General features: G+C 42.3%; 7 protein-coding genes, 1 long non-coding RNA gene and 2 pseudogenes across 25 annotated transcripts; 6 read left to right on the top strand and 4 right to left on the bottom strand.

The window, feature by feature from the left end:
* Nucleotides 1-2,895: 2,895 nt before the first annotated feature.
* On the top strand, nucleotides 2,896-8,838 carry pttg1ipa (PTTG1 interacting protein a). The gene is made up of 7 exons (XM_030117563.1): nucleotides 2,896-3,150; nucleotides 3,942-3,994; nucleotides 4,268-4,376; nucleotides 6,165-6,267; nucleotides 6,805-6,870; nucleotides 7,206-7,252; nucleotides 8,105-8,838. Exons 1-7 carry the CDS (start codon nucleotides 3,063-3,065, stop codon nucleotides 8,140-8,142), a joined length of 504 nt encoding a protein of 167 aa, XP_029973423.1. The 5' UTR covers nucleotides 2,896-3,062; the 3' UTR covers nucleotides 8,143-8,838.
* A 578-nt stretch (nucleotides 8,839-9,416) lies between these two features.
* sumo3a (small ubiquitin like modifier 3a) lies at nucleotides 9,417-13,865 on the top strand. Its single transcript, XM_030117565.1, has 4 exons — nucleotides 9,417-9,549; nucleotides 11,290-11,418; nucleotides 11,551-11,622; nucleotides 11,715-13,865. Exons 1-4 carry the CDS (start codon nucleotides 9,529-9,531, stop codon nucleotides 11,775-11,777), a joined length of 285 nt encoding a protein of 94 aa, XP_029973425.1. The 5' UTR covers nucleotides 9,417-9,528; the 3' UTR covers nucleotides 11,778-13,865.
* Nucleotides 13,866-15,865: 2,000 nt separating this feature from the next.
* On the top strand, nucleotides 15,866-21,527 carry LOC115407211 (thrombospondin-type laminin G domain and EAR repeat-containing protein-like). Its single transcript, XM_030117562.1, has 13 exons — nucleotides 15,866-16,020; nucleotides 16,783-17,006; nucleotides 17,089-17,447; nucleotides 17,846-17,936; nucleotides 18,041-18,197; nucleotides 18,287-18,412; nucleotides 18,499-18,569; nucleotides 19,021-19,182; nucleotides 19,277-19,484; nucleotides 19,566-19,798; nucleotides 20,384-20,562; nucleotides 20,664-20,765; nucleotides 21,032-21,527. The coding sequence occupies exons 1-13, from the start codon at nucleotides 15,936-15,938 to the stop codon at nucleotides 21,183-21,185; spliced, it is 2,151 nt and encodes a 716-aa protein (XP_029973422.1). The 5' UTR covers nucleotides 15,866-15,935; the 3' UTR covers nucleotides 21,186-21,527.
* A 1,055-nt stretch (nucleotides 21,528-22,582) lies between these two features.
* LOC115407031 (ubiquitin carboxyl-terminal hydrolase 40-like) lies at nucleotides 22,583-32,778 on the top strand. 2 transcript variants are annotated; one of them, XM_030117350.1, is made up of 31 exons: nucleotides 22,583-23,301; nucleotides 23,389-23,456; nucleotides 23,559-23,672; nucleotides 24,375-24,539; nucleotides 24,698-24,844; nucleotides 24,972-25,115; nucleotides 25,231-25,359; nucleotides 25,508-25,624; nucleotides 25,728-25,835; nucleotides 25,924-26,088; nucleotides 26,243-26,381; nucleotides 26,539-26,620; nucleotides 27,000-27,171; nucleotides 27,255-27,339; nucleotides 27,449-27,519; nucleotides 27,618-28,033; nucleotides 28,113-28,260; nucleotides 28,372-28,432; nucleotides 28,809-28,862; nucleotides 29,092-29,180; nucleotides 29,363-29,449; nucleotides 29,644-29,680; nucleotides 29,790-29,854; nucleotides 30,025-30,099; nucleotides 30,184-30,408; nucleotides 30,504-30,622; nucleotides 30,718-30,783; nucleotides 30,967-31,177; nucleotides 31,320-31,415; nucleotides 31,659-31,753; nucleotides 31,968-32,778. In XM_030117350.1, the coding sequence occupies exons 1-31, from the start codon at nucleotides 23,106-23,108 to the stop codon at nucleotides 32,068-32,070; spliced, it is 3,849 nt and encodes a 1,282-aa protein (XP_029973210.1). In that variant the 5' UTR covers nucleotides 22,583-23,105; the 3' UTR covers nucleotides 32,071-32,778. The 2 variants fall into 2 exon arrangements, with proteins under 2 accessions (XP_029973210.1, XP_029973211.1); XM_030117351.1 differs by having other exon boundaries at nucleotides 23,106-23,301; nucleotides 26,246-26,381.
* Nucleotides 32,779-33,869: 1,091 nt separating this feature from the next.
* On the top strand, nucleotides 33,870-35,011 carry LOC115406495 (fatty acid-binding protein, brain-like). The gene is made up of 4 exons (XM_030116572.1): nucleotides 33,870-34,000; nucleotides 34,178-34,350; nucleotides 34,448-34,549; nucleotides 34,730-35,011. The coding sequence occupies exons 1-4, from the start codon at nucleotides 33,928-33,930 to the stop codon at nucleotides 34,778-34,780; spliced, it is 399 nt and encodes a 132-aa protein (XP_029972432.1). The 5' UTR covers nucleotides 33,870-33,927; the 3' UTR covers nucleotides 34,781-35,011.
* A 1,444-nt stretch (nucleotides 35,012-36,455) lies between these two features.
* On the bottom strand, nucleotides 36,456-76,423 carry LOC115406293 (titin-like). Of its 17 annotated transcripts, none has more exons than XM_030116220.1 (89): nucleotides 76,010-76,423; nucleotides 73,952-74,155; nucleotides 73,780-73,863; nucleotides 73,341-73,445; nucleotides 73,084-73,239; nucleotides 72,796-72,939; nucleotides 72,531-72,674; nucleotides 71,897-72,040; nucleotides 71,686-71,805; nucleotides 71,476-71,595; nucleotides 71,346-71,390; nucleotides 71,202-71,249; nucleotides 71,082-71,108; nucleotides 65,923-66,054; nucleotides 63,786-65,783; nucleotides 61,318-61,371; nucleotides 60,925-60,990; nucleotides 60,720-60,764; nucleotides 60,556-60,603; nucleotides 59,896-59,937; nucleotides 59,771-59,812; nucleotides 59,616-59,681; nucleotides 59,476-59,529; nucleotides 59,338-59,385; nucleotides 59,212-59,253; nucleotides 59,068-59,136; nucleotides 58,878-58,925; nucleotides 58,700-58,747; nucleotides 58,254-58,301; nucleotides 57,844-57,882; nucleotides 57,691-57,759; nucleotides 57,556-57,603; nucleotides 56,614-56,664; nucleotides 55,920-55,970; nucleotides 55,770-55,817; nucleotides 55,646-55,687; nucleotides 55,479-55,547; nucleotides 55,271-55,318; nucleotides 53,918-53,959; nucleotides 53,771-53,815; nucleotides 53,442-53,477; nucleotides 53,301-53,348; nucleotides 52,916-52,966; nucleotides 52,733-52,780; nucleotides 52,609-52,650; nucleotides 52,442-52,510; nucleotides 52,291-52,338; nucleotides 51,912-51,953; nucleotides 51,764-51,808; nucleotides 51,441-51,473; nucleotides 50,892-50,942; nucleotides 50,747-50,791; nucleotides 50,624-50,665; nucleotides 49,929-49,967; nucleotides 49,195-49,236; nucleotides 49,047-49,091; nucleotides 48,718-48,753; nucleotides 47,959-48,009; nucleotides 47,778-47,825; nucleotides 47,656-47,697; nucleotides 47,483-47,551; nucleotides 47,324-47,371; nucleotides 46,655-46,696; nucleotides 46,507-46,551; nucleotides 46,199-46,234; nucleotides 45,733-45,783; nucleotides 45,583-45,630; nucleotides 45,460-45,501; nucleotides 45,293-45,361; nucleotides 45,133-45,180; nucleotides 44,392-44,442; nucleotides 44,252-44,299; nucleotides 44,128-44,169; nucleotides 43,961-44,029; nucleotides 43,799-43,846; nucleotides 43,570-43,611; nucleotides 43,422-43,466; nucleotides 43,093-43,128; nucleotides 42,952-42,999; nucleotides 42,505-42,552; nucleotides 42,258-42,320; nucleotides 42,123-42,167; nucleotides 41,443-41,484; nucleotides 40,666-40,713; nucleotides 39,144-39,179; nucleotides 39,005-39,049; nucleotides 38,865-38,909; nucleotides 38,745-38,780; nucleotides 36,456-38,663 (listed from the first exon to the last, which is right to left on the bottom strand). In XM_030116220.1, exons 1-89 carry the CDS (start codon nucleotides 76,017-76,019, stop codon nucleotides 38,578-38,580), a joined length of 7,077 nt encoding a protein of 2,358 aa, XP_029972080.1. In that variant the 5' UTR covers nucleotides 76,020-76,423; the 3' UTR covers nucleotides 36,456-38,577. The 17 variants fall into 17 exon arrangements, with proteins under 17 accessions (XP_029972080.1, XP_029972085.1, XP_029972086.1 ...); XM_030116225.1 differs by having other exon boundaries at nucleotides 53,918-53,956; XM_030116226.1 differs by having other exon boundaries at nucleotides 55,770-55,814.
* A 4,891-nt stretch (nucleotides 76,424-81,314) lies between these two features.
* On the bottom strand, nucleotides 81,315-97,291 carry LOC115406310 (uncharacterized). The gene is made up of 3 exons (XR_003933518.1): nucleotides 97,281-97,291; nucleotides 96,301-96,313; nucleotides 81,315-81,432 (listed from the first exon to the last, which is right to left on the bottom strand). It is a non-coding gene; the product is annotated as an uncharacterized LOC115406310 (long non-coding RNA).
* LOC115406301 (tyrosine-protein kinase fyna) lies at nucleotides 82,421-99,822 on the bottom strand. Its single transcript, XM_030116245.1, has 12 exons — nucleotides 99,677-99,822; nucleotides 91,043-91,299; nucleotides 88,440-88,536; nucleotides 87,499-87,597; nucleotides 87,232-87,335; nucleotides 86,878-87,027; nucleotides 86,582-86,746; nucleotides 85,977-86,156; nucleotides 85,333-85,409; nucleotides 84,876-85,029; nucleotides 83,461-83,592; nucleotides 82,421-83,026 (listed from the first exon to the last, which is right to left on the bottom strand). Exons 2-12 carry the CDS (start codon nucleotides 91,287-91,289, stop codon nucleotides 82,818-82,820), a joined length of 1,614 nt encoding a protein of 537 aa, XP_029972105.1. The 5' UTR covers nucleotides 91,290-91,299; nucleotides 99,677-99,822; the 3' UTR covers nucleotides 82,421-82,817.
* Nucleotides 99,823-105,635: 5,813 nt separating this feature from the next.
* On the top strand, nucleotides 105,636-107,825 carry LOC115406306 (myristoylated alanine-rich C-kinase substrate-like; annotated as a pseudogene).
* Nucleotides 107,826-112,417: 4,592 nt separating this feature from the next.
* LOC115406300 (collagen alpha-1(X) chain-like) lies at nucleotides 112,418-116,023 on the bottom strand (annotated as a pseudogene).
* Nucleotides 116,024-121,815: the final 5,792 nt, after the last annotated feature.

Below are 121,815 nucleotides of genomic sequence, written 5' to 3'. Positions count from 1 at the left end.
CTCCCTGTTTAGGTCTACATGAAACACCCTCTGCATAAATCTGTATATTCACATACATGTACACATATACTGAACAGACATGTAACGTTTTGTACTGTATATCGCACATTATAGTAGGAGTTATTGACAATTTTGGTGCACACTGCACTGTACAGTATATAAAGGCAATGTGACACCCTGTTGTGTAAAAATACATGCAAGTGAATGGAGTTTAAAAATGACCACTGTGTGTCTGGTGATGCCAATACTTTACATCATTCACTGGCCGTGCCATTAATGTGACTCACGGAAACGTAAGAATTAGTAAGAACACAGACCATGTTAAGAGTGGCTGCTATGGTGGTCATGTTTTCACAGCGTTTGGATGAATTGATCGTTGTTGTTGTTGTTGTTGTCGTCGTCATCGACTGGACAGCATCCACTGGAGCCATACGATACTGTATATCCCAGTCTGCTCAAGCTCTTCTCATTTTTTTTACTTTATACCGGGAAGATCAGGAGACGTACGCAAAAAACATGCATACCAACTCCAGTTTTTTCTGTTTCCAGTCTGTTTATGAACGTGTGATTTTTTTTTTTTATTACTGATAGTACTATTATTACTGTATGAACCCCTTCCCCCACTATCTTAACCACCCTGAAGTGCTGTGTCTGGGTTGCTGCTGTGTGTGAGTGTGTGTGTATGTGTGTGTGTGTGTGTGTATCTATAGTGTAATATTGGAAATGGGAAATGAGAAAAGAGAAGTGATTTTACTGAGTGTATTCCTGAGAAATGAGATGTATTTACATGACTAACCTTTTGCAGAGAATGGTGTTGTAACTGTACGGTAAAGGAAAAAGCATGGGAATTTAAGGGAGGGTATGTAGTGATTTATTTATTATTGTACTGTATGTATTGCAAGGTCCGTTTGGGAAGATTGAACACGCAAAGGAATTATTTTAATCTCGGTGTAAGAGAGGAGCAGATAAGACACTGTGACGACGCGGGCTCGGAAGTGGGTTAAACGCGCTCTTGGTTTGCTGGAAGCCATCACTGCTTTGCGTGCAATTCTGTGTCTTGGACTGAAAGTGAAGTGACTGTTTCGTCTGCGTCACCCGACACTGAGGACTGCTGCGAGACGGCAGCATCCATCACGTACAACACCTCCAGAGGACAGGAAAAAAAAAACAGAAAACAAAGTGTTTCCTAACAACAAGAGATCCTCTGAGAAGACATGATAACTCAGAAAATGGAAGCTCACGATCAAAACATGGCACATCTGATCTGGTTAAGCTCAAGTTTCAGAACTTGTTTCTTTAGCAATAAACATTTCAGCATTTGCCCCAAAGACAGTTTGGCTTTTCACAGCAGATATTTAAGTGAATTTTTTGAAGATGAAATATTCTGTTGTTCATCTGGAGTGCCACATATTGCACAGGGCTGGAGCAAGGATTTAGGAAAGCCTGACTGTCGTTCTGCAAAACTTTCACAAAACATCCTTAAAAAAAACCCAAAATGTTTACATTTACATAACAGCAATGGCAGCATATTCATTGTATAGATAATCTACCAGCTGAAGAAAATGTGGGAAAACACAACAATACCTCGTAGCACAGGTGGCAGTAAAGAGGAAAAACTCACTTTAAACATTAGGAAACAGTCACAAATAATGAACATTTTGCACGCCGATGCGACTGAACCACAAATTAGTGGCTGTTAAATGCACATTTAGTGAACTGACATTGGACCACAACGCCCCAGTTTTCATATCTCAAGTGCCAGAAGTGAAAATTTGCCTGAAATGTTCACCAAAATGTGGAATGTAAACTGGCTTCGGTGGAAAAAAGAAACCCCAACAGAAAACAAGGATATGACTTCAGTGTTTTCATCATGGCTCCAGTCCTGAGAGCAACACACACGCAGCCTGCTGGGATCCTGCCCTGTAAAGTTAGAATAACCAGAACTCACCCCGAGGTTCCCGTTTGAGCCTTTGGTTTTTATGAGAACAAGTGCTAAACTAAGGGGGGAAAAAAGAGTTTATAAGCCATAAATGTGAGGAACTGGAGCTGTCTGTTTTGGTTATTCTACTTCTACAGTTCTGTCTGTCACTGATATTACACTGAGTAAGAGGAACTTGCCCTGTCGTCGCCTGAGATGTGATCAGTGTGTTTTCTTGGGGGAGGGGGGGAGGGGGGGGGGGGGGGGGGGAGATGAAATGAAGATTTTGAGGCATGTGATCACAAATCTGTCTTCAAGGGCAACTTCATCACACAGGGTCCTGTTATCAGCCGCAGGCGGCCAGAGTGGGGCCCATTCTTATCTTACGTTATGCTGATTATCATCATTACATAGTAAAACATTGTGCTTTGTTGAAAAAAAAAAAAGAGAAAGAGAGAGATATGTGTGTTGTTCTTTTTTTTATTTGTAACTGGCTTTACAAAACTATGCTTTAATAAATTATTGAAAGTTGTCCTCTACGTTTTGTGATTTTTGAGCACTTGTTTTGATTTATGCATGACATACAAAACACTTTGACTTCAGCACTCTAGTTACTTGCAATTGTTTATATCTTTTAAATAGAAAACTGAAGATGGTAATGTTGCTACTCATGTACTTAAAAAATGGATTGACTATTATTGGTATTTATATGCAGTCCTTTTAAAAAAGTAACTTGTTTTGCAATCTTATGACTAACCTGATTAATATTTGAGTCTGAACGGTCCATAGGCTGGGAAATGACTACAATTTGGGGCAATTTAAGAATTAAAAAAACAACAACTGATCACTCATGAAGTAAAATGGTTTATGAAAACATTGCCCTATGTCGACTTGCCTGCTTTTTCAAATAAGAAAACTTAATCACCTTAAATCTCCGCCTCCCTGCTTTGTCTCTGTGCGTCAAGTGCGTGCGTCAGTCGGGACTGCGCCTTCAGTTCCTTCTCGGTAATTTTCCCGTCTCGAGTTTCACCGAGCAGCCAAAACATTTCCTCCTTCTCCCGCCGTGGCTGAACTTTTCTCGGACTCTTTCGGGCTTGAATATCTTCGAAGTTAACGTGGGAATTACCTGCGCGTGGCTGTCTGGATGATGGCTCTGCGGACTGTCCTCCCGGCTCTGCTCCTGCTCTCCGGTTTGGCCGCAGTGCTCGCGCAGACCGCCGCACCTGGGATAGGTAGGAATGGAGACTTCTGGGAATTCATGGCAATGTTTAAACTGACTTTCGTCGTGTTAATGTTACGATTTAGATTTTTTTTTTTCATAAAGGTTGTAAGAAAATTGACATTTTTTATATAGAAAGTTTTTCAACCTCATGTAAAAAATGTTTTTAATTTGTTGGGTCTTAAATATCTTAAAGTGAGATTCCATTTTCTGAGGTTTTACACACCTAATTGTTTTAGAAATACTGCATACAATGTAAATTTAAGCTTCTACAGGTAAGATAAACAATCTTCCCCTACTGTGTTTTTTGTTACTTCTCTGTTTGTGTTCCATCCTCTCAGCAGTCTCCTTTAAACCCCCCTCCCTCGTGGCCCCCTTATTGTTTGAGAATAAAAAGACCAGAAGAACTGGCTACATTAATGGACCACACCAGATTGTGTGACTGTTTGTTTTTCAGGGTTATTTCACAGAAACCAGGCCACAGTGACTCCAGCTCAGCTGCAGTCCTGCTGATGATAATGTGACTGGCTCGGCCTGTGTGTTTACTGCGCCCTGTCTCCATGGAAAACGCCTCAGGAGGATTTGCAATAGTTAGAAAAACCACAGAGCACAAGTCTACAGGCCCCTGTTAATCTCCCCTAATTGTGTTTTCGGCTAATCTCTCCAGTTTGAAAGCCCCTTGTTCAGCCACTTGTGGGTGAAAGTGTTTGCGACTCTCAGGAAATCAGGTTTTCTCCTTGGTTTGCTGCTCGGTCACTTGTTTTAACTGCACTTGGTGACCTGTTTTCCTTTTCTGTCTGGCAGCATGTGAGGCGAAAAATGCGACAAACTGTGAAGAATGTCTGTCAAATGTGACGGTAAGTCCTGAGAAAAACCTTTATTCTTGTCTGTGCTTGACTGGTCTCATTCTGGGTTTAGCGTGAGTGTGTGTGTGATAGAAAATGAAGAAGCTATTCCCAGTGGAGGCTCTACAGTGGCCCCTCCTAGTCGCCACTCCTGTCAGACTGGTTTGGGGAGTTGTTGATGTGTCATCCATACCTGCTCTCCTTCTCCATTTTCTTCTTTTTTTGTGTGTTTATTGTTCTGAATAGTTCCAGATTCATTGACTGTGTGTATATGTGTGTGTTCAGTGCTTGTGGTGTATCGCAACAAAGTCCTGCGTAACATACCCAGTGCGGACCATCCTTCCACCTCATGCCCTCTGCCCCCTGAATGATGCACGCTGGGGCCTCTGCTGGAGTAAGACACACACACACACACACACACACACCTACAAAAACACTTGTCTAATTAGTGTGAATTTGAAGCGCTGACACATTTAGTCAGCTCATCAGACGTGTCCACACCTTTACTGAAGTCCAGTACACTGAACCTTACTATAGACATAAGTTTTTATAAAATTGCTTATATCTGAATCACAGAGGGGAAACAATCATTTATTGATCTTTATTAAAGTTTCAACTGTTCAGTCATAACATAAAATATGTAAATCTTGAGTGGATTTAAACTATACAAAGTGAAAAAGTACAAAGCGTGAACAGACTTCTATTTCCAGATGTTTAATGATGCTGTCCTCACCTAAAACCTGCAAAAACTCCATCCCCCGTGATAACAGCTTGACTCACACTGCTGAAGGAACCACATTTAATCCAGCATCTTAATAAATAGGAGAGTTGTGATACATACTTTGATTAATCACGTATTCAGATTGAGCAGAGGTTTGTCTGTCATTCTTGATTATTGCTATAAATGCACACATGCTGACATTTATCCTCAAAACATCCTGCCATCTTTAAAAATGGTTTTAATCTTGTGGATGTCTGATGGTCTGACCGCAAATATCACACACCGCAAGGATGGAGGGGATTTGTATTGTAATTGTACGACATTATTTTGACATGGCCCACTGTAAAAGAAACAAACATAAAAAAAGAAATAGCCACTAATCAGGTTAGATTGTCAATTTTGTTTGGATTTACGTTAAATTATCACACTCACTAAATGGCTGTTTTTGAGGGACAAAGCAACCAGCCATTCAGACAAATCCATGTATCTATCAACAAAACACAGAAACACTATCCTTTTGAGCCAGTAATTTACTTTTAATTGGGTAAAATCTTGAAATTAAAGGGACTTAAGGCAAGATTTGTGGAAAAACTACATATGCATTTCCAGTTTATTCAATGCTAACGGGCCATGAAGCATTAAAAACCTAAAATAACAGGCCAATCCGCGTATCTGTCTGTTGCCTTATACAGGCTGTGTGCCGAATATTTTGTTGCAGTTCTGGGTCCGAATTTCCCGCGCAATCGTGGGGATGTGACGTAAATTGACGCTGTATGCGCGTTGCCGAACAGGAAGAACACGGCCGCCGTGGACACGGACTCAAATGCTGCATCCCTGGTGCAGTGCTGTGAAGACGGACAGTCTGTAAAAGCCTCAGTATGCTTCCCCGTCGCAGCGACGCCGTTCCTACGCTGTGTACGTAGCGCTTAAGCTAGGGCTTGACGCGCACCGGTAGTGTTTGTGCGCGCTCCCGTGCCACCTTGGCCGTTGGCTGCAGTTACCCACAGCGCCTATCGTGGCAGCACTGAGGTAAATTTTGTGAAGTTGAAGAATACATCCAAAATGATGAAAAAAGTTAGAAATAAATTAAAAAGCGGGAGTAAAGCAGGAGCCATCGTGGCAGGCAGCACAAACACATAATCATTATGTTATAAATATTAAAACATCTCCTATTGAGAGCATGCTAACAGATCCCAGCCGTAAGAATTCCATCGTCAAAACGGTAACAAAAGATGCAAATCCAGAATGGCTCCATTTTACATCTAGAACATTACATGACAATAACAGGCGCTGCTCTGTAGTCTTCACAAAATCGCCACATTTACAATCATGTGATTGTTTTAGAAGAGGCAGGAAACAAAGAGGTGGAGCATGCTTTCCTTTTCTATCTTGAAAGTCGATCTGTGATGCGCATTTCCTGCATAGCTTCATCATCGTCATTGTGTTTGTGCATCCCTGCAGTGAACTTCCAGACGCTGATAATCACCCTGGCCGTGCTCGGAGCGGTTCTCATCATCGCCTTCATGGTGTGTCTGTTCTGCTGCTGCAAGTGTGAGAGCTTTGGGTGAGTGTGCGGCGGTGAACTGGCTGAGAAAAATGCCTGTGCTCCACAACTCTTCAGGTTTTGTCAGTCATGTACATCCTGAAGCATTCAGCACGCATTCCTGTAACACGTGAAAGCATTTTGAAGGCTGATCTGAGGTGTAATTATCTTTTCTTGTCACATGAGATGAGGAATAAAAACATTTAGTTGCAGTTTAAATACAGGAAAGTGATATCAACAACAGAAATGGTTATAATTACACCGTTTCTGGTGTGTATTTGATCATGAATTGTTATAAAAATCACTTACACAAAAGGTACAAATTCACTCTGAATATACTGTACATGAATATCATGATGTTTCTTAACCCAGTTCTAATATGATCGCATCAGGGTCTCTCTCATTCCTGTTCCCACATCACCTGCATACCGTTCATTGTGCTGGCTTTGGTGTGGTTACCCTCAGGTGTCTGTGTGATAAAGGAACACCGTGTACTTGATGTGTCCGTGTGACCCAAATAAATCAGAACCTAACGCTGGGTTTGTGCTCTTGTGCCAGATCGCAAAGGTTTGAGGCCAAAATGCAGAGACAGGAGCAGAAGACGAGAACCAAGCAGGAGGAAAGGTGAGGACATCTCCGCCTCTGATTTTTGCTTCTTGTTGTCTTAACCGCACTGAGAACGAGGGTTTGTTCATTTCTATTAATAGAAGGTCTCTAAATAGTCTTCATGTTTGCATTTTAGTGTTTCACTATACAAAGCGGCTGCCTCTGTTGTGTTGCTTGCTGTGATCCGCATTGTTTCCTTGATGGCTCGACAAAAAACAAGGGAGAAATGCACATGTCACACTGCTATCGGCTCAAACTGGTTTCCGGCCACTTGACTGCTTGAAATACTTGATCGTCTGAGATTTGTCATCAGTCACAGCGCGGCTAATAGTAGAAATGTTTTGTCTCCACAGGAGGGCAGAGATGAAGCAGAGACATGATGAAATCAGGAAGAAATATGGTGAGCTTTTCTCACATGCGGAATTTCCATCTCTGCATTTAACCCATCCCGGAGGAGCATAATGCTATTGTGTGGCGCTCGGGGGCATTTCAGGGGCCACAGAGGTGTAAAAGGTGTTTGCTTTCACCGTCCCCAACCAGTTCTCTCAGCAGTCTGGGGATTCAAACCAGTGACTTTGCACTTTAAAGCTGCCTACTCTAACATCTTGGTCCTCTATAATCAATGCTAGTTAGGATAGAATAAGTTACTTTTCAATATTCACAACTGAGCAAACCTTCAGGAACTAGTTCACAGATTTAGTTACTTTAGGTTGTAATTTATTTTTACAGAATGTTTACCTTCAAGGTGCTCTAAGGCTTGAAGGTAAACATTCTGCTCTAAGGCTGGGCCACACGGTGGTGCAGTGGTTAGCGCTTGTGTCTCACAGCAAGAAGGTCCAGGGTTCAATACCGGCCGGGACTCAGGGCCTTTCTGTGTGGAGTTTGCATGTTCTCCCCGTGTGTGCGTGGGTTCCCTCCGGGTACCCCGGCTTCCTCCCACGGTCCAAAAACATGCACGCCAGGTTAATTGGTCACTCTAAAAAAAAAAATTGCCCCAAGGTATGAATGTGTGAGTGAATGTGTGAATATGTCTGTGTATATATATGTCCGCCCTGCGACAGACTGGCGACCTGTCCAGGGCATACCCCCGCCTTCGCCCATAGCAGCTGGGATTGGCTCCAGCCACCCGCGACCCCGAAAGGGACCAGCGGCAGAAAATGAATGAATGAATGAATGAATGCTCTAAGGCTAGCTCGTAAAACGTTTGTTGTGACTTCTTTTGTGTTTTACTGTTTATTTCACTGTTTTGTAGGTCTAAGTGGCCAAAATCCGTACTCCAGATTTGCGTGAGAGGATCTGTGACCCGAGATTTCCCACATTCAAGACTCAAAATCAGCAGATGCACATCCACAGACAACTGCTTGTTGTTATATAGGCTGTGAGTTTCTGTATGTTATGAAGAACTAGCTTTGTAGACTCAGGTTTGATGTGTTATTCAGCCAATGAACAGGTCCATTTCAGTAATGTAATCTTGGAGGCTGTATCAGAAAGCCAGAAAATAAATTTAGCTTCGGTTATCTATAATGCTGTTATTTTCCATCTTAAATTGTTGACCTCATCGATCGACCTGTACTATTTATCAGCCTACGCCTCTAGTTTATTTGAATGGACTGGAACTAAGCCGGATCTTTGAACAAATCTCCTCTTGAAGAAAATGTATATTGAAGCTGTGAATTTTCAGTTTCTTTTGCTCTTCCGAGTTGCTGCTGATTTTAGAGATTTATTTAGAGATTACAACCTATCTAATGGTTTTTCGATCGACTCATTCTTCATCTGTACTGCAGTTGTCGTTCTGGCTGGATTTATAATAATGAAATATTTAACATGCAAAACGTATCCATGTGGTAAGGTCATAGTGAAGTCTTCACTGAATAAGAAATCAAAAGTCGGGAGGAATATTTTGATCTTTTATTTAATTCAGATGTCTTCTGCTGTTTGTACATATTCTGTAAAGACAATAAGGACAAATAAATTTTTTTAAATGGATGATATTGTTTCATTTTGGGGCCTTTATTTCATCCAAATGTTGCTCACTGTGTTGCGTATGGTTTCAAAATGAATCAAAGTGTTGGTTTTACTCTGATTATGAGGAACACATACAAGAAAATTACATTGATGGGTAGTTCTTTGGTTAGTTCCACTAAATTAGTTAATAAGCTCAGAGCTACTTTGTTCCATCAGGCGTATAATATTTAAATGTGTAAATGGAAAAACATTCTTATTTATGGGGGTGAGTGGGATTTGTCTGTAAAATGTTAGGTCTCACTTTTGTGTTATGGAGAAAAAGTATTCTGTTTTTATATGAACTTTCAATGTTATTAAATCGTATCTTGTGCTTTCTGAGTTCATAAAATGTGTCATTCCATGAAAGAACAGCCTTTTCTGTGTTCTCAAAAGGATTTGTCCCTGACTTTCAGCTTCGGTGCACATTCACAGGCCTTCATGCGCCTCTTCAGCTCGCGTGCCCGAGTATTTATCCCGAATGCGCGCTCCCGGCGTACACGCTCCCGTGATTGGCAAACCACGTGGTCGCTCGCAGCCAATCGCGTCTTTGCGACAGCGGTTACAAGCGCGCCCCCGACACTGAGGAGAAGAGAGGACAGAAGGCGGCAGAAAGGCCAAATTAAACCCAATTAGCAGATTATTCCGGCAGCAGTTCCACCAAATCCAGCCGAGATGTCAGACGAAAAGCCAAAGGTAAGACGCCGAGGTCCGAACCGCTGTCTGTCCGCAGGGATGGCTGAGTGCAGCTCCTCTAACCGATCCTCAGATGTGCAATCTAAAATGGCCTGGTTTGCACGTTTCTCCAAATCGGCGCAGTGTTTGTTTCGCAAATGAATGGAAGCCCGCAAATCCCGAATTGCATCTCCGGGCGCTCACATCGCACGACGTGAGCTGAAATACAGAGAGACAGTGGGCAGCATTTCGAGAACCGCGAGTAGAAATGTCCATTACAGCATGATTGTCATTTGCGGATTTTTTCCTCTTCTCTTTGTCGGAGCGGGACCACGCTTCGTCCGCAACACCGCGAATGCCGCAAGTGAAGAGGCGGCAAACGAGCGCAGCGCGTGTGACGCACTCGCTTTAAAAACGAGACGGACTCGCGTTATTGTTGTCGAGTTTTTTTTTTTACGATGCCGGTGCTCGTTTGGCCCCGGTACAACAAAACGGGGCTGCTAGCGGCGTTAGCCGGCAGCTAAAGACACACAGACGGCCGGAGCTAATCGCGCTAACGTTAGCATGTGTAGCATCCAGCCTGCCTCCTCACTGCTTCGTGCAAACCCATGTTTACTGATATTTCTCATTCGTATCAATATCCTAGCTGTACGCTGTTCGGCTCGTGGAGTCACTATTCTCTTTTACACACAAGATTTCCACAGCTTTCACACTTTGCTTGTGTCCCTGTTTGTGGCTTGCAGATGTGTTCATACCTCTGTACTCTGATCCCCCTGAATGAGATCCAGGTCAGCTAGGATCCCTCACAAGTCACCTAGTTAGTAAATAGAGTCCACCAGTGTGTGATCTAACCTCTGTATCAATACAGATGTTCTGTGAAGGCCTCGGACGTTCATTGGAGAACGTTTGTAAATGAACAGCATTACGAAGTAGTGCCAAGCAGAACAGCAGACAGGTCAGGGGTGAAGTTATGGAGAAGTTTAAAGCAACATTAAGTTATTTTTGCAATCCACCGCCTGAAAATGGACAGAGCATGGCACGGATGTACCAAGATATGGCTGTTAACCTAAACTGGAAAGCCAGGCGAGGAGAGCATTGGTCAGACAAGCAGCAGAGGAACTGCGGAGATCCACAGCTCAGGTGGGACGGTCTGTCCGCAGACAACTATCTCAAATCGTACTTTTGTAGGAGTAAATGGGGCAAGAAGAAAATAATTGAACCAAAGCAATGTTTGTATTTTGCTACAAGTCATGTTGGGGACACACGGACGTGCAGGAATGTGTCCTGGACAGACGAGACCAAAACAAAACTCTGTGGACTGTGTTGTGGGAAAACTAGTACTGCTCATTGCCCTGAACACACCATCCCCACTGTGAAGTACGGTGGTTGCAACATCATGCTGTGGGGGTGCTTTTCTTCAGGAGGGACTGGGAGGGTGCTGAGAAGACGGGTAGAACCGAATGCAGAACAATCTGGGAGGATAACATGTCAGAGTATGCAAAAGAGTCTGAGGAGGAGGTTCATCTTCCAGTTGGACAATGATTTGAAATCTCTATGAAAAGGTTTAGATCAAAGCATTTTCATTTTGCTGTGGTATGAGACAATGTGAAAGAATGAAAGGGGTATGCAATGCTTCTGCAAACCACTGTAGTAGTACTTGTAGGCTGCACAGCACTTGAGTTATATAAATGTGAAGCTGGACCCTGTGTGACTGCTTAAACCTGCAGGCTCATTTAACTGTGAATGTTTTTGTCTCTGCAGGAGGGAGTAAAAACCGAGAACGATCACATCAACCTCAAGGTTGCAGGGCAGGATGGGTCAGTGGTCCAATTCAAAATCAAAAGGCACACACCTCTCAGCAAACTAATGAAGGCCTACTGCGAACGACAGGTGAGCTGAAGGCCACAGTTACTGAGCCCCGGACTCCCCCAGCACCATGTTATTACTGAAGGAGATGGCTCCCTGTCTCCTTTGGCCTCTTGGACGCTGTTATGCTGACTCTTGGTGTGTTTCCATCTGCAGGGTCTCTCAATAAGGCAGATCAGGTTCCGGTTCGATGGCCAGCCTATTAATGAGACGGACACGCCTGCACAGGTATGAGAGGAAACACCATACATCAGATTTTCATATGTGCGTTGTTTTTCATTGATGCTCACTGTGTGGCACATTCTCTCTTTTTTTGTCAGCTGGAGATGGAAGATGAAGACACCATAGATGTTTTCCAGCAGCAGACAGGCGGGCACTGCTAAGCCCTACCCTCTCCATTGATGGCCACCCTCAGACCACACCCTCAGCTACCTTCCCTCCCTTCCCGATTGCTCCTTTCAGACTATTATTATTATTATAATTATTATTATTTCTTCATCTTAAAAATGTTCTTGTCATGGTTATTCATTGAGTGTGTGTGAGACCTCCTCGGCTGTTTCTGTGCGGTCTTGACCAGGGTTGAACTTTAGCGTGTCTCAACACCAACCTGGGAAAGGTTTGTTTTCTTTTTCCCCCCTTTTTCTTTTTTTCTCACACACTGCAGGCTGTGATCGGACCAACAGCTCAGTGCGGCAGTTACTGCGTTGTCACTGCTTTTCATACACTCTTCAATGCAAGATTAGAGAACCAGTAGTCTTGTCTTTGGTGTTCATCAGGGGTGAATGTGAGGCTGTGCAGGTTTTGGTCCAGGGGCCGTGGCGAGTGCATGAGAAGGTTCTCTAGTGGAAGCTCTGTCAGAACTCATTACACGCCTGCTTTCCGTTTCACTTGGCTTTACGTGTGATTTTTTTTTTTTTTTTTTTTTTTTTTGTCTGAATGGTGACTCCTGCTTCTTCTGTCAATACTGTATTTTATCTCTTTGCATTTTATGTGCTACTCCAATGTTTTTGTATTTTTTGCCTCTCATTTTCAGAAGTATCACCCCTTAGGGACAGTTTTTTTTTTCTTTCTTTTTTTTTTTCCTCCTCCCCACCTGTACAGAAGTTTCAGAATGGGTGTTAGATAAAATGTTGTGGGGCTTGGACCAATACTCCAAAGACCGAACCTTGGCTTCATAGTTGATGTACTTCTCTCTAAAACCCAAACCTTGAGGTCAGAACTGCCACGTCTGAAGGCACTCGTATTGCATCAGTGTCACTTGCTTCCTTTTCGAATGCTACTAATTGAGAGGGACGATGGACGTCTGCAGTTCAGACAGCAGCCTGCTAATGCAGAAGAATGCCCGTTTGGGGAGGAAGATTCATTTATACCGAGCTGGTTGGATCTGACCGAGAGGATAGTTTCTTAATGCGGAACACGGATTTTGTTGATTTGCCTTTTTTGTTATGAAGATGAAGTGGGCCAGTGACCAGTCCCCCGATCGCACGCTCCCAAGAGGTGGCGCTTGTGCTGTTGGACGGGCGGAGGCTGGGAGCAGGTTAGCGGCAGCTCTGTTGGTGTTTGTTGCTGTGGTCAGCTGAAATTTTGCAACCAGACTGTTGAGGTGAAGATGCCTCCAGTGGTTGATGAGTGTCTTCAAAATGTCACTGTCTGGAGAGTTGCATATCGAGAGGGCGGCCCCGGGGAGTTTGGGAGATAAGTGTTCTGCACCCACAGGGCCCCGTTCTTCATACATTCAGCCCAAAGTTGGTTTTAAGGCTCGGTGTGAGGTTTGGGTGTTTAAATTTCACTGTATTACGTTCTGTTGAAATGACTGTTTTTAAATTATTGTTCTTGGCTTCTTAAAGGCTGCATCTTTCTTTAATAACATCTATTTAACTCAAGGTTTTGAAATAATCAAAAAATGAAATATAAAGTCGTTGTTCAGCTTATTTAAATAGAATCAGTAAGACATTCCCTCGGCTGTAAAGAAAAATGCTAGCCTTCTTTTAAGCGATTTTTGTACAATAAACGTGTTTTCCAGCTGTTGCTACTCTCTCATAGAACGAACACGTGCTTGCCACATCCCATCTATTTATACTGTTATTTACTTTCACTAAAGAAAGGAAACGTAATCTTTAGACCCTCTCCGACTTCCTCTGTCATCAAACACTTGTTCGAACCTTGCGATGCGGCGACGTGTCCGATCTCGGCGTTGACGTGCCTCCATTCATCCTGGGTCACAGGTAAACATCTCTGACTTCCCCACAGGAAATAAGAGCACAGTACACTCCCATGAATCAGCCCTCCATTTGCATTTTTAGTGCCAGTCAGCTGGACAAACATCTCTGGAGCTGACTTTTTAATTGAACTAAGCTAATGTATGGAGAACGGGGCCCCGGTCTTGTCATATTGTTTGTTTTCTCTACTGATTTGTACATTATTTGTGGTCTTTTACTACTGTATACAATAAATATAGTTTGGTACTCAGATTTTTGGGTGCAGTCTTCTATCTTTCTGCCTGTTTGATGGAGTGTTATGCATGATGGAGAGAACATGGAAATCCACAGCCGCAGGTTCCGTTGCTCAAATAAAAGTTGACACTAGATGGCGCCACTGAATCTTGCAATGCTGATTCCTGGTTTAATCTGAGTTCGGTTCAAGAAGTCAGGCTCGTTTCGAAATCCTTGCCATCTGAGGTAAAACTAATCTATATATGCTTCAGTTGATTATTAATTTTAGCTGATAAACACATCAAAGCAATGGTGATTATCTGAAACTGCACCACTTCAGGTATTTCTTATCACAGTCTTACTTAGAACTAAGGGTTTCATCTGATAAAGTTAATTCAGAGAAGGAAAAAACATGATCCAGGTCAAAGTTGACATCTTTCATCCTGATCTGTTCATCCTGTGGTTTTCATGCGAGTGTAACGAAGAGCGACGGACAGCATTTGCCTTGTAAATGTGCCAGTCTGGATGGAAAGACTGACACGAGCTGAAAAAGCTGCCGTTCCCCACAACAAAAGCACCGAGTGAAGATCAACCCGAGGCCAAATAGATCTCAATAAACCTTTTTGCAATAACTGAGGACACTCAGTACCTTTCTGAAGAGGCTGCATTTAAAATCGGCTTGACGTCAGTGTTCACGCTCCGCCTTGTGATTCCCTCTGTCCAGGCATGTCAAAAGAAATGCAAACAGTCCTATTTGTAAATATTCTGTGACCAAAGCCTCCTTACCTCTTCACCCAAGAACAACTCACCTACTTGTAATATTCGAAACATATAATTCACTTCTTTAAATGTTGACACTCTGACTTAGTCACATTTGCACAAACACACGCTTGACCTTCGAACTTGACATCTTTGTTCACGCACTTGATTTTATAGGTAATAAAATGAGACAGTATTTAAAAAAATCTGGAAATGTTGACACAAGTACAGCTATTTTTATATTGCTAAACTTGGATTTAACTATGATACTGTTGAACATTTTTTTCTCAAAAATTAAAACAACTATTACTTTTTAGTTTTAACAAAGATTCAGTTTTTTTTGTTTAAGTTAAAAACTGGTAAACCTTATGGATACAAAAACATAATTCAAAAGTTTTTAACATTAAGGTGTGGTCATATTTAGTAACTAATTTACATTTAAAATATCAAAGTAGATCATGCAATTTGAATTGTGCATAGTTTGGAACATCTGGATAAAATGTGTGTGAGATACATAAACATAAGTATTAACAGGCTACTTTTAATTTTTACTTTGGCTGTGTTATCAGCTGCTGGCGCTGTTTGAGACAGTCTAATATTAATTCACACTTTAAATCAGCTTGTGAGAGCAGAAAGCTTTATACAGTCTCACAAATGGTGTGACTGACCAACAAACCAACCGTATAAGAAAGAAGTCCAGGTTGTGTTGAAGGACCATCTGTATTATAAAACAGATTGGAAGAGAGATTTACTCATGAATTCTCTCCAGGAGCAGTTGAGTATGTATTATTATTTTTTAATGTGCAAATAAATCAATAAGAATAAACATTTTGGTTTTTTTTAATAAATGCAACTGGATATTGACACAATGACAGCTTGTTTGTCAGTTTGCATGCTTTTAAGGAACACACACACACACACACACACACACATGCAGAGCAGCTCACCCCTCTGGCAGGTCTGTGTCATCAGCTTTGTGGTTGAGGGTGGATGAGTGAAAGGCTGGTTTGTGATTTGCATGGCTCCGCTGTTTAAAAAGAGCTGCAGGTGCAGGATTCTCCACACACATGAATGGATTTCTCCCAGAACACAGGCGCTCCTGGGCGTTCTCTCTTCACATACATGTGAGTTCTTTGATGCCAGACTGGTCTCCCCCTCCTTTTTTTTTTCTTTTTCTTTTTTTTGTTCTGAGCTGGAATATCTAGAAGTTTTGACTGGGATCAAGATGACAAGTGCACATTTTTTTTGGTGCGTATTATCAGTCAGGATAGAGAATTGATGGCAGTGTAATACCTTCAACATGGAGACATTCCGACCAGCCGGAAACTGAACCAAACCAGCCTTTTTGCAATGTCAACGCTGATGTTTGTACAGCTCCTTCTGCTGGGGTTAAGGGTCACTGACACCACGACAGACACGCAGAGACAGTGTGCAGGTATTAAAACTGTTTTATTCTGTTTCATCTCTCTTAACCTCGTCTGCATTCTCTATTAGCTCAACTCAATTCAACACATGTAATGTTCAGCTAATGATTATCCAGTGGATGGTTTATGGTTTCGTCTAAAACCTGGGAAACCCCTCCAGCTAAAATTCTTTTGGATAATTCCAACTGTCTGCGTCTGCTTTCTGCGCAGGGAGAGAGAGCGTGTGTGTGTGTGTAGATATGCGTGCCGTATTAACTTAAATTCACATCCACAAACAAGTACAGACAGTGGATATAGTTTGGATTCCACAACAAATCTGTGCACATCAGAAAAACAGAAAGAACAGGGTGCATTTTTTTTTTTTTTTTTTCAAATGATGCCTCATCAGTTCGAAACTATTTCTTTCCATTCTTCTTAGTTTCCAAAGTGTATCGCTTTGGAAACCCCAATGAGCTCCACTGGCTCCTCAGGCTGTTTCTCACAAAGCAGGGCGGGGCGGCAAGAGGGGCCTGTAATGAATTTATTAGTTTACAACTGTTATTACCAACATCTCTGACGCGTGCAAGCGAAGCAATAGCCAAGTTTGAACCGTGTGTTGGTGATGGAGATGTGTTGACGATGAGATTACACATGAAAAAGACTGACGTTGTTAAGGTTAGATATGTAAAATCCATGTGGGTACAGCCTGTATTTGGGGGTCTTGTCCCTCAGTTTATTAACTTCTGGATTAATGTGTTGCAATAATCCTTTTCTTTTTCCTTTATTGTCTTTAGACATGGTCCCCCTGGATCTTCTGTCGTTTGTCCTAGAGAGGGATACCTCCAGACTTGCACCCGGCCTGCAGATGAAGACGGCCGGGGGAATGAGGGGTGTTCAGATTCTGAGCCCGGACCGCTCCTTGAGCTTTCCCTCGTCTGAGCTCCTGCTGAACTGTGACCTGTTCCCCAAACAATTCTCCATCGTTCTGACGTTAAAGTTCAGCCACACTGCGCCAAAGGTGAGCTTTCTTCAAGACAGATAGAAAGACACACGCTTAAAACTATAAGTACATCAGAACTGTTTGCTTTGTTTCGCCACAGAGGGATGAATACATCTTTTCCTTAACTGAGTCAAGAAAAGGAACCAAACAATCAAGAAACGAGAGCAAGGAGGAGAATGATGAGGACGACTTTGTGGAAATGGCTAAAGAAAAGACTGGAGAGGGGCAGCAGAGGGAGACGAAGAGGATGAGGAGAAAAAAGCACGGCTCCCGGATCCTTCTCGGCCTGAAGTTCTCCAGGAAACGCCTGGATCTAGTGTTCAGAGGTCACGGGGAGGTCGTGGAGCACTGGGTGTTCCGAGGCGCCCGGCTGGCCGATAACCAGTGGCACACTCTGGTTCTCGTCGTTGGCAGTCATCGTGCGGCGCTCACCGTGGACTGCAACACACCTCTGGAAGTGTAAGCTCACGTTTTCTTTCCCCCCTTTTCGCTTCGAGCTTGTCTATCTGCCGTCATCCTCTCTTCTCCCTGATCGCTCCCTTGAGGCACACTAGATCCTTCACCACAATAAAACGGTGCTGCTCCGAATCTCCTCGCGCCCCGCAGACATATCCCCGCTCCCTGACAGTGTGTGATGGATTGTGTTCAGTGGAAACTCCCTCTGGGAAGAAGGGAGGAATATCAACACCCGCACAGCGCTTATATATGTAATAGAAATCATGTCTCTTCTTTTCCGACCGCTCAGATGAGCGGATGATGCGGATTTAATTACAGAGTATTTACTTCATTTACAGAAGAAAAAAAACATCTTAGTTCAGTGATTAGAAATAATGATACACATCTTCTACTGCGAACAGCGTTCCCTCCAGGCCTTTTCCCTCAGACCTCAACGTTCAAGAATCCAGGTTCAACATTGGCAGTCGGGGTCGATGGAAAGGCTTGTTCTCAGTAAGACGCGTTTCTTTATCTGGAAGTGTAACAAGATGCATCTGAATTACCTCGTTTCCTGAACCGGATGGGAAACGAACCCTATCTATTCCCCTGTCCTGAAGGGCCTGCTCCGGCAGCTGGTTCTGGTGCCAGGTTCGGACGCCACCCATCACATCTGCCCTTCCTCCGACCCCCAGCTGGCGGCTCTGTCGGTGCCGCCGCTGCTCTTAGATCTACATGTCCCAGGAAGGGAGGGGGGGCGGCGCGGAGCTCCCTCTGGTAATATAAACATACAATACAGACAGGAAATAAAGTATTTGTGTGTGTGTTTGTCTTAGACTGGCATGTTGGTTTTTATTCACAAACAGAGGAGCGCGTGGCGGTGGGGTTGGAGAGGTCCTGCTCAGAGCTGCGTCGAGGTCAGCTGTGGTTCAACCCGCTCAGGAAGGGCCTGTACCTCTGCGACGGGGCGGCGTGGGTCACTGTGTTAGAAGGTGAGAATCCGGTTTCCTCTCAGGAGAAATTTTCTGTTCCTGTTGGTATGAAAAGTGACTAAACCCTCTCCTCCTTGTCGACACAGACCATAAAAGGCTGGACTACATATTGGAACATCAGGTTCTCGCCACCAGCTCAGAGACGCATGACGTAGAGGTAACTGCACAGTCTGCATATATTTATTTTTTGGAGTTTTCACAACAACTACATAATTGTACCTCTTTGGGCTTATAAACATCATATCCATGTAAATGCAAGAGTGACTGATGGGAATAAAAATCATCCAAATTCAAAGCCTCCAACAATCATCCATCAAAAATGTCATTTATTGCTCATGGATCAGCAGAAAATGTAGCAGCTTTGATATCAGTGCTGTGAGAGTTTTACTCAGATTACATTACTTAGACTTCAAAAGAAGTTTATTTGACATTTTTAGGTATGATGGGAGAAGGAGCTTAAATCATTATGAAGGGGGGAGATACATTTTAACCCTCCTACAAGATAAATAAGTCAGCAGAAGCATCCGTAGACGTCACCACCCCCACCTAATAAATTGCACCCTGCGTGTCTGTCATGTGTTGAAACTTGGTTTTCATCCAAACTCCAGGTGTTTGAGGTTCCCAGCGTGGGTCTGATGGCTGCCATGGCTCACCGGTCCACAGCGTCAGGCTCCGCCGTGTATCTGTGGACCAGTTCAGGCTTTCAGCTCCACCAGAACATCAGCACGTCCGGAGCTTTAGCTTGGAAGCATTTTACCGTTGGCAAGAAGGTATGAAGCAAAGAAAGCTATCTTAAAAAGCCGCATTTTGTCTTCTGATGAGGATTTGCACCCACACTGTGTCTCTTCCGTCTCTTTCACATAGTTATTCCTGGTGGGGTCGAATTCTGGAGGAGATCCAGACGGTCAAATGAGCAAAAAGTCCGAGGTGGACTTTTCTGTGGTTTACAAGTGGAGCAAAAGAAGAAAACGCTTCGTGCAGTTTCAGACTCTGCAGACTCACTGTGCACGAGACTGGGAGGCGTTTAGCATCAATCAAGAAACCTATCTTGCTGTGGCGAATCATAGAAAAGGTAAAAATAAATAATCATTCCTAACAAGCCGTGCTATGAAAGTATAGTGCCTCATTTATTTCTCCCTGCTTTGTCTTTCAGGTAACAACAATCACACCATAAACAGTGTGATTTATAAGTGGGACAGATTGACAAAGTCATTCCAGGCTCACCAGACGCTGCTGACCTCAGGAGCCTATGACTGGGAGTTTTTCACCGTCGGGCCGTACCATTTCCTGGTGGTGGCCAACGCTTTTGATGGAGTGACCACATCTGTAGACTCTGTCATCTACGTTTGGGTCAATGGAAGCTTCCAGGTGTTCCAGACAATTAAGGTCTGTGGTGACCGTGAGTTGACTTAACAAACACCGAACTACTCTTTAAAAAAAACAAAAAGGCCTGCAAACTCACTGCGTTTATCATGAGAGGCGTACAAACAGAGATTAAAAGATTATTGGAAAAGAGATGGGGAGCGAGAAGCAGGCGTGTCCGTGTGTTTTAGACCGCGTCAAACATACAGCATGTGGTTTGGCATGATGTGCCCCAACTGACGCGGTGCTCTGACATGTAACGGAGAGTGAATCGTATATTTAAATGCAGCTACATTTGATGTGAGGGTGTTGACACGTTAATAGCCGTGAGAGAAGCCGTGAGGAGACGGGTGATTTAGGGGAACTCCACAGCTGGTAGGGAGAACTCATAAGAACACCTTAAGGGGCTAAAGGAAATTAATAACCTGAAATCATTCACAAAAAGAACAAGAATGTATCAGACATGAGACTTTGCTGGCACAATATCAATATAGTAATGTAAGGAGGGAAATGATGGTGCAAACTAAACAATGAACCTGCTGAACGTCAGGGTTTTACCTTCATAGCTGAATGAATGAATTACTTGATGGTTTCTTTCTGTCCATACAGACTTTCTGTGCTACAGACTGGGAAATGTTTCAGATTGGCAACAGAGTCTTCTTGGTTGTTGCAAATGGACACAGACTCTACAGCAGTGGGCCAAGCCAGTACACCATCAACTCCACCATATATGAACTGGACATGACTGGACGGCTGTTCGTCCGCTTCCAGGACATTGTCACCCACAGGTACACAAAGATTATCTTTTTTTTTTTTTTTTTTTTTTTTTACTACATGCTGCCATTTAATCAGCTCATCATCACCACAGACTTTTTGTCCCTCTCTCCAGTGCTGTGGATTGGGAGTTCTTCAGCCTCGGGGAAGAATATTTTCTGGTTGTTGCTAATTCCTTTAACGGAGAATCCTACTCTCTCAACAGCATACTCTACAGGTATTCAGCTTGTCAACAGCTCCCCTTCCACACTGAAATAATTCATTCATCCTGATTACCTTGTGCTACCTGTCATAAAACCATCCAGTAGACATGAACCTATACATTGATGTAATTTACATTTATTCCATCATGAACCAGACCAGTGAAAGTATACCGCAAACATTTGATATATTATGATGGGCTAAGAGCTCAGGGACCTCAACCATTAATAAGAAGGTGAAAATGCTCCACCGATGTGTCTCCTCTTCTCTGTTTGTTTGCAGGTGGCAGGGATATGAAGGATTTGTTCCCGTTCATTGGCTCCCGACGATTGGGTGCAGTGACTGGGAGTTTTTCAGCTTTAAGGGGGAATCATATTTGATCTACTCCAGTGCCAAAGCTCCTCTCTCCAAAGTGTTCCGACTGAAGACCTACTAGATAAACGTGTGTGTGTGTGTGTGTGTGTGTGTGTGTGTGTGTGTGTGTGTGTGTGTTTGTATTCTCTGTGGGTTGCACTGTGGAGAAAAAAATCAAAGTTGTCATATTGAAAGATAAAATATCAATAATGCATAATTTATCCACTAACATAATCACTGATATGATAAAAAAAATGGCCTGCATACATGTTAAAATGGCAACAGATATACCTCATATAAGAAAGAACAGCCTAGAGGTTATCTTTGTGTTGTCATAATGTATACTGTTAAATGTATACTGTTAAACTGATTTTTCTACAGATGCTTTTAGTATTGAAATTGTATTTAACATTTAACTGATTCACTGAACTTCACAAAAAAATGAACTTCTTGTTGCATTTTGCCTCCAACTGCATGTACATAAACAGACAGTAAATTATTGAAAACACAATAAACTAAGCTTAGTATGTTTTGTGCAAGATAATAGTTGTTTATACGCTTTTCGTCTACTGGTAATTGCTTGTCTGGTGTGGTTTTCAAATGGGATACACTCCTGTGCGCCTGGCCTTGGGCACTTTCTTGCCATCCGACAACCTCAAGGTATGTCAGACTCTTCTATTGCGGTGCATTTATACCCTGCAAGAACAGACTTGTTAAGAATAATTTTACATTTTTAATTGTTGTTGCGGTTAAGAGATGAAGTCAAGAAACAAATATTTGGAAAATATGAATCATAAATGCAACAGTTCCTTCACCACCATCGCAATGGTTAGCACTCTTGCTCCACAGGGAGACTGTCGTGGGTTCAAATACTGACCAGACTTTTTTGTGTGGAGTTTGCATGTTCTCCCTGTGTGTGCATGGATGTCCTCAAAGTGCTCTGGCTTCTTTTCACAGTCTAAGAACATGCACGTGAGGTCAATTGGTGAACCTGATTTGCCACTTGGTGTGAGTGTGGGTGGTTGTCTGTCCTTTTGTGTTTGTCCTGTGGATGACTGCCAACCTGTGCAGGTGTATCCTGCCCTCGTGACCCCGAACAAGACAAACAAATTCAGAAGATGGATGGATGGACTTATTGTCTTGGTTATTCCAGATAATCAAAAATATTTTTGTAATGTAATGAAGGTTTTGTGTTTTTATTTCAAAATCCACAGAGCTTTGTTGTTATTGTAGGAAAACAGGTTTCCATATAAATTGTTGTCTTCTTGCAAACAACAGAACTGTATTTTTCTTTTACATGTTTGAATGGGACTAAGTTGATTTAATTTTTTTTTTTTTTATTTACCGGTTTCTAGTTTTGGTTCTACTAGTTATGATTTAGTAGTCTATTTTTCTTTTTATTTATTTATTGACAATTTATGACTAAACTCGAAAGGAAAACTACAAGTACCATAATGCATCGCGGCATTTTCGGCAGGAAGAAACATGGCTGCCCACTGTTCAGCGATGGTATCTCTATTTACGTCCCGTTTCGTTTCTGTTTTGAGACACACTTTGGAAGAAAGAGCTTCTGTCCGGAGTATTTTTGAGTAAAGCTAGCTCTGAATCTGCTGTTCCGGTAAGGAAGCACCGTTTATCCAGTCGCTGTTGAATCGACCGTTTTCGGTTATCGACAGATTTTTTTTTTTTTTTTCGTCTGTGTGATTTTCGCTGAGTTGTCAATCTGATCTTCGGACTGCGACTGCTTTCACGTTGTTGGTCTGCCACGAAAGATAAGCGGTGCAACTCGCGAGTCCCACGCACGCAGACCCCGGGTCCTCGTCGCGATGTTTAGCCCCGTGAAGTCCTCCTATTTCAGAGTCAGCCCGGCCATTGTCAACAGGGAACTGGGGAAGACCAAGATGAGATAGCAAGAGGGCACGTCGGAGTGCAAAACACGCCATTTACTGCGAGGCTCAACCCCTGCGCCGCCGAGAGTGAAACTGTAAAACAAGCACACATTATGTTTGGGAATCTTTTTGAGGAAGAGGAGGAGGAAGGCTTCTCCTCTCTGTCCTCAAAGGGGAGGGTTGTGAAGGGGGTCGATGAGCCCCCTCCACCCCGGGGGAAGAGCAACCTGTGTGGCATCAAGAACCAGGGAGGGACCTGCTACCTCAACTCTCTGCTCCAGACCCTGCTGTTCACCCCTGAGTTCAGAGGTCAGTGAGCAGGGGGGCTTATTTAACACCAGTGCATTAGGGGAAACAGAGTACAGACACTTCATGTGACTGGCTGATGTGTTTCAGAGGCTCTGTTCAGTTTGGGGCAAGAAGAATTGGGACGTCTGGAAGACAAAGACAAGCCAGAGGCCAAGGTAATGTCGGAATCTGAACACGACGGAGTGAAATATCGGTGTATTTCATTTTCATTCCCCTCGGGTTGTTGAGAGATGTTTTGCTGCCTTTCTCCCGCTCAGGTCCGAGTGATCCCGCTGGAGCTTCAGAGGCTGTTTGCCCGTTTGCTGCTGGTGGACCAGCAGAGCGCCTCCACTGCCGACCTCACCGACAGCTTTGGCTGGAACAGCAGCGAGGTCTGTGTCCATTATCTTTGTCTGAGGAGAGGACGGAGCGGCTCAAGTTACACATCCCAGCCCAGTGTCTCATTTCATCTTCCAGGAACATCAGTGAAGAAATATATCCTGATGCAAACAAAGCGGATCACTAAATAACAGTCAGGGCAGCACTCTTGAGTGAGGTGTTGTGTTGTCTGGCAGCCGTCCAGCTGCATTCATACAAAATTAACAGAAGACACAGGAAGGAGAGACAGGCTTTACTGAATGGTGTGCAAACCACATATATTTGTACATATATAAAGAAGTGATGAAACCTGATGAGTAGCTCTAAAACCAGCCTGTAATTAAGATTGCTGGAGGTGAGAGATACTATGTACACACATAATTGTAGACAATTTGTAGTGTGTTAATAATTTAAGAGCGACATCCTACATATCAATTTACCACTCAATAGTTTTTCTGATTGCCGTCCATCCACCTTCTTTACAACTTACTGACAGCCGCCTGTCACTTATGGGGCAAATGCAGACACCGACACCTTCACATTCAGGGCAACGCACAATTCTGAGCTACCAGTAGCACGAAGCCCAGTCAAACACAGGTAGAACATGTAAACCCCTCTCTGAAAACTGAGATTCAAACCACATATGTTCTGCTTGTTTTAAATAATGTAGCGCGTCAGCTGCTGTTTCATTTTCCTGTCGTTTTATGTTTCTAAAGGGGACAAACCAGCATGATGTGCAGGAGCTGAACAGGATTCTCTTCAGCGCGTTGGAGCACTCTCTGGTGGACACGAGCGGCAGTGCATTTATCCACCGGCTCTACCACGGGACCATTGTCAACAGCATCGTCTGCAAAGAGTGTGGAAACGTCAGCCAGAGACAGGTGTGTGTGTGTCCTCTTTATACTGGGATCGAAAATATTTTCAGCTTGGACAGAAAGGCCTACTGATGAAGTGTGGAAGGCTTCGGGGACTGTTGACATGGTGAAGTGCTGTAAAAATACACTCAGTTCTCGGGTTTGCGTGGTTTTGTCGTCTTCAGGAGGATTTTTTGGACCTGACTGTCTGCGTTTGTGGAGTGTTGAGCCTGGAAGAAGCTTTATGGAACATGTTTGTGGAGGAAGAGCTGTTTGAGGGCAATAACCTTTACCGCTGTGCGCAGTGTGACAGATTAGTCACTGCAGCCAAGGTCAGTGCCAGCCGATGACTGTAATATCATAATAAACACTGAACACATTTAAAGTGGGATTGTGCTTTTTCTCCTGCTGGTTATTTTCTGATTCTACATTATTATTATTTTCTTACTTTCTCATCAGTCTGCCAAATTGAGGAAGCTGCCTCCGTTCATGACCATGTCTTTGCTGAGATTCAGCTTTGACTTTGCCAAATTTGAGCGCTACAAGGAGACAGGACGCTACACTTTCCCCCTCAGTATCAACCTGCGACCCTTTTGTGAACCGGTACTCAATTTTCAGTCACTTCCTTTTTTTTTTTTTTTTTTATTTGTACTGATCACATGAAGACAAACCTCCTCCTGCTATGAAATGCTCACCGTTGTTGATTTTCTCCTCCCAGACTGATGCGGAGGATTCAGATTACTCCTACGAGCTCTTCTCTGTGATTATCCACAAGGGTGGCTGCTATGGCGGCCATTACCACGCTTATATCAGGGACATCGACGAGCTCGGACAATGGGAGCCACCGGTAAGAAATGAAGACGAGTAAATAAACACATTTATTTATATTAACTCCTGTTTAGTCATGCATTATTTCACATGTTATACAAGGTAGAAAGGTGTTTGTGTATTGCAATCAGAAGTGTAAAAGTGTACATACTGTTTGATGTTATCAGGAGGAGGACTGCAAACCTAAAGCTCAGAAAAAAGCCAAGGAGAATGTGCAGGAGGTGCATGAGCCAAAGCTTCAAGAAGATGATCCATTGTCAATTCTAATGGCCATAATTTCCCAGGTACTGAAAGAACTGCTTTACTCTTTTTTTTTTTTTCTTTTTTTTTTTTCTGCATACACTTGTTTTTGTTTTGAATGAATTCCTTTTCTTTCTTGTCCACTAGGAGTCATCAAAGAGTGTCCTGTTGGACCAGCTGGGCCAGAAACTCATGGATAAAATCGGCTCATCTTGGAGCAAAAAGTTCAGAAAACAATATGGTCCCATTGGAAAGGTAATATTGAAGTGTCTGTTGATGTTCAGTGACCTTACTCTGAAATCTTCTAACTTCATTTTGTTTTGTTTTTCTCTCCTTTATGCAGTTCCTACAGTCCCACAGTGATGTCTTTATGTTGGTCTCCAACGGCACTCGAGTGGCGCTGAAGGCGAACCTGCCGAGCCCAGATCAGCACAACGAGCCTCCGACTGCTCCAGACGGCGGAGCTTCTGAACACCAACCCGAAGCCGACCAGAAACACGAACCAGAGGTATCATCGCAGCAGCGTCGCCGCCTTCTTAGCAGGAACTCCCACTTTGAACAACATCACCGTGGAAGCTCTTTGAAGTCGGCGTGACTCCTGCCGGACGTCTTGTGATCACATCCGTGCTCCACTTCTCACGGTGCGTCTTCCTGCCTGTCAGCAGGGTAGCCACTGGTTCGACCTCAACGACTCCACCGTGACCTCCATCAGGGAGTCCGACATAGAGAAGCAGTTCCAGGGAAAAGAGAGCGCCTACATGCTGTTTTACAGAAAAACACAGCTGCACAGGCCTGCTGAAGGTAATGAACAGGGATCCTGTCTTCAGTCAGTTATGTTGCATTACAAACTTAATAAAGTACAGTTAATGAGCACTGAGATTTTATTATTTTTAGTCTTCAATGTTCCCTTTATGTTATTAATTCTGTATATTTGAAATACTTTTTTCTTTTTTCTCAGCTCGAAACAATCCCCAGTATAAAGTTCCCACTCACCTCGTCCAGAGGGCTCAGGAGGAGAACGTCAAACTGCAAGAGATGCGGTAAACCCTTCACTGCTCTTCTGGCTTCTGAATCATTGTTGGAGATGAGCGATGGACAAGTGGTGCATGATTATTCTTCTGGACACGGTTCCTGTTTAGCAACCACAGTAGAGCACCAGGATTACACCTCACGGGATCATACAGGACATAGTGTGAGCTTTGACACCCGAGGATCAGACAGAACTCGTATGTGTATCCATGTTAATTTGCCCATATGCTGATATGATTAGATGTAATGTAGCTTAGTATTTTTGTGCCAAATAGATACATTTTTTCTGCATGGCAACAGCCCAAAAACTGGTTTAAAAAAAAAAAAAAAAAAGGGAAATGTTGAGAAAGAAGTTTCACAAATTAATATGTATAAACGTTGCTGTTCCAGGGAGAAGTGTGAAGCCACCAATAACACAGTGGAGCTCTGCCTGCACCTGGCATCCAGCTACAGGCTGGAAAACGGAGCCCTGCAGCCAGTCGGCAAGGAGCCCAGTGAGAACCCCGCCCTCAGCTTCGACCGCAGAAAGACAGTGGGAGACCTGCGGTTAGCCATTTATCAGGTATTAAGACTTCAGAACAACAACCAAAAAAGCATTTAGCTTGTGGATGAAGTGAAAAGAATCAATTGTTTGCGTGATTTTAGATGCAGGAACTGTGGGAAGGCGACATGGCTCTGACCGTGGCCAAGAGTCTTCCGGCTGGTTTACATCTCTACAACACTCTGACAGGTGTGAGGCTTTTTTTTTTTTTTTTTTGTGAAAACCACTTTGGTGTTACGAATCCTGGATTTGTTACTCGTTGTATTATAGTAATTTTCTGGTGTGTTTTGCTTCACAGATGACAATATCTCCCTGAACAGTGCAGGAATCTACAACAACACTGACCTGTTTGTCTGGAATGGCAGAGATGTGAGTAATTTAGCATATTTCTTTAAGATTTAACACAAACTTGCTCAAATATGGGATAACTGTATGTTTTTTTTTTTTCCCTGTAACCATCCACTCAGGTGTGTGGTGCGACTGTCCTGACGGGAGCAGAGTGGGAGCCGGTCCTCCTCACCGTTGTGCGTCCGTTTTTGGGCGAAGACGCCGAGCCGGCGGCGGCGGAGGATCCGGACGCGTGCGAGGAGAGCGGAGCAGCTTTTCAGAACGGAGGAGAGTCGGGGCTCAAAAAGGAGGCGAGGGGCTTCGCGGGCGGTTCCACCCTCGGGGAGGTGAAGGAGGCCCTGGGAGAACCGAAGGAGAGCCTGCTGTGCCAGGAGCACCGAGCAGGGCGGCGGAGGGAGGAGGGGGCGGGCGAGGGGGGAGGGGCGAGCGGGTGGAGGGTGTTCCCACCCGACGACATGCAGCGGACCCTGAAGGAGCTGTCGCTGAGAGATGGAGACGCGCTGCTGGTGTTGGAGCCGCAGTCGTTCGACAGCAGGTCGGTTCGGTGCGACGGGCACGAAGCGGTTCTCTGCACGCGGTCATTTTTTGTAAACGTTCCTCTTACCTGTGTTCAGCATGTTCACCCTGAACGGAGACGTCGTCACGGTGACGACGCCGTCGGACTGCCGCTGGCTGCAGGTGGAGTTTCGCCCTCATGTGAAAGAAGAAGAAGAAGAGGAGGAGGAGAGGAAGAAAGTCAAAGTTCCAGCCACTGGAAATATGGTCAGTCAGTGTTGTCAACGTGACTTTTTCTTCTCTTTCATTTTTTTAATTTTAATTCAGATTTTGAAAAATATGTGTTCTGATTGTTCCGTTTGCTGCGTTTCTCTCCAGCTGCTGAGTGAGGTGAAGCAGAGAGCCGTGGAGGAGCTGCAGCTGCAGGAGCAACCAGCAGGCAAGATGCACAGACAGCCCGGTCCTTCCTTATCTGGACTTTGACTAAAACAATCAACATGTGTTTTAAGTGTCAGACTCTCAGCTTTTATTTGAGGGTCTTCACATCCCAAGGTGAATAGTGTAGAAAACAGACAGAAGGTGGGAAAGACATTGTGAAATACTGGCACCATTATCACAAAAATCTGGCTCTGATCTCTCGTCAGTCAGGCATCCTCACCTACAGATCTGCTGCTAACTTCATATTTCTTCTGTCAGCGCGATTTGTAGAGCGAGTGACCCATCAAGTCATATGTTTGTGATTCCTTTGACATTGACGGTTCTCTCAGAGTTTTAATTGCTTTGTGCATTTTTCTTTTTCCCGTCTTGCTGTCCAGGTGCAGGGTTTTGTCTGAGGCAGATCGACTGCACAGGGAAACTCCTTCCTCCAGGTATGGCATCATATATTTCCAGAGGCTGTTTTTAATGGAGCAGATCACTTACAGCTGGAAAACCCCCTCATTTATTTTTAACCAAAATATTAAGATCCACTTTCCTGTCCCCTCATTAAATATTTAATAGGTACTCCCCATCTCTTCTGATGGTCTGTCTTTGAAGTTGCAGAATGCATTTATGAACCACTTGTGTTTTTTTTTTTTTTAATCCTGGCTTGTATGACAGTTTGTGAGGAGCTGAGTGTTCGCGACGCCGGGGTGCGACTCATGACCACACTCACTCTCTGTCCAGGAAGCAGCCCCAGGGCGTCACAGGTGCGTCTGTTTTTTTTTTTTTTTTTTTTTTATTTGAAGTCTTCAATTAAACCTTTTTCAACTTGCAGCTGCAGCACCGAAACTTACTCAGCCTGTAATTGCAACAGTTTTTATGAGTTATCGGCATTTAAAGTGTTTGATTTAAGATAGAATTTTTTTTTTCTTTTTTCTGTGCTCTGTAGCTCTTTTTGCACTTCACTGTGGGCATGGCGCCCTCTGCTGGCCTGGAAATGGACATCATTGTGGAGAAAACCTGCACCGTCAGAGAGGTTTGGGAAAAGAAAATGTTCTTTTAAACACTGGGAACACTGTTAAAAAGTGAATTGTTTTGTCAGTTCATTTCCACAACACATAACATATTTATCAGTTTTAACTGTTTTCCCTCTGTTCAATTGGAAAAATCCTAAACAGTAAAACAAACAATTATTGAAATATTTAAGTTAAAACAATGTTTTTTTCCCAGTGTCTGAAGGCGATGCTGGAAGCTGTTGGACTCGATGGTAAAGTAAACTTAATTTACATTTTGATAGAAGTGTGATCAAACAAGCTTCGCTGCTCGTCTTCGGTTCAGCGTTTTGCACTGATTAAAACTGAAAAATCTGCCCGCAGGCTCCTGTTGGCACTTGAGGAAGCTCGACTGGTGCGAGGAGGTTGGAGAGCCTCTTATGGATGAGGTGATCATTATGAATGATATTATTTCTATATTTTATGTATTGTGATTTTTCTTTCTTTGTAAAATTCAAGGTTTCATGGTTTAATAAATGTTCTTTCACAATCCACTTTCAGTAAATGTGCCCTTAATGAGTTAACCCTTGTAAATAACAGCCTGTTTTTTTTTTCTCAGGATGCTTCTCTGGCAGAGCTGAGGATCAGCAATGGAGAGACACTGGTTGTCACAGAGGGACATTTACCCCCTAAGGTACCAAGACTTTTGTTTGAAAGTTTTTTTCAATACAAGCTGTGTCTTTATTTAATTACCTTTGGTTATCTGTGTCTCTCTCAGGGTTTTCTCACGCTGACCGTGTGGCTGCATCAGGACCCAAAAACCATCACCGCTGGTTTTAATCACACTGATAACGGCCCCACGGGGGAGCAGATGTCTCTGAGCGCAGACGATCCGCACGACCAGTCACTGCTCGTCCTGTGTGGTGGAAACGCAGCGGAGCTGAGGAGTGTGGGGCAGGTCGAGATATCGGACGAGGCAACACTGGAGGACCTCAAAACTCAGGTACACTCTAACGTGTGGTCGGTTTTCAGATGTTAAAGTTTCAGTTCTCGTGATTTATGATTTAAAGTTGTTCCTTTTTGGTTTTTTATTTTTAGGTATTGACGTTGCCGGCCCTTCAGGATGTGTGTCTGCCCACTATAGGCTTCATGCGTGTTTGGCAGCTGGAAGGAAGCAGACTGGCGAGAATCCTCAGAGGACAGCAGGCCACGCTCAGGTCCGAAGCGTTCACTCCCACAGCTTTCACTTCAGCATGAGCAAAGCCAACAAAGCCCTCATTTCAATCACCTGTATATTGATTTTTTTTCTCAGGAAGTTGAAGCTCACCAGTGGTGCAGATGTTTGTGTGCAGCAGCTCCTGAAAGAGGAAGATCTCAGGTAATGATCAGGACGACCTGTTGGCTATACCAACCTCAGTTTTTGAGGGCGGTTTGTGTTTTAAGCTCTGGTAGAGGCGGTTTCTCCTCTCATCTAAATCAAATTAAAGCTTCTTCAGTTCACCTGTGGAGTTCCTTGTTTTATCACTGCGTCTTTTTGACCTTTATTCCATTTTGCTTTAAGGCCAAAGGAAGTCCTGCTCAATATAAAGATGGGCGTGCCGGGGGAGAAGAGTTACTACCCTGCAGAGGAGATAGTCTGGGACGCGTCCCACGACTCTTCCCCTCGCTCTCTGCGCTCATGTCTGGCAGCGCATTACGGCCTCTCCCCCGATTCCCTGCTGCTGGCGAAGCACCAGCCCGACAAATATACGTGGGAGGAAATCTCTAACTGGGTGAGCGCAAAAGAAGGAATTGTTTTTTTAAGTGTTTCTGCAAACTTTTTTTTTTTTTAAATCATCAGAGAGAAATGTTAAAAGATCTGACTTTCTATCTTGAAATACCAACATTTTCATTAATACTGTCTTTCATTGTCAGACTCAACAGGTTTCCAAGAAAAAGAAGAAGAAAAAAGCCGAGTCTCTACTGGGAGCACCTTTTCACCTCAAAGATGGCGACATGATCGGCATCAAGGTATTGATAATGTCTTTGTTTGATCTTTATATTGCTGTACTGTCACAGCTGGAATTGCCATTATAAAAACAGAGCCTGAAGCACTCACTGCGTGTGCATGAGACAGTTCTACAGCCTTCAGGAAAAAAAAAAATCCATCTGTCATGAGTGTAATATCATAAGTCATGAGCAGATTCATAATGACATTTCTTCTTTTTGTTAACACTGAAAATACTGAAACTGTTGTGAATGTTACCCTTTCAGAACCTTCTGGTTGACAACAACAGAGACTTCATCACCCAGGAGGACGTACAGGGTCAGCAGAGGCTCAGGGAGCAGGTGGAACAGCGCAGGAAAGGGTGGGACCGCTCAGCTTCTCTCAAACTAATCCCTTTGCAGTTTGTTTTTTCGCAGATGTTGATTTTTTTTTTTATTTTTTTTTTTTATTTATTTTTTTTACGGACCCTAAAAATGAATAATTTTCTTCATCCGTATTTTGTTACATGCATTACTTTTTGGTCTTTTGTTATTTGAAGTTTAGGGTGTAATTTTTGTTTCTTTCCTCGTTTTCAGAGAGCAGCCTGCTGAGCATGCAGCATCGCAGAAGAAGGCCGGACAGACCAAAAGCAGGAAACCAGAGGTGGCTCTGTCCATCAACGTTGGAGTATTCAGATAGTATTCCGATCGATTTTTTTTTTTCCCAGGGTCTACAGATCAATCAGGACCACCAACATGCACACTACGCACAGCGACATGCTGAAACCAGCATTGTGCCATTGTTATGTTTTTTTTCTTCCTGACTCTTTTGCACTCTGCCGGCGGTTTTCTGTATAACTGAAGTTTAAATTGGCTGCACTGCTGCAGAACGGAGGTCTGAACGCTGGGCCTTGCTGTGGAGACGCCTCAGAGCGGCTCTGTCCCCCCCCCCTCCTCTCGTTCTACCTCTCTTTCTGCCTCCTTGACTCTTTACTGCCACCCTGCTCTATCATGGTAAACGAGTTACACATATTTAGTCAAATACCACTAAGTGTAACATGACGGATAAATAAATAACCGCCTGTCCTTTACTGGACATTATCTAACCTTTTGTAAATTAAAAAGAAAAAAAAAGCAGGCCATCTTTTCTTGAGGCAAAAGCATCACTGTGTTGTGTAACCTCATGATTTTTTTTACTAGTAATTCTTGATTTTATGATTCAGAGGTTCCCTGAAATTTCAATATCAAACAGTTAGTATTTTACTTGCATGTATTAAAACAGAACTTCAGGGAATTAAAAAATATCTGTTTATATAATTTATTAAAAATGAAAAAAAAAAAAGCTATTACTGTATGAATGAAGTATTCTGTTTGGGAGGAGGATTTCATTTTGTCAGGGGAGACTAGTGCAGCTGCTTTATACAATAATCTGACCTTGCAAGTGCCAAGAACTGATTTTTTTTCCCCCCTGATTGTTGAAGAGATACAGATGGTTGTTTGATATTATACTTTGATAATGGTGGAATTGTAATTTGTATCATGTGGTTTCAGTTAGTCGCTGATTGCATCTCGAAGAGGAGAATCCTGCTGTATTGTCACAGCGGAAATCTGTTGGATTGTATTTACAGAAGATATTTTACAGCCAATAAAGAGATGCAGTAAGAAATGTCTGTGTTATGTTTTACACTTCAGTTTCATAATGGTGTGGGTTGTTGGTTTGCCTGTGCCGTGCATGAATGCGTGTCCAAAAACATACATGTGTGAGTGAATTTCCTGCTGGTGTGAATCTGTGTGGCTCTGTGAGTGTTTGCCCTGTGGTGACTGATGATGTGTCCATATTTACCCTGCCGCCGCCGCCCATCATTAGCTGGGATCAGCGTGGTGACGGTTAATTGGATAAATGAGATGGATGGATGAATCATGGAATTAACCTGTAATGAGGATATACGATCAACCCCTTCAAATTAAATCATGCCGTCACTTTATTCTTTACAGGGTTTCATCAATCTGGGCTATTTCAAACTCATCCAGAAAACAGATTTGGGTGAATTGAGTCAGGGTTAAGGCTCAGCCCTTCCCTGTGGTGTTAGTTTCCCGTATCTCCCCCCTCCCTCTGTCAAATGAACTGCCTTTGCTCCCACAAAACAATGAACAATGAAGAACCCTCTCATGCACATTCTCACAGAAGCTTCATATGTAACTTTGTTATTCTGCACCCTTGAGTAATAACACAAGAATTCAAGCAATACTGATTACAAATCAACTTCAAATACATTTATTGCAATTATTAATACTTTATAGACACATTGTTGGTCCAGTTTCCCACACAGGACAAATAATTCTCATTCTAATCACCGTTTTCTTTTTTTTTTTTACACTGACCAATCAGCGCTCACGGAGCGGGTGGCGCGTCCAATCACATCGTCTCGCTGCGGGTTAAGCCCCGCCCCCTGTGGCAGTATTAATGGGTGTGCGCGCAGGCTGCAGGGTTTACACCGCTCAGAGCAGAACCTGCCCCACGCCGACCGACCGACTCGGACCCACAACATCTGCAGCAATGGTTGACGCTTTCTGCGCCACGTGGAAGCTGGTGGACAGCCAGAACTTTGATGAATACATGAAGGCACTTGGTGAGTTATTTAATCTATTTTACCCCAAAATTTATGAAATCATAGCTGCTGTGTTTATTTTTTTTTTCTATTTGCTTTTCATTAATATTTAAAGGTAAAACATTTGCAAAAGGCAGATAAGTTTGAAGTGTCTCCAGTGTGGTGCATGAGTGAAAAGCAGGTTTGTTTTGTCGGCAGGTGTTGGTTTTGCCACCAGACAAGTGGGAAATGTCACCAAACCAACGGTGGTGATCAGCAAAGACGGGGACAAGGTGGTGGTGAAAACCCTGAGCACCTTCAAGAACACCGAGCTCTCTGCCAAGCTGGGAGAGGAGTTCGACGAGACCACCGTCGACGATCGGCATGTCAAGGTAAGCTGGGAGAGCGTGAACTTTGACCCTCTCTGCACTGATGGCTGAAGTCTGAGTGTCAGTATCAAACATCTCTGTCTTTTACTTCCTCCTGTAGTCAACTTTCACCATGGAGGGAGACAAATTTGTGCAGACGCAGAAGTGGGACGGCAAAGAGACCAAATTTGTCCGAGAACTGAAGGATGGGAAGATGGTGATGGTGAGACCGAATGACTTTACATTTGATCACATGTCGGTTTATGAGACTATAAAATCATAAAAAGCACTGTAACAAATCGACTAATCTGTTTTTTTCCTATCATGTAATAACTGTTATCATTTGTCCCAGAGAGACGTTTGCACTCCACTGACCTTTTCTGTTTTTCCCCTCTTCCTCCAGACGTTAACCTTCGAGGGCGTCCAGGCCGTCCGCACGTACGAGAAAGCCTAACTTCACCTTTAACCCGAGAGAGCAGCTCATCCCAACACTGCAAAATTTTAAATACCATGCTCTACCTTTTCTTTTTTTAAACAAGACAACATTTGTTTTGACATGCAGTGATTTGGATTTGACTTGTTGTAGCAAGATAAATATTTTGGAGACTGTTTTTGTAAGACCTTTTGTAAGAAATCCAGATGGTGAAGAGCTCAAAGTGCGTGTGATGAAGGGAAAATAAAACCCGTTGAACAAAAACTTGCCTCATTCGCCTTGCTTTCCAGCCACTCTCTCTTTGCAACTTTGTGTACGACGCAGCCTCGCATTTTTTTTTTTTTTGTTTGTTTGTTTGTATTCAGCCTTGTGGGGCCGGGCCGTGGGAACAGAGCCGTCCCTGTGACGGGCCGGCTCCAGGTGACAGCTGCAGGGTGGCTGTGCGGGCCGGCGCCGACCGTGCAGCAGCGGCAGCCACTGTGACCATTGAACTCATGGGAGTGAATCTCCTGTAGTAACCTCCAGATGGTCAGGAGCTGGGAGGGGGTGGGGGGGGGGGGTGGGGGATGTGAAGTCAGTCGCCTCGGGATAATCCGGTTTAGGTTGTGGTGTCATTACGTAGAGGCATCATTCGATGGTGTGGACCAACTGTGGCCGAACGCCGCTGCTGGCATGACAGACGGATAACGAAGATAAGACGGCAGGTCATATCGCCTCAAGTTAGTCATTCAAAGACTATAAGTAGGGTGGAAAAAAGCTTTAGTCCAATTATATGTTTTGTGCAAATAAGTGTTTCTACTCACTGTAAAAAAAAAAAAAAAAAAAAATCCTCTCTTCTCTCCTCCGTGTTTCCCACATCTTAAGAAGCGGAGCTGAAAGCGTTCATGAGCGCTCTGTGCTGTGTCCAGCTTACTGAACGCCGAGACCACAAGTGGCCTTTCTTCTCATCTCCAACGCACTCATTGCCAAGTTTTTGGCTACTCGTGAATAGCTGGCGTCACAAAGAAACTGTGGTAACTGGAGTGGAACTCATTCGGTGGTTGCCAGCTGAATTCATTTAAATTAAAATCTGTCTTTATGCTCCAGTTATACTACACTAAAAAGTTGTCCTTCTCTCACACATTCATTTGCATAAGTATTTAGGCTAAATGTATTTAACCCTTAATAGGGCATTCACTGAAATATGTCCACATTTAATAATCCTAAATAAGCCTGTACATTAATGATGATCACTGTCCCACGATGCAGTGTGTTATTTACAAAATAAGTGCATTAAACTGGCCTCACTAGATTTATTAGGAGTATGTAAAAAAATATATTCTGTAACTTTCAGTTGTTTTATTTTTTGAATTAGGCAGATGCACAAACTGCTTTCAATGTACAAATGTTTATTTAAAATTAACTACGGAGAAATGCACAAATCACCAAACTTGTTCAACTTGGCCAATAAAGACAAATTAAGGGGAGTTTCTGTCACAGTAGCAGAGGTAAGCTTATCGTGTCTCTTATAATAAGAGATAATACAATAAAACAATAAGAGAAAATAGTTTATGTAGCGTCTTCTGTTCTCGGCCATCATCCCGGGAGAGCAGCAGGAGTTTCCTCTTTGTGAGGGATCTGTGTCAGAGGTGTAAGCTGACCTGTAGTAACCCCTCTCGGGTCTCATTAGGGAAATACTGTATGAAGACAAGATCATCTGCACACACACACACGCACGTGTGAGTGTGTGTGTGACGTGCGTGCGTGTGTGCGCGTGTGTTCGTTCTTAGCTTGTTCTGTCTCTGAAGAAAAGCTGCAGTCCAATTTGTGCTGTAAATGTTGTGGCAGGAGCATTGGAAGAAAAGACAAACACGCGCATTTCTAGGATTTAATGCCAAATTGCAACTATTCACAAGCATAGGGAGTCACTGACAAATGTTACATTACGTGATTTGACCGCTGTTAAAGTGCAGTTTTCCACTGTGTATCTCCCCTGCCGCCCCCCCTCATTTCTTTCAATATTTACATTCAGATTATTTCAATAAAGATCGTTTGGGAACAGATGGTGACAACACCATTTTGAGACACATGTCAGATGTGTATTCAAGTGTTTGCGTCATTATTAAATCACCAGTTAGGACAAAAAGGTCCTACAAACTCACACACGCCATGCACAGGATATTCATCGAGTATGGGTCAGTCGCTATGACCACTGAGATGACAAAAAAACAAACAAGAAAACAACTAAATATTGCACATATTCACCTGAAAGTGAATGTTTAGATACAAATCACAATAAAATTAATATTTTACCTTTGTCATCATAAATATTCATAAACAGGAACATCTCCATCAAACTCCAGCTGTTCATACACTGAGCTCCCTGAGAGCTGCATCCTTCCCACACTAAAAATAACCCTGCGTCCCTGTTATTTGAATTAAAAACATAAATTGGATTTGCATTGTAAATAGACTCAGGATTAGCTCTAATAACGGCCTTCGACGCGGCATATGGAGCAAAATGTAAAGAGCCATATGTAGCCGGCTGAGAAATTACATCTGCAGAAACACGTGCCATGTGTCGTTACAAGCAAACATGCAAAAATGTTTTTACACATCAGACTCAGTCTGAGTGACACAGGTGTTATGTTTGTCTTTCATGTCTCGGAGGCCGCGAATACTCTGACTTGGCGTTTAGTGTAAGACCAACATACACAAGCTGTGTGTTCGAAATCCCTCTCAGAGTTCTTATTGTGCATCTCAAGGTTTCATAAAACACAAAAAAAAATTACACCTGTTTATATCAGGATGCTTTTTAGCACAGCTAAAATGAGATGTAATAACAAGCTGGGCACTGACATCATAAATGCAGATGGAAATAAATATGTCAAGTTTCTACTTGGTGCGCCTTGATAAACAGGTCACTGAAGTCAGTGTGTTTTTGGTCGATCAAGGAATTACAGAGTGAACGTGACACTCGACGGTAGAAACATTAAAAACTGAACTCCTTCTGAGAGAACAGTGTCAGCACCATCAATTAAAAAGAAGAGCTGGTGCAGACGTGCAGATGGTACGATTTAATAAGACTTTCAACATTTCAGGTAGTTTTCATCAGTATGTATGGGAGCTCTCTGATACAGTGCATGGTCATTCCTTTTAATACTGACAAAATAACAGGAGAACAATAAAAGATGCTAAAACAATATATTTGCTTTTGTTTGAGGGAAAGAAAAAATGTGAAAACAATGTTACTGCAATGATCACATTATAAGAAGAAGAAAAAAAAGAAGTTATGACACAGATTCCAGTCCACACTTTTTTCAAGTAAATAGAGATTCAGGTGACTTAATTCTCCTGAATCCCCCTTGTATGAATGTGGCCATTATTGTACCCGGCTGACAGCATAGCTGCACATTTTTCACACTTTGTTGCTTCTTTTAAAAAGAACTGCACCACTGAGCTGTACCATGGACTTTTATATAATACAGTAAACAAAATTCCTTTAAATGTGGCGTTGAAGGTTGGAAATGAATGATCCACAGAAGTTAAAACATGAGATTGTTCCACCTCTAAAAAAAACAACAAAATGACTAATACAAATTTTTAAAAAAATAATAAAGGAATGACACTGGCTGCATGCATTTGGCATGAGAGCTCAACCAATACTGGAAAAAAAAAACACTTGGGCCCATCACGTAGAACTACCCATCATCCTCTGTGGTGCAGAGTTTCCCGCTCGAACCTGAGCGGTTTGAGCAGTGCGGGGTCTCGTGGTGATGCGACCGCGTCGTAATCAGTGACTGAGTTTAAAATATCCCACTGGATTCAGACCCGAGGAGTCAAATCTGCAGCGGCGAGAAGGCATAAAAGGGGAACTGGGCCTCCTCTTCGTCCACAAAGAAACACTGGAAGTAGGGCATCTCGTCTGCAGAGTGGGCGGGAAACGGAAGTCACACAGTGTGCATCCTGCCACAACACTACAGTCATTAAAAAGTCAAATAATCACCTTCCATGACGAAGCTGTCTGATACGGCCGGCTCCGCTGTTTAAAAGGACCACACTGTTATCCATCACACAATACAGATTATTTTGAATTTTCTCAGATTCCAGTGACAACACTCAGTACCTTTGGCTTTCTCCTCTTTGGCAACTTTCTTCTCAACAGGTTTTTCTGCAACACAATTTGTGTTTACAAGAATGATGATGAATTAAACTGAACTGACGCATTGAAAATACTGAAATTAAATCATTAATTGAGCAGACTACCTTTCTTTGCAGGCTCCTGTATCTCTTTGAGAACTCGTCTTTCTTCTAAAAACCAAAAGGAGAAATCAGAGAAAAACTATTATATTTCTTTACTCTTCAAAATAGACAGCGCTCATAATAAAGCTCGTGGCAGATTTACCTTTAGCATCCTCTTGTTTGACAACCTTCTTCTCAGCTGGTGTGTCGCAAATAAAACAAATAATAATAATATTACACAATGTATTCCAAAAAAATTATTCTAATAGTTGATATTTTCTTCAGTCTAATGTACAAAAACATTAATGTGGAATCGTTGTGTTTAAGAGGATTCAGATATTTTCATGTTAGTATTTTGAAGTTGAAATGACCAAATAGATCATCTAAATCGATTTTTTTAATTGAGTAAAAATAACACCATCACCAACAACAAAATTAAAATTAACCAACAGGAATATATCCTTTATATCTTTCATAACTTTATCTTAATAACGTCATGGGAATGACAAAAATATCTGCATGAGGTCTTGTAAAAGGAATAACTACTTTCATTTAGAGAAAGTCACAACATAACAAAAAGCCACAGCGGAAGTGGAGAAAAGGTTTTGTTTCCGAGGGACAATATTTTCTGACGGACCACTTTGATTGAGGGGGATATTAATGAAATTAGTTAAACCATGGTGTTCAACGATTGTGATTAATGTGTTTTCAAAAGTCAACAATAAAAGGTTATCATGCTGAAATAGTCAAAACGCTATGTATGTGCCATGCTGTAAATGATTCGGTTCCGTCAGGAAATATTGTCCCCCCCGTCCGGAACCAAAGCCTGTTCTTACGACACTGGAGACACTAATGACACTAATGATTCGTAAGTAAATTGAATTTAATTAATAAATGCCACTGTTACAAAGAGATTAGAAAGAAAAAAAACTATTTAGAAATAGTAGTTTAAAGGACTGCTGAGATATTCCCTCACTTTAAATTAAGTTCAGTTACATTAATTATGTTAAGCACAAAGTACTGTGAGAACAAAGTTAGCACTTCACAATGGTGGACCTTTCTACATGTTTAATCACCAGATTTTAGCCACTTACACTGATATAGAGGGTAAGGGGGTGAGATACCCCTCTGTTGACCATGTTTCGTTGTAGGTATTTGTTGTGTCGTTGCATTGTGACTTTTTTTTGCAGTGTGCTGTGACTTTTTCTTGTTGTGTTGTGGCTTTTTGTTGCTGTGTTTTAACTTTTTGTTCTTGTGTTGAGACTTTTTTGGTGTGATGTGACTTTTTCTTGTTGTGCTATGACTTTTAGTTGCTGCATTGTAACTTTTTTTGTGGCGTTGACCTTTCTGGGCCACCCTAGTAATCAGATTACCAGTTGGCTTTCATGAATTACAATACCAAAGCTTAATTTATGTGTCGATTCTTTTTGTTTTTCTGAAAATAGCTGCACCATCAGGGAATAATATTGCTTATTTAATATAAAAGATCTTTAATTTTTTTTAAATATTTTTAATAATACCACATCATGACATTTCAAAAGATAAATAAATATATAGGAATAGTCATAAAATGCTGAAGTAACAGGTCAATAATTGAACAAACAGCGGTAGATTTTTGCAAGAACAGTTGGTTTCATCAATGGTGATTTGGTAATGGCTCATTGTCTCTGTAAATAATATCATACCTTTCTTTGCTGCAGCTGGTTTGTCCTTTTCTTTATGGGTCTCCAGGTCTGCCAAAGAAACAAAGGGTCAATTGTGAAAACTTTGCATGAATAACTTTAATGTAGATGACGCCAGCTGTCCAACAATGCTGACTCAGCATTGTTTCAGCTTTACCACGTGAGAAAAAGTCTCACAGCTTGAAGCGGAACGCGAGGCAACTATGAAGCTCTGATCACATTTTGAAGTGATTTGTTTTTTTTTTTTTTTTTGAAAACAGCCAGAAGCCAATAGGTGTTTGTTGTTCAGATTTGAAATGAATGCGGTGCTGCTGTATCAGCGCACATTGAAGTCTTCAGTGGAAACTGCTTCCAGTTGTTAGTTTTAAACCACTTGTTTCTGGCTGAGAGCAAAGTCTTCTCTCTATGTTTGTTTTGCTATACTCTAGCATTTGTCACACTACTGCAAATTATGCATGTTTTCAGGGTTAAAGGTGAATTTATTATACAGAAGGCAATCAGTACATGCTGTATTTTGAACATCAGCCATAGAAAAATGCACACAATGTGCGTATCTAAAGTTATTTCTCAGGCCCACTGTGGGAAAATGGCAGTTTTCCCCACAACTTCAACAGGTGAATGTTTCTGATGACAATTCACTGTTGACTGATTTCAGCAGCTTTCGGGATTCCTCCCTCTCTGATTCAATTTGATCTTTTACAAAATACAGCAATCTACATTTTGCAACCAGTCATAAATCCACTCTGAATTTCTGCTTTTACAGAAACGCCACTCATGTACCTTTCTTCACACGGACCGGTTTGATCTTTTTTCTCAATCCAGCTGGAGCGTCAGAGACAAAAGGCAAGTGCTCTCTGATCATCTTACACTTTCTAAACACAAACTATTGATCTAACTCAGTTGTTTTCAAAGCGTGGGACAGGCTGCTCCAAGCAGGAATCTTCACTGGATTTTTTTTCTTTCCTTTATGATATTTAAGGAAAATCATAGTAAAAACAAGAAGTGACGGTCACAACGATTAATTGCTGATGACCTACATTTGTGAACACAAGATGGTTAGAGAGGGAAGCAGTAAAATAATGGTGAACAAATGAATTTTAAAAATGTCAAATTAAGTTACAACAAATTGAAAAGAACATAACAAAATACAATGAATTGGCAATATTAAGAAAAAAGGGATGAATTAAAAATGTGATGTGTTATGATTTATATTACCTGCATCCAAGCTGAAATAAAACTACTTTATTATGGCGGCTGTGGATCAGTGGGGAGAGCAGTCGTCTTCTGGAGCCTAATAACAGTTTTTGATACAATTTTATAATGTGAAAAACAACAGTTCAGGTTCTCTGAGTGGGGGCTCACCTGACCACACTTTGAAAACCTCTGATCGTCAGAAAGGACCATTTTAAAACATCTGTCACAAATCATGACAACGTGAGAAATCAAGGTTGTTTTTGTACCTTTCTTAACAGCTGGTTTAACTTTCTCCTGTGGTGCTCTGAGCTCTAAGTGAATAGAAGGGCAGACTCTTCAGATAGCATCAGAAAACTCGCCGGCACGAGACAAACAGATCGTTTTCTGTTTGATCAAACTACCTTTCTTCTTCAGTCGAGGTTTGGCTTTTTCCTTCTTTGTTTCAGCCTCCACCTTAGAAGGTGCTGAATTGAATAAGAAATGAAGTTTTCAAAGTTTTTCAAGAAGTATTTGTGTGTGTGTGTGTGTGTGTGTGTGTGTATATACAGTACATATATTGTGACATGTCATTTCATAAACTGAAATATAATAATGATGTGTCTTAATTTGCAGTGAAACACATGTTCACATGAATCAATTAATACCTACCCTTCTTTCCATGAGCTGGTTTGAGTTTCTCCTTCTTAATGTCTAAATCTGTGAATGAAAACAGAACAAACTGATTTCAGGATGCAGTTACGACAAACTGCTTAGCTCTTCAAAAATAGGGAAGATGTGCAGCATATAATATCACTTTAAAAAATAAACTAGGCAGAGGATTATTATTACGATTCAGAGTAGATATTTCACTTTTGTTAAAGCACATATGTTAAGTTTTGCAGATTTAATCCAGATTGATTAATCTTTACGTCCACTTTAAGACATAACATAATATAACTGTGGCTTCACCTAACAAAATGTTCTACTGAAGAAATCCTTGAAAAAGTCATCAGTCATTGTGTCGCCTACAAGACCGAAATATATAATCAAATAAATGTACCTTCATAAAGATGTTTTTTTTTTTAAGTTTCACTTTTTCATTTTTAAAATATCTACCTTTCTTTTCATGAGTTGATTTTGGTTTCTCCTTTTTAACAGCTGGCTCTGTGAATTAAACAGAATATATTGATTCCAGACGTTGCTTTGCTGGGATCTAACTTTATTTGAGAGTAAATATAAAGAGTCCATGAGTTTTACCTTTTTTGAGGAGACTTGATGGTTTTTCTTCAGAATCTAAAGAGAAAGAGAAAAAAAATGATGTGACTGATGTTTTTTTAATCATTTGATTGAGATGTGATGGCCATGAAGATATTCAGCCATTAAGCAAAGATGATGCTGAATGGATGAAGTGACTCATGTTCTCAGCTGAGTCCTCATGCTGCAGTGAAGCGTTATATTCTACATGTCAGTCAAATGAACAGACAGCAGATCTGTCATGACTTGATCATGACAGGATCAATATCCCAACAGTGAAGTTTGTAGGATATCAGAATAAAAGCCACTACAGACACAACACTGCTGGATACCTTTCTTCTTTTTAGCTGCTGAGGGTTTTGCTTTGGTAACAGCCGCTAGAATAATAAATGCTGATGTTAACTCTGAACAATACAAATATCTCAAATAACCTTTTGCACTCCAGAAACAAGAAATTATTGAAAGTGAAAAGAAACAAACCTGGCTTGTGAGTCACTGGCTCAACCTGCTCTTTGACAGCTTCTGAAGAAAAAAAACAAAAAAAGTTAGATATTACATGAATTTAAAAGTTAAGTTGAAAGTTAATTTGAGTTTAATTCAGTTTTAAAATTCTTAAGGAGTTCTGTTGTATCTAATTGTGTCAATAATGAGAGTAGTAGTTCCTCAAAAATACAGCATTTAATAAACCACTTTTAATATTTGTAATTACCTTTTTTTGTTTTTGCTGGTTTGACTTTTTCTTTTGGAGTCACACTCACTAAAACAGAAAATATAAAAAACAGCGACAATTTGAGTTGGAGGATATATTAGATTGTAAAAGGTTGCTGTGGAGGTTTTATTTCACATATCAAACATATCGGGTACACAGTACCTTTCTTTAATGGCACCACCTTCACTTTCTCCTTTGCCAAGGAGACATTTTTGTGTGGTGCTTCTGATTCTGGGTAACGTGAATATAAATGAAATTTTAATACATTTTTGAAACAAATTCTTATTTTTAGATAACACTACTGAAACATGAATATAACAGTGTCTGACCTTTGACTGTTGGTGCTGCTTTTGCCTTCACCGGAGCAGCAACTATGAAAAACAATGAGCCGTTCAGCATCAAAGAAAATGAGACAAATTAAAAAGAAGAAAGTAAATAAAAGCACAGGTTTACCTTTCTTGGTTGGAGCTGCTTTGAGCTTCTTCTTTGAAACTTCAGCTGCTGCACAAAGTCATAATCATCACAATCAGCGATCAAACCAAAACCCTTCAGCTTATTGACACTGTTATTATTTAAGGCATACAAAAACAAACCTTCTTTAGGAGACACTGGTTCAACCTTCTTCTCCTTGACAGCTTCAGCTGCTGAAACAGTCATATCAAAAGTCGGTGAACTGATGCTTTGATAGAGCCAATTAATGTTTTTGCACTTCGCACTTTGACAGCTTCTGAAAAAAATTAACAACAATCATTCCTCAGTTATTCCTCAATTTAAAGGTTAATTTGAAAGTTAACTTGAGTTTACTGCAATTTTAAAATTCTTTAGGAGTTTTTGCTTTGGGTTTGAATCACTGTACAGCTTTATCAGTCATCAGGAGTTCATGTTCAAGTCGTCATAAAGAAAACGCACACGACTTCCTCAGTGTGATCATAAGATTCACCATCATGTCGTATATTTGGAACAGAAGCTTGACTTTATCCCATCATGATAGGTCATACTGACGTTGTGGTGAAGACACAGTGAGTATTTGTGTTGTTTCCATCTCTTCTCACTGTATCAATAATGAGAGCATTGGTTCCTCTATAACAGGGCTTCTTGACTCTGGTCCTCGAGGCCCAGTGTCCTGCATGTTTTAAGTCTCTCCCAGTTGGAACACACCTGATTGCAATGAGGGCTCCTTACTGGACTTCTTTACAAGAATGATGAAGACATCAGCACCAGATTGAGGAGTGCTGAAGCAGGAGAGAGCTGGAACATGCAGGACACTGGGCCTCGAGGACCAGGGCTGAGAAGCCGACAGTATTTAATAAACCAGTTTTGACCTTTGTAGTTACCTTTTTTTGTTGGTGCTGCTTTGACTTTTTCTTTTGGAGTCACGCTCACTAGGTCAGACAATAAAAAACAGCCACAGTTTGAGTTGGAGGATATATTAAGTTGTAAAAGACTGTTGTGCAACTTATATTTCACATATCAAACATAAACCGTATACAGTACCTTTCTTTAATGGCACCACCTTCACTTTCTCCTTTGCCAAGGAGACATTTTTGTGTGGTGCTTCTGATTCTGGATAACGTGAATATAAATCAAATTTTAATAAATTTTTGAAACAAAGGTTTGATTTGAGATAATACTGCTGAAACATGAACATTAAAGCTCCTTACCTTTGACTGTTGGTGCTGCTTTTGCCTTCACCGGAGCAGCCACTATGAAAAAAATGAGAAGTTCAGCATCAAAGAAAATGAGACAAATTGAAAAAAGGAAAGTAAATGAAAGTGCAGGTTTACCTTTCTTAGTTGGAGCTGCTTTGAGCTTCTTCTTTGAAACTTCAGCTGCTGCACAAAATCATAATCATCACATTCAGTGAGCAAACCAAAACCCTTCAGCTTATTGACACCAATAATATTTATTACAAACAGAATTGAAGAGAAACCAACCTTTTTTAGGAGACACAGTTTCAACCTTCTTCTCCTTGACAGCTTCAGCTTCTGAAACAGTCACAAAAAAAAAAACTGAACTGATGCTTTGACAGAGTCGATTAATGTTTTTAGTAACTTTGTTTCCAAAGTGCTTATTGCGATTTGTCAATGATCAGGCAGTACACAAGTAGATGTTTGTTTGCTCTTATTTGAAAGTGATAAAGCCTAGAAATATGTTTATATATTTTTTATCAGACTGCAGGACCAAGATCTTCATTTTCCAAGGATTACACTGAGAGCCTTGTGAAATAAGAAAAGTGTTTAACTCCAAATGACAAATATTATGATGCTAACTATTGAGAAAGGTGCTATTTATGTAGTGTTTCCAATAATTGTCAGTATTTTGCTCCTATTGGTTCCAGGTGTTGCTTTGCTGGGATCTAACTTTAATTGAGAGTAAACATAATAACTCCATGTGTTTTACCTTTTTTGAGGAGGCTTGATGGTTTGTCTTCAGAGTCTGAAGAGAAACAGAGAAAATTATGCGAATGATGTTTTTTTAGTCATTTGATTGAGATGTGATGATATTGCAAAGATGATGCTGAATGGATGAAGTGACTCGTGTTCTCAGCTGAGTCCTCATGCTGCAGTGAAGCGTTATATTCTACATGTCAGTCAAATGAACAGACAGCAGATCTGTCATGACTTGATCATGACAGGATCAATATCCCAACAGTGAAGTTTGTAGGATATCAGAATAAAAGCCACTACAGACACAACACTGCTGGATACCTTTCTTCTTTTTAGCTGCCGAGGGTTTTGCTTTGGTAACAGCCGCTAAAATAATAAATGCTGATGTTAAGTCTGATCAATACAGATACCTCAAATAAACTTTTGCACTCCAGAAACAACACATTATTAAAAGTGATAGAAAGCAAACCTGGTTTGGGAGTCACTGGCTCAACCTGCTCTTTGACAGCTTCTGAAGAAATAAACAACAACAAAAGTCAGTTTTCCTCAATTTAAAGGTTAATTTGAAAGTGAACTTGAGTTTACATCAATTTTAAAAATTTTCAGGTATTCTTAGTTTGGGTAGAAAATATTTTAAAGCTTTATCTGTTATCTTAGATTGTTTATGATATGAACAATGTTCAAAAACTACCAGAGAGCAGAGTAGAGAGAGGAAAACACACAGGACTTCCTCAATGTAATGTTAGATAAGTTTTACCATTGTGTCACACATTTGGAACAGAAGCTTGTCTTCACCATCAAGACAGGTCATGATAAAAACACAGTGAGTATTTGTAGTGTTTCCATCTCTTCTCATTGTATCAATAATGAGAGCATTGGTTCCTCTATAACAGGGCTTCTTGACTCTGGTCCTCGAGGCCCAGTGTCCTGCATGTTTTAAGTCTCTCCCAGTTGGAACACACCTGATTGCAATGAGGGCTCCTTACTGGACTTCTTTACAAGCATGATGAAGACATCACCACCAGACTGAGGAGTGCTGAAGCAGGAGAGAGCTGGAACACGCAGGACACTGGGCCTCGAGGACCAGGGCTGAGAAGCCGACAGTATTTAATAAACCAGTTTTAACCTTTGTAATTACCTTTTTTTGTTGGTGCTGCTTTGGCCTTTTCCTTTGGCGTCACGCTCACTAAGTCAAAAAATATAAGACACAGTTTGAGTTGGAGGATCTATTAGATTGTAAAAGGTTGTTGTGCTGCAGGTTTTATTTTACATATCAAACATAAACTGTACACAGTACCTTTCTTTAATGGCACCACCTTCACTTTCTCCTTTGTTAAGGAGATATTTTTGTGTGGTGCTTCTGATTCTGGATAACGTGAAAAAAAATAAAATCAGATTTTCATACATTTTTGAAACAAATTTTTATTTTTAGATCATACTACTGAAACATGAAATATAAAAGCTTCTAACCTTTGAATGTTGGTGCTGCTTTTGCCTTCACCGGAGCAGCCACTATGAGCAAAATGAGAAGTTCAGCATCAAAGAACATGAGACAAATTGAAAAGAGGAAACTAAAAAAAGCACAGGTTTACCTTTCTTGGTTGGAGCTGCTTTGAGCTTCTTCTTTGAAACTTCAGCTGCTGCACAAAGTCATAATCATCACGTTCAGCGATCAAACCAAAACCCTTCAGCTTATTGACACCATTAATATTTCGCACATACAGAATTTTTAGTATGAACTTTCTCTTAATGGTAAATTGCAGAGAAACAAACCTTTTTTAGGAGACGCTGGTTCAGCCTTCTTCTCCTTGACAGCTTCAGCTTCTGAAATAAACACAACAAAAGTCAGTGAACTGAAGCATTGACAGAGCCAGTGAATATTTTTAGGAACATTGGTAACACTTTATTTGAAGCCCCCCTGTGTAACACAGTATAAGTACATTCATAAAGCATTATAATGCCATGATAACATATGTAGCTATAGTTATAAACATTCATAGATGATCACAATGCCAGGACCTAACCCTAACCCTAACCCTATGCTGTATAGTGAGTTATAAAGCATTGTGATCATGTGTGAGTGTTTGTAACTACTTATAATGTGTTATACTGGGTGCTTCAAGTAAAGTGTTACCCATTGTTTCTTTCCAAAGTCCTTATTTTGATTTGCCAATGATCACACTGTACTTAAGTAGGTGTTTATTTGCACTAATTTTAAAGTGTTAAAGCCTCAATTGTTTTGTCAGACGGCAGGATTAAGATATTCATTTTGTCAGGATTTTACTGACAGCATTGTAAAATCAGAAAGAAACCTAAAGCGTTTGAGTGAACATATTTGGGAACAAATGCATTTTCGAATATTTCCCTCTCAACTCCTAATGACTAATATTATGATGCTAACCGTTGAGGAAGGTGCTATTTATGTAATATTTCCCATTATTCTTAATATTTTGCTCCGATTGATTCCAGATGTTGTTTTTGCTGGGATCTAACTTTAACTGAGAGTAAATATAATCACTCCATGAGTTTTACCTTTTTTGAGGAGACTTGATGGTTTTTCTTCAGAATCTAAAGAGAAAGAGAAAAAAAATGATGTGACTGATGTTTTTTTAATCATTTCATTGAGATGTGATGGCCATGAAGATATTCATCCATTAAGCAAAGATGATGCTGAATGGATGAAGTGACTCGTGTTCTCAGCTGAGTCCTCATGCTGCAGTGAAGCGTTATATTCTACATGTCAGTCAAATGAACAGACAGCAGATCTGTCATGACTTGATCATGACAGGATCAATATCCCAACAGTGAAGTTTGTAGGATATCAGAATAAAAGCCACTACAGGCACAACACTGCTGGATACCTTTCTTCTTTTTAGCTGCTGAGGGTTTTGCTTTGGTAACAGCCGCTAGAATAATAAATGCTGATGTTAAGTCTGATCAATACAGATACATCAAATAAACTTTTGCACTCCAGAAACAAGAATTTATTGAAAGTGAAAAGAAACAAACCTGGCTTGTGAGTCACTGGCTCAACCTGCTCTTTGACAGCTTCTGAAGAAATAAACAAAAAAATTCAGTTATTCCTCAATTTAAAGGTTAAATTGAAAGTTAACTTAAGTTTATTTCAGTTCTTCTGGAGTTCTTGCTTTGGGTAGGAAACATTTGAAAGCTTTATCAATCAACCAATCAATCAAAGTTTATTTCTGAAGCACTTCTCAAAGTAATCAAGACAACACAAAGTGCTTTACAGCATTTAAATTATAAAACAGTATAAAAAAGGAAACCCGCCCCTCCCTCCACCAATATACAGTACAACAAAACACACAACACAGTAAAATACACACCTTCACCACAACTGCACATATGCACGTACACACACACACACACACACACACACACACACACACACACACACACACACACACACACACACACACACACACACACACAAATACTTCTTCTGGACCTGATGTCCACGATTTGAGTTCTGAAGTGTTCTGCAAAGTTCTCACAGAGAGCGTCTGGCGGCGCCTTAAAAGTTTTATTAAAATCGGTGCCTGTTAAAATATCGAAGGTGGAGAAGAGGAGCCGAAGGTTCCGAGACCCACTGAGAGAAATGAGAAGGTTGTGCCTGTTTTACTGCATTATTGTAAATTTTGATCTGATCTGATCAATACAAATACCTCAAATAAACGTTTGCACTCCAAGAAACAATAAATTATTGAAAGTGATAGGAAACAAACCTGGTTTGTGAGTCAGTGGCTCAACCTGCTCTTTGACAGCTGGTGAAGAAATAAACACCAAAAGTCAGTTACTCCTCAATTTAAAGATTAGGTTGAAAGCCAACTCGAGTTTACTTCAGTTTTGAAATTCTTCAGGAGTTCTTGCTTTGGGCAGCAAACATTTTAAAGCTTTATCCAGCAACTTAGACTGTTTATGACATGAACAGTGCTCAAAAACTACCAGGGAGCAGAGAAAGCACAAGTTGTTCCAACACTTGTCATAAAGAGAACACACTGGACATCCTCAATGTGATGTAAGATAAGATTCACCATCACGTCACACATTTGGAACAGAACCTTCTCACTGTCATCAAGATAGGTCATGGTGAGGTCATACTGAGGTCAAGGTGAAGACACAGTGAGCATTGATAGTGCTGGTTAGATCTCTTCTCGTTTCTATCAATAATGAGAGCATTAGTTCCTCTAGAACAGGGTTTCTTCGCTCTGGTCCTCGAGGCCCAGTGTCCTGCATGCTTCATGTCTCTCCCAGTTTCAACACACCTGATTGCAATGAGGGCTCGTTATGAGGGCATTTTGTGTGGTGTTTCTTATTCTGGATAATGTGAATGTGAATCAAATTTTATTACCATCTTGAAGTTATGCAAAGGTTTATTTTTAGAAAATACTAGACAAACCTGAAAATAAAAGCTCCTTACCTTTGACTGTTGGTGCTGCTTTTGCCTTCACCGGAGCAGCCGCTATGAGAAAGAGAAAAAGTTCAGAATCAAAGAAATTGAGACAAATTAAAAAGAGGAAATTAAACAAAATTACAGGTTTACCTTTCTTGGTTGGAGCTGCTTTAAGCTTCTTTGAAACTTCAGCTGCTGCACAAAGTCATAAACATCACAGTCAGCGAGAAAACCAAAACCCTTCAGCTTATTGACACTTATTATTTAGAGCATACAGAACTGAAGACAAACAAACCTTTTTTTGGAGACACTGGTTCAACCTTCTTCTCCTTGACAGCTTCAGCTTCTGAAACAGTCACAAAAAAACTGAACTGATGCTTTGACAGAGTCGATTAATGTTTTTAATAACTTTATTTCTTTCCAAAGTGCTTATTGCAATTTGTCAATGATCACACGGTACACAAGTAGATGTTTGTTTTCTCTAATTCGAAAGTGATAAAGCCTAGAAATATATTCCTATATTGTTTTTCAGACTGCAGGACTAAGATCTTCATTTTCCAAGGATTGCACTGAGAACCTTGTGAAATAAGAAAAAACTGTAAAACATTTATCTCGTGAGTGAACATATTTAGGAACCAGTGCATTTGTAAATATTTTAGTTTTAAACTCCTAATGACAAATGTTATGATGCTAACTATTGAAAATTGTGCTATTTATGTAGAGTTTCCCATTATTCTTAATATTTAACTCCTATTGATTCCGTTTTTTGTTTTTTTGTTGTTTTTTTTTGCTGGGATCTAGCTTTAATTGAGAGTAAATATTATTATCAGTCCATGTGTTTTACCTTTTTTGAGACTTGATAGTTTGTCTTCAGAATCTGAATAGGGACAGAAAAAATGATGTGACTGATGTTTTTTAATCATTTGATTGAGATGTGATGGCCATGAAGATATTCATCCATTAAGCAAAGATGATGCTGAATGGATGAAGTGACTCGTGTTCTCAGCTGAGTCCTCATGCTGCAGTGAAGCGTTATATTCTACATGTCAGTCAAATGAACAGACAGCAGATCTGTCATGACTTGATCATGACAGGATCAATATCCCAACAGTGAAGTTTGTAGGATATCAGAATAAAAGCCACTACAGACACAACACTGCTGGATACCTTTCTTCTTTTTAGCTGCTGAGGGTTTTGCTTTGGTAACAGCCGCTAGAATAATAAATGCTGATGTTAAGTCTGACCAATAAAAATACCTCAAATAAAGTTTTGCACTCCAGAAACAAGAAATTATTGAAAATGAAAAGAAACAAACCTGGCTTGTGAGTCAGTGGCTCAACCTGCTCTTTGACAGCTTCTGAAGAAAAAAACAACAACATAAATACTTGTGTTCGTGAATAGAGCTCTTTGGCTATAATTATTAATAAACACTCAGAGTCATAACTACATCTCTGAAGTTTATAACAAACCAAACCGTTTGACAATCTGTAGAAAACTAATGAAGTTACAGTTGTTAAAGTGGATGAACAATGAACCAGCTGCCTGCAGCAAGATGGCTGCGACGCCTTGCCTTTACACATATCTGTTCGGTACCGTGGCGATAGGTCATGGTGGGGTCACAGTGAGGACCTGGGTTGAGAAGCCCTGGTCTGAAATACATTATTCAATAAACCAGTTTTCATCTTTGTAATTACCTTTTTTTGTTGGTGCTGGTTTGACTTTTTCTTTTGGAGTCACACTCACTAAGACAGAAAATATAAAACAGCCACAGTTTGAGTTGGAGGATATATTAGATTGTAAAAGGATGTTGTGGAGGTTTTATTTCAAATTTAATGTAAACAGTACCTTTCTTTAATGGCACCACCTTCACTTTCTCCTTCCCTAAGGAGACATTTTTGTGTGGTGCTTCTGATTCTGGACAATGTGAATATAAATCAAATTTCAGTCCAGTTTTGAAACAAAGGCTTCTTTATAGATAATACTGCTGACACATGAATATAAAAGTTTCTTACCTTTGACTGTTGGTGCTGCTTTTGCCTTCACCGGAGCAGCCACTATGAGAAACAATGAGACGTTCAGCATCAAAGAAAATGAAACAGACTGAAAAGAAGAAAGTAAATATGAGCAGAGGTTTACCTTTCTTGGTTGGAGCTGCTTTGAGCTTCTTCTTTGAAACTTCAGCTGCTGCACAAAATCATGAGCATCACATTCAGCGATCAAACCAAAACCCATCAGCTTTATGGACACTGTTATTATTTAGTGCATTAAGTATATTTAGCATGAAATGTAGTTTTTCTGGAAAATTGCAGAGAAACAAACCTTTTTTAGGAGACACTGGTTCAGCCTTCTTCTCCTTGACAGCTTCAGCTTCTGAAACAGTCACAAAAAAAGTCAGTGAACTGATGCTTTGATAGAGCCAGTTACTATTTTTGGTAACTTTGCTTCTTTCCAATGTGCTTATTGTGAATTCACAATGATCACATTTTTTTCACATTGATTTTGAAAGTTTTGAAATATGTTTGTTTTTCACACTGGAGGATTCACATTTATTAGGTTTCCTAGGATTGCAATGAATGCCTTGTAAAATGTTGATATGAGAAAAACCCATTCTGTTGCCTGCACGACGAATATATAATCTAATAAAAATACCTTTACAAAGAGTTTTTCTTTCACAGTTTCAGTCATGCATCATTTTCATATTTACCTTTCTTTTCATGAGTTAATTTTGGTTTCTCCTTTTTAACAACTGGCTCTGTGAATAAAACAGAATACATTTATTTTAGGTGTCATTTTGCCGAGATTTAACTTGAATGGAGAGTAACTATATTGACTCCATGTATTTTACCTTTTTTGGGAAGACTTGATGGTTTGTCTTCAGAATCTGAAGAGGAACAGAAAAACAATGATATGATAGGTGTTTTGTTAATCATTTGATTGAGATGTATTGGCCACTAACATATTCAGCCATTTAGCAAAGATGATGCTGAATGGATGAAGTGACTCGTGTTCTCAGCTGAGTCCTCATGCTGCAGTGAAGCGTTATATTCTACATGTCAGTCAAATGAACAGACAGCAGATCTGTCATGACTTGATCATGACAGGATCAATATCCCAACAGTGAAGTTTGTAGGATATCAGAATAAAAGCCACTACAGACACAACACTGCTGGATACCTTTCTTCTTTTTAGCTGCTGAGGGTTTTGCTTTGGTAACAGCCGCTAGAATAATAAATGCTGATGTTAAGTCTGATCAACACAAATACCTCAAATAACCTTTGCACTCCAGAAACAAGAAATTATTGAAAGTGAAAAGAAACAAACCTGGTTTGTGAGTCAGTGGCTCAACCTGCTCTTTGACAGCTTCTGAAGAAATAACAAAAAAAGTTAGTTATTACATTAATTTAAAGGTTAAGTTGAACGTTAACTTCAGTTTATTTCAGTTCTTCAGGAATTCTTGCTTTGGGTAGGTAACATTTTACAGCTTTATCAATCAACCAATCAATCAAAGTTTATTTCTTAAGCACTTCTCAAAGTAATAAAGACAACACAAAGTGCTTTACAGCGTTAAAAATTATAAAACAGTATAAAAAAGGAAGCCTGCCCCTCCCTCCACCAATATACAGTACAATAAAACACACAACACAGTAAAATACACACCACAACTGCACATATGCACGTACACACACACACACACTCCCATTCTCACTGTTTGCAACAGACAGTCATGGCACTGCACTGAATGGGGCCGTACACACCGGGAGATGCTTAAGCTGTAGGCCAAGACCGCCAGTCTTTCTAAAACTGTACTTAAAAACGTCGGGATCTAGATTGCTGTTATTCCGAAGGGGCTTCAGCACCGGATTCGAGCTTCCGAGATCCACTGAGAGAAATGAGAAGTTTGTGCCTGTTTTACTGCATTATTGTAAATTTCGAGCTGTTTCTTGGAATTTCATAGTCCACAGTCAGGTTAGATTTCCTCCACCTAATTTCAGCACTCCTTCAGTTTACTGAATTTATCATTTTTTCTCCACCAGGGTTTAGGTTGTCTGTTGATTGTTTTGGTTAAAAGTGGAGCTACTGAGTCCAGGCTGGACTTCAGTCTGCTCTGAAAACCACGCACAATAAAATCACAGGGTGCAGGTGAAATTACAGCAGCAGGGCTCTATAAAATCTATAAATCTTGCAGCTTATCAGTAACGTTAAACAGTTTACGATGTGTACAATGTTCAAAAACTAGAGCAGAGGAATAACAAGTTGTTCCACCACACGTCATAAAGAGAATATACAGGACTTAGGTGCGATCTTATATAAGTTTCACGATCATGTCTTACATTTGGAACACAAGCTTCACGGTACCATCAAGCTAGGTCATATATTGAGGTCATGTTGAAGTCATGTTGAGGTCATACTGAGGTCACGGTGAAGACACAGTGAGTATTAATTGTGTTGTTTCCATCTCTTCTCACTGTATCAATAATGAGAGCATTGGTTCCTCTATAACAAGGCTTCTTGACTCTGGTCCTCGAGGCCCAGTGTCCTGCATGTTTTAAGTCTCTCCCAGTTGGAACACACCTGATTGCAATGAGGGCTCCTTACTGGACTTCTTTACAAGCATGATGAAGACATCAGCACCAGATCGAGGAGTGCTGAAGCAGGAGAGAGCTTTGGAATTACCTTTTTTTGTTGGTGCTGGTTTGACCTTTTCTTTTGGAGTCACGCTCACTAAGACAGAAAATATAAAACACAGCCACAGTTTGAGTTGGAGTATATGTTGGTTAAAGGTTAACTAATTTATAGCTAATAGTGAATTTATTAAGTTAATTAATAAATCAGTTAGTTAATAAGTTAATTATTGTAAAAAGTTATTGTGCAGATACATTACCTTTCTTTAATGGCACCACCTTCACTTTCTCCTTCGCTAAGGAGACATTTTTGTGTGGTGCTTCTGATTCTGGATAACGTGAATATAAATCAAATTTCAATACATTTTTGAAACAAAGGTTTGATTTGAGATAAATCTACAGAAACGTGAATATAAAAGCTTATTACCTTTGAATGTTGGTGCTGCTTTTGCCTTCCCCGGAGCAGCCACTATGAAAAAAAATGAGAAGTTCAGCATCAAAGAAAATGAGACAAATTGAAAAGAGGAAAGTAAATAAAAGCACAGGTTTACCTTTCTTGGTTGGAGCTGCTTTGAGCTTCTTCTTTGAAACTTCAGCTGCTGCACAAAGTCATAATCATCACAGTCAGCGAGCAAACCAAAACCCTTCAGCTTATTGACTCCGTTATTATTTAGTACATACAGAATTGAAGAAAAACAAACCTTTTTTAGGAGTCACTGGTTCAACCTTCTTCTCCTTGACAGCTTCAGCTTCTGAAACAGTCAAAAGAAAAATGCACAAAGTCAAGAGCATCACACTCAGCGAGAAAACCAAAACCCTTCAGCTTATTGACACGGTCATTATTTAGTGATCTGATGCATGGATTAAGAAAGCGTTGTTGATTTTGTGTTTAAGGGTTTTTAGTCTTCTCAGGAAAGAGAAAGAACATGTTCAACTTTTTTTTTTTTTATGTTTTTTTTCATAGAGTCCTAGAAACATTCACTCAGTGAACTGCATGCATCTGAGAACTCAACATAAATCACTTCAACTTACTGTAAAAATGAAAAAAAAAAAAAAGTGTTTTATTGAAAATACACAAACACTTGTTTCTTTTTAGGCTTTGGAAATCATTTCAGCATTTTTTTTTTTTTATTTTGAAAATTACAACACTGTTTATTCCCGGGTCAGGCAGTCCTGGACCTGGAGGGCCACACGCCTGAAAGTAATGGCTGGCTCGTTATCAGGCTTTATGCAGATTCATCCATTCATTAAATTCAGGTGTGTTGGAGCAGAGGAACACTGATATCATGCAGGACTGTTCAACCTTCCAGGACCAGGATACTCAACCCTGATTTTGGCGCAATACTTAGACCTGAATAAGAAACCAATTTTCAGGTAAATTAAAGAGAAACAAACCTTTTTTGGGAGACGCTGGTTCAGCTTTCTTCTCCTTGACAGCTTCAGCTCCTGAAACAAACAGTCACAGCAAAACTCATTGAACTGATGCTTTGATAGAGATAGTGAATATTTTTATTCTTTCCACAATGCTTATTGTGAATTCACAGTGATCACACAGTATGTAAGTAGGTGTTCATTCACACTGATTTTAATGTCTTAAAATCTAGAAATATATATATTTTAACACTGCAGGATTAAAATATTCTATTCACATGGAATTCAGTGAGAGCCTTGTAAAAAGGTAATACTACAAAAAAAAAATCCTAAAACATTTATCCAGCAAGTTCATGTATTTAGGAACTCGTGCATCTTTTTATATTAACCTCTTCATTAGCAAAAGCATAATGAGAGAATTTTAGAGTACAAAGGTGAAATATATGATTTTATTAATAATTTAAATATATATATATATATTTTTTTTTTTTTTACTACTTCTTAAGAGATTTTCTTATACAACTGGATTTAATTCTGCCTTTCTATGCTAACTAGAAATGTTTGGAGTATGGAGATATTTTACAACACTTTAGGATAAAAAATCTTCAAATTCACACATATTTTAATGAGTGCCCTGAAAAAGATTAAGGTTATTTTTTTCTGAATAAATTGGTTCACTTTCAGTTTTCACCATTGATGGCTGCCTTGCTTTTACTACATGTGGGAAATTGGACTTCATCCATCCGTGCACATTTTTGATTGCATTAGCTGGGTGCACACAGTGGGTCATTGTTGTGGAGGGTTTGGAGACACAGCATGTGTGGGAGACGGGGCATCGGGGGGGGAGCTGTGCAGCCTTGTGACCAATGAGGGGCTCAAACCTGTGACCCTCTGTTGCCCAGCGTGACACACTGACATGAGGAGAGCCGTTTTTTCTGCACTGTTTGGACGATTTGCTGTAAATACCTTTTTGTGTGACTGCCGGTTTGACTTTTTCTTTTGGAGTGACCGGCACTGAGGGAGAAAACATAAAACACTCAGAAAGGTTTTACAAGAGATAAATGTCTGTTTTATCTCTTTCATTTGAGTAATATGAAATACCTTTCTTCAGTGGCACCGCCTTTGGCTTCTCCTTAGTGAGGGAGACATTTTTATGCGGCACTTCCGACACTGGAATGAATTTAATAGGTTAAAATATTAATGGTGTGTTCACATACATGCTTCAGTGTGTAAAGATTTTTTATGTATTTTCACCTTTGACTGCTGGCGCCGGTTTCTCTTTTACTGGAGCAGCTTTTCCATGAGGGGGAGACAGAGAGAGAGAGAGAGACAGTGAGAGAGAGAGAGAGAGAGAGAGAGAGAGAGAGAGAGAGAGAGAGAGAGAGACATACAGATTGAACGACTCATTCACTTTTACATTATGAAAAAAACTATCACATGATATTTTTGATGTCTTGACATTATTAAAGTTTAATGTGTTTTTTCTCCTCTTATTAAATATATGAATCAAGCTTTATCTTAAAATCCACGTGCCATTCCTCATGAAATGATCTACGACACACTGCTGACACAGCCTGTTGTGAATCATGATCTAAATATTTACTGAAAGACACTTTGTGTCAGCCTCACAGTAAAAGAGAGATGTAGAAAATAATATTTCCTACCTTTCTTTGGCTTAGCTGGTTTCAATTTCTGCTTTGAAACTTTGGCTTCTGTGTAAATCATCAACATGATACACACATTACACACACACACATACATGCACACATATAATATGCACTGTACAAGCTCATCTCGTCATGTTATTCCATAAATTTAGTCTTATATCTATTGCACTGAAAACTGAAATATCTTAAACCTTTCCACATTGTTCTCAATAATTTGAGATCATAATTTCTTTAAACAAAAAAAGACAACATCTTGAAAATGTACAATTTCTTTCATCTAGAACCACAATATCACAACTGCACTTGCTTGAAACCTCTTTGATAAATGTAGAAATAACTGATTAAACTGTAAACCTTTCTCAGATATTCATATTTCTTTCCAGTACCTGTCTCATCAGAGGGTGTTTTGTTTTTGCCTTTTGTGAGAAACAAATGATACAAACCTTTTTCGGGAGTCGCTGACTCAACCTTTTTCTCCTTGACATCTTCAGCTAGAGAATAGAAACACAGATAAATGTCAAATTAAGTGCTGATTCAGGTCAACGTTAGTGATAAGGTCGCTCTTCTCGGTAAACTAACATAACTGACAGATTCACAAAAATAAGACTGTCCTGGTTTTACCTTTAGTTGTTGGTGTCGGTTTGACTTTTTCCCTCGCAGTGAGAGACACTATTAATGAAAAAATGAAAACATATCTACAGTTTCAGCTTGACAAAACATAAAATAAAGCTTTCATTACTGGAGATTGAGCAGGTTGTACTTGAAGTGATAAGCGTAATTTAGTAGTGAACGTGCAAAAATCTGAATTTACCTTTTTTCAGAGGCACCACTCTCACCTTCTTCTTGGAAAGGGAAATGTTTTTATGTGGTGCGTCCGACTCTGTAACGATATAATTGAATATAAAAGTTAATACGCTGTGGAAATTATACGTGTCTGAAAGATGTGACCTCTCACCTTTTACTACCGGAGCTGGCTTTGCCTTTCGTGGAGGAGCGTCTACACAGGGACATTTTATGGGTCAGCATCACAGCAAATAAGAGAAATTAAAATGATTACAGTTCAATTAGCCTTCTGTTTTACCTCGCTCTTTAGCAGCTGGTTTGAGCTTCTGCTTTGAAACCTCAGGAGCTAAACAACAGAAGACATGAGGTCAAGTTTGAAAACCTAAACAACTCCTTCTTTGACCATTAAATCAAACGTAAAATATTATTTTTTTACCTGTCTTTGTGGCGGCTGCTTTGGCTTTGGCTTTCTCCTTTGGCAGCTTCACCACTAGAACAATAAAAACATAGTTAAATGGAGCCGTTTGGATATTTATTCCAGCTCTATATGGTCTGTAAACAAATGAACTGCGCTACCTTTCTTTGTGAGGACTATTTTGACCCTCTGTCTCGCCAGAGAGGCATTTTTGGCCGCTCCTTCTTCTATGAACAAACATTTTGTGTTAAGATTAAGCTGCATTCACACTTATTTTCATCATTTCAATTTATCTGGAGAGAGAAAACATGATTACCTTTCTCCAAACTGACTGGTTTGGCCTTTTCTTTTGCCGCCTCTGTGTGTTGAATGTTTATTATTTAATCATTCAGTGTTTTAGTGATAAAGCTGTCATCAACTGGGAAACCGTACGGAAGTTACCTTTGGTTGGAGGAGCTGCTTTGGCTTTTTCTTTCGTCAGTGCTGTCACGACACAGGACAGATAAAATAACACAGTAATTACTTTTTTAAAAGTTTGAATTCAGGAGTTCTGCTACTGTGAACTACTTTTCTACCTCATATTATCCAAATGCTGATTCCAGAAATCCATATTATGCAGGTGTCTTTGTGAAAATATGCAGATACTTTGCAGCTAAAGTGGCAACAGTCTTTTTTTTTTATTTAGACTGGAGTAAGCAAATTTCTGATTTTTCTCAGAAGAAATTCAAATTGTTTGCAGTAAATTTTCGCAAAAAACAACAAAACGTTCATCAAACATAAACATTGTCAGAACGTCCATGTTCTCCACTCCAATGCCACTGAAATCAAACTGTATGTAACTAACAAAGTCAATTTGTCACCAGTGATCTGACAAACTGCAAAATCTTTCATTTCCTCTTGGAGAATTTTGATGTTTGATTTTGACAAGCACTCCAGAAGTGTAAAATACACATTTAATTTTGACTGTTGATCTTGTATGTGTTCGACTTCATTATATTTTGACGTTTGAAGGAAAGAAACCTTTTAGAATGCACGATCGTACACAATGAAAAATATAGAAAGAAACATAGTGAGGGTATTACAGATATGAAGCCAACTTACCCTTCTTTGGAGGAGCTTCCTTAGCCTTTGGTTTAGAAACGGCTGCATCTAAAAATGACAATAATTATTAGTATTGTGGAAGTTTAACAAAGTTTTTGTTCACATAAGCTATAAAATTACAGGCACATAAGTTTAATACTTTTATAACAGTTCAATTGTCCTACCTTTTTGAACAGGCTTGGCCTTTGGTGCAGATACTTTAACTTCTGCTAAAAGATGAGAGAAATAAAAATAATTTAATGACACATCCATCTTACTAAATTGTCATTGCAACCCAGTCTACATTTTCCCCTTTTCCTTCACTGTATTAACATCTTAAAATATGATGATGATAAAACAGATTGAATCTGCAGGAAAGCTTTGTCTGACCTGGTTTTACAGGTTTAGCTTCTATTTTTTGCTTTAGTTCCTTCTTAGGCTCCTTGTCAGCAGCCGCTGGTGGAAAATCAGGACAAAAACAAAAAGCTCTTGAGGCAAGGCTTGCTTTTATTGTATGGCCAGCATCAGCAACAATGCCTTTCAACTTGCATTTCAAAACAGAAAAAGATCCGATGTGTATGTTTCTATAAATAATGTCATTTTCACTTTACTTTATTGAGTGTTAAAAGTCATTGTCAGCTAAAGAAATATATGTACAGCACCAAACCTGAATTTGGCATTGTCATCTGAAAAGACTGAATAGAGACTGACGAGGTATTTCGCAATGAAGCATTTAAGAAGCTCAATCGGGAAAGGAAGGGGAAGACAAGCATATTGTGTTACCTTTCTTTACGAGGTCTGGTGTGGCAGCCACCTTTGGAGCTTTAACAGCTTCTTCTTTGGAAAACAGAAAAACAACAGAGTGGGGCACATTTATACATGCAAAAGTGATAAAATTATTATTTATAGCATAATTATCTTAATTTTTTTATCAGCACACGATTGACTATCATACACTTTAAGATTATGCGGTGCAGCCCATTTGAAAAATAAACGGTTATAACACAAAGAAAATAATGCAAGTAATGCACAGGAGTGTGAAATTAAATTGATTAACAAAAAAAAAAGATGTTGAGTTTTGATTTGATCTTGGTTGATAAATACATGTATAAATGTTTCTAAGGAGTTTAATCAGTACAGTTAGATGAATAATCTGTTCTTTTCAAGTTCTCTGCAAGTTCTTTTCTATATATGATTTTTTTTCTATTTATGTTTTCCTTTTAAATTTGCACTATTGTTGGTTGTTCTTTTAAATTATATATACACGGATGCTGCTTGAAATTTCGTTGCACTTTGTGCAATGACAATAAACTGATTCTGATTCTGATTCTGATTCTGATTCATAGAAAACCAAAGGTTAATAAAAAATCTATTGTGATTTACCTTCTTCTGACCTACACTATGTTTAAATTTGCCTGCTGACGTTCTGATTTTCATCGTCAGTGTTTGCATTATGATATATTATAATTTGTTTGATAATGAACAGAAATTTCTTTTAATGTTTTCTGATATTTACATTACACAGAAGGGCAAAAGCTCACTAGATCTTAATTTTGAATACAGACCGTGAAAGCGGGGCCTCACGATCCTTCTGACTTTTTGAGTTTTAAGCAGAAGTTGTCAGAAAAGTTACCACAAGGATAACTGGCTTGTAGCGGCCAAGCGTTCAACGTTAGTTTTTGATCCTTTATTGTCAGCCCTTCCTATCATTGGGAAGCAGAATTCACCAAGCATTGGATTGTTCACCCACTAACAAGGAACGTGAACTGGGATTACAGCGCCGTGAAACAGGTTAGTTTTACCCTACTGATGATGCGTTGTTGCAATAGTAAACCTGTGGCGAAGAAGGAGCCGAGCCAAAAGGCGAAGCTCTCGATTTACCGGTCAATCTACGCCCCCACCCACCCCGCTGCGTTGCACCCTTCCCTTGGCGCCGATCGCTGTTAGTGGAATAATTATTGTTGGTTTGTGGTCGCTGCTGGCAAAGGGTGAGCCAAGACGCGCTAATGCACCCTTGACCACAGGACCTTCTTTATGCCGTTCTGCTGCTCCCTCTAATTTGGCCAACACCTCAGAGATTGCCACATTGCCACATGCTGTTGCTGATGGACCCCTTCTGCCCAGCTTGGGCTTGGTTTCTCTGGCTGCGCAGACTCTCCCATAGCGCACCGTGATGCCTCCCCAGCAGGAGAGACTGGTTGTCCCAACACGGAGTTCAGGTTTGGCACTCTAATCCTCACCGCCTCATCTTATGCGCTTGGCGACTGAGAGGCCAGGATTGCTGTTCAGCAGCTGCACGGGGCCTGTCAGGCAGACCATTCTGAATGTCTGAGCACCGTCCACTCGGCTGCAGTACAATAACAGGTGAAAGTTGCTGAGTGGTGCAAAATCCGCAGGGAGGACCCCTTCCTTTTCCTGGTCCCCACGGCCTTGTATTCTTTCAGTCTCTTGTGGACAGGGCTTAGTCTCCATCTACCCTTAAGGTGTATGTGGCGGCAATACCAGCCCAACTCTGAGGCTTCACCCCCTGAGAGCCCCATGAGCTCCAGCATGGGACCTGCACTTGGGGCTTGTGTCAGTCTCCCCATGAGCCCTTGGCAACGGTAGAGCTGCAGTGGCTATTACCTCGGCGAAAGGCGTGGGTGAGGTACACGCTTTGTCTTTCAGCCTATCATGCCTGAGGTGGCATCCGAATGTGGGGGGTGTCACTCTAAGACCGAACGTTGTCCTTTTGCTAAGGGTGCTGTTGGTTTTACATTCTGTTCAGCCTGTAAGGCTCACACAGTATGGCCCTCCGTCGAGTGTCTGGAGACAGGGCAGAACTCCTGTGCAGAGCCCTAGGATACTATATTGGTGCGATCAAAAAAAATATCCAGTGAGATTGGTACATTTCACATTAGATTTGTTATTTTATTTTTAAAATATTTTTTCACAATTTTTTCTGTATTTTTATTCATTTGTTTATCCTATTTTAATGTATTATTTATTTTTAGAGCAAATCCATAGTGCTGTCTGAGTTTTTTTTAATGTCAAATCAAAGTCATTATCTTCTTCAGGTGATTTTCTGCCATTTCTGTTTTGTACCATGAGCCCTTCATCATATTTTGTATCATTCCGTAAATTTAGCATTCTATTTATTTGTGTTCTTTCTTTGGTGTCGTCAGCAGCCACTGGGTGGCTTTCTTTTTTTGTCGAGCAGTTTTATGAGGACATCTTTTTTCTTTGGCGATTACCAAAAACCGTTGGCGTACCTGTCACATTGACCTTCTTCGGTTCCTTTGAAGTTGTCTTGCCTACTTCTTGTTCTTTAGATGCCTTTGTTGTCTTTCGTTGTTTGAAAATTGCCTCTGTCTTTTCTTTGGAAGGCTTTTCATCTTTCATTGCTTCATGTTTCATCTCTATCTCTGCAAGGGTTTCTTGCTTTTTCTGAGGCGGCTTCTTGACAACTTTTTCTTCTGTGGGAGTCTTTTTGGCTTCTTTAGTCTCTTTTTTAAGTGATTTCTTTATTTGTTGCTCCTTTTTGTCAGGTGTTTTGGCTTCTTTCTTTTCTTTTGGTGGTTCTTTGACCTCTTTTTCATCTTCTGTTGGTTTCTTGACTTCTTCTTTCTCTTTGACAGGTTTTTTAACCAGTTCATGTATTTTCAGTGATTTTGTGATGACTTGCTTATCTTTGAGAAGCTTTTTGACATCCAGCTTTTCTTTCGGAGCTGTCTTGATTGCTTCTGTAATATTTTTCTGGACCTCTGCCTTTTCTTTGGGCGGTGTTATATCTTTGTCTTTTTTATGGGGTTTCTCTAGTTCTGTCTCTTTAGATGGTTTTCTTGTCTTATTTACATGTTTTTCGATAGCTAACTTCTCTTTAGGTGGTGTCTTCACTTCTTCTGTACGTGGTTTGATTTCTTTCTCTGCTTTAAGAGATTTCTTGACTTTTGCCTGTTGTTTCTTCTGTGTATCAACGTCTCTTTTTTCTTGAGGTTTCTTGACTCCTATTTTCTCTTTAGGAGGCTTTGTGACCTCTTTCTTTTCTTTTGCAGGTTTCTTGACTTCTTTCACTTCTTTGATTAGTGCTTTGACTAATTTCTCTTCTTTAAGAAGTTTCTTCACTTCTTCTTTCGCATATTTTGTTATTTCTTTCTCCTCCTTGGCTGGTGTCTTGTCTTCAGCCTCTTCTTTAGTTGGCCTCTTGACCTTTGCCTTTACCTTGAGGGATTCTTTGACTTTTTTCACTTCTTTGGGTTGCTTAACTTCTTTCTTTACTTCACTTGGTTTGTCTATTTTTTGCTCATCCTTGAGAAGTTTCTTGACTTCTACCTCTTTTTTAGGAGGTTGTTTGACTTCTTTCTTTTCTTTAATTGGTCTCTTGACATCTGTCTTTTCTTTGGGTAGTTTCTTCTCTTTTTTCTCCAGTTTGGCTGGTTTCTTGATGTCTTGCACTTCTTTAGGCTCTTTCTTTATTTCTTGATCATCTTTGAGAAGCTTCTTGACATCTACCTCTTTTTTAGGAGGTTGTTTGACTTCTTTCTTTTCTTTGATTGGTTTCTTGACATCTGCCTTTTCTTTGGGTAGTTTCTTCTCTTCTTTCTCCAGTTTGGCTGGTTTCTTAATGTCTTGCGCTTCTTTAGGCTCTTTCTTTATTTCTTGGTCATCTTTGAGAAGCTTCTTGACATCTACCTCTTTTTTAGGAGGTTGTTTGACTTCTTTCTCTTCCTTGATTGGTTTCTTGACTTCTGCCTTTTCTTTAGGTAGTTTCTTCTCTTCTTTCTCCAGTTTACTTGGTTTCTTAATGTCTTCTGCTTCTTTAGGCTGTTTCTGTATTTGTTGATCATCTTTGAGAAGTTTCTTGACATCTACCTCTTTTTTAGGAGGTAGTTTGACTTCTTTCTTTTCTTTGATTGGTTTCTTGACTTCTGCCTTTTCTTTAGGTAGTTTCTTCTCTTCTTTCTCCAGTTTGGCTGGTTTCTTTCGGTCTTTAACTTCTTTAGACTCTTTCTGTTTTTCTTTCTCATCTCTAAGAAGTTTCTTGATCTCTACCTTTTCTTTTGGAGGTTTCTTGACTGTTTTCTTCACTTGGGTTGGTTTTTTGGCATCAGCTTTTTCTTTGGGCGGTCGCTTGCCTTCTGCCTCTTCTTTGGCTATTTTCTTTTCTTTTGCCTTTTCCTTTTCTGTTTTCTTCACTTCTCTCTCTGCTTTGGGTTTCTTGACCTCTTTCTCCTCTTTAAGAAGTTTCTTTTCTTTGAGAGGCTTTTCTTCTAAGATTAGAGCAGGACATCATAAATGTAGAAGCATGTTTAGACAGAAAGATTGATCATTTTCATTTGTTTAGCAAAACATTTATAGTCAAAAGCAACTTGCAAGTATAGTATATTCAACACATGGTGTGTATTTTACCTTTCAGTTGTTTTTCTTTCTTCTCCAGGGACTTGGCTTCTTTCTTTGGCTTTGATTCTTTGGGTTTTGTAACTACAGTGTCTTGAAGTTTGGGTTTAGCCTCAATTTTCTTCTCACTTTCGAGTTCTGCAGCTTCGAGATAAGCAACAATACATATTTATAAGCATCACGACCCAGGGTATGAATTAAACTCTTGTGTTTATCATAATATATTAAAGCAGTGAAGACAGTATGTAGCTATAACATGATTACCGTATTTTTCGGGCTAAGGCGCAGTTAAAATCCTTTGATTTTCTCTAAAATGGACAGTCTACCTTATAATCCAGTGAGTTTTACGTATGAACCACGTAGCTACCATAGTGAGGAGCCTCACGGTGTGGCATGTACCGGTTAGAAGGTGAAGCGGAGAGAGAGCTGCCTCTCAGCAGTTGGTATTGTTACGGCCACAGTAAGTTCTGAAGTTTAATAAACCAGCATTAAGACATCCAACTCGTCTTCCTTTCAACCAGAAAGCTGGACGTTACTTTACTATTACCCGGTGCACCTTGTCTATGAACAACGGGCCATTATTGACACTTTCATTGGTATTGCGCCCTATAATTCGGTGTGCCTTATGGCCCGAAAAATCCGGTATTTGAGTTAAAATAAGTGAGGAAGTTCAAGTCAGTAAAAACATTACCTTTACTGTTGGAATTTTTAGCTTCCACTATTGAAAATCTTCCTGTTCCCTCTCTCAGTACTACAGTTGATTGTGTGCAACTATGTAACTTAGTACTAGAATGTGAGTAACTCAACAGGGACCTTACTTTACATATAGGTGAAGAGGAGTGTTAATTCCCAAGGAGAAGGATGTGACAGACATCAATCAATTCCGATCAGTTTGCCTTCTCAGTGCTGAGAGAAAAACCTTTTTCAGTGTGATTACACAGAGGTTGTCCACATAGTTGGAGAACAGGAATGTCAACACAACTGTACGGAAGGCTGGGATTCCTGGGTTTTCCAGTTACTTGGAGCATACCAGTATTATCTGGCATCAAATCCAAGCGACAAAGAAGGACAAAGTATACCTTCATGTCATCTTTCTCAAAGCCTACTTTGAAGACCTGAAACTGTCCTTTACAACAGCTGAACATCAAGATAAACCTCATGTGAACACCATCTATTGGCACAAAGGACAATTTTCCATCATGTCCCGTGTCTATTGATTGTAAATTGACAGTACTGACAAACTGAAAAAAATGGCCTAACAATGAGCAGTCATGCTTGCAAAAGCACTATAAGCACTACTAAAAAAAACACTATAATTAAAAACACACACACACACTATGTTATTATGTCATCAAAGCAATCAGTATTCACGATCTTTATCCAGGAGTCTATTTCTGTTTTTTTTCAGCCTCTTAGCTCCACCAAGCTGCTCTCTTAATTTTTTTTTTTTTACCGTAACTTGAGGACATTTTGAAGGAGGCTCACTTTATCAAACAGGGGGAAAGAAACTCTATCAGAGGCGCTGGCTTTTATTAAATGCTGTACTGTAGTAAAATGGAGGTGATCCAGTGCAGCTGTTCGGGCCTCTGCCAGTTAACCAAACATGGCTCAATCTCAGTATTGAATTCACGTCTTTATATTCATGTCCATTTCTTAAAGTTGTTTCCTCAAAAAACACATCCAAAGTGTGATTAATCAAACTCTTATTAATTAATTCTTTTGGCCAGAAGAAATAACATTTTGTGTGCAAAGTGAATTTAACTCATCCTGAAACGCCAAATACAAATAGCCCAAATCAATCAAAAACAAAAGTTGTGAATATAAACCTAATCAAATACATATGTGGATTTTAATTAAAGGATTTATGCAAATCTGGAGCTATGTATGCTTCTCATTTTCCAGTTTTTGCTGAGCTAGGGAAATGTGATGCCCTCAGACTGGAGGGGTGTTTGGAGCAGCAAACAAATTTTTGATCTGTTTTTATCGTGAATACCAGTTGTTCTACTTTAGTCTGTAATGCTCTTTGAGACAAATTCTCCAGCATGTTGCTAACTCAAAGAAATGAACAATAAATGTGAGAAAATTAGATGATTTTGAAACAGACATTTGTGAGGCCTTGAACATTCAATGAAAACATGAAATATGGAAAAAGTAGATGAACTCACACCACAAAGCCACACATTTACCGTCTATCAACTTAACTGCTGATGGAAAACACCATGAGGAACATGTGATGAAGACGGGAAGAGTTTGGTACCTTGCTCATATTTGTTGAGTCGGTCTTCTTCGTGAGAATCTCTCGATCTGAGCCTCTTTAAAGACACATGAGTCTTCCTCTTTCGTTTGGGCTCGGCCTTTCTACTCTCACTGTTGTTGTTATTTTCATCGTGATCGTCGACAATGTCGGAGAATTCATCTTCATCATAAACAGGTGGCAGAGGTGTTTTGTCTTCCTCGTCATCGGAGTGAAGTGCAGCAGTGTCGTTATCAAGCGTTTCAGACGAGAGAATTTCAATGTCAAGTGTTGGAACTGAAGGCTCTTTGTCTTCATCGCGCTCTTTGAGTAAACTGTCTTCTATCATTAGATCTGGATAATCTTCACTGTCAATTATTTGAAGTAGTTCTTCATCAACATAAAGATCTGTCGTAAGATCTATAGTGTTCACTTCATCTTCTTCTGCCACATCTTTAGCTATTGGTTCTTCCTCCTCCTCCTCCTCCTCCTCCTCCTCTAGATCTTCAACGAGATCGTCTCCTATTTTGATCTTTTCCCCTTTTTCATCTTCTACTTCATCTTCCCTCATTGAGGTGTCCTCCAATATTTTGAAAACAATTTTGACATCTTCCTCCTCCTCCTCCTCCTCCTTCACGTCATCGTCTACCAAAAGCTCCTCTTCCTCCACCAAAGCATCTCCACGTTTGGTTTCCTCCTCCTTTTTTTCTCCCAAGGAATCTTCAATTTTTGTCTCCTCCCCTTCCTCCTCCTCCTCCTCCTCCGCCTCCTCCTCCTCCTCCACATCATCATCATCTACCAAAAGGTCATCGGTTGTGGTCTGCTTGTCCTCCTCCTTCTCTTCCTCCTCTACAGAAGCATCAACAGTTGGAGCTTTGTCATCTTCTTGCTCTTCTCCCGAGACATCTTCAGTTTTGTCTTGTTTCTCCTCGTCTCCCTCCTCTTCCTCCACCAAAATGTCTTCACTTTTGGTTTCCTCCTCTTCTTTGTCTACCAAAGCATCTTCAGTTGTAATCTCTGCATCCTCCTCCTCTTCCTCCTCCTCCTCCTCCTCCTCCTCCTCTTCCAAAATGTCTTCAGTTTTGGTTATCTCTTCTTCATCTTTTTCCTCCTCTCTCTCTGTTGAAACATCTTCAGTTCTGGTCTCCTCTCCCTCCTCCTCCTCCTCCTCCTCTGTTTCTGCTGAAGCATCTTCAGTTGTGGTCTCCTCCTCCTCCTCCTCCTCCTTCTCCTCTCTTTCTTCTGAAACATCTTCAGTTGTGGTCTTTTCCTCCTCCTCCTCCTCCTCCTCCTCCTCCTTCTCTTCTTCCAAAACTTCTTCCATGTTGGTCTCCTCCTCCTCTTCTGCCAAAACATCTAATGTTTCAGGACTCTCCTCCTCTCCGTCATCTGCTGGATGCATCCCTTCCTCCCTCTCCTCCTCTTCCTCCTCTTCATCTACCAAAACTTCAGTCTCAGCGGCTTTATCTTGTTGTTCTTCATCTTCGCCTTCCTCCTCTTTTTCCATTTCCAGTTGTTGCACATCTTTTGTCTCAGTGTCTTCTTCGTCTTCATCAGCGTCTTGCTCCAGCGGTGGCTCTTCAAGGTCGACATGTTTCACTAGTGACGTGACAGCAACAGATTTAGTGGCCGTTATCGATCCTCAACCTAAAGAATGTGACTGTTAAAGAAGGAAACATCAATACCATGGTCTTCCTCTGCCTCTGTGGTGTCTGCTTCACTGGCAGCTTCGGTGGGGATTTCGGCCTCCACCTGCTCCTCCTGTGAGTCTTCGCTTATCTCTGCAGCGGCAGCGGGTTCGTCTCTAGCAGCCTGTGTGATCTCTGCAACTGTACCATGTTGTACCAGTCACCGCTTTCATCTGAACGCCACAAGCTGTGGTGTTTTATAAAGGCATACAGCTACAGATGGTTTTCGACGTACGGAGGAAAATAAATGGGGTGAAATGGCAGCAATGATGGGGACCATAACGCTGTAAAGTTTAAACCACATGTTGATGGTAACGTGATTATAGGAAAGAACAACTAGTTCACATGACTGTGCTGGAATTATTACGCTTTTTGTTTACAGTTATCAAATCTTGAAAGAGTTCAAACCAGAAAAAAAGCCCTATGGCTTAATAATAACATAAGTACCAACTCTTGATGTGGTCTAGACTTTTACGACAACGTGCACACATAAAATTAAATGTTCCACATAAAAATAATACAGATTCAGTTCAGACAAACAAAAGATAAGATACAGTACACATAGAACAGTTTCGGAAAGACTTGAATTACAGATGTCAGTCAATCTTTTGAAAGGAAGATGCAGGAAAGGGCAACAGAAGAATGCAACACAAACCGACGGAGAGGAAATGAAGTGTATTTGAAGCAGTGTACCTGTTCGTTAAATCATATTTTGACATGTTTCTCTCAATTTCATTCCTAATTAACAATTTTAGTGCAAATTATGTAACAAAGAGACGAGGCTTGCTCACTGTAAGTCATCGTGCACAATATTATACAGAATATTTTCAAGAACACAACAATGAATGGGTCAAACGGTATTAATTCACAGTCCATTTAAATGTTGCAACAAACCGTGAGAGAATTCAAAATGGAGAAATGCAGTCAGAGAATCCATAGCCATGTGTTTGCAAAATACATTTATTATAAACAGGATGTACAGTGGTTATTGATGCATATTCGTCCATGCCATCATGTCAACACTGCATATAGATCCAAATACACAGAGTATTTTCAGAGTAGTTGAGGGCTGACGAACCACATTTAACAACGGCACAGCATAGCATGGAAACACAGAACTGAGTGCAAACATGCAAACTCAGACAGAAAAAAAGTGTTAGAGGGAAAAAAAATCAAGGACAAGGCTATGCACTGTTCTTGCTGGCAACACATTTGTGTACATGTGCGATTAATAAATAACATAGTCTTACCTTTGTCAGCTGGAGGAAGAAATTCACCTGTTTCAAAGAAGACATGAAAAAAAACATGTATTTTGAGCTAAAGGAAGCATTGCTGTAATGAACAACAGAAGATGAACTGCCATCTCTTACCTTTCCTCCTCACCAGGTGAATTTCAGATGGCTCACCAGTTGATTGATCTGCGAAAAGAGAAATCAGCTTCCATCTGTAAGCGCCCTTTTGTTAAAATACGACATGTTTGTACGTCTCTCAAAATGAAACTTTAAAAGTAAAACCTTTGTCAGTCACGATGTTTACGACGGGAGTAGCAACAGGTTCGCCTAAAAGAAGCAAGAAGAAAAAAGAATCATGAAGATACGGGTGTAAATTTCGTTCATGATATTTAGAAACCGTTTGCAGTCGCACCTTGATCACCAACAATCATACTCGACATGTAGGCCAGGAACACGTCCTTCTTGTCTGAGAACTCCAACACGGCATCTTCAACGACCTTCATGGGGTCAATGGACACTTCAGGCAAGATTCCTGCGCAAGAAACACACAGATGAGCAAGAGACATTAGTCAGGTTTAAGAAATAATTCATCAAAATAAATGCTTTTAAAAGAAAAACAAACCTTCTTCCCCAGTCAGAGTTGTGGAGATGTAGTTCACTATCATGTTTATCTGATCTGTGGCGATTTCTGCAGTTGACTTCAGGACCGACGTGGGACTGAATCCCACCGTCTGCTGGACACCTGAGCCGCCGAGACAGGGAAGCAGCCGCTGGTGAGTTTATGGGGAGAAAGACCGAGGCGGCGGGGAATCGTTGCAAGGCTGATACGGTACCTTGGAGTAAGTCCAGTATCACATCAAGAATTGCACAGAGCACACCCTGGATGTATCCAGATATTCCACTCACAAAGTCATTAGTAACACTGAAGGCATTTCTGCCAATAACCACAGGGTCAATGAAGCTAATGTCAGTTGTTCCTGAAGGAGAACGACACATTCGACAGGTTCAACACTTTTCACTGATATATTAGAAACATTAAAGACAAGTTAGAGATCTGTCACTTAAAAACAAACATTCAAGGTTGCAATCACCTGAAAAATATCGTCCATTTTTTTAAAATATTCAGTTTCAGTCTATGTATCAGACACAAGGAAATGACAGTCATGACAAATACAAATCAGTTTTGCATTCTCTCTTCAAAACTTGCATTCAACGTGGATGAAAACAGGTTTTCAAAGCGTGTGAGGATTGAAATGCAAGTCTATTATGACTTCATACTCCAGTTTATCCCATTACTTCATTTCATAACCATTACAATAACAATAAATGAACTCCAAAACTATGTATCTTATGCAAATCCCCTTCCCTGCTGCTGCGCCCCTCCCCGAAACTCTTTGATTGCTCCACACTTTGAAAGCCAACGTAATAAACACAACATACAAACAATAGCAACATGGCTGCTGGTACCTTTAATTATGTCGAGTACGCTGTCTGCGACGGCACAGAGCACATCCTGGACGTATCCCACTATTCCACCCACTGTGTCGTTTGTAACATTGAAGATGTTTCTGCCGATCACCACCGGGTCCATGAAGCTGATGTCAACCGTTCCTGTCAGACACAAAACCGAAATAAAGTCAGAGTGAAGGAAAGCAGACTCTGCCAGCCGTGACAAATGGTTATTGATGAGATATTAAGGCGTTAAAGGTTAAGCAGGAGTGGGGGTAAATACCTTTCACTACATCGATTACAGTGTCCAGTACGGAACAGAGCACATCCTGGATGCCGCCCACCACTCCACACACGAACCCGTTAGTAACGTTAAATACATGTCTGCCTATCACAACCGGGTCAATGTAGCTCAGGTCAATTTTCCCTGAAAAAAGACGAAGGAGTTTGTGAGAGGATAAAATGAAATTATTAAATTCACACGTGTCAAAGGGGGAGTCAAAGGTCAGTGTTTGTTACAAAATTACACTTTTCAAAAACTTAAATTAGCACTGAAATATGGAAAACATACCTTTACTTATATCCAGTATTGTTTCCAATATTGTATCCACAATGCCGCATAGCGCATCCCTGACAGATCCCACCGTGCCGCTTATCAAGTCGTCTGTTGAATGGAAAACCCGTCTGCCGATAACCACAGGGTCAACGTAGCTGAGGTAGAAGGTGCCTGTGGTGCAGAGGGAGACCATTAGAGACATAACGGATTCACCGGACACGTGTTTTTTTATGTGTATGCACGAGTTTGTAACGGTGGGCGGCTTGTCGCACCGTCCTCATCTGAAAAATATCGAACAAATCCGTCTCTCGCTTCAGCTATTTCTTCGACTGCATAAATGGCTGCAGAATGCGGGTCGCTTAAATCAGGAGCACATTCTGCAGAGAAGTGAGAATTTCAATCAGTGTTTGTTATGAATCTTGAGCTGCTGTTAGGTTGACCTATGACCCTAATGCATTGCTATCATCCTGTATTTCAGTTTGAGTACAGATTCACAGAACTCTAATGACCGCCTAAATTTTAGCTTCATCAGTTGGGAGTTCTAAAGTTTACTGTATAAAAACTGAAATTTTATCTCAGGAACTGTCGATGCTGCATGAAATCCATGCATTTATGTCAAGATCTGCTGTCGTGCCATCACTTGCGTACATAAATCATCTTAGAAATAATAACTTCTCAGTGATACACCACAGGAGACAGCTTCTTCTTTACCTTGAAACTTGTTGAGTAGGCTGGAGACTTCCTCCACTGCGTCGTTCACCGCTCCAACGGGATCTGAGATAATCTGCTGCACGTCTGAGGACGGAGGCAGAAATGGTGACAATCCTGCACGTGCTGGTTAAAACTGAGATAGATAAACTCATTGAAAGTGTCAGCGGCCTACCGGGGACGGCCTTGTATTCCACAAAGTCGAACATCACCACACCGACAACCACCCAGGAGAGCAGAGCGGCCAGGGCGATGAGCAGCTCCACAGACAGCTTCAGCTTCCTGAGCAGGCCCAGACATTTTGACCTGATGAAGCCCGTCTGTGCTGCTTCTGCTCCAGCCGACCCGCCGGCTGCGGGGACAGAGGCCGGTTTGGCCCCTATAGATTAAAAAAGAAATAAAAAGATCAGGCTGGAAGTATGACTCTGATTATAGACATATATTAACCAGATCAGCTTTGTACAAATAAATAACCTGGTTTTGTTGTATGACTGAGGAAACGCACCGAGGTCAGACAGAAACTGTCAGTTACAGATTTTGTCCACCAGGGGGCAGTGTGATAGTTTCATCAGAAAATAGAGGCTCAAGAAATCCACATACTTCTTTAATTTAAAAGATTGTTTTTGCTCCAGACAGAGTTTTGATGACTTTACTTGTGTTATCTTTATAGTTTCATTTAACATTTAAATTAAGCTTATTTCAAGTCATCGTAGAGAGAAAGAAACCTTCATGAAAGGACCATAAATATGTAAATTTGGTGTACTAATGGTGGAAAACGTTCCTTATTGTTGAGGAATTGTCTCTGAAATACTAAACAGAGGTGAAATGGATGTCAATTTGATTGTAAATTCACTTTGATTGAAGTTAACAGAATGATTAACAGGAACTCAGTGATACTCTGTTAAAGAGGTCAATGTGGGAAATAGCGTCACTGTCCTGACACATTTCTCATCTAAAGATATACATACAGGTGTTCAAAGATTTCTTTCTTGTACAAGCACTGTTTTTAATCATGTTCATGTGAACGACAGTAAGATTGTTTTCATTTTTCATTTATTGTCCCTCAGCAATTTGAATTAATCTGTCACTTGTTGTATAATCTTGTCTGCTCTGGAAAAACCGGATTATTTTGTCATTCCAGTCAAATCATCAAAATAAACTCGCAGACAGACTCCACCTGTCGCGAAGTGGTACAGTGACGCAGTTGGAGCCGTGTTATTTTTCCAACATGAACCTGGTGCCAAGGTGCGAGGGACACCTTCACACTGTGAATGAACTCTGAGCATGCCTGTCTCATGACTCACTTCCTCCAAAACGACAGGTTGAGAAAGCAGCCAAAACAGTGAAAACACTCCCTTCGTTTGGCCCAGTACTTCAGGATGGACAGACACATTTAAACTGAGTCCAAAGGAAAACAATGTGGCACTTTGCATGAACTGTGTGTTTCTGAAGCCCTGCAGCCTCAGCAAACAACAGATCTGGTAGTAAAATAACTCTTGTCAGAGCAAATAACTCAAGGCAGCCGTCATAACTTCAAATGGTGAAAGTTGCATTGAGATCAACATTCAACAGCACTTAGACACTTTCAGATTTAACCACAGTTTCCTGCTGTTGGCACAGTTTGTTGTCGGTTGTTTTCATGTCAAACCTTCAAACCCGAGTCTTTTCCTGTGTGAACTTGCCAATGAGACAAATATGCTGATATGATAAACAAGACAGATGCACGAGTGTTAACCATAACATAACATAACATGAGCGTGTTGTTGATGTGTATTGACAGTTTCAATATTTTGAGGGAAATATAGTCCATTATTTTAGTTTTATTATCAGATTTCAAACCCTTTACACCTGTACTTTTGACACTTTGACACTTTCCTCCCAGAAACACAGAGGCAGTGTTTTGAATCAAGCCTTTCTCACTGGAACCAAGCATTTATTTCCAAATATTTCGCACTTTTAAATTCATAGCATTAACCTGAGCTCATTGTCCAACGAGCCTGAATAACTGGAGGTGTTGGCCGCAGCAGTCACGTCCGTCACAGGAGACCAGCTCTAATACACCAGCTACATGATAGCCTGTATTTATAGCAACCGACTTTCAACACATTTTGCAAAGGGGACGCAACTTTCCTTTAACACATCCAGCGTTCAGCATCTTAAATCCTGATTTTTACGTTGTGTCACAGTCGATTCGTATCGGTGCCGATCAAAGGTTCAGGTGTGACAATCCTACCTTCGGCCATGGCGAGGTGGAGACTGTTTCAGGTGGGATCCTTTCAGTTTGGGCAAAGCCTCCTCATGCGGGACCGATTGGTGTCAGTAAATCCAATCAATGTCAATTTTGCATTAATAAAAAAGAAAAAAATATCCCACTTAGTGAATTATTCCATTTCCACTGGGTCGTCAAGGCCTCGCTCATGTCATGCACATGTCCACAATGAGTTAAAATCATCCAAACCTTGATGAAAAATAATAAAAATAAATCATGAGCTTACAGGTGTTGGGGAATTTGGAGCTGCCGGTGTGGCAGCTTTGGAGAGGGGGGTCTGGGGACGGTGGGGCGAGGGAAGGCAAGGCAGGAGAAGAAAGAGCCAAGCTAAGCACGGGGCTGGGGCAGGGTGAGGGGCAACCGTGGTATTGGTGCCTCACATGGGTATAGGTCACGGCGGAGAGCAGGGAGGCTTCACGGTAACTTTATCCTGGTTATTATTAGCCGGAGCTCCGCTCCAGCCTGCGGCAGGCCTTTTTTGGCGGTTGAAGGAGGGCGTGTGAGATCGGTTGGACAAATTGAAAAAAGCCTGCTGGTTGCTTCATTAATCTGCCCACGACACAACAAATCAGACTCCCAAGAAGATACCAAAGAGTGGAAATCTGTCTAAATAACAGATTATTTTCATTCGCAAGAGGACAGTGGTTTTGCATCTGACTATTCTGTTTAGTTTCTCTGTTACTCGTGATTTTCATGGTCTCGTATCGACCAAACAAACATGTATCCACAATTAAAAAAATGACTTCACAAATAATCAAAAATAAAAAATACCCTACATGTGCATCAAAACAGTGCCATCTGGTGACACTTCACAATGAGCAACAGCTTCAGATTGCAGTGTCAGTGCTGCTGCGCCCTGCATGGCATATTATTTTCCTAGGCAAGGGGGCAGGAAGGTGGACAGCAGTACGGCCGTGGAGGGTGGAGTCGTGAGTCTAAAAGTTGAGCTAAATTCTGCTTAATTCAAATCCACCCATCCGTCTCCGGTGCTCCTCCGTCCAATTTAGAGCTGACTGTGGGCGGAGGTCCATCACACACAACCACCATCAGAAAACTGGATTACCCTAAGAAAACCTGTACATGCTCAGGGATAACATGCAACCTTCACACAGAAAGGCACAATCACTTTCTCTATGTCGGTAGTTTGCGTCAGTTTTTTGTTGCTCCTTCTCCTCCTCAATTGTTTATTAATCTCTTTATTTCAGGAACCGGTTTTATGCAAAGTTTTGCACTAAAGCAGGAAATTGCACCCTTTCTGCAGGTGTTATAGCAATTAAAATATTACTTTAATAATAACTAATTACATCAAACAGTCCAATTTATCTTGCAAACAATTTAACTGATGCAACGTGAGCTGAAAGTGTACAGGTGTCAAACACGTGGCCCTGGGGCCAAAAGCAGCAGCAAAGTAGACACAGCTGGGTCGGTGGGATGAGTTATTACCTCGACTGGGAAATGAAAAAAAGTCAATTTTTCCAAAACCTTGATTAAATCCTGTGCGCAAACATTTTATTTTTAAACAGATCAAGTAAGAAAATCAGAATCTGAGGCAAAAGTGTGTGTTTTCATGGCACGCTGGTGGTCACAGGTCTGATGATGAGCGTGAGGTCCACAGGTACAGGCGGGGGAACGTATCGCTCCTCCCTCAGCAGCCGCAGCAGCAAGTCCTCAGTGTCCTGCGGCCAGCGGTAAACTCGCGTGTTCTGAAGCCAGCTGGGAACATGCTTCTGTGTGTGAAGAGGACTGATCAGCAAGGGGAGCATTTTAGAGGAAATAAACACGTTGAGCTGATATGAAAAGACGGTTTACCAACCTGAGACGCACCGAGAAACAGAACCGGGACGAACCTGAAGTTCATGCTGCCCTGCTGAATGAATTCATTCTGCATCTGGAAAAAAATTAAACAAAATCATATTTTCAACCTGAGATACCTGCTTTAAGTATATTGCATAATGCAGCCCTTTAAGTAAAAGATTTTTTTAAGTAAAACACTGTCAGTGATACTTTCTTACCATGGAGTGAATATATTTATTGTGCAGACCGTGGCTGTCCACCACCGATCCTTCAATGTCTGCCTTATACTTCGGACTGATGGCGATGACGATCAGGGTTAATGGCTGCAGAGAAATGCACGTCTCAAAAAATGGCTTTGGAAGAAAACTTTTATCCAAAAACCATTTTGAACCCTAAATTATATTTGACAGCGAGATGATCTGTCGGATTTCTAATCGCGGTTATGTTCACTTACGTCTCTGAGGAAACCGTCGTTCCACTTGTTGATGTCCATGCTTCTGACAGGGTTGTCAAACAGGTCAATCTGTCGCGTTGATAACAGTAGAAGATCAAGACATTTGTTCATAAAAGAGCTACAAAAGGTTCACATAATCAAAAGGACATATACGGCGATGCTGTGAATCATTTCAGAGGAGTAGGATTGTTTCTCACAGCCGGTCGGAGCCCCTGCTTTGACAGGAAGTCCACAAAGGAGAGCATCTCTGACGACACGTCTGAGGAGTAGGTTATGAAAACCTTCCCTGAAAAAGAGATCAAAGCAATCAGATTGTGAATCTAAAACACTACTGAACAAGAAGTGTTGTATTTATTGATTTCTGAAATGAATGGAATTATGAAATTCGTACAAATTAGCAAATTTGTATAAATTTGCACAATTTGAGATTTTGCCCGAGTGCACATTTCAAGTTGTTTTGGAGAAAAACAAGAAAGCGACTCACTGCACTCCTCGGGCAGACTGATGGTTTTCCTTCTCTCCTGTGGATGGGACTCCTTCCCCGCTGCAGACCTCAGGTTCAGCACGCTGACCTCTGACACGCCCTCTGCAGGCGGGGCCGCTAGCTGTGGGACGTTGACTGAGACGCCCCCCTGGGCCAAGCTGCCACTCATCAGGGCGTCTGGACGCTGGAGCCTGAAGCAGAGACAGACAGGAAACTAGAGTCAGTTTTCTGTTTTCCCTGTTTGGATCACAGACACACAGATTGAGGCTGTCTTCAGCTGAACCTCCTTTCTTTCTTTTACCAGTTTTGGGATTCATTCCAGGGATTTCTGTGCTGCTGGAGACCAAAGTGTTGGCATGGCTGAAGAAAGCCTCCGGCGGCCGGGCCGTGGTCGCAGTGTCCGCTCCCTGCAGTGTGACGATGAATAGAGAATAAATACTCCTCTGCGGTTGGCGTGAAAACCGAAACAGTCGTCTGTTAACGTTCTGAAGTAGTTTATACCCTCAATTCTAATTTTGTGCCTTAATCTCATACAAGTTCCAGCAAACAGCCCGTTGCTGTGATAATAGACACAGCAGCAACATCCTGATGAACCAGCAGCATTATTTGTACCAACTTATGAAAGCTGAGTTATTTCATTAACTTCTCAAAGTTTTCTCATCGCAGCTTTTTCGATTTCATATCTCCTCTGAATGCAGTGTAGATACAGTATACGCAGTATTCGGGTGGAGTTGAAGTTTGGGGCGTGGTGCCGGCAGCTTCTCAGTATCATCGACTCTCTGTACATATCGAATGGGTGCATACTTCACCTGACTGTCAGGACACACTGCAAGGCACTAATGTAGGAGCCATGTTTAAATCCATACACTGACACAATGTAAGCAACTTTAAGAACTATGCTTGTTACTTTACTTAAAAAAAAAAGATTTTTTTCAGACGTGTTTCATTTTCTCCTGAGGTTACACTGTCTTCATTTAAAATTTCAAGAGAGTAGCTTTAAAAAAAAAATATCATACCATAAGAAAATACTGCTGAAGTCTTTTCTTGTTTTCTTCCTTTGTGTCACGAGAAGTTTTGCACTGAGAAAAACAAACATAGAGCCTGTATTTCTCACCACGAGTGTGAATGAAGCGTTGTGGGAGCAGAACAGGGTCGTAGTTCCTCTGCCACTCATGGTCATCTCTCAGCGGCAAAGGGAGCTCGAGTTCCTCCTGTTCATCACTCTGATGCTGAGAAATGGGTCCAAACTCACCTCTGCATGTTAAAAAGATAGATTTTTCTGTATTATTCGGAGTAAAAACTACACAGTCACCCCCAGGTCCATGTGCTCTGAGTTACCTGGATGTGTCGCCGTCTGAAGGGTCACTCGACCGCCACCGGTCTGACCTACAGTTCCAACAGCCGCACTCTCCTTTAGTGTCGCTCCAGCCGGCTTGTGCGGGATGGAGAAAGCAGCCATCGGCCGGCTGATGCTGGAGATTTATCCCAGCAGACTCTGCTCTTCTCTGTGATTCGTACTGCTGCATGCGAGCCGGAGACCTCTGGAAGTCTCTGCTGAATCGTCCACCTCCACACGGGTCTCGGAAACCATCTGCACCTTGTTGTCTGGGTGGCATCCTCCTGTTCTGTTGCTGATTAGAGTAAAGCACTTGATTTTGCCTGACTTCAGGGCTCGTAAACGGAAGGAAATTTTCTGGCACTTGAGATTCACTCATCTCACGTCAGTGGAAACAGTCCTGGAAATTAAAAACAGGCAAATGTCGAAAAGAACTCAAACAGTTCACACTCATTCTTCACATAAAATCCACAGATTTTCCTTCGGTCCCTGTCGATACTGTAAAAATCACATCAAAATAAATGCTTCTATAGTTTTTGCCCACTGTTGCATCGAGACGAGACAAACAGATCTGCATACCGAGTGTTAACAATGACCTACCTGTTCACTGCTGGAATCTACACTCCTGCAGATGCACAGACTTGTGTGCTTAACCGGCTATATGCAAATTCTTCAGGTCTGAAGCTGCATCCAATCAGAACAAAGAGACCAGAGAGAGAGCGAGCGAGTGTGTGCGAGTGTGTGTGTATTGCTTAGCCAAATTGAACAGGAATGAATCCTGTGTAAAATTCACAACGGTCGTTGCTGAATAGCTCAGATGGCAAGAAAAAAAGAGGGCTTTTACAGATTAGGTTCAAGAACAAATCGCATCTCACGATCAATAACACATACAGAGGGTATTGGAGAAGTATTTGCTGCACTCTCTGATTTGCAGTTTACCGACTGCAGGGTAGACACCTATTATGTGATTTGCATATATTCAGCCGTGTTGATTTTTATCTCAGGATGGGCCCGAGGGAAAACCACAAAACGTCAATCACTCCGACAGACGCCGGATCCACTTTCAACGCATCGCGTTTACACAGTAATGATGGACTCCTGCCATTCATTCTCCACGAGCGCTGGGGGAAAAAAAAAAAAAAAAGTGTTACGTTGAAGATAGTCCCATGGTTCAACTTTAAGAAGTGTGAATGGTGGCAAATTAATGGCAAGATTGTTTATTTCAAAACCAGTTGTGTACGAGTAACAGACAGAGACAATAAATAATGCAGAGACCACAAACTTCTCATTTATAAGCTAAATTAGGGCAAAATGAAACGCTTTTGCACACTTCTCCATCCAAAGCAACGGAAGATACACATAGAAATGTTGCAATGTCCTTCTCAGCCACTGAGAGACAAGTTTGATACTTCGGGATGATAAACTGCTGGGAAAACAAAGAAAAAAAAATAAAACAAACGTATTTATGTAATTTAACAACATACAAGACACAAGATGTTGAGAGAGGAAAGAGATAAAAAACAGAAGGAAAAAAAAAATAAAACATTTGGTCTCTTAAACATGTTATTTCCAAATACACATCATGAAGGGACAAACACAGGTACACTTCCTTCATTCTCATCATGTAGGTGGCAGTTTCTCCGTCTGTTTGGCCGCCGAAGCAAAGAGACAATGTCGGATCTTACACAGCCTGCTGCCATACATTAATGCAACATACATTTTAAAATATCATCAGTATATTAAGCAGTCAGCTGAACAATGGCTGCAGCTGCAGAGGAATTGCCCCCCCCCCCACTTTTTCAACTACATTAAGCTGAACTAAAAGTTACTTTAAGCCGATCTAGAAATCATTGGCTGAAGCTGAAATGCGATGAATGCACTTAATATCTGTGCAGATGCCATACAGTTTGGGTGGAAGAGTCCATGATGCACTAAGTTAGTGTGTATAAAGCATGAAGGCATTCCCTTACATTATAAGAATATTACTAAACATGAAAAGGCAAGAACAGGTGTTATAGTACATCTAAGTTCCTTGAGAAGAGGAGAGCAGTATCATTATTTTAACCTTGTAAAGGAAGGTTAGTGGACTCCCAGAAATATTTCAGAGATACTCGCCGTCCACGTTGTCCTAACTATTACCATTCCAACTATTATCGTTATCATTGTTATCATCATCATTATTATTATTATTATTATTATTATTGTTATTATGTCAGGATTTGTAGCCAACTGTGAGCCTCATACGTTTCTCTACGAGCCGTAAATCTGAAACAACTTTAACCTTGGATTAAAAAAAATCCACACATTTCCAAATTATCAAAAGTAATATAAAATGAAACCAAAGAGAGAAGTAAACAAGCAATTCATATTTACACTACGTACAAGTGACACAACACAACTCATGTCGTTCGGCCGTGACGGTCATTTTGAACTCCCCCTCCCCGCCTTTCCGACACATCCGCTGATTTGATAGTCAGTTTGCCGCCGTCGCGGCGCTCTGTCCCCGTTCGAGTGAAGCTTGGAAGTCAAAAAGTCAGTCCGTGAAAACTTTCAGAGATCATCAGAGCCACATGATGAGACAGAGAGCGAGAGAGAGAGAGACAGAAAAAGAGAGAGCGAGAGAGAGGGGGGGGGGGGGGGGGGGGGTGTCTGGCTCCCTCTGGTGGAGAGCTGGTGCGATGACATGAGATGAGGGTGGCGGTGCTCAGAGGTTGTCCCCCGGCTGGTACTGAGGCTCAGTGGCAGTGAAGTAGTCCTCCAAAAAGGCTTGCAGGTACTCGAAGGTGGGCCTCTCCTCCGGGTCCTTCTTCCAGCACTGCACCATCAGCTCGTGCAGGGAGGAGGGGCAGTCCTGGGGGCACGGCATCCGGTAGCCCCGGTCCACCTGCTCCAGCACTTCACGGTTGTTCATGCCTGCGGGGAAAGTCAAGGGGACGGGCACGCTTTAGAATCACAACGCTTTCCGAGAGAACGCCGTCTCCGAGAGAGACAGCGGCTCTGCAATTGTTCTCCTAATGGGTCCCTTTGTGGTCTAAATGGATCTGTATTTTTAGATTATCGATTTAAAAAAAAGACTACGTGGCTAAATCATTTAGAAACCTCGGCTATATGTCTACCACATGGTCCATAACCATGAACAGAAGAGCATTCCACATGTTCACACGGCCAGCTGGGAGCGCTTCTCTTCAAAGTGCACCCGTGTAGCGTACATTATGCAACGCGCGGCTCTTTTTTTAGGCCCGGCGTCCCATCGAACGCTCGCAACATTCAGGTCGATCGCGAGCGATCATCTGGAACTGAGAGGCGGTTACGTAACGTTAACGGCGAGCGGGGGGGGGCTCTCTCACCTGGATAGGGCACCCTGCCCTTGGTCACCAGCTCCGTCAGCAGGATGCCGAACGACCACACGTCTGACTTGATGGTGAACTTCCCGTAGAGCGCCGCCTCCGGAGCGGTCCACTTTATGGGAAACTTTGCACCTGAAACAAACGAGGCGAATTTAAATACCATGTGGCGTTTCACTTGCAAACATACACACCGAAACAAGAAGCAACTTTTACCGAACGCTCCTGTAAGTAGGTCAGTCTTCACTGTACAGATTTCTTTCTTTTTTTTTCTCTTTCCTCTCGTCTGTGTTTTCATTAGAGCAGCGAGCGGAGGACATCATAACATCCCACCAGGGAAATAATGGAACAGATTCATTATCTGTCTCAGCCTCGGTTTGCGCTCGGCCCAGGTCGATCAAGTAGGCATTTAAATTGCTAATAAATGAATGACTGAACATGTTGACAGAGTGACTAACGGAGTCTGGACGAGCGCCGGCCGCAGCCCGAGCCTGACTCAGGGGAGAGCGGCACCGAGTGATTCGCTCCGTTTGACCATCCATTCCTCATCATTTTAACTCGGATCAGTGGGAGAAATTGATTTGTTTTTTTGGGGGGTTTATTTGTGGATTAGAAGGACGCTGCGCAGGGTCCTCTCCAGTCCTGAATGCTGCGCTGGGACCTTGTGGCCTTTAACACGGTCAAACCGCATCCGATTCTTTTTTTTTTTCCACCGGATTCATCCAGACAGATTGGTGCCCGTTCACCGTGCTTGTTCTGAAAAACTAGTGAGCGCGTCTGCTGAAATGGGACAAAGTGGAATAATCCCACTGCCAGCTCTGACTTTTTCCCTTTGACGACAGGCGCATGGAGCAGTTGACGACTAAAATACCATGAAAACAGTCTGAAAAGAGTCGTGGATCAAAGTCTCAAGTTTAATCTGTGTACTTGTGTGTGATTTCTGAGCAGACTTCAGCAGTACACACAGACAAATTGACAGTTTCTCTGTTTACTGAAAGTTTTCAAACTTTGTCGTTTTCTTTTTTCTCCTAAATTAAGGAGGTCACTCAAAACTGTTCCAGAATCCAGTATTTCCACCAGTGTGGGTTTTCTCTTGTATCAACACAGCTTTTGGAGGCAAAACCTTAAATCCATAAAACTTGCAACACTGGATCATTCGGAGCAAGAAAAGCTCTGCAATAACTATCTGCTCGAAGCAGGAAAAGTCTCTTGAAAAGTCGCTTTCGATCCTATTTAACAACACAAGTATTCAGAAAAAAATCAATAAGAAAAGGGACTGTTTGGGTTAAACTTTCCCAAAAAAAAAAAAGAAGAAATCTCAAAGTAAACTGGTAGATAGAGCTTCAAACTAGCGCTTGAGAACTAGTTGAGCGCTGTGTTTTGTGAGAAGCTGGCGCCGCCCAGTGCGGCGGGCTTACCTTGCCTCGCTGTGTACTCATTGTCCTCAATCAGCCTGGCCAGACCGAAGTCAGCAATCTTGCACACCAGACTGTCTCCGACCAGGATGTTGGCCGAGCGCAGGTCTCTGTGGATGTAGTTCATCCGCTCGATGTACGCCATGCCGGCTGCCACCTGGGACAGCAAGGTTTAAAAAAAAAAAATAAATTACTACTATTTATTTAACAGGTTTAAGGTTGTTAAATCAGGGCTAAAAAAGATATTCTTATTGAAAAAAGTTTTTTTTTTGCAGGTTTTGTGCAGTTTGCTTATCAAAGACAGTCACTGTGTCTCAATTTCTATTACTATTTTTTTTCATTTTGTTACATTATTGGCCCAGTTAACACAGTAATAGTTGATACAGGAAGTAAACCTTCCTGAATAAGCAGATACTTCCACAGTCCACATAAACCATCAAGGTCTTCTCTTGCGCCGTACCTGAGCTGCCATGTCCACCAGGTTTGGCAGTTTGAGGCCTCGTCCTTCTCCATCCTTGAGGAAATCAAGCAAACTCCCTTCAAAAACACACACACAAAAAAAAAAAAAAAACAGGGTGAGAAAATCTGTGGGGCTCTGCTGTCTCATACTGACTCAGTCTGCCAGATCCCAAGTCGCATTTGATCAACTGAAGCTAAATTTTAGTTAATGCTGCATCAATTCTGGGATTTCTTCCAAACATGCCGCACTTGGCTCGGAGACGACTCTCCAGTCATTGCTGCGGTGACTGAATACATTCTCTGCAGAGTCACTCCGGGGGACTGGTGGATTGTGGGACATGTGAGGGCTCCGTCCCAACATAATAACATGTGAGTTAGTTGACATGAAGCCTTGAGCTTGATGTGCTTCGTCACCGTTTGTCTCTCTGGTATTGATGAGGTTTTTTTGGCCTGACAGTGACGCTCCCTGCGCGTGTGGACAGGCGGAGCTGCGCTTCCCGCTGTGAAGTAGGACACACGCTGTAGCCGTGCGTGCGGACGCATGAATTATGTAAACGCTGCGTAGGTGTGCGCATAGAGAATGCGCATATGTAATATTGATGGCGGTGTCCTTGCGCTTATCGGTTTTAAAAAAATGGCAGTCACCTTTGCTCATGTACTCCGTGACGATGTATATGGGCTCCTCGGACACCACGGCGTACAGCTGCACCAGCTTGTCGTGCCGCAGCTTCTTCATGATCTGCGCCTCCTCCAGGAAGGACTCCGGTGACATGGTGCCGGGCTTCAGCGTCTTCACCGCCACTTTGGTCGTGCCGTTCCATGTGCCTGACGGCGATACGAGCATTGAGAAAGAAGACAGAAAAAAAAAAAAAGCTTATTTCTGGAGTCGCCAATTACCTAAACTCCACCCAAACTCCACATAGAAAGGTCTGATTAAACTGGAGTAGTCTCACTCTGAGGCGAGAATGCTAACCATTTCACCGACGTGCAGCCAGCGCTCTATAATTAGAGTACGTACTGACCTTGGTTTTATAAGTAACAACAACAAAACAAGTACAATACAGTTGAAAAATAGTAAGAGTCATGAAACATGCAAACTGGGAGAGCAGCAGTGTTCAGTCAGTGTTTTCTTTTTTTGATGATCCAACTTATTTAGACAAAAAAAAAAAAAGAGAGAGAGAGGACCAGATGTTGAGCAACGGACCAGATGTTGTGCAACAGAGCCGGACAGCTGTCCAAGAGATACACACCCATCCAGACTTCTCCGAACTGGCCGTTGCCGAGGCGTTTGATGAGCTGCAGCGACTCCCGCGGGATCTCCCACACGTCTTTGGTCTTGACGGACAGGTCGGTCAGACGGGGCATGCCTTTGTGGCACGGCACGATCAGCCGGCAGCACAGCCCCGCGGCCCTGGCTGCGCCCCCGTGCGCAATTCCGGTCGGGGAGAAAAAAAAACAAAACAAAAAAAAAAACAGAAAAACAACGGATGAAAATAGCCGGCCTCGTGTCTGGGCATTTTCTGTAATTTCAGAGGAGGAGTCTCACCGGAGTAGTGCTGCACGAGCTGCTGGAGCGTCTCGAACTGGGCCCTGGTGGTGATGTAGTAGCCGCCGCTGTCCAGCTTGCGGATCTTGTAATGTTTGACGTGGTCTCCCTTGATGTCATCCCAGTCCTGGATGGAGAGCGAGTAAGCTCCTGGAAACCAGAACCAAAAAAAAACACGAGTGACCCAACTGGAAATGCGAGAGTACAGCTCTAAAGCGAATAACATTTACGTTGAACCGAAATTTAACTTTTGGCGGTGATGGTTTTCTCTGTGAATAATTCACAGCCGTATTCATGAAGTTTTGAAAGCATTTATGAAGCCGGGAAGCTGCAGCCGCTGCTCAGTCTGAGTACCTTTGGTTGTTTCGCTCTCGCGGATGAGGAAAGTGCCTCTGGCGTTGCCGTTGGAGAGCAGTTGCCTCTCAGCGTCTTTTCGACCTAATTTACCAAAATACCAGCTGTGAAGAGAAGGAAAATGAAACCCAAACTGTTAGGTGGGATATCTGATTTTACCGTATCTGGGATCGTCTAATCGCGTCTGACGATAAACAAAATGAGGTAAAATGACTTGTCAGATATTTATGAGGCCGCTCGCACATTAAAAGGCACAAATTCACTTACTCCTCGGCTTGGATGGAGTCCACGGGAGCTACGTAATTGCTAGGAATGTATCCAGTTCCACCTGTAGTGAGAGAACGAGCCTCCCACCAGTCTCCCTCCCTGAAACAGAGCGCCGTGGATGGATGGATGAATAAAGAGGTAGGTGGGAATACACACAGATAGATCAACATTTACATAATATCCAGACAGAGATGTTTTTTTTTTTTTCTTCTTCTTTTTTTGATGCGACAGATGCTCCCTTGTTTTAATTCCACCATGCAGCTGTCTGCTGCTTCTGTGGACTCATGTCAAACTGAAATCAAAAGACTAAAATCACTATTCTTTATTTTATCATTCAATGAAATAATTTAGAATTAATTATGATACGATGTCTGTTAATTGACTCTTTACAGTTATTTATATCACCATAGAGTAAGAGTTGATGCATTTTTCATGTGTGTATGAGCCTACACACACACACACACTGTTGACGTTTCAAGCACGATGTCATCCATGTCTGGGTGATTATGTGCAATTTGTCATTTATTTCTGAGTCTCTGTGAGGCTGAACTGTTGGCAGTTCCGGAGACTCGGAAGTGTATTATTTTTTTTTTCCAAGGCAGCGGTCTCCGTCACGTCACTTCAGGTTGTCGTTATCGCGGCGAAGTGTTAATTTTTTTGGACGAAACTCATTTTAATGAGTTATTTCGGGGGGGAAACGCCGCGCGACGGCTTTCCCCAGTAAACAAGTCAGTTGTGATTAAATCAGCTCAAAGACCTGGAGACTTGGATCCCTGCTACATAGAAGGTGTTCTGAACAGTGGAGGGAAGGTTGTTGCATCACTCGAACGTTTTCACTGAGGATACCCGGTCTCCACTCGTCTGGCTCTGACTGTACGTTTCGCCAGAAAACACGAGCGCCGCCCTTTCGGATGCCGTCATGCAGATGTTTCCACTCTTACGTGCTGTTGAGGATCTGGAACCTCTCCCCCTTTCTGAAGCTGAGGTCATCCTCGGTCCGCGCTTCGTAGTCATAAAGAGCCACGAACAGAGTCACCCCTGCAAGGAAAGCAAAGAAACGCATCATTGCTGCTGCTGGTTCGGAGTTAAAGAGATAAAGTACTGAAGATTTCCCCGGTCGTCTGTCTGGACACGTGGACTCCATGTTGCGTAACCGCGACAACAATTACTGAATTTGTTTATTCTTCACACCCCATCTGCTGCTTTATCTCCTAATCCTGATGCAGTTTCTGCGCACAAATCTTCCGAAACTACTCCGTCTTCATTTCGGACGGGCGGCTGAGAGGTCAGCTCTACAACCCCGACGTCTGTTGCTGTGGATATCCTTAATTACTTGCATCGCACGTTGTTCCTCAAGGTCAGTCTCGTAGAACCACACACACCGCTGGTGATGGCTGCCATGCAAAGTGGCTGCTTAGGGTTCAGCGTTTTGCCCAAGGACACTTCAACACGAGGTAAAAGTCACTGTACTGCACGTATAATGTGCAGAAATCAGCAGCAACTAACATTCAAGTCACAAAAAAAAAAAAAAAGAAAACGAAAGCAGGCCTTCCTCTTCTGTAAGATTTAACAACCAGTGGAAATGGTGAATGAACAGCTGCTGCCAAGGCCAATCAGCTTCCTTCCTGATATGATTGGGAGCAGCCCTGGAGTCCCCGTATCTCCGAATAAGCCTGAAACTGTCAAATGATTTCATTTTCTGATGTGATCTAAATCCTCTCCTGGACGTTCGGAGTTACAGTGCCGCAGTGAAAATCCCGCCCGTCAACGCCATGATCCCTGAATTCTGTGTCAGGCAGAAGCGCCGAGCGTCTCCGGGCCCGACGAGCCGAAGCTGTCACCACGAGGTCAAGTCAGGTTTCTGCTCTACTTCCATCCAAGTCGCTTTTCTTTTTCCTTTTTTTTTTTTTCAAATTCCAGTCATTGCTTTACAATCCAGGATATAAATATTCCTCTGCTCTGAGCTCCTGGTGCAGTTTTTTTTATTCATACAAGCTGCTGGTGCTGACTCCTGTTTATTTGTGCTGCGATGTATCTTAAGAAAAAAAAAAATATAGCTGACATCAAAGCAAAGACGCTGTTAATTTATGCATCACATATCATATGTATCTTTAAAATCTGAGGTGAGAGACTGGAAAGCCCATTTTTGTTGACACTGTAAGCACATTGTCGGGTTTCTCCGGTTGTCAGATGTAGCCTCGGAGAGCGCCGGCGACAATCCGGCCCACTCTGTTTTTATATTAACTCTCAGACTGCGGACATTCATCTTCTGCAGGAGGCTTCATTTGTCGCGGCGAGAAAATGCGTCGATGCACGCCAAAAGAATGCCCATATTTTTATAAACAGAAGCAAAGAAAAAAAAAAAAAACCCCTGACGATCTAAATCTAGACGGACTTAATTAAAGATCAAGCGGCATCCAGAAAACTGGAGCTGGTTCAGCCGACGAGAACGGCTGCCAGACAATGAGTGGGCTTCACTTCAGAGACGGCTTTACAACTGCCTCTGACATTTCATCTCCTTTTTAATTGCTTAGCTTGTAAATTGACCCCTGACTGCACCATATTCCATCTCGCATGAATGTGAGTTTAAAAAAATCTATCATATTGCTGGATTGTTGGGATTGAGAAACCGAGTTCCATAAGGGTTCAATCTAGCAAAGTGTCAAAGTGAGAAAGAAATTAACAGCTTCAACGTGTCTGCAGTGGCTAATCTGTCCGCCGGGAGTTGCACTGATTCAGTGAGAGTTTGGAGCGACGCTGCAACTCGCCGCTGACCAGCAGGTGGCGGCGAAGCAGTGAGCGCTCCATCACTGCTAGCAAATTATCCGAAGCATCAGGAGCACGGTATGAGGGAGAGTTTGTGTCAACAGGCTCGGAACTCTGCTGTTATCTCCTGTTCAATTCAGGCTTTATAAAACTTTTTAGTTTTTAACTAAAATTAGTCCTTCGGTCAAAACTGAGATAAAAATCATCCACAAAAAAAAGTCTAGTTTATTGGACAAATAAAGTGTGCAGCTGCTGTGTTTTTCTACTGAGGCGATTGAAATGATTCCTGACGGAATCACAGATGTGTGTGTGAAATGATCTTATTTCAGCAGGAAACCTCGGAAGTTGTTCATTTGTTTGTAAATTTAGTTTTCGCTGAACATGCAATTGACAAGATCCAAACGGAGGTTTTGAATCTGGGACTTTCTAATTGCTGGTTCTCGCGTTGAGAAGAATACAGACCGTTGTCAGAGCGTGACCTGAGCAGTGGAGACGCGTGTTCTACCGTCCACATGTCTCCAACACAAACCCGACTTTCCAGCCTGGAGATCCGGGCTGTTTTCTGGGTGGCGGATGTAATAAAACGGCTGCTGTCCTTAAGGTAACCTCGGGGGCAGATTCTGAGATTCAAACACGGCCGAGCGCAGCGTGACACGAGCATGATTATAGCACACGAGCACATACAGTTCTACATAGTGAGTTACACTGATCTCATAGTGAAATGACATTTATCTAAAATAAAAAAAAATTAACACAGGAAGAAGCAGGATTCCTTCACCTGTCCCTCCCCGAGACCGCAGCGTGCCGGACTGCGAGGACGTGTGGACGCCGCCGAACACCGTCACTCCCTGCGTGGCGGCGCTGTGGAAGTTGTTGTAGTTGGGGATGGTGGTGACCCCGAAGCTGGGGTAGTGCTGCGGCGTGGGGTCCGACCCATAGCGGTAGCCCGAGTTGTGCGAGAGGCTGGTCTCCCGGTCATCAGTGAGTTTTGCTGCTTCTTTATCCTTACATTGGACACAGCCCATTCTCTACTGTCTGAGGGAGGAGAGAGAGAGAGAGAGAGAGAGAGAGAGAGAGAGAGAGAGAGAGAGACGGGATTAGTAGGTAAAAAAAAATGGCTCCAAAGGAGTCTCCATTGGGGAAAGATGATTCAATATTCTATTATTTCAGGGCTTCCTTTGAGAGTTACAGACTCAAAATCTTTCAATTAAACCGAAATTAAACGATACTTTAGCTCCAATTAAAAAAAAGAACACAATGTGACAGAGCTGTGCGTGCAGTGGGATGGATGACCGTATATCTACGTGCTGGAAGACTTTAAAAAAAAACACTCATCATTCTAGTTTTCTTCTCTCGTGAGAAGAATTCACACCCCGCCATTGCAGCTTTTTCCGGTCCTTTTTACAAGTCGCTCCCCACACGGAGTCGCGGCACTGAGTTGACATGCACTGAGAGGCCCCCTCGGCTCTGCAGTGAGTGCCACCCGGGGTGGGTGGGCTCTGAGAGCGTTTGGCCTCACTAGAGCAAAAAAAAAAAAAAAGAAAAGAAAAGCCAAACCAGTTTCTGTAAAGAGCGAGGCAATCTACTTTGTCAATTAAAGAGAGCCTCGCCGTCTTTACAGACCCAGTTAAACTAATGAACATCTCGGCTCAACGCGCCCCCCCCCCCTCCCTCTTTCAAGCTCTGGGAGCTCACAAAGCCGACTGAAACGCGGGCAGGAAGAGGCCGCTGACAGCGGCGTTGTCTTTCATCAGCGTGAGCAGCCAGCTGACTTCAGAGGCGGCTAATTGGAAACACACTTGTTTACAGTGTGTGTGAATGAAGGGAAGAGGTGGCGCCCGGCGAGAGGATGAGGGACACCCTAAACGGAATCGGCTATTCATGAATGACAGTGTTAACGGCTCGATTTGTAGGAGCTTTATTCAATGACACAGATAAATGTGACGATTTTCCTTCGATACCACCGGGAAAAATGTCCCGTTTTCGCTCTGGAAACTCTCGCATTCCTGAGTGGCGTGTTATGAAGGACTCCAGCTTGATGGTTTGCAAAGCAAAGCTACGCAGTATACGACCAAACTCCTTCAGGCCTGTTTCACATTTACTAGCCAGAAAAACCCAAAAGCCGACATTAGAAAAAAATAAAAGTGCAAACAGATGTGTCACCCGCTCGCATATTGCAGACAGAGCAGCTCGGAACAAGCCAAGTCAAACACTGCAAGTGTAAAAGCCATGTATGTTTTTAAATATGTTCGCTTTAACGCAAATGGAAACTAAAAAACCGAAACTTGTGTTTTCACTAAGCGGTCGCTGAAGTCTGAAATTCTTACAGCGATTAAAGTTACGCAGTAGTGGAGAGACAGATAAATTAAACAAAATATGTATTTCTATTTTAAAACTATTTAAAATCACTCCTCAGTAATGAACCGGAATCGGCACCGACTGCTGGATCTGTGCAGAGCAGAGTGCATGCGTGGGTTTGTTTCCCTTCACCGTCTAAAAAAACATCCATCTGCGGCTCACTGGTCACTAAACTGCCTATAGATGTGAGTGTGTGCAGCTGTGTGCATGTGTGTGTGTGTGTCTCTCTGAGTTTGCCTTGTGATGAACATGTGACGTGTCCACAGTGCTGCCTGTGTTCAGCTGGGATCGGCTCCAACGCCGTGTGGATTAGATAATGCATTCACACTTTAAATTCAGAATCAAACCGTTTCAACTGCATTATTTGGAGCCAGTGAGTCAAAAATTTACTGGCATTAAGTATCTCGTACTTTGGGTACTTTTTCCTTCAGTATTGTTGAAGCCTGAGGCCCATCGGCACATTAAAATAAAAACTGTAATTATTAAAAGTAAGTGATTACTCTCTATCGCCACCCGAACACATTCGGTTATAGGAATTAACTTCTCGGTGACCCAGATGACTAAACGTCACCTGTGGCTCCGACAGCAGGATCTGAAACACTCATTTCTCTCTCTTGTCTGTGTGGTTTTTCCTCCGCTCGGCTAACCAAAGGGGTTTGAAGACAGCCGCTGCACAGAGAGCGAGAGAGAGATCATAGTGATTCATTGCTGCCAATAAAAGCCCATAAAACACTCAGAAGAAGAAGAAGAAGAAAGGAATCCAGCAGCAGCAGCTTTACAGGATGAGCGCCGGCTGAAGCTGAGGCCGTAGACAGAAAGGAGAGGAGAGCTGCCCCTCCGCTGATCCTTCAGCTATCGACTCTTCTTCTGTTACATTTCTATTTACATCTTCCATCTCCGACTCTTCCCCCAGGCTGGAGCACAAGATCACCTGAGTGATGCTTTTCTTTCTAAGAAATTATTACAAAATATGAGAAACTGTGCATAAATAATGAACAATTAACTTTTCAGGAAGTGATTGTAGGACAGTTGGGCTGGACAGTGTGAGGTGTGTCAATAAGATCGCATTAACATTAATGAAAATATGAGCAGACTCCGTCTTTTTAGCCTCATTTGTCCTTATTTTAAAGGCTCGAGAGCTCAAATAAGTTCCAATTAAGTAAATTATTTGAGTTACATATAAAGTAAAATATGAGGTGAAAAGTGCAATGTTTACAGGTTCTAGTCCATAGAATGATAGAAATCATTATTTTAGGTATTTTTATGAATCAAAACATGTACTTTAGGGAATATTATGTATTCTGAGTGGTTTCTAATGTTTACAGAGAGATTAGAAGAGAAGCTACAGTAGATTGATTTAACTTTACAGATTCAAAGAAGAATTTAAAATATCATTAATCTCAAACCAAAAAAATAAATAAAAAAATACAATCTGTGCATAATCAAATTAAAACAAGTCTGCGGGCATCCAGTGCAACATAACGTGCACGGACATATTAAGTGATGTGAGTGGGATAAATCAGGTAAAGTCTGCTTTGGGATGGATTTTCTCTTCAGCTGCAGTGATTGAAATAGCTCTGCCTCCACTCCTGCAGGGATCCGAGTAAATGAGTGGAGATCTCATGTCGTCGTGCTGCCTGTGGGGATTATGAAAATCCCCCTGCACTTCAAGTAAAAAGGCCAGCCACTACTATAGCTTCGACGCTTCTGCCAACGTTCTGCTGACACGGAATCTAGGCCAGCCGTATTGTTTATGTACATCCAGTCCGTTTCACGTGTCGTAGTTGGGCTTTTTATAAACATGTGCTCTTGAATCATGCCTGTGTGCATCTGTGTTGCGAGATCGTTTCCCTCTAAAATGTCCACTGTGTGGGAGTCGGTGGGGGGGATCTGACAGGGAGAGATGCGAGGATGAATCAAACGAGTCGTGCACGGGGAGAAAGTGCTCCGAGACGAAACGCAGCCGTGACGCTGACAAGTTTCTACAGTGAAGACTCGAAAGTAGAGTTCTGCAATCTCGCCTCACACGGATAATATCTCCTGTTTTCATCTGAGTTGACTACAAGCTAAACACTAGGACTGAGCGATTCTGCAGCCGAGAGGAGGGTTTTTTTTTTTTTTTTTTTTTCTAACAGGTTTTGTGGCCACCAAAGCTTCTTCTGCACGCTGGAAGGGAAACCGCGAGGGCAGCAGTATTTGGTTTGATTGTAATCTGCAACCAAGCTGCTAAATGCCACTAAATCCTACATGCTGCTCCTTTAAGGAGATAAACAGTCATTTGGATTTATCAAGCAGATTCAACAGGAACAGGCCCGACTTATCAGATTTTCCCCTGTAACATAATAAGAGTTTCACAAGCATTCATCACCAGCTTTCAGATCGGAGGGACAACAATTCCCGTTATTCAATTACACGCATGAGTCAATGCCGTGTATCATATCAATACATCAAGACAAAACCCCCACGATGCAGTGATTTCAGGTCAGCGTTTCCCCGTCCTGCATGGAAGAGATGCACACAGACACAAGCAGCGCAACGTTTCCCAAAACAACCCCCCCCCCCCCTCACAAAAAAAGCAGATGATGGCACTCTGGCCTCGGGGCTTGTTCCTTTCTGTGGCACAGACTGGGTATCGCATGACCACCTCAGCCTCTGCGAGAACAATCATCATGCTATTTTCAGACCCAGATGAACAGCTTTGCCTCAGAGGAGGACGGCCGTGGCGTGATGGAGGAGATCCGACCAAGTTTAAAGTGAGGAGGGCGGAAGAAGTCGGCAGCCGGCCGCCGCCGCTCCGCGCCGCTCCGCTGGAAATTAATGAACTAAAATGACGGCATTTACTTGAATTGCTGCGCCAGTGTTAATCGTCTATGATAAACACTCAGGGCGTCGGAGGCAATAATGAGATACCAGGTCGTTCATAGTAAAGCTGCAATCAATATACTAAATTAAAAAGGACAGACATGTCAGGGTCACACGGCGTGACTGATGGATTAGACAGGAGGCCGACAGCCAGGCCTGAGAAACACACACGTGTGTGTGTGCTCTATTGTGTTTTACCGAGAGGAAAACACAACGTAATTGGATGTGCTTATCAGAAAAAAAAAATGGTTTTACTTACTGAACAGCTGAAAGGATTTGATTAGCGATCGGATAATCAATGGGCAGAAAACGCATTAACGTTGTGAGAAATGATTAAAACAGTTCCTCATGAAGTCAAACATCTCTGATCGCTTTATATGATTCTGTATTAATGGCAGTGATTTCAGAAAATTTTAGAAACTATCTGATCAGTGAATTGAAACTAATGATTTATTGAACCTCATTCATTCAACTCTGAAAACTCATTTTAAAAGGTTTTCACTCATACAGGAAGTTTTCATGAGGTCGTCCTATAACACTAAAACGGAAACGGGGTCTGAAAGTAATTATTTCTATCATGAATTTATCTGCACTTCATGACACGACGTTCGTCAGGAAAAAGGAAGACAGCTAGAATGATCACGAGCTAAAATCAGAGGGTTTTGGACTGAAAATGACTGAAATTACATGCAAATATCTGCCTTTTGTTAAACCGCCAATCAATTAATCAATTCAGCATCTGGGTGCAACAGAAAGACACGCACTTTTTTTTTAGGTCAATACTTTCAGGCTGCTTTGGCTCCTGTTTGTTCACACTGCTGCAGAAAATCTCAAGTCACTCCTGTGCAGGAATTACCACATCCTGTAGTGAATATGTTCCACTGGAGGCCTGTCTGTGGAGTCTGCATGTTTTCTCTGCACGCGTTTGGTTTTCTCATGTCTTCCCAAAGTCCTGCAGAAGATGGATGTTTCTCCGAATGCATCGGGGGGGTAAAGATAAGGCGGAACTTCTGTATAAAAGATGACGTCCTTACTTTTGCTGGGTCACTCTATATCCAATTTATTCCTAAAGGAAGTTCGACCTCGTCATTTCACCTCTCTAGATAGACGTTATAAGAATCTGGATGAGAGGCGAAATATCCTCTAACCTTCAAGAAGGAATCGTTTTGTGACCTTTTCATTCAAAAACGTAAAGACTTATCCAACTGAAACTGGGTTGGACAATAGTCTCTGTGGAAGCGTTCCTACGTGGCAGCAGAGTTGTCCACGTTTGCATTTCATGACCGCTAAGTGGTTTGGAAACATAATCGCTGTCCACAGCTAAAAGGTAATTAACACGCTCACCTGAATCACATTTCTACTAGAAATGAAAACGGTCTTTGATAGATCTTCTCCGAGTCGTGATGAATAAACCATGTCAGCGCCGATGTTCGTCATCACATTCATAATTTAACTTACAAATCTCTCCGCGCCACAATTATTTTGCAATTCAAGACGGCCGCTAACAAGGAGGCCTGTTCAATCTGAAGTGCCCGGTCCCTTTGCGCCCAGATCATTGACACGGCACAAACCAAGGTCAAACTTCCCACACCCCTCCCACTGACGCCGCGCTCACACTGACCTTATTCAACTCCAAAACCCTCCTTTCTGTTCGCTCGACAAAGGAGAGGCCAGAGGAGGATGGCTTTCAGCTATGTGCCATTTGAATGCACGTGAAACCCACTGTCTATGTTTACTGGATCTGGTACGACTCTTGACGGTCTCCTCCTCACGGCCGCCATTCTCTGAATAGTTACAACATTTTGCTTGTGTCACACAACTGAGTTCATTCAGTGTATCAACAACAAGACAATGGGAACATTTCACTCTGCTACAAGATTATGAGCACAATGAGAAGCAGTGTTGGGGCTTTCAAAGCATTCTTCATGTACTGAATGAACGGCGCTAGTTATAAAACCCACAGCTGAGCTTTATACAGTATGTACATGTGGGTTTAGGCCCCACCGTGTTTTTAGTACCACACTGTTCACGGTCGAATATGTTGAGTCATGTTGTTTAATCACTGCTGCCATTGTTGATCTGCGGCTCGCAGATGAGCACTTTCCAAATATAAGAAAAGAGCAAATTAGAAAGAAGAGTTTTTCTTTTTTTTTTCTTCCTCTCTCTCTCTCTCTCTCTCTCTCCCCAGAAACAGGAGCGGACTGTTGTTTCTTTTGCCTGATGGTCTGAACCGGGGGGGTTATAATGATTTCTTTCCAAACGCCGTGCCAATAGAGAGCAATAGTTGATGTAAGAATCCGCTGGAAATAATGATGTGGTGCGTCTATAGCGATGGAGGGTGGAAGGCTTTCGAGTTGAACTGAAATCACATTTGAATTGATGGAAAGTGCAAACCGAAGTGGGACCACAAAGTGTACAAGTGCTGTAGGCAGAGCAGCAAGCATGAGCCAATTAGATGATTCAGAAAAAAATAGAAATCATTATTGGAGCAACAAAAAAAAAAAAAAGAAAGAAGTGACAGTTTGCTGTATGTCAGGGCTCACTGCTTTTAGTCATTGTGGTATTCGTATCATCAGGCGATCTGAGGGCTGAAGTGTTCTAAAGGTCTGTCTTACTGCGAGATCAGTCCATTCAGGGTGTTTGGTAAACTAGAACTACATTGAAAAAACCTACAACTTGGCCAATTAATAAAATACATAATGTAAAGATGTGTTTTTCCATAATCGATTAATCTATTGACTATTTGTTGTCCCCCTGAGGGTCACTCTGTTAATGGCACACACTGGGCGTTTGAAATGTATTGATCATTTGAGTTGTGAAACACCAGGAAACCATGACACATGCCCATCACCGCTTCCTGGAGCCCACACTCATGTTTCCAGGCGCCAGTGAAATGTTTAAAGCGGCCGCCGTGGTGGAGTGGGTCGTCCTCCGTTCCAAAGCTGGCACTTTGATCCCTGATCTCTCTCTCTCCATCCCTATTTGTGTGACAAAGTGCTGTTGGGCAAGACACTGAACCCTCCAACTGATCCCAATGGTTTACGCACACCTTACATGGCAGCCGCCGTCACTGCTGTGTGGGTGATTGTATAAGAGACGGTGACACGTCATGTAAAGTGTGCTGAGGCTCAGAGTTTCCACAGTGTTATGACAACAGGAAGCATAGATTATAAAAATAGTTACAGGATAGTCATCTGTTGAACATTGACATCACGACGTGCAGACATGGCTGCATGTGTGACACCGGGCTAGCAGGGCCTACTGGCAGCCACCGTGGCTTGAATCACAGTGATCGCCTCGGTCCTGCCTTGCTGATCATTTCTACTTGAATTTAACAGACTTGACATGTAGGAGCTGACGTGGGAGCACCGTCGGGCTGTGTGGTTTGCAGTGTGCAGAGAGTGGGCCTGGGGGGGGGGGGGAGAAAAATGCAAAGAGGTGCGTGAACCACAACATGCAACTCCTTTCATTCAGATTTGTTGCAGATCACGCACAGCCATTGTGCAGCCGGTTCGTGGGCAGAGCGAGAGCTCCGGGAGGGGAGGGGGGGGGGCTTCTGAGGGGGAGAGAGGACATTTGCGAGCCATCACACTGATTGCTTAACTTATCTCCCCTGGATGAGGTTAGCTCTCAGCTACAAACACAGCGCATCCTCCCCGGTGTTTGCCTACAAGATGGATGGCTGCACCCCCGACCGTCGGATGAGAGCGCTCCGACGGGGGAACTAAACAGCTTGACAATGCAGTTCCCTCAAAGCACTGCTTAATATTTCCAGAGGGGGATCAGCGAGGGGCTGTGGCGGCGGGGTTTTCAGCACGGCCCGGGCCCGGCTCGGCTCGGCTCGGCTCTGCAGCGCATCCATCCTTGCTGCTGCTGCTGCTGCAACACAAGAGAGCCCCCTCTCCCGATGGCAGCACTGCAAAACATCCTCCACATTGGCTCCCCCCGTCAGCGCCGCTCGCTACGCTCCCGACGGCCAACTTGACACGGATCGCACGAAGCTACGCGGCGCAGAAAGGCTCCGGGGAAGCCGGCGTGACTGCGGGCGTCTGGATGTGTGTTATTTTATCCGCTTCTTTCCCCGAGATGAATCCATCTCGCAGTCCACACAGCGCAAAAAAAAAAAAAAAAAAAACAGGGGACGAGGCGGCGCACCGATTGAAATTCAGCACAGGAAAAAGAGGCTGCTTACCGCAGAAGAATCAGATTAATCCATCGGAGTTTCCAGGAGGAGTTTCGAGGTGGAAAGTCGCCGATGTTTTTCTCCTCTCTGTTGTCCAGGGTCTTTTCTTCACGCAGAGAGAGAGAGAGAGAGAGTGGGGGAGAGAGAGGGAGAGAATAGCGGTGGGAGAGCCGTCGCAGCCGATTCAGGAGCTCCTGTCGCCGCCGTGTGTACAGATGATGACGACGGAGAGCAGCGTCAAGCTCGTCATAGCAATGACGCCCAGTTCCGGTGGGCGCCTTCAAAATAAAGATGGGCAGGGAAACATGAATCGAATAGAATAGAATAGAATAGAATAGAATAGAATAGAATATAATAGAATAGAATAGAATAAACACCAAATCATCAAACAGATCACTAGCTGGTGCACATTTGAATGACATTTTGTTGCAATACAACATAAATGAGACTCGCCACTTTGAGAGATTTAACTTAAACAGTTTATTTTGTAATAAATAATATGCAGCACAATAAATTAGCGTTATAAATTGGAACAAAAAAATTAAATAAATACAAATATGTGTCTGTTCAAAACTGGTTAGGCTTAGATTAAATAGATCAAGAAGAAATGCTTGTCTCACCTTGGCTAAAGAACAGCTATCAATCAGAACTAAATGCTAAAATGACAAAACAAAGTTCAAGTGTTGTTTTAATAAAAAGTAAAATAGAAGTACAAAGTCTTATCATGAAAATATGAGATAAGTAATGTTCTTTACCAAAAAAATATTGACAAAAATGTAGAAATAAAAGTAATCTTCAGGGTGAGTAAATTAAAATTTCTCATAAATATAATGGATGGGTGAAAGATGAAGAAAAAGGATGAAAGAAACAATGCTATAAAATGAGTAAAACAGATAAATGTGGAAATAATGTAGTGATAAAAGTTCAACCTCAATGGTGCTAAGCTTCCTTTTAGCATATTTTACCCACACAGCTCAATTGACCTAATTTCATTTTCAGTAATAAATCTTCTTCATGGCAGTCATTTTGAAATAAAACACTAGATATACAATAGAGGCCTTGCTGCCGTGGCATGCCACGGCCTGCGGTCCTTGTTCACTGACATGGGCACTGACGATGACAGAGTGAAATGTGGAACTCCGTGTTGTTTTACTTTGAAATAAAGTGCTGTCGCACATCCAGTGTGGTGTCGGGCCGTCTTGACGCAGCTGTTGTTGCGTACGGCTGATGCGGATCCACACGGACTGGGGCTCTGATGGACACGTCTCTTCTCCAATGACAGGTTACGATGTGGAGCGAAGGACGCCTCCTCGTTTTTGGAGTGAGTGAAAAACAGGGCAAGGATGGCAAATTGTCTGTTTTTGTTCGAGTGTTGTGGAACTCTGTCTACTCCTCTGTGCGGAAGGGACAGGCCTGCAGCCCCGAAGAAAACACAAAGTCACGTGAACTTAATTAAAGTTTTAATTACATCTAATATTTGCAAACTGTAGAGTTTGTTCAATAGTCCAGGATCCAGTTTTCCCACAAAAGCCAGTGCGTGTAAACTAACTCTGTCCCCCATGGACTGATAATAGCTAAAATCACCTGCTGAGGACCTGAGGTCTTTTTTTAATTGGAATTAAAAAGCTGCTCATCACATGAATAACTGCCGAGGAGGACTCAGATAATTGGAAAACACAGTTTTCCTTCTGTTGTGAGAAACAATCTGCATCCCCACAAAGAAATATTTGTGAAAAATGAAACACTAGAGAATAAACAAGAATAAACAATTCTCATCAGGATTGAAGATTTTGACTCTTTATAGGGATTTACAACTGTTTTTATCCTACTGGGACTGTGATAATAAATACAGTTTCACTTAGGCTTTGTTGCTCTTAATCAGAAGCAGAAAGAGCTCTGAAAATGTGCATCCATACACCACAATTCTTACTTGTCGTCCCACCTGCTGTCAGGTGTCATGCAGTTATCCACCTCTCCACTGGTTGTCATTACAGACAGTCTGTGGCAAAACTTTGCAAGGAAATGTTTTTGTGCAGCTAAATGCAATGTGGTGGATGTTAGAGTAAGGATTTTCTTACATTATTTTGCGCATTGATTGTGATCTACTGGAAGGATAGGAGACAGTCAAGTTCTCGGTTTTTTTCTATTTTCAGACTTCAATCAAACCTCATCAGGGTTAGTTTGAAAAGTGAACTGAAAGACAATTTTAATCGGACTTGGTTTGCCTGTTGCTGTGGACTATGAACACACAGCATTCACACTTTCACATGTAGGCTGCAAGGATTATACCAAGGCTCCTGACATACCTTCAACTGAAGTATCATTACTTTTTTCTTTTCTTTTTTTTAAATAAACATCTTTAGACACTACACACATGTGAAACTATCCACAAACACAGTAATTACAATATTGGAGATGATTCAGAAGGTTGAAGCAAGAGCGCCAACTTTTCTTCACAAAGTCATAAACATCCTTATTTACTGAAGTCAAAGGTGAAGCTGTGAAAGTTTAATGGCTGCGTTTAGAATTTATAGTCTGTCATCAAATAAACACACTGAGAAATGTAACTGCAGGATTGGAATGGACACTAATTCAAGCACATGATAGATATGTTTTCACATATTCTACACTGTGGTGTCGCGGTTTTCACTCTCACCTCCAGCAGCAGCTAACCCTGGCTAGTTTGGGTTTCGCACCCTTTTCGTGTGGTGTTTGCATGTTCTCCCAGGTGTGAATAAGAGAAAATACTCAGCGTGAAAAGCTCCCGGTGATGGACCAGATGTCTTGTCTGCAGACCCTCGGAGGCTGGAGTTTTTATTCATGAGCACCATGAGCTGTTTCTGTCATCTTCTGACCTTCAGAGAATTTATTCCTGAAGTGATACCGCTTCTTTTAGTGACTCTGTGCACACTTTTAACAAACATAAAGGATGATCATTGCTTCACCAGATGTTGGTCACTTCGAAAATGATCAAGCAAACATTTTAGTGTGAGTTTGTCTGACTCATTTTTGCTGTTTTTCCTGTAAGAGCGGGTTGTTAGAGGCCCCATCTTCATCGTAGAGGATAAATGTACAGATGGATATACTATTAGAATAGTGTTCATGGAGATATACTGTATTTTAGGAAAATTAAGTTAAATTTTAAGGTTTGACTGTATTAGTCATAGTTACTGATGATTCTGTGAAGTCCACCTTGTAGCATTCATAGAGACCTCTACCAATTTTCCACATTTTCCTTTCGATTAGTGCCTCCTACTCCCTCTGTGAAATCACTTCAACGCTTTCAACGCTGCTTAAACACACCTGATCCAAACACAGTCATTAGCTCCAGCAGGACCTGATGGTTTTATTTTAATTACTGAAATGAATCAAGAGAATAAAAAGGATCTTGACAGTGATTCATATCATTTTATTTACCACCCAGTTCCCAAACAAAACATAAAGATGTTAAATTAAAAGTGAGTAAAAGCAATTAAAGCTGTAAGTGGAGCAATAAATGTCTTTTTTGTTCTTGACTAATGACTTTCAGAATCACTTCAATCAATGATCAGATTCAGGGAAAAGAGTATCAGGCTGAATTACATCATTAGAGCAGCTTTTTTTTTATAATGAAAAATGTTAAAAATAAACTGCATTTCATTGAGATGAATGTTTGGTTGTATTTTGCAGATCTGTTTGAGCATTTTATATTTCCATCTAAGTAAATGTCCTTTAAGCACACACACACACACACACACGCACGCACGCTCACACGCACACACGCACACACACACACACACACACACACACACACACACACACACCTTGTTTTGTTTTGTTTTTTTTTTAAATAAAATGGGAGGATGATGATTGGTTGTGACCTCTTTAATAGTTTGATCCAATGTACATTCACCACATATGGCGCAGATGGCACCGTCAACACTTCAGTTATTCAAAAAAGTATACAATTAAAAAATACAATAAATTTTTGTATTTTTTCAGCTAATGTTTATTTGAAAACACTCCGTGCCCTACTGCCTTTGTCTCTACATCTCCACATTCATGGCAGATCACCATAATAATTACAGCTTTGCATGTAATCAGAATATACACAACAATGAAGGTGGCCTAGTTAGCCTGATGAAGGGAGGGTGGCTGAAAGAAGTCACCCTAATCCTCCAGCCGTGCGTGGCTGTGGCAGTCTTGAGCTCGCTCTCACTCCGCCAGGAGTCACAGTCTGCTGAAGCCCCCATCAGCGAGTGTGCAGCTTCCTCTCCGCAGCCATTTTTGGACTGGTAACCATGGAGATGTGGGTCATGCAGTGATGGCAGAGAGAGAGGAGACTTGTGGCTGGTGGTGGAGCCGGAGCACTACAGGCTGCCGGAGAGAAGGCAGGCAGCAGCAGAGAGCTGTAAAGCCTCGTATATCTGGGTCACTGGAGCTCCAGCTGCAACAACACACAGACACTATTATGCACGAAGAGGGATGAGGAAGTTGTGGGCACGGGGGCTTATAGTTACAGGGGGACGTCTGTTTACTGAGTGGGGCATATGTCAGAAGGGGGCACACATGATAACAGGAGACCAGGCTGAAACCGTGCTTAGTCAACCCAGACCTGCAAAACAGTCCATTGTTTAGAGACTGGCATACATTAATTTCTGATCTCAAGCGAATAGTCCCATTTGTTCGAGCTTTGTTTATCAAACACAACATTAGTGCATTGTTTTGATTTAATTGAACACACAAATAGTCAAATAACATATTAATAGTTGCAGCTATCAATTCCTATGTCAGTATTAGTGCAAGGAATTGCAAGTGTACTCAAAGTTTGTCTGTTTCTTTCTAAAATCAAGAGAACAATTCACCCTAATATAGCTGGAGTAACTTCAATAAAAAATTGCACAGGTTTAAAAAAAACTGCATATTGCATCTTGAAAAGATTGATGATGATGATTACACTTAAAAAAACATTTACTTAGCTATAATAATCAGATTAAGAGTTTATTCATCCAGTGATGGGCACATTCCAGCCACGTGAGAGCTCAAAGGCTACAGCAAATAGGACAACGTTTAAGGATTTAAAGATTTTAAAGAATTTAAGATAAACTCTAGCGCCAGATTCAAAATCAGCTTATAGATTAATAGGTTGTGACATATACATGTAACTGCAGATACAAAACACTACTTTGTCTGAAAATGACAATAAATGAGCCAAAAGAAAACCTTTAGCACCTTACTGGGAAATTCCAGTCAACACAGCAGCTCATCAATACAGAGGAGAGACAGAATATGGAAGCACATTTCACATGTTCATTGAAATCATTGCAGCACAGGCTATGTTGTATATTATTACAGCTTCAGTGATAAAAGACAGGTCAAATGCTCTGAAATTTGAATTCATCAGGAATAAAACGTATTTATCCCATTATGGAGAGGTTTAAATCTTAATAAGGGTTGCTTTTAAAGCATTGCAAAATATGCTGCATGACAGCAAACAGTTTCTGTGTTTCAAAGCCACCGTCCAGAGGCGAGGAGAGCCCAGTCCCACAGCTCTGCTCTGACGCTCACGTGTCTGAACCCTGCTTATCTGGGAGGCCGAGCAGCTGGAGAAGTTTTAGCAGAGTGGAGTGTGGATAAAACAAGTTGTAGGCCATGTTGTTGGTCTCTCCATTGTCCCTGGCCCCCCGCTCCCTGACCTCCCCGCTCCGCCGATCCCGGACTTCTGATTGGCGGAGACGCGCGGCCCGTGACGTTCACGGCAGCGGCGTCCACTCACGGCGGACTTGGGCGTTGTACTCCGCATCTCATTTCTCCATTTACAAACTCCACTCGGGGAAAAATTGAAAGAATTCGCGTTTCCTTTCGCTCCTTCGCTCCGGTTTTTTTTTTCCTCCATCGCAAAGCGCTCGTTTTTTTACTCGTCTGTTTGCGGTTCGTTTTGATTTCGGGCAGATTCCTCGACTTCGCTCGCAGTCAGAAGGATGGCGGTCGGCGTCTGGCTTGAGTTTTTTTTGGGGGGAGGAAGCTTTGCGGTCTTTGTTCATTCATTTGATCGGTTGGGTTCCTTTGTTGGAACAAAAGCATGGGAGCACAAATCTCCAAAACCGCTGGAAAAGAGGAGGCTGCGGGTGGAAAGCCCGCAGAAGTGCGGCCGTGGCGGCCAAGGCGAACGGACAGGTAAATGTGCATTTTAAAATATTGAAGAGTTAATTGGTGAGGCGAGATTTTGTCCCAATTTAGCAATGTGTTGCGTCAATGGCGTGCTCCATGTTCCCTGTAGCGCATCCCCACGCTCACCGGCTTTCAGGGAAAGTGGCCACATGGATCCGTTTTCACTGGACGCTTTTGGGCTATTTATTCATTGTTCTGCTACATTTTCTCCCAAATCGTAGCGCTCACTGAAATGATTAATTCAATGCACATATTTTCTCCTCAAATTTGCCTTTTTTTAAAAAAAAAATATGTGGAGATAAAGCTGCACAGTAAATCTGATTTATATTTTTAATTATTTTACTTTAATTGTTTTTCATTGCTTTGGGGTATTATGTGCAAACTGTGTTTTTTTTTTTCCCCCTCCTCACTGATCTGATGGAAATGTGTGCAGCAGGGATTTGCGGCCGCTCTCACTGAGGCATGGCCATTTTAAAAAACGGTACCACGCCTTTGTTGCCAGATTCAAGAAAGAAGCCACGTTTCTCTGCAGATAAATCTGTCGAATTTACCAGACTACCAACAAGCATGGCAATCAAACGAGAAAGAAACTCTGCGTGTTGAAATATAATGCACATTAGCGGTCTACAAGGCTCATAAAAAGGGGAAAACAAAAGACCAATTCCTATGTTGTTTCCAGCGACCCCACGCAGAACGCCCCCTGCTGGACCCACGTGTTACTGCAGTCTCACCAACTAGCCTACTGCTGAAAGCCATAGATCTGTCGTCACTGTCCTAGTAACAGATGTTGGTGCAGTTTTAAGGCTATTTTCCTATTGGTTGCAACTATTCCGAGTATATTTAAATATCACAGAACCCCGCCTTTACATGCAGGGGTGCAGGATTTCAATTGCATGACTGCTTAAATGAGCTGAATCATTATTTCATAGGATGATGTGTATTTTTAAGAATTATTTGTTTTTAATATTCTGTTTCTTTATAGGAGAATGGCCATGCCAAAACCAATGGAGACACCTCTCCTGCTGCAGAAGAGGCTAACAAAGCTGACGTGCAGGCCAACGGGAGCACTCCGACGAGGAGGCGCCCAAAGAAGATGGTGAGAAAGCAGAGGTGCCGAGGCCAACGGGGAGAAGGAGCTGCCGCCACAAACGGAGAGGCTTCAGCCCAAGCCAGAGGAAGGCAACTCCGTCTACCAACGACGACGGCAAGCAGAAGAAAAAAGCGTTTCTCCTTCAAGAAACCCCTCCTTCAAGCTGAGCGGCTTCTCTTTCAAGAAGACCAAGAAAGAATCTGAAGAGGCAGCGGAGGAAGGAGCGGCAGCGGCCGGAGAGGCGGCTGCCCGAAGACGCGCCGGCCGAAGGGGAGAAGGCGGCATCGGAGGAGGCAGCCAACGAGGAGGCCAAGCCTTGCGGAGGCTGCCGAGGAGGGGGCCAAGGAGGCTGCGGCCGAGGAGCCCAAAGCGGAGTAAGTGAAGGCAGAGGAGGCCGCGGGAGAGGAGAAACCAGCCGAAACTAACCTACTGAGCCAGAGGCGGCGGCAGCAGCAGCCAGTCCAGAGGCCCCCGCCGAGTAATCCTGCTGAGCGAGACCCCGGAATGAAGGAGACGATGTAGCCCGTCTGAAGGAATGCGAGAACTTGTCTAAAACCAGGGATTTTGTTTGTTTTGTTTTGGTTTTTTTTCTGTTAATTTTTTTTTTGTGTGTGTTTGTTACCTACTCTGCAACCATCTCATCCATAATGACTGCAGTGTCCCTGGCAGTGATGGACAGGAGGTGTGGAGGAGAGTGTGCTGCTTCCTCACCTGCTCGTTGGTGCTTGCATTTGTGAACTGGGTGAGTGTGAATGTGCGAATGTGAGTGGGAATGTTTTTTTCTACATGAAACCATGAGTGTCAACACGTTGCTGAATTTGGACATATTTAATCACAAAAAAAAGTATTTGGTGCTGGGCAATTGGATGTAGCAGCTAAAGCTGTGTCTGCAAGATCTGACACATTGTGATATTTAAAGGGAAAGTCCTAATCTGAGTCTTAAATGTTGTCTTTGCAGTGCACAGTTGTTTACAACTTTTTTCAAGCTCAATGCTCGTGGACACAAACCATTCCTGATGATCTAGATTTAGTAACTGTCAAAAACAATAGGTGCTCATACCTTTCCATTAGAATTCCACCATTTCAAAACTCTGTAGTAATGCACGTTGTATAGACTTTGATATTACTGGTTTTATGACTGAGATTACCAAATGACTGAAGTTTTTACAGATTACCCATTGTAAATGAAGTTTTCTTGGTGGTTTTCCCCATTTGTAAGATTGAATAAAAAATTGGGAGATGTTTTAAGCAAATTTTGAATCAAGCTGTGATGACTACAACACCACTTTCGAAAATCTCCACTTGAAAGCACAACACGGTGGTCAGGGATACAGTCTCTAAGCAGCATTTCATGTATATAACGGGGTTCCACCTTATGGAATTGTAACATTGACTGAAACTGGAAATCAGGTGTTGAGATATTCTGTGAGTACTGCTGAAAAATAAAGCGATGAAGTGAGAAATTGGCCCTCTGAGCTCATTTATTCCTAATAATAAGCCTAGTGGTAAATGAAATAAAAATACCTTGCGTCTTGGTTGTGGTTTTGATCAGCAACCACTGTGAATAAATTGGCCTCCTTTCTGTACAGCACCCTCTAGTGGTGCAGTGGGAATAGACATGCAACATTTAGATTTGCACATTTTCACAGCATTTTAGTGGGAAGTCCACATAGTACTTGTGGGCTCCCACAAGATGATATACTTTCAAGACAAATTTCAGTTTTGGTAATTGAGAAAATGCACAATTTCCTGCGCCATGTTTCTGCCTTTAAATTAAATTAGATGCCATTGAAGCAAGAATAATGGGAACCAAATGTCACCTCACGGTCCCAAATTATCTTTGGTGCAGTTAGTTGTTTTTTTTGGGGTTTTTTTTTTCAAAAGCAGATTAATTTGCAGTGAGAGGTTCCTAAACCTCGCTCAAGGCTCTAAAAGACGATATGATCACTCCTAGAGAGCCAAAGCATCACATCACTACATTGATTAACTGCTAAAAAAAAACACAACAAATGAGAATTTCAAATTAATATGGGATCACCAAATAAGGTGTTTTTTTTACTTCTTCAGGTAAAACACAGGGCAAGCACATGGAGAACATGCAGACTGAATGAAGTGCAGCCTCAGTTCTAATTGTAGGCCAGTGTGTTTACCACATGACCACCCATGCCATAAAGTATTTTTGAGGAAATTATTGACTTCTTTTGAGGGGAAATGCACACTTCTGCGCATTTGGGCGAGTTCCACTGGAGGTAATCACAGTTTCTGGTTTTACACCATAAATACCAGTGTTTGAAACATTTTTTACAAATGTTTAGAGGTTTCTCATCTGCAACAAGCAACTGGCCATCTCTGCTGACATGCATAGGATCCTTCCATGACACCCCACAAAAAACCCCATAAAGCCTGAAAATAATTAAAGAGGAGAGCAGATCGCAAAAAAAATGCCTCCAGGGTGTTTTAAGCTCACCACAGCTGCACCAGCTGCTTATTTCAACCATATATTTCCTTTGCACCAGTTTACCCTGAGCGCTGAAGCTCTGGCCACCAGACGGGCGTGTTTTACACATAATACTTCTATTTGTGCTCTTCCCCTGCTTGTCCATCTTGGTCAGGTTGTTGAGGGAATTCGTCTCTCATTTTGGCCCTTGGCGTGCTCACATGCAACTTACAGCCAAAAAAAAAAACCCCATCGTACCTTCCTGTAGTCCCCATTCTAAAACCACCTGTTCTTTTTATATTTTGGTTGTTTTGTTTTGTTTTTTTCTGATTATCTACACAGTCAAATAGATATGTGGATGTCATATCAGGTGAGTCTTCGAACAGGTATATATATCAAAGTGAGAATTCCTCTAAAGGAAAGATGATAATTGTGGAGCTTGGCTTGTGGCGGGACTCTCTCCCTGCTCCTGTTCGTCCCTCCTCGGTCTCGACCGCAGGCCGTCTCTGAACGGCAGCACCCTCACATGGCAATCCCCGGCGGTTTCTTTCAACCCGCCTCGCTCACTCTCTTCTGTCCTCGGGCCCCTCACCTAACCACCGCCTTGGCTCTCATTCCCAAGGAAGATCAAACAGTTCCTGCAACGCCAAAGGGGACCATCCCTGTCCCTCATCCCACACCCAGACTATTTTCAGCTAGCCGTATTCAGACTTGCATGGTTAAAGCAGTCTCTGTAAACTTTGGCTGCAAAAGAGGCAGCCGGTCGCCATCAATGTGGGCAATGAATCATATTTTTATGATCCTCTTCCACCTCAGCTTCCAGTGGCGGACCTAAATAATACCCACACACAAGCTAAAAAAGTTAATATGTACGGTTATTATTATTTGTCTTGCAGTATTTCAAATGTTCCTTTCTAAATATCATATTAGGTAGTTTTGCATTTATAAAATATTAAATTATTAAATTGTGCTAAATTTTGCACACTTCGATTGCATTTCAGATTGAGTTTGTACATGCACAGCACATTGTGAAAGTCAGTCTGAGCCCAAAACCATCCGTCCGTCCTGTCTTCTGTGCCGTTTCATCCAGTTCAGGCTCACAGGCTGCTGGATCCCGGCATGACTTTGTTCTAAAGGTCCATGAAGTGATGGACAGGTCTGCAGTGGGCAAACAGACACACCTGGCAGTAACTTGGAGTTACCAGTTAACCTCAGAGTGTGTTTTTAGACTGTGGGAGGAAACCAGAGAGAACACTCCCGTGTGTACCGGGATCAACATACACATTCACCATAGAAAGACTACCGAGCAAAAACCGCGGCTCAAACTGGGGACATTCTTACTTTTGACAAGACTTTCTTTTTCATTTTTCTTTCTTTACTGTTCAGTACATATATACACATAATATGTTTGACAAATTGCCGGCCTGTTCTCTGATTGCCTTGACTTTTATCCCTGCATGATATATCACAAAGTCACCATGATCATGCAGTATACATATTGAAAATGTCTGACTAATTACGCCTTAAATTATGTCGTTGTGCATTATGCATTCATACTCAGTTTATTCACTGGATGGAACGCCGCTGCTTGAGATTCTGTTCATAATGGATCTTATTTCACACAATTTTATTTGAAATGTAAAATACAATGGTCCAGCAATCTGATCCACTTATGAATGCTGCTAGTGAAAACTGCAGGTGTTGAATGTGATGAAAAGAAAAGAAAAGCAAAACACGCCTGGCGCGTTTGCTTCGGGTGGAACATGGGTCCAAAAGAGGAAAGAGCACTGTTATGAGGAAGAGCGAATTCCAATCGTGAGGCTGTCAATATCTTATAAGTAGGGATGTTTGTTACATGTCACATCATGAAACAATATCATCAGTAATATTGCATTTGGCTTGTTAACTAATATTGTGCAGCCCATAATGCATTATTCTGATATGTAACACTAAACCAAACCACATTTTAGAGAAGCTTTTGGTGGAGTTCTTAGTTATCCATTTTCTTTGAACACAATACAGGATTTCTAATGCAGAATTTCCTCATATTGGTGTTATTATATTTAGATAGATTAAAAAGTAAACAATCTTGCCAATGATAGAAACTAATTGCATTAACTTTATCTTACTGTATATTCCATTCTCATGGATTTGATTATGTATTGAAATTTACACCTTTTGTGGATTTGTTCGCAAAATGTTTTATCTGTCATATTACAATAAGTTTAATTTATATGGTTGCTTTTTACAATATTTGGCAGAACAATCTTTAAAGTCCAATATTTGGACTTTGATTTTTGTTTGCCTTAGTGCATGTTGATCTCATGTTGAACAGGGTCGGTTGAGATCTTAGCTTCAGTCTGATTTACCACTTCTTTCTCCAAGTTGTATTGAAATCCAAGCAATGTATCAGTGAGAGACCATTCAAACCAATTCAGTTCAGGTAAAAAAAGACCACTTCATTCACAAAGTATTAGTAACACATTTATTTGGTCATTATGCTTTTACCTTGACATAATGCATTTCCAGGATACAACGCTTGTTGCCTGTCTAAACAGTTTGAGTTGCATGACAGTATGCTGATGACTTGTTTCTCTGCAGCGGTCAATTTGACCGTCACCATTTCACAATCTCTTCAAGTCACATTGAGTTACAACATGTTGCACGGAAAAAAACAAGTATTTAGTGTACTTTTAATAAGATTATTGGTCACCCAAACAAACAAAACAAGGTCGTACAAAACAAAACAAAAACAGACAACATTTAAGAGTCACCAGCGGAAATCAGTATAAAAGGAAACAGAGTGGAAATGAAAGTCAGGACACGACACAGTAACAACGCCTCAATTTCACATGCTGTATCCATTACAAAACCCACTGGCAACTTTGTGGATTGCTTCCCCATCCCTGATCACTCGTTATCATAAATTAGTTTTCCTTCTTCGTAAGCCCTTATTCTCGCAGTTTTCAAGTCGAGATGCTTCTATTCCTCAAAGGAGGGTGAACTTCCTGTCTGTTGGGTTTGAGGAGGATGAACAGGGAGTCTACTCTGAGAATAGATCGCAAATTAGTTGGTTGGCTTTTCGGGGATCGCTGCGTCAACGTATCACGTCGAAGCGATGAGGAAACCGGAGAAGGAGCAGTGGACGTTCTCGGCGGCGAAGACACCGTTGGCCTCGTCGTCGGGGATCTGGACGTAGACCGTGTCCTGCTCGTCCAGCAGGAGGACGGCGCTGCCGGACATCTGGTCCAGGAAGCCTTTGTTGTACTCGTCGTAGGTGAACAGAACGGGCTGGCCGTTCTTGTACAGCGCCACAGGGCGTGGAGCGCCGTTGACGTGGATGCTGTAGGAGAAGTAGTAGACTCCGGGGACCTGGCAGGTGAAGATGCCGACTCGGGTCGTAGTGGCCCTCGGCGTTGTACACGATCTGGTCGAACTTGATGGGGCTGCCGGCGGCGGGGTACGGCGTGGCAGGGAGGCGGTGAAGGCAGACATTGGGGACTTGACCAGCACCATCGCTCATCCCCATGCCCTTCTCAAACACCACTCGCCGGGGGGGCCCGGGGGGCCGGGGGGTCCGGCCGGGCCGGCCTCTCCGTCGGCGCCGTTCTCGCCGGGAACGCCAGGGGGACCCTGGGGTCCGGGGACGCCCTTGGCGGCCAGGCCGGCGGGACCCGGAGCACCGGGAAGACCAGGGTGTCCCTTCAGACCGGGAGCACCGGCGGGACCTTGGGCACCGGCGGGTCCTCTGGGACCCGGAGCTCCGTCGGAGCCTGAGGCTCCCGGCTCACCGGCGCGGCCGGGGTGACCTTTAGGCCCCGCGGGGCCGGGGATACCCGGAGCACCGGTGACACCGGGAGCTCCTACATGACCTTTGTCGCCTGTGGCTCCGGTGGCCCCTTGGGGTCCAGGAGGACCGGCGGCGCCGGGATAACCCTGCTTACCCTGGAAGCCCTGCACTCCCTGATCGCCCTTGTTTCCCTTGGGTCCCTGAGGTCCGGTCGCGCCGGTGTCGCCTTTAGGGCCGACAGCACCGGGCTCTCCGGTGAAACCCGCGCCCCTGAGCTCCGGCGGGCCCCGTGGGTCCGGTCGCTCCAGTGGCACCAGTGTAGCCGGTCGGACCCTGCTCTCCCTTTGCACCTGGGGCGCCCGTGCTGCCTGGCGCTCCTCTCTCCCTTCTCTCCGTTCGCCGGGCTTTCCGTATCCGGGGACTCCGGGCGCGCCGGGCGCTCCGGCAGGCCCCTGGTGGCCTTTGGGACCGACGGCGCCGGGCAGACCCGGGGCGCCGTTCTCACCCGGTTTCCCTGCAACGCCGACACCCGGGGCACCGGTGTGTCCCTTGGGTCCCTGGGGCCCCATGGGGCCGACGGCTCCATCTCTACCCGGGGTGCCCGATTTACCTGGCTCACCGGGCAAACCTGCTCTCCCTGGCTTTCCGACTCCGGCCTCGCCGGGCTGTCCGGGTGGGCCCGCGGGCCCCTCGGGTCCTGTCTCTCCCTGAGGTCCCGGAGCTCCGATCCCTCTGTCACCCTTCGCGCCGGGCAGGCCCGGGATGCCGGGATGTCCCTTCAGACCGGGCTCTCCTCTGGGCCCCATGGCTCCGGGCAGACCTGAGGGTCCAGGCTTCCCGGTGGCGGAGAGCCCGGCGGGGCCGGGGGCCGGGAGAACCGGGCGCTCCCCTGGGCCCCTGCAGGCCGGCGGCGCCGGTGTCTCCCTTCTCTCCGGGCGCCCCGGGGCTGCCGGGCTTGCCGGGCCCGCCTGGAGAGCCGGGCTTTCCGGCGATGGAGCGGCCGGGGCTTCCCGGAGGTCCGGGGGGCCCCTGGGGTCCGGGGAGGCCGACGCCGTCCTGACCGGGCTAGCCGGGGGGGCCTGCAGGTCCCTCGGGGCCAGGCTCACCAGGAGGTCCAGGCTCACCTGCGACCGACACCACTGTAGAGCGAGAGAGAGAGAGAGAGAGAGAGAGAGAGAGAGAGAGAGAGAGAGAGAGAGAGAGAGAGAGTGTGAGCACAGAGACACACGGTGTAGAAACAGGAAGCTCTGTATTGAAATATTTCAGAATAAAAGCTGACACACACGCGCGCGACGAGTCTGTTCCTGATCAGTCTCTGAGTTCGGCGTCGGAGCGTCAGACTCAGCAGCGTCTGAGTAAACAGTTTCCAGAGAGCGAGCGACTGTTTGACGTTGTTTTCATTCATTTCGTCTCCATCCAGAGAAAAATGGTTTGAACTTCCAGCATCTCCTGGAGGTGGAAGAGCTCTCCGGTTCAGGATTCGCCACTGACGCAACCTCCATGTTCACTTTATCAAAATCTAACTTTCATCTTTAAAAAAAAAAACAAAAAAAACAACTGATTGAAATTCTCTTCTGATCTTCCATTATTATTTATGAAACTGCAACATACAGCGACTTTAAAAAACACAGAATTTAGCTTGTTATAGTTTAACAATAGTTTTTAATAAGCGTTTTTTAAGAGATGCGACTTGACTGTGAAAGAGTCCAGATCGGAGCGACTTCGTGCTTTTATTTGCTCCCTTAATGTGGTCGCCTGCGTTTGAGTGTAAAAAAGGCTGATCGCTCCTCGGCTCGCTCCCACTCAAGGCTGGGTAAATCCAAACAGATGTTTGGACTTCTGTGTGCAGCAGGCACGCCCAAACCGACCGCACCGCTGGGTGACTGGACTCTAATTATCAGTGTCAAGCTAAAATGATCCACCGAGGGCAGCGCGCGCTCAATAAAAATAGACGCACGCTGATGTGAATGAACGCAGCACTCAACAATGAAGACCGAACCAAAATTTATTCTTTAAATCTATTTTAAAGGACTCTAAATGTACTTGAAACTGACTGTTATTATTTGGAATTTTAGGAGAAAAAAAAAGCTACTTTAACACGTTTAAACTGAACACAAAAAAACGAACAGGCAGCTGAAATAACTGATTAAATATAAGAACATGTCTTTTGGAGTAAATCCTCTGAATGCACTGGAGCAGCTGCAGCCATGATGGCTGGGTTGTAGATGAAGAACATCATGTTACATCAAGAAAGTTAAACTCTTCCAAAGAACAGCTACATTTTGTGCACCAGAAAGAATTACCCAAAAAAAGATAGTTGAGCTTTAAATTGCATTTTGTGCCCGTTTAAAAAAAATCATTGATCAAAGTCGTCACAGTAAATTGAAATATGTTGCAACTGTCAGTCGTTTCTTTTCCTAAATGGCTAAAATCTTCTATAAATCTGTGCTGCGCACTGAGAAGATGCACTGAAGCAGAATACTATCAGATCTAAACTATGTGCTGAGTCAAAGCGTGGTGTCATTCAGGCACCACATCTAAACGTGATGTGATGTGGGATTGGAGAGTCATGCAAACCGCCGCGGCCAATCAGAACGCAGACCGTGAAGCGAGGTGGAGTTCAGTTTTCATAGTAAAGTGCGTGCTGCGCTCCAGCAAAGATACGCACGCTTTGAATTTGAATGTGAGGTAGGTAAAGGTCAAGAAGTGTTCCTTCTGACAGGATTTTAGAAGCTGCGATTGAGTTTTTGCTCGGTTTTGTTCTTACCGTGGCTCTTCACGTTGTAGGGCACCACCTTCTTCACCACGTACCCCTTCCCGTGGGCAGCAGTGGAGGCCGCCATGAAGAGGAGGATGCATGCTACTCGTAGGTCCATCTTGCAAAGTCAGACCTGCAGGGGGGGAAAGACGACAGTCAGTATCACTCCAGTGTTTTCTCTCAGCTTTCCCTGCAAAATGCAAACCCCTATGTCTTTGTTGAGGGTTTCTTCAAGATAGGATCTTTATTTCTCTTCAAATTAAAGCAATGCCGTATCTTTCAGAGCTCGCGTTTCTCTCTAAGCCATCCCGAGTCTCCCACGTTTCCCCATCCAGCCTTCAGAATGCACGGCTAAAGGCCTGCACAGAGTCTGGATGGTGTCTAAACTCCCCCCCAGACTGTTAAAAACAGTAGAGAAGTCACACATACCATCCAATGAGAGGAAAAGCAAGTTTCTTGAGCACCAGTGAGCTCCTGGTGCTGCTGTATATCCTTAGGGTATGAGCACAACTGAGGATATGCTGCCCTCCAGTACAATGATGTGGGTATTTATACCATATCTACCCCTCGCATCACTTGAAAAAAAGAAATGCCCCCACCACGCAAGTACCTCCCTCTTCGGAGCCAAGCTGTAATTAACAGACAGATCTGCCCAAAGCAGGCATGTCACATCAGGGTGCCTCCATGTCTTGAATATCCAGACACATGATTATCTTATTTCAGTCTTCTGCTGAACTACGACACAATCGTGTTCAAAGCGAATAAATAAATAAAGTCAAAGAATCTTGCTTTCAGCCTGGTTGCACTTTCACATTTACAGTTTTTCCAGCTACATTTCAAAGAAAATATGGCAAAGGGAACATTTATATTTAAAGGCTCTCTGTTAAAACATGGAAACGTCTGAAAATAGTTAAAGCAGATCTATAAAAAAAAAAGAGCGAGACGGATCTGTACTGGCACCTGGGATGCTTCATAAAGCTTGCATTGAGGATGTATGGTTCATCTCCAAATTTACATCTAGTCCAGCCGCCTTCACCTTTACAGTCTGTCTGGGCTCTTCCACCACTGCTGTGATAATGTAAACAAGGGAAATGGTGGATGAATGGTGCAGGATATTTCTGACTGAAATCAAATAATTAGGTTTTCTCCTTGTGTAAAGTCCTGATTTAATGGATTCCCTCATAGTTATTTATAATTCAGGCTGGTACGTTTCCTGAGTATTATTTGGTTGGTGTGTTATTGTGGTCCGTGCAGGACAACGCGGCCTTGATTGCACAATCTATTTCAGGATTTACCTTTTTTTTTTTTTTTAATAAAACATGTGTTTTTTTCTAGTGTTTGACCCTCCAAACAGCCAACTCAAGCTATGTAGGGAGTCCCTGGAAAAGACATTTGGGCTCGTTTCTCTGCAGCCATGTGAATGCAGCGCAGTGTGCCAGCCATACTGTGCAATGCTCACGTGAAGACACCAGGGGGCAGGTTTTACTGATGCACAGCAGCGACTCGTGATTGAACGAGGCTCCTGCAGCAGAGAGGAGCCATCATGCCCCTGTGGTCACTCGTTATTTTTGGCCTCCTCGGTGCATATACATCATCAGAGGTTTCAGGCCTTATTCCTACAATTAAAGTCGGTTTTTCTGTCGTGATGTTGTATTTCCTCAATCAGCGCTATCCTCCAGTATTATCCTCCCTCACGTCACCCTCCTCCACCTTTTGCCTTGCTTACTCTGAGATGTTCCAACTGTAATTTCTCAGTTTCGCCCCGGCCGCATAGGAAATGCATACACCCAAATAATCACATGTTCTCAAGCAGCACGAGTAGCCATAAACGATGTGTATGGTAGTTTGTATCCCAACCCAAAAAAACTCTGCGAACACAGCCGTTTACGGCACATGTTCTTCCTGTGTTGTTATATTGTCTATGCGTTCTGCTGACAGCGTGTGTATATTTGCAGAAATGATGATGAGCGGTGTGACTGAGGGCTTTGACCAAGTTTCTATACCGGGCGTTCTAACTGCACGTGACTGTGACAGGCGTCTTTCACCGGCGCTGTAATTAAAGATTCTACAGCTCGGCTTGTTGGAAACCTTCTTTTTTTTTGTGTAAATTAGACCAAATTATCTGCAATTTTCCAAAGTGCTACCTTCTCTGACTTATAACTCTAAATCTTATTTGGCAAGCATTGTTTATGATCACTCTTCTCATCCAATAAAACATTACGCAATTTGTGATCTTCATTTTCAAATGTTTTAAATTCTGTATGTAACCAAAATTGGAGAGAGAGAGGGCATCTGGGCTTTTATAACGGCTCTGCTAAAAGTCACATATCGTTCAATCCTGAGGCGTCCAAGCTGATATCAAAGAGTCTCAATCCTCATTTTGTGTCATCAGCTGTGGAAACTTATGTTTATACCGCAGCTGCGTTCACCAGTCATTTAATCTATTTTGAATAAATCACTGGTGAATGCCACACCAGCTTGCAACCACTTGTGATTTTTTTTTTTTTTTAATGAGGTTCACTGTCATTTTGTCAGTCTTTATGCCGGTGCCCTGAGAGGAGGCCAGAGCTCTCCAAGCTTCAGTCCGATTTAGATGAAATGACAGAGCAACGGAGGGTGGAGTCAGGATTCTACATGTTTATAGGTTCAGATCATTTTAGTTTATTTATGCTTTTCAAACATGTCTAAACCGCTGAAAAAGAGGTTCTCCCTTTTTTTAGTCCGGTGTCCTCAGAACAATGATTCATCTCTTTATGCATTAAAAAAAAAAAAAAAAAAAACTCCCCCAAACAACCTGCATCTGCATGAGAGCCTGCACAGAGACAGAAACACATTGAACCCTGGAGACAGTGTACGCTGGACAGAGTACACTTTGGCTCGAGGAACACTCAATTAACAGTGTAATTTGGATGTTGTTTATAACTTTGCAGCATATTTTTTCACGTTCTAAACACGCCACTGCATTCATCAGAGAAGGACTCGCTGTCCTTGTGCGGAGAGGCAGAACTGAAGACTGTGAAAGAGGATGGCGGCGCTCTCTCTGCTCTGCTCGTTACGCCGCCGCAGCAGCTTGATGTGGCCGGCAGGCCTCATTGTAATAACCATTAAGAATTAGGCTAACAGCCCTCAAAGTGACGTCGCCTTGCCCCTATAGTGTTCTCACCGTAAAACGCAGACGTGTTGGAGTTTCATGTCACTCATACATCAGATAGGTGACATGAAATGGCTTTACTGAATTTATAGAAGTGAGAAAATCATTAAAAACACACCCAAAGTCACCGAGTTCAAATAAAAGCTCAATGGCTTGTAGCTGAATAGCACTGGTTAAATACATTGATATTACGAAAGCTCGCACTTGCTGACTCTTTCATTGTGTTTTTCCAAACTTTTTTTGGGCATTTTCAAGCATCCTCAGAGTTTCAATAAAATCTGTGAGCTGATGTGTTTCTTTAAGCTCCATTTTAATTTTCTTTGACTTTATTTTCAGGCTTCGTGATATGATTCATACTCCTGCAAGCCTTCTACCCCTGAAGTTTACCGTATTTATAGGGGTCTGAATTTGTTTGTCTTTGCAGTAGATTGTACATGCATCTATACACTGTACATGTCTGTCAAGTAACTTCCCTTTTAAAGATCTTACGAACGAAGAAGCAACGAAAAAAAAAAGAAAAACTTCCCAAAGGAAAAAGTAAAAGACTCATACCAACAGTGAGTCAGACTTCGTAAAGTCGAGCGAGCAGGATGTTATGAGGCTGTAATGATTCTATTACAAGATCACCCCAGAGATATTTGCTCTGGAAATGAGAAATGACACATTTTGTACTGCTGGACAAAATGCTGTTTCAACATTTCTGAACATGACTGCAGTTTTGGTGACAGTTAAGAAATGTACTGGATTTTCACATTTTGGAAAATGATAATTCTAAAACTAGAACTACAACTAAAAAAGAGAATCTTTATTTGGTAGCAAAAGTAGCAACTGAATAACTCAGTAAATTTCAGTAACTGTGTTACTAATTTCTCCAGAGTAATTCAGCTGCCAAACGTAAAAAACTGAAAAGAAAGAATAAAAAACAAGCATGGGAATCCATGACAGGGCAAAGCTGAGTTTGACCCTTCGGTAGAGGACAGGAGCTGGCACTGTGAGGTCCTGCGTATCTCACAGGCCCGCGGATTTAGCCAAATTCCCCAGAGTGCACGGCTGAAGAGAATTACTGGCAAAGCCAGTGATGTTTCTGCTTGTAGTCCGCAATGATAACAGCGTTGGAGAGAAAGGTTTTCGCATTTTGTCTGTTTTTGTTCACTCCGCTGCCCAAGAATTGATGTTTCTGGTTTCCTCGCTATACTGACCGAGGCGCAGCCCACACCCAGCAGAAAGAACATAATTGGCTGGTTGATGTAAAGGGACCCGACCGAGCACGTGAGTTCGGCAAAAAGCTAAAGATACACCATCACTGCTGGGATTCAAATTTAATGTTTCAATAAACTCCACGGACCACTAAGAGCTACTTTAGACTTTATGAATGGCAGACGTGACGGGGGCCCTTGTGAGTGATTGGTGGGAAAATTACAGGTCCCGAAAACAAACTTGGACCCAAACTGAGCCGGAAGCGTAAAAGCAACTGAGAAACGCAGGCGGCGGGAGCCTTAAGGAAGAGCTCCGACGTATGGGAGGTCACGGGATAAAACCCCGAATGACTGGAAATCTGGTGGGATGGACGGGAAAGTAGCAGCTCCCAGGTGTGAGTGCGTGAAGCTGTAAAATGGCGTGCCGACATGAAGTCCCTCCCCGACCAGACGCAACATTATATGCTCACTTTATCTTTCTTTTTTTACTTCAGGGGTGTTTTACTGTGTAAACCCAGAATATTTGCTGTGTAATTAGGTAGATAAGTTGGAAGTTTGCTGCGATTGTATCGCCGGTCTGCACAGCGAAGCCGCTGCCACACATGTGAAAGTGAGAACTCGCCGTCAGTCAAGCAAGTCAAGTGCCCCTTTATCTGACTTGATTGTTTCTGTTTCCGTAGTTGAAGTTGCTTTAAGGTTATTTCTGGAAAGCGCTGACTCAGCTTTGTTTGAGCGAGGAAATCAGACTTTTTAAGACCCGCTTCAGCCGAAAACTCCGCCGCACTCACTTTATGAGGAGCGCAACGCACAAAGGTAAAAAGGTCAAAACAAGACAAAAACATATTTATTCATCCCTGATGTGATCTTGAGGGAATAAATAGTCTTTTCATGCTTTTCAGACATCAGAGCAGTGCGCTCTTCACCTTTTTGTCTTGATCCAAAGCTCTTTGAAGTTTAAAAAATTAAAAAAAGAAGGAGAAGATGACAGTCTTCCAGCAGGATCGAGTTTTTGTTGTGGGATCATTTAAACATATCAAAGCGAAATTTAAGAAAAAAACACTAATGGGATTCTTGACGCTAATGCATGGGCGGCGGAGTCCTGTATTTAAGGATAATGGCTAATCTGCTACACCTAGATGGTGAAAATTTTAGGTTTCACTGTCTGTATGAGACAGTGTTTGCCCCCGCCCCCCCATCCCCAAATACAAAGAAGGAAAAAAAAAAAAAAACCCCGACATGATTGTGAAAGACATGAGGAGCAGGAGGACTAGTCTGTTAATTATAATTACATTTGACTTAAACACACACCGCAGCAGGAATGTGTGGCGGGGAATGACACTTTCTGTGCCTGGAACGCGGAGGGTGACAACTAGGAAACAATGTTTACACAACACAGTGTTACCTCTCTCGCTGGAGCAGGTAGTTAACGCCGCACCATAATGGCTTGTGGAGAGACAAGACCGGGCTTGTTTCGGCGCTCTATATTCAGATACCGCCATGTCTGTCTCAAAATTACGAGTTAAACTGTCCTTTATTGCCCACACTGTTCACATATCTTTGCATGTCTCGTTCATAT

Source organism: Salarias fasciatus, chromosome 19 (assembly GCF_902148845.1).
Source record: "Salarias fasciatus chromosome 19, fSalaFa1.1, whole genome shotgun sequence".
Lineage (NCBI taxonomy): Eukaryota > Metazoa > Chordata > Actinopteri > Blenniiformes > Blenniidae > Salarias > Salarias fasciatus.
Note: the sequence above shows the minus strand (reverse complement) of the source record. Positions and strands in the feature narration are given on the sequence as shown.

Excerpts from the sequence above, each read along its gene's own strand:
- LOC115406301 (XM_030116245.1), bottom strand. The coding sequence starts at position 91,289 with ATGGGCTGTGTCCAATGTAAGGATAAAGAAGCAGCAAAACTCACTGAT. Across the intron at positions 85,030-85,332 it reads TGGTGGACATGGCAGCTCAG|GTGGCAGCCGGCATGGCGTA; the intron begins GTACGGCGCAAG and ends TTGCTGTCCCAG. Across the intron at positions 83,593-84,875 it reads TGAGTACACAGCGAGGCAAG|GTGCAAAGTTTCCCATAAAG; the intron begins GTAAGCCCGCCG and ends CGTTTGTTTCAG.
- LOC115407211 (XM_030117562.1), top strand. The coding sequence starts at position 15,936 with ATGTCAACGCTGATGTTTGTACAGCTCCTTCTGCTGGGGTTAAGGGTC. Across the intron at positions 17,937-18,040 it reads GATGGAAAGGCTTGTTCTCA|GGCCTGCTCCGGCAGCTGGT; the intron begins GTAAGACGCGTT and ends CCTGTCCTGAAG. Across the intron at positions 19,799-20,383 it reads AGGTGTTCCAGACAATTAAG|ACTTTCTGTGCTACAGACTG; the intron begins GTCTGTGGTGAC and ends CTGTCCATACAG.
- LOC115406495 (XM_030116572.1), top strand. The coding sequence starts at position 33,928 with ATGGTTGACGCTTTCTGCGCCACGTGGAAGCTGGTGGACAGCCAGAAC. Across the intron at positions 34,001-34,177 it reads TGAATACATGAAGGCACTTG|GTGTTGGTTTTGCCACCAGA; the intron begins GTGAGTTATTTA and ends TTTTGTCGGCAG. Across the intron at positions 34,351-34,447 it reads TCGACGATCGGCATGTCAAG|TCAACTTTCACCATGGAGGG; the intron begins GTAAGCTGGGAG and ends TTCCTCCTGTAG.
- LOC115407031 (XM_030117350.1), top strand. The coding sequence starts at position 23,106 with ATGTTTGGGAATCTTTTTGAGGAAGAGGAGGAGGAAGGCTTCTCCTCT. Across the intron at positions 25,625-25,727 it reads TAATGGCCATAATTTCCCAG|GAGTCATCAAAGAGTGTCCT; the intron begins GTACTGAAAGAA and ends CTTGTCCACTAG. Across the intron at positions 29,181-29,362 it reads GCAGCCCCAGGGCGTCACAG|CTCTTTTTGCACTTCACTGT; the intron begins GTGCGTCTGTTT and ends TGTGCTCTGTAG.
- LOC115406293 (XM_030116220.1), bottom strand. Across the intron at positions 55,971-56,613 it reads ACCAGCGTCTCCCAAAAAAG|AAGCTGAAGCTGTCAAGGAG; the intron begins GTTTGTTTCTCT and ends TGACTGTTTCAG. Across the intron at positions 43,000-43,092 it reads ATCAAGTCTCCTCAAAAAAG|AGCCAGCTGTTAAAAAGGAG; the intron begins GTAAAACTCATG and ends TTTAATTCACAG.
- sumo3a (XM_030117565.1), top strand. The coding sequence starts at position 9,529 with ATGTCAGACGAAAAGCCAAAG. Across the intron at positions 11,419-11,550 it reads AGGCCTACTGCGAACGACAG|GGTCTCTCAATAAGGCAGAT; the intron begins GTGAGCTGAAGG and ends TTCCATCTGCAG. Across the intron at positions 11,623-11,714 it reads AGACGGACACGCCTGCACAG|CTGGAGATGGAAGATGAAGA; the intron begins GTATGAGAGGAA and ends TTTTTTTGTCAG.
- pttg1ipa (XM_030117563.1), top strand. The coding sequence starts at position 3,063 with ATGATGGCTCTGCGGACTGTCCTCCCGGCTCTGCTCCTGCTCTCCGGT. Across the intron at positions 3,995-4,267 it reads AATGTCTGTCAAATGTGACG|TGCTTGTGGTGTATCGCAAC; the intron begins GTAAGTCCTGAG and ends GTGTGTGTTCAG. Across the intron at positions 6,871-7,205 it reads AGAACCAAGCAGGAGGAAAG|GAGGGCAGAGATGAAGCAGA; the intron begins GTGAGGACATCT and ends TTGTCTCCACAG.